Source organism: Lampetra planeri, chromosome 2, assembly GCF_965212315.1.
Source record: "Lampetra planeri chromosome 2, kcLamPlan1.2.h2, whole genome shotgun sequence".
Classification (NCBI taxonomy): Eukaryota; Metazoa; Chordata; class Hyperoartia; order Petromyzontiformes; family Petromyzontidae; genus Lampetra; species Lampetra planeri.
Window position 1 is genome coordinate 9951931 of NC_136108.1, and position 129871 is coordinate 10081801.

At 49.5% G+C, this 129871-nt stretch overlaps 3 protein-coding genes and 1 long non-coding RNA gene across 5 annotated transcripts; 2 read left to right on the top strand and 2 right to left on the bottom strand.

Annotated features, from left to right (window-relative positions):
• The first annotated feature begins 5273 nt into the window (after positions 1 to 5273).
• On the top strand, positions 5274 to 12344 carry LOC144727491 (guanylate kinase-like). Of its 2 annotated transcripts, none has more exons than XM_078606370.1 (8): positions 5274 to 5378; positions 8912 to 9032; positions 9261 to 9302; positions 9538 to 9634; positions 10266 to 10404; positions 10894 to 10978; positions 11328 to 11413; positions 11790 to 12344. In XM_078606370.1, exons 2-8 carry the CDS (start codon positions 8921 to 8923, stop codon positions 11820 to 11822), a joined length of 594 nt encoding a protein of 197 aa, XP_078462496.1. In that variant the 5' UTR covers positions 5274 to 5378; positions 8912 to 8920; the 3' UTR covers positions 11823 to 12344. The 2 variants fall into 2 exon arrangements, with proteins under 2 accessions (XP_078462496.1, XP_078462486.1); XM_078606360.1 differs by lacking the exon at positions 5274 to 5378 and adding an exon at positions 7588 to 7609.
• A 5491-nt stretch (positions 12345 to 17835) lies between these two features.
• Positions 17836 to 57881, bottom strand: LOC144727498 (striated muscle preferentially expressed protein kinase-like). The gene is made up of 34 exons (XM_078606374.1): positions 57832 to 57881; positions 52769 to 52881; positions 51833 to 52096; positions 50689 to 50847; positions 47938 to 48127; positions 46668 to 47062; positions 45847 to 45966; positions 44342 to 44446; positions 43437 to 43643; positions 42231 to 42354; positions 41785 to 41957; positions 39619 to 39731; positions 38783 to 38954; positions 36578 to 36665; positions 35655 to 35858; positions 34877 to 34937; positions 34676 to 34753; positions 33127 to 33299; positions 32463 to 32489; positions 32149 to 32301; positions 30581 to 30626; positions 30029 to 30106; positions 27371 to 29657; positions 26556 to 26753; positions 25415 to 25531; positions 24968 to 25135; positions 24269 to 24391; positions 23756 to 23920; positions 23089 to 23206; positions 21754 to 21996; positions 20428 to 20651; positions 19456 to 19531; positions 19014 to 19163; positions 17836 to 18621 (listed from the first exon to the last, which is right to left on the bottom strand). Exons 1-34 carry the CDS (start codon positions 57879 to 57881, stop codon positions 18393 to 18395), a joined length of 7191 nt encoding a protein of 2396 aa, XP_078462500.1. The 3' UTR covers positions 17836 to 18392.
• Positions 18835 to 22095, top strand: LOC144727506 (uncharacterized). The gene is made up of 2 exons (XR_013587403.1): positions 18835 to 19205; positions 20477 to 22095. It is a non-coding gene; the product is annotated as an uncharacterized LOC144727506 (long non-coding RNA).
• Positions 57882 to 75147: 17266 nt separating the features above from the next.
• On the bottom strand, positions 75148 to 102090 carry LOC144727514 (myosin light chain kinase, smooth muscle-like). Its single transcript, XM_078606393.1, has 16 exons — positions 101966 to 102090; positions 97913 to 98015; positions 93972 to 94181; positions 92660 to 92801; positions 91692 to 91885; positions 90779 to 90931; positions 87342 to 87456; positions 86518 to 86560; positions 83742 to 83853; positions 81660 to 81869; positions 80608 to 80749; positions 79638 to 79837; positions 79068 to 79220; positions 78150 to 78267; positions 76917 to 76953; positions 75148 to 76171 (listed from the first exon to the last, which is right to left on the bottom strand). Exons 1-16 carry the CDS (start codon positions 101970 to 101972, stop codon positions 76125 to 76127), a joined length of 1986 nt encoding a protein of 661 aa, XP_078462519.1. The 5' UTR covers positions 101973 to 102090; the 3' UTR covers positions 75148 to 76124.
• Between the last annotated feature and the right edge of the window lie 27781 nt (positions 102091 to 129871).

The following is a 129871-nucleotide window of genomic DNA, read 5'->3' on the forward strand; positions in this document are numbered from 1 at the left end:
CCGTGCTAACCAGCGTGGCGAAGTATAGACACATTTCTCACAGCCCACAGGATGTGTGCGGGTAGACCTTTATCCAGCAGTGGCCTGACACAAAAAAAGGGTCTGTACATGCACTCGAAATAAAATAAAACCACGTGGCATTTGCACGCATTGCGTAATTGTCGAGTCAGATTTTTTTCCCCTCCCAACACAACAGTGCGCAACGTTCGTGAAACGCAGCCACAACAAATATGGAGCTGGATGACAAACTGGAACCCCACGTTGTTGCTTATCTGCGTCATTCCCTCCGATGTCTTCTGTCCGCTCCGGCAGCACAACAGCGTCGCCTGGCGGCCGCAAAAGCCGTGTCCGTTTCTGTCGCTCGTTTCCCCTCCACACCGAATCCGAGTCTCAGGACTCTTTCGGCCAGCTATTAACAACTTTGTGGACTCAACGAGGACTCAACGACCTTCGGCGTAGAATATTTTTTGGCAGTCAACGGAAAAGTCGTATCTGCAAAAGTTCGTCTGACCACTTCGCGGAACGGAATCACTGTTTTCTACCGTCACCCATGTAACATGCTGATGCTATTTTTATAATCGTCAGAAGACTGTTGTTCATCGAATACGACTATAATGATGGCATGAAAATATTTTTAAAATGTTATTCTTATTAGGGTCCCATGGAGCACAGTGCATTCTCTGTTCGAGTGTTTTTGTTATTGCTGCTGGAATATTGCTACATATCTTTCCCCGCCCGTCCACTCTCCCATTTCTCCGCGTGATTATCAACCCCATTATGCAACTAACGGGATAACATGAATTATTTGGTAAAAAAAAACGTCTCTCCTCTCTTCCCACATGTTCCGCAGGATGGGAGATGAAGAAGACTTTGTCGTTGGAACGTCACGATTCTGTCCATGTCACACATTTCACGGCTCAATCTCCACTTACGTCGCCCCTTGCCTCAGATTTACAGTTCCCCTGTTGGCTGCTTTTAGTGGCCATGTCCTGCCGTCATTTCAGGCCATACAATACGTCCTGCTCACACGCACGATAGCACTTGTAGCTGATTTACTGCGAACAACTCACTACCCACGTGCACGTGTGTCCGAACTGTTTACAATTTACGGTGAAAATGAGCACAAACAATACACATATTTGCTCAATTCAAGAAACCTATTCACTATTATCAATTTAACTTTAAATGGTGTTGTTTGTTTTGGGCCGCTTGGCATTTTGGGACTCTGGGCCCAACCCCTTATATGTGTGCATGTGGCACTGTGAAAACCAGAACTGAAAAGCGAACAGTAATTTTAAAGGGGTAGTGAATTCATCTTCTTGGTTCTTTCGGTGAAGTCACGTAGAAGGGAAATAATAAAATAATAAAATAAAACATAATAAAATACAATTCTCACGACGTTTATGTTATGATGTTTTCTTTTTACTATTTTATTATTTCCCTTCTACATGACTTTACCGAAAGAACCAAGAAGATGAATCCCTGCAGTCACGAAAGCTTTAAATCGGGTAGTGAATTTTAAAAGAAGCCATAATTAAATCGCGGCCCTGGCTAAGAGCTGGTGGTGAGGTTCAGGTGGTACTAGTGGCTGGCTGGATAGTTAGGGTTAATGGCAGGTTTAGTCCTATTGGTTATTTGGAGAGTATTTGGCTGCTATAAATTTCCACATGATAAGCCACTTCGTTGAGCTATCCTTTGTGGTTAGGTCGCTTCTGAAGAAATAGTGATGTAGCTCAGTTGACCTTACCTGGTAAAATAAACCATAGTTTAGGTATGTTAGGGTCAGTGGCCGTACTAGCACAAGTGGCTGTTTGGATAGTTTGCTCGGGTTAGTTCCATGGCTCGTACTTGTGGTTGGTTGGTGAGTTAACGTTAGGGTCAGTGGCAGGGCTAATAGTTGGATAATTTGGTTTAGGGTCAATGGGACGGCTAATACTCGTAGCTAGTTAGGGTTAGGTGTAGGGCTAGCGTTCAATTGGCTACTGTGCTCCGTCAACAAACTACTTGCTGCTCCTCTCCATTAATTTGTAGTCTTTTCAGTACGTACATTGGGATATTTTTCTTCCGTTTGGTCTGTGTGTTCAAAGCTGCTTGCATAACTGTGAGAAAGTCAGAGGACACGTTCAAGCCCCGGTGTGATGTTGGTTTAACAATATGTGGGGGGAGCAGTAGGGTAGCGGTTAGCGCACTGTGCTACAAACGCGGCCATCCGAGTTCGATTCCCGCTCACAACCAACACTGGTGACCATTATCTGACCTGGTCCTGGGCATCACCTAGGTCGACTCAGCCTCAAATGAGTATCTATTTGGGTGTATAAACATCGCCACTAGGGAGACAAAGGCGGTCGGGCGTGGTGTTAGCCAGACACTCTCTCGTGTGCTGTACCGGCTAGGTGCTCGCTAACAACACTTGCCCCAACAGTCTGTTAAGGCTATACGGGGGATATTTGTTTTTGTTTGGAGCTGAAAGGGCAATCGATACTGTATACACGTTGGGTTTATAAGTAAAATGCCCTTCATTCATATATCGATACTCCATTGAAAGAATAGAGAAACGAGAGAAAGCAACATTTATATCAGTCTCTAAATGTCTCTCACCAGTCTCAGTACACTTATTTAAAATATTAACACTCTACTGATGCACTTTGTCCAACATAGCCAATGTAATTTGCTTACATGCAATGATGTGTAAGCTGAGGTTATTATAGATAAGGGTGTCAGAAATAAGTGAGGTATATATAGATGTATTGCCCTGTGTGTGTATATATGGCTGTCATGTCTGCGTTGTCAAATAAAAAATGCTGTGGCCTTCAAGTCATTTTTATTCTGTTATAAACATACGAGGCAGAGAGCCAGTCCAGCAGGAAAATAGAGAATGATTCACAACCACTTTAACCAGACATTTGTCACTTTACGCAACCACAATTCTGCAATAACACTGATGTGTTGTGATGGCATGAAGTGCTATATTTTCCCTGTGCCACGTACATGTTTTCTTGAATTTTTGGTGTTACGAATGCACTTTTGTTTCATGTGTCAACATATATTTGTTTCTCTCGATTTCAGTCGACTTTTAAGTCACACTACTTCATGAGACGGATGACCTATTTTTAAAAAAAAACTAGGTGATTTCCCCATTGAACGGTATTTTTAAATGGGTCGTAAAAAGTACATCATAACAAAGGTGATACAAGAACGTTCAGATTTAGAAGGGCAAAACAAAAACTTGAAATACCTGATTCAGATACGTTTCTCAATGAGGTATGGGGACGCATGAGTGGTCGTGTAATGGGAATGTGCTGCAATACAAAAAAACACCTTCCAAACAAAAACATCAAACAGGCTGACAAAACAGAGAGAGGCTCAACCTAATCAGCCATGCAACAATTGAAGACATTTGTTTTCATTCAATATTTAAACCGAGGGAGTAACACATACTAATGCCCTTTATTCTCACAAGACGATGTTTCACGGGCGTCCTCCATTGGGATGTTTGACCAAATTCCATTTATGAATGTTTGCTATGTGGGGAGATGTATATATGTTGAACTTCTTTCGCACCGTACGTAACCAACCGTGCTAATCAGACGTGCTGAGGAAGAACAGCAAACTAAACACAAGACCCATGAGGAGGTATGAGAGCACCCACCACACTTTATCCCACGACACACGACTATGAACTGCAAGTCCAGTGTGCTAACCATTACACCACTGCAGTTTGAATACCCAATATTAACAATGCGAGAGCAATGTCTGTAATACATAAACATAATAAAGCCACTGGCAAATTGTATTATTTAATCCCGCCAAGAGGCGCGGGTGCTTTAAGTAGTTCGAATCGCAGTCGGAACTGTTGCCAGTTCAAATACTTATACAGGTAGGCGATTCAGCTCGACGTATCATTCACCCAGGGTGGATAAAACAGGTACCATTGTGGGAAGTTAAGATTGCCGAAGAAATGGACTGAACTCTCACCAACCCCCCCTACCCACGCAAGAGAACGCGGAATCTCCATAATTGGCTCAGAAAAGTAAACATGAGCAGTGAACACGTTTTACCTGTATTTTAATCGTACTAAAACATCCAAATAACACTGTATCGTCATCATCATCAGCAGCAACATAAGTCATGATCAATCAACTGCTGCACGAAATGTCTCTCTCCACGCTTGCTCGGTTGGTGGGAAGTTCTATTGACCCACGCTTCAGCGCACGCTGGCCAGTGGCGGGTTGGTGATGATGCGGGGAGACATCATAATAATTTCTGACCATACTTCACCACGCCGGTCGATGCGGCGTGGTGAATGGGGAACGAAAAACAAAGGAGAGCAACGGCGGCGACGACTTTTGACAGCTCCGCTCGGCACAAAGCCACAAACCCCCCCAGGGTCTGGAATGCTATTGCCAATAAACTGCAACTTGAAACACTACTTATGAGATCTTCACTCAAAACTGCTCTAGAGGAGTTTTACACCCCTAGCTGCCACTGCAATTTAGTGGCCTAAAATACAATGTTTCGCTCCAGATGATCGCTGCAAAGTATGATCTGTGTTTTGATTTAGTGTGCTGATCTTAAAGGTGCATTGAAAAATGTTGATACTCCGACTGATGCTCCTACTGTTGTGGAGTGACTCATGCAGCCAGCTATGGCTGCAGGGTTTTGGTGGTACATGTTGTTTACGTCGTTTATTGTGAAAATTCGGTCACAGTTCCTATGACTACTGTGTCATTGCTGTTATGGCTTTATTTTGGTGATTTTCGAAAAGTTTTTTGGTTTGGCCATGTTTGTTTGTTGTACTACAGAGTTAGACTTATGGCCTTAATCTAAGTTGTCTTGTGGTTGTTGTTGTTTGACTTGCATCCCACTGGGATTTTGCACAGGGTTGGTGTACGGTGCTTTTTCTGCAATATTTTGCTGTTTTTTCTTGGATTTTCTGTTTGCACATAGTCACTATAAGATGTATTCTTGTTCATGTTCTTGTTTGTTGCGGTTGCACCCGATTCAAGAGCCGAATGGCTCACAGGGCCATACCTAATAAATAAACTTGAACTTGAAACAGCGACCAAGAAGTTGGAACAGCGGTCCAACGAACCCCTCAACCACCTCAACAAAAACAAAGATGGGGAAACGTCATAGGGGTAGGGGGTGGGGCCTCGGTTACGCCCCTCCCCCTATTTATTTTTCACAATGAGAAACGCCTCCGAGGCAGCAAGGGTGCGCATACGCGCGCGTGCTCTCGTGGCACCGCGTGCCCCAGGGGCGACTCGCGTTTCGACTACCGTGCCGGCACTCGCCGCGGTCTCGCGCCTGTGGCAGTAGTAGCAGCGGCGGCGGCGGCGTTGGCAGCATCAGCGGCGTTGGTCGCGTTCACACCGCGGGTTCGTATCGGGGTCGTGTTGCGCGTTCTGCATTTGCTCGGGGTCGCGTTGTCGGTATTCCTAGCGTTGGCGGCGGCGTCGTTTGACTTCGATTGGCGTTGGCTGCGGTTGGCGCGGCTCTCGCTTTGGAGAAGGTGGAGGAGAGAGAGAGAGCTGCAAGTGAGCGACACGCCGCCCGCGTTGACGATGGACGTTAATGAGCGATGGATTGATGATGGGGGGGTGAGCAGTGGGACATCTCCTTTGACAGGAGGATTTAGACGATTGCCCGGCATGCTTCTCAGGAGGAGTTGATGGTGGTGATTTGTGGAGATTCGGGCAGGTTGCGCAACGAATCCGGCGAACAGAGTTCGATTTTTCACTCATCAGTGGTGAGTATCTGAACAGATCGTGGGCCTACCCAAGGTAAACTCGGCCTTAAACCTTTGAAGCAGTGGGGAGACAAAGGTGGCCGAGGCGTTGTTCTGACTACACCTTCAATGCTCCTTGCTGACGTTCATAATCGCGAAGGGCACTCGTCCCACCAATCTGTCAAGGCTGTCTGGCGAATCTTGTGGTGGAGATGGTGACGGTGGTGGTGGTGTGGGATAACTGTGTGGGATCTCTTATAAAGTTCGGGATACCCCCGGAGTTGGGGAGTCCTAGCATAGGTAGCGACTTTGGGAGAGAGACAGCTGTGGAATAAAATACAGAGACACGGAGAGACGCGCAGATAGATTGATGGCAGGCAGAGATCCAGACAAACACATCGAGACTTGAGTCACAAAGATGGACAACAAACACTCGAAGAGACGCATGCAACTTCACCAAACGACACACACCTTCATATCACGACACACACCTTCATATCACGACACACACCTTCATATAACGACACACACCTTCATATAACGACACACACCTTCATATAACGACACACTCCTTCATATCACGACACACACCTTCATATAACGACACACACCTTCATATAACTACACACACCTTCATATAACGACACACACCTTCATATAACGACACACACCTTAATATAACGACACACACCTTCATATCACGACACACACCTTCATATCACGACACACACCTTCATATAACGACACACACCTTCATATAACGACAAACACCATATAACTACACACACCTTCATATAACGACACACACCTTCATATAACGACACACACCTTCATATAACGACACACACCTTCATATAACGACACACACCTTCATATAACGACACACACCTTCATATAACGACACACCTTCATATAACGACACACACCTTCATATAACGACGACACACACACAGACATTCAGAGACACACAAAGAGAGAAAGAGAAACGGCGAGACACGAATAATGTTGTCGGCCTCTAATTACGCGTGAATGCACATGTACACCTGGCACTCATGGTGATGATAATAGCCATATTTTGTCATTTACACGGCTTGGCGTGTCTTTTAATGAAGCCATCAAACACGCAAATGCTTTAATTCACTTCCCCCTAAAGGCTACATGCAGCAATTCCTAGACCTCGGATGAGCACGGTTTGCTACGTAATGTGCGACGTTCACGTATAACGTATTGATACGGCATTTGTGATTACCCCTTTCGATTGCAAGTTAATCGTAGTCGGGAAAACACCGACGGATCAAAACAGTGGAGCTGAGATGCTTGTGGAGTTTGCAAACTCCTGTTATCGAATTTAGAATGGCTAGAGATTATTTTGTTTGTGGCGCGTAGAGATCGGATGTCTTCCTGATGATTTGGCACATGTTGGATTGAGCTTGGATTATTCTTGGATGGGTGACCACCATCCATTAACGAGGCTACTGTGTTCTACGTTGTGAACAACAGAGGCAGTGCAGCATAATCCATTGTTGTATTGCACTTCTACGCTCCCATGTGGTTGCGTCCTATATCCACCAAACCGGACTGACCAACGTATGGTAAAATCATCCCCACTTGTATTTTGTTCATATGCCAATGTGTCTTCATGTGTATCATCTGTGAGTGTTTATATATGGTGGAGCAGTGGTTAGTGTGCTGCGCTACAGACCAAGCTTCCAGAGTGCAATGCCAGCTCATGGGCAACACTCGTGACAATTATCTGAACCGGTCATGGGCCTCCCCTAAGTTGACTCGGCCTCAAATTCTTACCTAATGCGATGTGTAAACATTTCCACTACAGAGACAAAGGCCGTCGGGCAGAGTGCTGCCCACCCACCACCTTCATAGGTGCTCGCAAACAGTACTTACCCTAAAAGTCTTGTTAACGCTATACGGGGGATATTTGGCTTTGTATATGCCAGCGTGAGTGTTTATATATCATTGTGTGTGCACATATATAGCTTTGTGTTTTAATATTTATGAGTAATATCTGTGAGTATTCCCAGTCTGTATTTTTATGCATTCATATTCCAGTGTGCATTCATGTACCAGCTCATGCATGTGGTTTCGTCACACACTGTCACACAAAGGAGATGACGAGAAATGTGTTTGCGTTTCCTGAACACGAGTATTGCGTGGAATGCTTTGTGGTCACAAGCATGCATTATTGGCTGTGCTTGAGTGTGTTTATGCATGGTCATAGATTCTGCATAGTTGTGTCCTGGTATTGTGTCTGCACGCATGACCTGTGAGGTGTAATTCTATGCAGTGCATTGCTGTGTAGGTGGCTGTGTGTATGGGCAGTGCCTAGTCTATTCACCCGAACGGGCACATCCACATTTCTTTTGAGTTATTTTTAGCTGCCCCTTGTGCTGTAAAGGACAGGCGATTTAAATTCTGCGCAAGCAACGCGGTTTTATCTGGCCTAATCTGAAGTGCTAATGAATAACCCGTTTTGTAAACCTTTAATTGCAGTAATGCAGCATTGATGGTTGTCAGTTTTCAAAAACACGACCAAAAGTTTCCTTGATCCACGATTGTGGCTCTGTGATTCTCAAGTTGGCCTTTGCCATAGGAATGTGAAGTATGCACCACTGGATCAGGGCTGGAAACAGCTGGATGGAAGACGAAGATGTTTTCTGACTTTTTTAATTCTTAGATGCACTGTTGAGGTCTTACAGCTATAAAACCTACCATTTAAAATATAATAAGCAATGTTAATGGCACAGTTAACTGTTGCCCTTTGCACTCAGCTTAACTCGCTAACTTTACATACGTAGACAGAAGTACACTGCGTTCAATGTAGAGGTACAAGCAAAACTATTTTAAAATCAACGATCACACAAAGGTGTCTCAACAATGTAAATGTGCAGGGGTAGTGCAGTGGTTAGCTCACTGTACTATGAACCAAATAACCGGAATTCCATTCCCAGCTATTACTTGCAATGACAAGTCGTATCTAAACTGGTTGAGTGGTTTTTAAGCTGGTTCTGGGTTCCCCCCTCCCTCACTTCACTAAACAGTATTGTTATTGTACAGGTCTCGTGCTCTTAACACCACCTACACCAACGTCCAGAAACGTTTTCCAAGTGTGTATTAAACCTCTGCATGTTCAGTGGCTAAATGCGTGTGTGGTTCTTCCCCCTGCAGTGCAGAATCATGGCTGGACCTCGCCCTGTGGTACTGAGCGGACCCTCAGGCTGTGGGAAGAGCACCCTCATCAAGAAGCTCATGTCCGAGTTTGAGGGCGTGTTTGGCCTCAGTGTGTCACGTAAGGACATCACAATACACCGCTCAGCTAAGGTTGACGCATGCCAGCTCACTCTTCCATGTGATGGCAGCCAGCATCACTTTGGATTGTGGATGATAGTGACAAGTGACATGTTCAGCCACTGCCGAGTACATTTGTAAGGGCACTGAGGACAGAATAAATGTTTGTTCTGTGGACTGTCGTCGTGATTTGAAAACTTATGTCAACAATGCCTTCTCTCTTCTTCAGACACTACAAGGAAGCCAAGGCCTGGAGAAGTAACTGGGAAAGGTAATTGTGGATTGAAAACAGAAATAATGTTTCCAGCCAGGAAAAACAGCTTACTGCAACAGTCATGCATAAAATGAAATATAAAAATGTGTGACTTGTTAAAGAGAAAAACAACGTGATTGTGTTTTCGACCAACTGGGTATATGAGCATCAAACATCATTGTCAAGCATACAATAAGTTGTCTATCTGTGTGAGAGTCAATATTGCAAATAATTAGCCTGGATGTTTGTGCAGATTACCACTTTGTGACCCGTGAAGAGATGCTACGTCTCATTGCCGCGGGGGAGTTCATCGAGCACGCTGAGTACTCGGGAAACCTCTACGGCACCAGGTCACCTTGTCTTTTTAGTTAATTGTATTATACTGCGCTTGTCTTAATGTGACCTTCAAGTGACCTTTGTTGTGCTCATAATTTTTAAAGATCATGTCATCACAATATATTGCAGCACACCCAGGACCAAGCAGTGTTCCCTTGCCACCGAAAGGCTAATTGTTTCCTGTGTATTGAGCACACAAGGGCTTCATAAAAATGCTGTATTGAAAAAGGTTATTTGTTTTGTGGTATGAGCATTACATTTGTGTGCCACAAAAATGTGAAATATGCATCCTTCGTGAATGCGAAGAGGCACACTCTACTTCAGGGGTACACAACTTCCAGCCTGTGGAGCCAACATGCGGCGTGGTTTTGACTGGTCCGTAAGCACTCGTGATATTGTGAATGCTCACTGGACAATGCTCTTGTTGGCAAACGTAACGTCACTCGATAATGGGGCGTGACGTTCGCTAGGTTTCAATGTAACACTCTTTACCCATGGGTAGTCGAGAGATTTCCTTTGTGGCCCATGCCTTAATATTACTATGGACCCTTGGTCTAGTTAATCATTTTTATCAGTTAATGGCTTGTATAAAGCAGCATGTGAAATTACGTGAATGTAAAATATTTCTGCAATCTCGTCGTGTAGTAAGTCTGCAGTGAGGGCAGTACTGGACAAGAACCAGATTTGCATCCTGGACATAGACATGCAAGGAGTGCACAGCATGAAGAAGACTGACCTCAATCCCCTCTACATCTCCATCCAGCCACCATCCATCACCATCCTGGTACGTGCATTGCCCGTGCCACTGGGCCGTATGCTGTACTCAAACAAGAGTCGAAAATTATGGCTTAAAGCATGAAGGCATTGTGACCCCATGTTAAACATGCTTATGTTTAACATGGAGTCACAATGACTCTGGTAACTATCCAATATTAATGATGAAATATGAAGTTGTGTATTTGGCACTTACTCTACAGAAAACCAGCCAAACTAATCAAAAGATTGCCAAAACTTTGATAACAAAACAACTTTAATTGAGCAGATAAACCTTTTCAGCTCGAGTAATGAATTGACGCCATGCGCGCACCTTGCCTCCCCACGACCCCATTACGTGTGATGTCATTTCGCCATGCGGCTCGGAAGGTAATTACACTATATGAAGGCATGCCTTTTGGAATCTACGTATGTATGACTTTTCGTCCACGTTATAATTTATCTTCACGAGGCTCAAACCGTTAAATCCGGTAAAACCTGCTGCGTGCCGACTTTGCAGGAGGAGCGACTGCGTCTCCGGAAGACTGAGAATGACGACAGCCTCAAGAGGAGGCTGAAGGCGGCCAAGAAAGAGATCGAATTCAGTCAGTGCCCATTCCCGTCCATGACTATTGATCGCCGTACCTTGAGCTGAGCTTCAGGGGCATTTTGTGTTGACATTCCTACTCACGGAGCAATGCAAGCTGCATTCCTTTCCACACCCCATATGTATGTAGACTGAATCGATTTTGAATCAATCCATCTCTTGTGTAATAATTCCTGGAAAGTGATTCTTGTGTCTTGACTGTATTTTCATCACTAGTTTTTTTTGTTACCACTAGCCAACCTTGCAAGTCGGCTTGTTTCCACTTGGTTTGTTGATTTTTCACATGCCACATGTTTACCTTGCTCTGCACAGGATGCATGCATATCCTCAACTGATTTTCTTTTCAGGTAAGGAGCCAGGGGCCTTTGATGCAATCGTAGTGAATGATGAACTACAAGAGGCTTATGCACAACTTAAGGAACTTGTCAAAAAGGTATTCCTCTCATTTGAAACTTGTTATCCGTAACCAGTGAGCTGTGGTTGCATTACTAGCTGGTTACCAGAAGATGTTGTTACTCTTTGTGGCAATGAAAGGTGGTGAAGGTACAGCCCTGCAATTACTCGCACCACTGACAGAAAAGTTACACCTGCAGGGTATTTGGTCTACTCTTCCACACTGGCCACACTTTGTCCAACCACACGCAAACTTGCCGACATACTGACATTCCCAATTTATACTGTTGGGAGATATAATCGAACAGGCAATCTCTGCATTGCAAGTCCATTGCGCTAACCATCGCACCACGGCAGCATCGCAATGTGACTATGAACGCTGATTAATTTTCTGTTCCCACCCCCGTCCCCTGCAGGAGATCGCAAAGGTGCAGAATGCCCATGACTAGAGGCGCACAGGGCGTGAAGAGGATGAGTGTACGTGCTGGGTTGGCGTGAAGCCTTAGGGAAAGTAACGTACTTGCGTTACTGCATTGGCTTCATGGCTGCCATCGTGTGCCCCCTCTCGCTTGTTACAGTCATATCATGTAGTCTTCAATGTGTTTATTGAGAGCCTTTGAATCTGTATACAGGAGAAGCTGAATATATTAGACCATTATTTAGGAGCAATGCCAGCTGTGCTCATATTCGAAGTCGTGCTTGTATCAGAAGTCACCCTTTGCCTCCCATCACCAGTTGAATGTAAGCATGTGTTCCTTTTAAGGTGTGATTTATATCCAGCTTCTACTGTATGTCAATTAGGGCCAATTTCTCTCCATGTAATAATATCCCTTGCATTCCTGCACTTGGTATAGCTATTTAGTTGTTTTGCACACCACATAAAAAAGTAAAAGGTTTACATTTTGAAGTATAAAAAAATAAGCTGTTATAAGTTAGATGACAGCTGGGTTATTTCAATTAGCTTGAATAATCTCATGGGTAGGTGCTATAGTTAAACCTGCTGCTGTTACGATTTATTTTCCTGCATTGGTGAAATTGAACCTCATCGTTTAAAAAATTCATATCAAAAGCACAGCGATTTCAAGATCACATTTTCCCACGGCTAACAGTTCTGATAGGTGTAGAGTACTCCTCACATATTCCCACTGCTTGCACATCGCTATATGTTTTACAGCCAGCCGAAGCAGTTTGATAAAACATTTTAGTCGTTGCAGTGACAAACATCCAGCAGTTGAACCAGTGGGGTTATGGATGTCGTGCGCTTGTTTTCTTTGTGTTAGTTTCGTAATTTTTCACAATTTTATGCCAATTCTTTCCGCATCACATCACGATACAAAGTGTCCACTATCCAAATCGCATCACGAAGTGAAGTGTCTCAGCATCGTCGTGCTCTGATTGAAAGTGCAGTGTATCATGAACTGCACTGATCCACGGAATATAATGTTACCAGAGGTGGGACAAAGTCATTGTTATGCAAGTCCAAGTCGAGTCGCAAGTCATCAAATTCATGACTCGAGTCTGACTCGAGTCCAAGTCACATGACTCGAGTCCACATCTCATAGGTGGGACAAAGTCATTGTTATGCAAGTCCAAGTCGAGTCGCAAGTCATCAAATTCATGACTCGAGTCTGACTCGAGTCCAAGTCACATGACTCGAGTCCACACCTCTGAATGTTACCTCTACTTATCGAAGTTTAGATATATACAGTACACACACATATTACAGGTACCCCTCTATTTACGAAAGGGATGCGCTCAAGAAACGCGCAAAACGAAATTCCGTAAATCGGAATGGCTTTTCCCATTCATTCAATACAAAAAATTTGGGATGTGTTTCCGACAGTCATTCCAACTTACTCATAACCTAAAAATATACACATATCACTTTTCACAATACAACAATGGTAACATACATATTAAAACGATTAATACATTTTAAGCAAAAATAATTAACCTTTTCAGGGAACTCTCTAAAAGAATGAATGACTAAAAAGGTGATGTGGCGGCATTGCTGTTGCACTGTAGGTATCACGTGACACTGCCGTGGATGGATGACGCAGCTCCCGGGTGGTTTTTGTTTGATTTCATGGCGCGTGCCGAATGAATTTTTATTAATTTCATGGAAATTCGATTTCGTGAATCAAAAAGTGACAATTTCGTAAATCCAAGGTTTGTAAATCGAGGGATACCTGTAGCACAAGGGATGTATTGTCAGAATGGGAACATTGGAATAGGAATGCTCAATAACGTAGAATCCTTTAATTTTTCTCTCCGAGTTGGACTCGCCGCGTGTTACATAATCACGTGTGCACGTGTAAGTGTTATACGTTAAAGGCTGGATCGTAATGTATCCGAGTGCATAGCCTTACATTCCTTAGCTTGATTGATCTGTGTTTTGCTTGTTTGCTCCCCGTGCATCCATGCTGATTGCATTGTCAAAAAGGGAACAGCGGGACAGAAGTAAGTCTTCAACTGCCATTGCAATTGTGATGCAGATGAGGCTAAATGATTTACATGTTGATTTTTCACTTTTTTATTTTTTTTTAAAGTACAAATTGGATGGCATATTTTTGTATTAACCTTTGTGGGTAATACAATAGCATTTTTTTCTGGGTTGTTTTTAAGTTGGTACTAATGTTTCTGGATTTATTTTGTAATACAGATGCCCGTTAATGTGCCTTTGTCTCACTGGTTACTTATGCACAGAAATTTTGTTTTTGAGTCTGTACAACATATCTGTATCAACAATGGGAAAGGCATTTTAAGTAACATAAAAAATCCATTGTTTTTCTAACTCGTGAGTCTTGAAGTTTTCTTCTCAGAAGTGACCTGTGCATGGATATTAGATGTATATCTTTATATGCTGCACAGACAGCGTTGCAACTTGGTGACTGGAATTAAAGTGGCATTAATTTATGGCGAGCTTAAATAATTAGTCGTTCATACATGCATTTTTCTTGACCGTATCTTGTCAATGCTCTGCAAGATGAAGCCATCTCCATGCTGGAGGTTTGTTTGACCATACTTTACCATTATTATCAGTATTGCTTACAGGTTGGAGAAGGTAGAGGGGCACCCAGGACTGGATCAGATATCACCACTCAAGCCATGGCCAATAAAACACAGGTCGCTGGGTTCATAAGGCAGAGCAGTGCACTATTCACTGCACTCCCCTCCGTTTATACATTTTCTCAATCTAGTATGCAGCAGCTACAGATAATATTTAACATGTACAACCGTGCACTGATAGGATTTAATCATCACTCAGACAAAACAAATGATGAGTGAGTCTGCCTCATTCGTAAGCTGCTCTCGAACAAAGACTTTTGAGGGGAATGGTAAATGAACGGCCAATTTGGCAGCAGCAAATAGCAACCAGCTTTTCAGGCAACCTCAATTGTTCATGGAGCCCGCCTCCTCTCAAGAGACTTTGAAGCAGCTGTGAAAGAAAAGGTCACGATGCACGAGATAAATAGACAATGAAGCGTTACATTCTCAACGTGAGCGCCGCTCCGTGCAAAGGTTTGCAGGCAGTGCAAATACACCGGAGCCTACGGGCGGGAAGGCCCAGGCGCCGGGTTATGAATAGGGGGGGAGGGCATTGGACTGGGGTCTTTATTTCATCCCTTGCATCATAGGGTCCACACCTCTTTCGCCAGGTGTGACGCAGTCTGAAATGCCACCCAGACATCGACGCAGCTCGTCATCCTGCCACAGCCATCTCGGTAGTGCTGTGGTCGAAGCCCTTGGCTTGTTAATTCGGAAGTTTATGATTTTCATATTCCATGTTGGACCTCAACCCAGCCCATGAACCAAATAAACTCCCAGTTCGTCATGAATATGTTTTATTATATGGTGAGGCTGGCCACTGCCACATGAATGTAGAATTCCCAAACTGGCTTGGGGCTGCTATCGGAGATGAGTGATGCCTCGTTGCTCGTTTGCGTTCCTTACCTTTCATGATGAACCCGTCACGAGCGAAATATAATGCTTGTTCCCTTTTGCTTCCAACATAATTAAAACATGTATTTATTTTGTATGCTTTTTTCTACTAATTTTATTCACATTGCTTTAAAACAGCAGCACGTTTTTTTTATATTACACAATTATACAAAGGTTATTCCAAAACCCTTTAGTTCTTCAGCAAATTATCGCTTTTCTTGGAAATAACAAGCGTCACGCACGTTCATTAAAACACGCTAATTGTACACAGCCTTCATCTTGTGGCACCACGCTTGGCCAGGGCTGGATTTAGGCATCTTTGCCTCTGGGACGCTCGAGCAGAAAAGACCGCCCCCGCTCCTCCACGTACAGACACAATATCGCCAAAAATACCACCTTAATGAAGGCAATATTGTTTATATCCTTCATTTTAAAACAATACTATCAATAAACAGTCCTTTTTTTTGTTCATAGAAAATTGTAACGATATATGTTCGTGGGCCCCTCTGGAGTTTTGGGCCCTGGATAAATCTCCACCCCCCCCCCTTCCCAAATCTGGCCCTGCCCTTGGCAATCTACGGTGGGCGGCTGAACATTCACCTCTGCGCTACAAGCACGTCTCTGTATTTAACCAGCACCGCCCATAGCCGGCATGTGTCCCAGTGGAAGAGAAATCCCCCACCCATCGTGACAGACGCCGAAACGGTGATGCCCGCCAGGCCACGGCTGTCTCTTTAAATCAGGGGCGGGGAACCTTTTTTCTGCCAAGGGCCATTTGAATATTTATAACATTATTCGCGGGCCATACAAAATTATCAACTTAAAAATTAGTCCGTTATATTTGGTCAAACATTTAATTAACTCACCCTTAATGTGATGGCTGGAACTGCTTCTCTTTGGCGAGGCGCGTGATGTTAGCTGGTATTGATGATGTTGCTACTCGCAAATGCTTTTCCAGGTTTGCTCCGAGATTTATTGAATTTCGAGTCCCGCCTGCGGTTGCCTTGGCAGGGCCAGACTAAATGATTTCGCGGGCCTCATACGGCCCTCGGGCCGGACGTTCCCCACCCCTGATTTAAACGAACACGTAACACCCCACCGCCCGTCCAGCACGCCGATCACACAATTCCCGTAGTAGTAGGAGTATGAACACAGCAATTACTGCTTTAGACTAAACTTTAAAATGTACTTCATGACAACCATGTACACACTTCAAATGTGTAATAATTTCAGGCCATGCCATGTCAGTTATGGATGTTGTTTGACCATACTTCACTACGCTGGTCAGTGCCGGTGCTGGTTGGTGCAAGGTTGAGATGGTGGGGGGGGGGCAGGCAGGATCTGTACAGATATATCTCGCAACCCATGTCGATCATGGCCGGGGATTGAACTTATGTTGCCGAGTTTATAACATGGTGCACAAACCGCTTTGCCACCGCTCCACCCAGATGTGTAAAGGATCAGTAACAAAATTCCCTTAAAAGGCACATGTTGCGGGCTAAGCACGCAGCGCGTGCGTTCATGGCTCTCTCTGCACAACGCGGGGATTAGCGGCTGATGTGGGTGGAGGAGAAAATGTGAATCATTGTTGTTGGCGGGTCGAGGGTGTATGAATACCCGTGTAAAAATGTGGCATCATGCCCCTCCGCTATTATTCTTGAGAATTGAGGGGAGCAGTAGCCTTGTCCAAAGATTCCTGCTCGTTGCAGGGGAGCTAACCAGACGTGGCTATGTTTTTTGACAGCCCTCGTGGAAGCTGCAGTGTTTTGGCAGCTGGCTGTGTGACAAAAAATATCGCCCGGCGTATTCTCCATCGCGGGGCAGTGAGAGCGTCGGCAAGAGCGAGCGGGGCAGTCGGCACTTTCCAGGAGTTGCTCCCGCTCCAAAAAATCCCCCCTGGGTGGACTAACAGCTCAGGGCATGTAATGGTGCGCCGATTCATCGGTTAAAACCGACGTTTACGCTCGCGATGCACCTCGAGTCGTGCGCGTGAGAATTACATCACGGTTTGTAAAAGCCGTATGCAAATGTTATGCGAATGGTACATTCAAGCTAAATGTGCGAACGGAACTGTTACGAATGAGACGGGGGGGGGGGGGGGAAATATATATATAGTAAAAACTAGATATAAAAACTTGTCAAGACAATTGAATTAGCAAGGGGGGGATGAGTGGGGGGGGGGGGATGGGTGGGGGGGGGGATGGGTGGGTGGGGGGTTGGTGAATCGTTGCGGGCCATCCATTGAGTAGTTACGCAAAAATCTGCCAAAACTTGACCCCTCGCCCCTTCCCTGTAGGCCCGCGGACTTTTTACACACCCCCCCCCACCACCCGAATCCTATAGAACGGCCGATATTTAATCCACGCAGAAACGATCAAGGATTAATAATATTAACGTGTTTAAGCAAACGGATAGTCCACTGCCGGACTATCTAACTCATTTGAAGGCCAATGTAGACAAGTTATTATCGAGGCTTCACCCCCCCCCCCCCGTTTCCTATGCGTACGTACATTGTGAGTAGACCCCCCCCTACGCAAGCGTACGCATTTGGGTTAACCCCCCTCCATGCGTACATACTGAATGGATGGCCCCTTACTTGACTGCTATTCACGACAGCATGCGGTTTGTGCTGCAGAGCTGATGCTGAAAGGAGGTCCCCCCTCTACGGGCGGCCCCACATTAAGGCGCGTTTTGGGGCAGGGTGCGGGGAGGGGGGGGGTGTCACTGCGAGGGCAAAGGGGGCGATCCCTGCCGATCAAGCTCCCCAGCGGCGCTGCGCAGCTCCCCCACAACCACACCGTGCAACCCGTGCCACGCAGAGTTCCTTCATCCAGCACTCGAGTCTAGACTCCAGAGGTCCTGGTTTAGGCTTTAGAAATGCTGGGCTAGACTCTAGCGGTCTTCGTCTATGTTCTAGAGGTACTGGTCTATGTTCTGTAGGTCTTGGTCGAGGCACTAGAGATCCCAGTCTCTGCTCTAGAGGTCACAGACTCTCGAGATCCTGGTCCAGATTCTGGATGTCCTGGTTTATGGCATTAGAGATCCTGCTATAGACTCTGGAGATCCCGAGACGTGCCCTACAGGTCCTGGTCTTGGTTCTGTAGCTCCTTCCTGTGGCCCTGAGCCTGGGCCGCCGTGGGCCCCACATTCTGCCGCGTGGCGACACGGCGCCGCCGCTCCTCCTCCGCACGAATGAAGGTGCGGAGCGCCCGGGACGGGAAAAGCAACGAGGAGCGACGCGAGCGACTCACGGGGTCATCCTGCAGCCACGGCGCTGCCAGGCACTCGGGCGAGGTGGGGCGGCTCCTGCAACACAGCGACAATGCACCGTTGTACACACGCTGCACTCTTGTCGGCCCAGAGCTCGACGGGGGCCTCTCCGCGGCGCGCCGCGTCGTGGGGGTTGTTTTGTCGACACTTCAAGCCTGCCGCACGGTAAAGGCGGAGAGCAAACACGTTGGAGCACAGAAAGTACAGGAACACAATGGGCTCTGCTGCACTGCCCTCTGCTGACAACAAGCTGACGTAACTCATGCATTCGCACGTTTACGCTCGCTCGCCTTCACCAACCCGCACTGATCAGCGCGGCCAAGTAGGGTCTATTAACCCCCACGACCCTGATCCACTCATCCGGCAGTGGATTGACAAAAGGGCTATGCACGCATATGAACGCACACGGGCAGCCACTCGTGACTCACACGGGGTTTAGGAGGAGTATGTTCTTGAGGAAGAGCACCGCGTTCCTCGACACCTTCGAGTAGCAGCTGCCGAAGTTGACCTCTGCCCTGCGGATGTTGGCGCACGTCTGCTCGACGTTCGGCGCGAGGAATGGATGCCCGCCGCTGAGTCTGCCGTCCGCACGGAGCACCCACACACAGCAGTGGGCACCGGTAAAGCACAGCACACTCCGGGTCCCACCAACGTCGGTTGCAGCTTGTGTGGCGTACATAGCAGCAGCAGCATCATGGATTTTGCACGTAAAAAAGGCAACCCAGACAATAAACATCTCGCCCAGACCCTGCCACAGCCCTATCGCTGATTGAGTATTTTATAAACTCTCCAGGGTTATCCGAGTCACTCTCACTTACGGATGCGAGTTGGAGGTTAGGGCCGCATTGTGGGTTGCTGTGTGGTACGTACACGATAAATGTGATGACGCCCAGACCCCAAATATCCGCAGGGGTGCTGAACGGTCCTCCCTTTATCACCTCCGGGGCTGGAGGCAGAGGAAGGTGGTGGGGTGGTACAAATGGGGTCAGGGTAGGGAAGAGAGAGCAGTAAAACCACAATAGTTACAGGACCCAGAGAAAAAATGTCAGTCCCACTTGAGGTACCAAAGATTTTATCATCATCATCGTCTGCTGGATGACAGCCTTCTCAAGACATGGCAATTTCGCACAGTCTTGTGATGCAACAATCCATCTAGCTCCTGCACTAGAGAGGGGTTCATTGCTCCATCTCCGTGGTGGGCATCATCTCAGACGTGATCCTTTGGCTGCCATTCCGTTGTTAGTCTTGTACTCAGCCACCCAGCCACCCATCTACTCAGCCACCACCCATCTACTCAGCCACCCATCTACTCAGCCACCCAGCCACCCATCTACTCAGCCACTCAGCCACCCAGCCACCCATCTACTCAGCCACCCATCTACTCAGCCACTCAGCCACCCATCTACTCAGCCACTCAGCCACCCATCTACTCAGCCACCCAGCCACCGATCTACTCAGCCACTCAGCCACCCATCTACTCAGCCACTCAACCACTCAGCCACCCATCTACTCAGCCACTCAGCCACCCATCTACTCAGCCACTCAGCCACCCATCTACTCAGCCGCCCATCTACTCAGCCACTCAGCCACCCATCTACTCAGCCACTCAGCCACCCATCTACTCAGCCACTCAGCCACCCATCTACTCAGCCACTCAGCCACCCATCTACTCAGCCACTCAGCCACCCATCTACTCAGCCACTCAGCCACCCATCTACTCAGCCACTCAGCCACCCATCTACTCAGCCACTCAGCCACCCATCTACTCAGCCACTCAGCCACCCAGCTACCCATCTACTCAGCCACCCATCTACTCAGCCACTCAGGCACCCCGCCACCCACCGCTGTACTCCAGGGTGCCGCTGCTCCCGCTGTTGCCCCCTGTCCCCAGTGCGGCGACTTTCCGTGTGCTGCCGAAGTCGATGAGTTTGAGGATGCGCGTGGGGCTCACGACGACGTTGGCGGGGCACACGTCCAAGTGCAGCAGGCCGCGCCCGTGCACGTGCTCCAGCGCGCGTGCCAGCTGGCGCAGCAGCAGCACCAGGTCCTCCTCGGAGTACGCAACCCTGTCACGGGAGGGTCGAGGCACGTGTTTTTACCCAGAGCGGACGTACCTCTGTACCTCTTCAGACCGGGAATGGAATTTAGTTGTGAGCGGGACAGGATCAGGGAAAGGAGGGAGGGGGGGGAGCTGTCGTTACAGTTTGTGTTAAACACACACGCATAGACACACGTAGACACACACAAAGTGTGGTACTGTGATATGTGCACACGCAGACATAGCCAGACAGAGACACACATCACAATGGGAGACACATGCACCCACACATGGACAGTGCCAAGCACGTGCACATACATACGGACACAAATGCACATAGAGAGACAGGCACACGAATACACATGCATAGAGATCTGAATGCACACACACAGAAACATATGTACACAAACATTGACGTAGCCATGCACGCAGACGTAAAAAAGATCCCCCATATAGCTTTAAAACTGTTAGTGATCAACTACTTCGAACGGCACAGCATTCGAGGGGGTGGGTGGTCATCACCATACCCAACCGCCTTCAGCGCTGATGTGTACACACCGCACCAGGTACTCAACACACCACACCAGGTACTCATGTAAGGCTGAGGCGACTTAGGAGAGGCCCAGGAACGGTTTAGGTATTGGCCGTGAGCGGGAATCGGACTGGTGTCGCCGGTTTTGCAATGAAGTGTGCTCACCACTCCACTACCACTCTCCAAACCCACAACGATAACAACCGCCTTTTACCACTAAGTGCCAGACGAGGTGCACCTTGAGGCGTGGGGCTGGTCACCCCTCCACCTCAATTACCTGACCAAATAACCACAGGGAAATCACCACAAGAAGCAAGCACCGGAGACCCCCGGGGGAACAGGCATCCCTGACGTCTTCAGGCCGAACCCCACTTGGTGGCTCCAGGAGACACTACCCACCCCCTCCCCAACACCTTAGGGCTCCTCCAGGAACAGCAGGAAACCACCGCGGTTGGCCACGTGGAAATGACCCGCCTCCTGCTGGCCGTCCATGAAAAAGAGCTGTGTAGCTCATCGGATTCCTCCAGCGCAAGTAAATATTCAGATTGCGACAAACCCACGCACACTTGACCGCCCCCCGGCGCGTGTCCACACTCGCCTCTCGCACAGGTGCTGCAGCAGCTCATTGCCGCCGACGAGCTCGGTGACGAGCACGACGTGGCGCGGCGTGACGAACGCCTCGTGCACGGCCAGCACGTGCTCGTGGCTCAGCGAGCGCAGGGCATCGAACTCGGCGCGCGCCAAGGCTCGGCTCTCCTCGTCCGCCGCGGCCAGCACCTTGGCTGCGAACGCACGGCCCGTGGCGTTCTCGCGGCACACCCGGATCACTCCGAACCGGCCCCTGCCGCGTCGTTCAAACAGTTCAACGGGGGAAAACATTTTTTTGTGTATTTTTTTTTTGGCTTGTCCCATAATTCTGTAATAAATGACTGGACCACGATGTCTGGCTCAGTGTCCTTTATTCGGTTCGTGCTGTACACCCACACGGCTGTCTTTACTCTGTAGCTTCTCCACGGTGCTGACTCCAATGTCGGCCCGATCCACAACAGCAGCTCCGCTGCTGTTTCTCTCACACAGCCCCCCTTGGCTGTACTCGCTGCAACTCCTCTCCCTCCGCAGCTCTGACAGCCTCTTGCTGTCTCTCTCTCTCTCCGCAGCTCCTCCTGGCAGCCACACCGCTGCCTCTAACACGCAGCCCTCTCTCTCTCTCTCTCCGCAGCTCCTCCTGGCAGCCACACCGCTGCCTCTAACACGCAGCCCTTCTGGCTGTCTCCTCTGCAGCTGCACACCACTCCGCAGCTTCCTCTTATCTTCGGGGTTGGCTCCCGATGGCCGTCGGCGCCCCCCCCTCTCCACACTCGCCCGCGTGGCCTCACTCTTTTCCGCTCACACCCCGACTGCCTTCCCCTTCCGGTTTACCCGCTTAAGGACCCGAACCTTCCCCCCACGTCACATGACTCCACCCCCCGTGACGTCACATCCGGAAGGTCGCTTACGCCCGCATTACAATTCTATGCCGGTTGCGCTTTCGGCGCGATGTCACGAGACGAAAAATCTATTTGGATCTCTCGCAGAATGTGGGCGCTGAAGCGGATGCCACAGAGCTACCTCTGAGATCCCACCCACTCTGCCACCGTCGTGTGACACACCCAAGGAGATAATGAGCACTCAGGTGAAACGACGAGACGAGCTCATGTGCAAGAGTGTGATGCATCATGGCATTGCAAGACCGCGAGCGATGGTGTGCAATGTATGCATGTTGATCAGCTTTCGCACTGTACGCAGCCAACCGTGCTAATCGGAGGTGCGGTGATAAATCACAAACTAAACACAAAAAAAGCTTCATCACGAGCAATGTGGGGAAGCTTTGATCCAGCAGTGCATTGCTCGTGGCTGATGATGAGGTTGGTACGTGATTATGCGACACCAGTACCTGGCCTTCTCCTCCAGGAAGGTGTAAGGGGCCTGTGGGTGGCCCTGCGTGGTCGCCACAGTTGCCGGTGGCCCCGCGGTGTCACGACGGGACCTCGCCGTCACTCCCAAAGCGCGACCTGAAGATGTATGGCGAGACCCGGTTTAAACTCGCCGCACACCCGCCCCGTGGTGCAGCCAGAATCAGGCTCACGTTGAACGCGCGCGCCACCTAGTGACGGAATTGTTGCACCTGCCCAAACCAAAATGTATTTTTAAAAAGCGGACAATTTAACTCCTTCGTATATCTGTCCCTGCACATACAAAATGCAAGTATATTTTACATTCCCCCCCCAACCACCAGGCCTTTTGTCCGAGCATAATTCCGCAGCAGCATTGGTTCAATGCAAGCAAACTCTGGACCGGTTTCGACGTCTCATCGCCAGAGTCGAGGCATTTTTGGGAGGGCAGAAATCATGCACTCTCAAAATGCCTCGGGGCTGACAGTTTTCCAGGAGATAGCGAGCGAGAAATTAAGTCCTGGCTACAAATAGTAAAAGGAAGTTTCGAAGCTGGTGCAGGACAGGAGCAGGTGGAAAGATCTCACGCAGCCCCATCGCATCGAAGAGAAGACGGGAGGGAACTCGTCAAAGGACATTGGCCACATCGCCGGCACCGTCTCCACGCACCTCCAGGGATGAGCGCGGGCTCCGAAGCGGGGCTGCCGCGGCCCTTGCCAACGCGCGTGGCGCACGCCACCCTGAAGCGGTAGGCGAGGCCCTGGCACAGGCCACCCACGTGGTGGTACGTGTCCGAGAGGCCGCTTGCCACCTCCTGCCAAGGCTCCCCTGGGCCTGCGGTGGTGCAAGCATCACAGGCAGCACGTCAATGAAGGTAAGATGGGGGCACTGGCATAGCGAGTGGTGTAATGTTACCAGCGAATGAGTCCTCGTCAACCTGGCGGACTTTGTAAAGTGTCCCCGAGAAAATGTCTCTCTGTGTCTCTGTCCATGTCTCTCCGTGTGTGTGTCTCTCTCTCACCCTCTGTATGTATGTGTGTGTGCGTCCTCTCCGTGTATCCGTCAATGTCTCTGTCCATGTCTCTGTATTTTGGGGTTCCCTTTCCCCTGTCTGCACAGCGCCCTACGGGGGGGGGGGGTTGTGGCGTCGTCTCTGATCGCGGCACGCAGGGATTTAGCTACCGGCTTGCATCTCGAGGCAGTACGTGAGCGGCGTGCGCGCCTGCATTGGCTTCCACACCACGAGGGCGCCGCTCTCAAACACCTGCGGCACCTCGGGGGCCGCCCCCGTCCAGCTTGGAGGCTCTGACACACCGAGAGGGAGAGGGAGACAAAGGCATGAAGGGAGACATGGGCACGGAGAGGGAGACGCAGGTAGGGAGTGGGGGACAGAGGCAGGGAAGAATACAAGGGGAGGGAGGAGCAGCCACAGGCTGTGACTTCCCCACGACGTGTCAAATCGGCTATTAGATGTGTCTGTCTACACGTGCACTGGTAAAATGTACGGCATTCGAGAACACCTAGGTAAACAAGGAGAGAACATTGAATGGCCCACACACACACGCATTTGCTATATGCAACTTAAAGCAGGTCTCAAAAGGCATTGTTGGCATTTGAAGATAACAACCAGGGCCTGTGGTGAAATCACTGGACCCGCGACGAGAATGTTGTCAAAACACGGCTCTGTGGTGCTCCCACGAAGCTGAGGTTATGATGAATTGTAGAGATAGTACTGGTCACTAGTTGGCTCGTTAGTTAAGGTTAGATCTGTTGCTTGCGGTGGCGCTACTAGCACGAGCGAGCATGCAGGAGGTGGTGGCTGACTAGGGAGGCACCGGCACGAGCGAGAGTGCAGGAGGTGGTGGCTGACTAGGGAGGTACCGGCACGAGCGAGAGTGCAGGAGGTGGTGGCGATGCCGAGGGAGTTGACGGCCATGCACTCGTAGACTCCCGCGTCGGCCATGCCGGCCCGCACGATCGTGAGCAGCTGCCGCCCGTCCGCTGACCCGGCCAGCCGCACGCGCTCATCCGGCTCCAGCAGCTTCCTGTCTGCTCCGGCGGCCCGTGGCCACCACAGAGCACAGAGGGGGGCACAGAGAGGAGCACAGGGGGTAGGGTAAGAGCAAGCTGCAATGGGTAAGAGCGAGCTGCAATGGGTAAGAGCGAGCTGCAATGCGGCACCCCCTCAATTCAGAGCCTGCATGGCTCCCCTTGGCTACCCCACATGGGTAACTTTGGCTACTCCACATTTAGGATGCATTTAGAATGCGGTGAATGAGAAGCGAGGACACCACGGTGCAAGTATAGGGGGGAGGGGCACAGTCGTACCCTTGAGCCACGAGATGGTGGGGGCAGGACTCCCAGCCGGGCTGCAGCACAGAGTCACAGGCTCCCCCTCCACCAGCAGCTCGTCCTTGAGCTTCACGGTGAACGCCGGCAGGCTCTCTGTGGCACACGCCTGCTCAATGAACGTTCTTCGCTATCGCTGCACGTGACACGCGTGTTTTAGCCACGTGGTAGGATAGCGCAATCGTCCCATAACAATACATCGATTTGTTGATGAAGATAGATAATTATGCCATCAGCACACGAATGGTGCGTTTTTTATTGTACTGTTGTATTATGATTTATGCATATAGTCAGTTCGTGCGCTGGTGCTACATGCATTGTTACATGTGTAGTGACACAAGTAGGGTCACTATGCTGTAGTGCCAGCCACTGATTCTGGAGTGCCGCTGAGCGCCGGGAACCGCCATAGGAGGTTTGAGGTACACGTGGCCGGGAGCCGGGAGCTCCTGACTTGATACAGCAGGGGGCGTGGCCGAGGGCGGAGCAAGGCCACCAGCAGCGGGATAAAGGGGGAGCCCAGAGAGGGATCAGGGTTCGTTTGTGGGGATCGTGCTGGGACTCTTCGCTCTTCGCTCCCTGTTCGTCGGTTGAACCTTAGCTGGGGATCGTGGGTCAGACGGCGTCCGTGCTGACTGGCCCGTTCGCTAGGGTTCACTCGCACGCACATAGCGAGAGTATAGCTACACCGAGCTATAGGACCCGAAGTGGGTACAGTGTGTTTATTAAACATGTTGCCTCCAACTATAGTGTGTGCGGCTCAGTGTTAGTACCATGTTTGACGATGATGCAAATTATATGCAAATATACAAATTAAGGATAATGAAGCAAATGCAATGCGAGCCAGAAATATAACGGGATCCCAAATCAAGCAGTCACCCTGATTCGTGATGGTTCACCGAATTGTGGGGGAAGGCAGTGATCTGTTACAGGGTCTTATTGTATGGGCAGACCTTGGCGGTTGCGTATCAACCATGCAATAGTTGTGGGTAGAAGGAAGGTGGCAATACCAGGCGGGGTAGTTAACACCTCGCCACCGTGGCGCCCATCACACGACACCGACAGCACAAGTGAAGTAAAGCTGAGGAACAGAGAGAAGACGAAGGACATCGACGATTCGCACCGGAGGAGCGCAGCGATCGCCGCACGGACTCTTTGAAGCCGGAGAGCCGCGCGGCAGGCGCCGGGTTCTCCCGGGACACGGAGGCGAGGCTGTCACGCGAGCTGCTGCCCGAGTCTTGATGCGGCGAGAGGCTCCGGTCGCGCCGGTTCAGCCGGCTCGCGCCCCAGCGGTCCCAGCGAGAGCGCCGCTCCGGCTCCTCTGCCAACGGCAAACGTTGAGAAGGCAGATCCACACGGAAATTTCAAGGTCGCGCACGGGCATGTGTTTGTGTGTGCGTGAAATTGTGCGTATGGGTCTTTGCGAACATGTGCGAGAGAGCGTGCGAGTGTGTGTGCGTGTGCGCATTTGGGAAGTGGTAGCGTAGCCCTGAGTGCGTTGTGCTACGAACCCAGTCACCCGAGTTTGATTCCCGCTCACGGCCAGAAACACGTGACGATTATCTGTACTGGTCCTGGGCCTCTCCTAGGCCAACTCAGCCTCAAATGAGTACCTGGTGCAATATGTAAACATCGCCATTGGGGAGACAAAGGCGGTCGGGCGTGGTGCTGGCTACTCACCCTCTCGTTTGCCGTGCCGGCCTTCATAGATGATCTCTATCAGTACTTGCCCCAAAAAGTATATTAAGGCTATACAGGGGATCTTTGTCTTTGTGTGTGTGCCTATGCATTTGTTTTGTTTGTCTGTAAGCAAGAATGTGGGGTACGTCAACGTGTGCGCGCGTGCATGTGAAAGCACGTGCTCACATTCGTGCGTGCACGCGTTTGCTGTGCACGTGGCATGCGTCTGTGCGTACAACAGCGCGTGCCATTCGTTACCAGTATCCGTGCTGGCGCTGGTCACCGAGCGCATGGAGCTGCTGGAGGGGGACGGGGGCGGCTTGACGCCGCGCGACAACGTGCGCATGCCCTCGTCCCCGGACAGCTCGCGCAGGGATGCGCCCTCCGACCCCGTCCTGCGCAGGGGCGTCCACTCCGAAGCGGCGCGCCCCGGGCCCGTCGGCTCGTCCGCGTCGTCCGTGGCCGCGTCGAGGCTGCCCGCGCGCGTCTCGCCAAACGCCCTGCGCCGTGCGGTTTGCGCGTCGCCGCCGCCCGCCCGGTCCTCGGAGCGGCTGCGTCCCGAGCGCAGGGACAGGCCGGACACCGTCGCCTCGATCCTCCTTCGCAGGGCCATCGCCGGTGACGATGTGCGACCCATCGGGCCGTCGCTGCCCTCCGCCGCCGCTGCCACGTCCCGCCCCTCGTCCCGGTCCCTGGCCGCCTGCTGCCCCTCGGTGGCCGGGGCCTCCCCAAGCTTGTGCTCTGACTCGATCTTCTCAGTGGAGCCGATCCGTTTGAGTCTCGAGGAAAACTTCTGCATCATGGTGGGGGTCTTACTCCTGCCCTCACTTTCCCTCGACTCTGTGCCCTCTGTAGACTTTCGCTCGGTCGACGGGGACCTCTTGAACCGCTGCGACAGTCGCTTCACGAGGCTCCCGGGCTCCTCCGCGGGTTCCCGAGTCCTCATCAGCTGCTCTTTGCTCGCCATCGCCGTGTCAGAGATGCTCCTGTCCCCTTCTCGAGATGCCGCGTTGCTGAGCATGGACCCGTCGGGAGAGCTCTGCTGGAGCTGCCGGTAGAGCACCTGGGTCACTGGCGCCTCTGCCACCAGAAGTTCCGCCTTAGTCTGAGACACGGATTGCTTTGGCGCACTCAGCGATCCGGCGCGCACATTCCCGGGTCGTTGCCCCAGCCCCTCGTCTCTCGGCGCGAGCTGTGGCCTCGTCGTGCTGCCGTTGTTTGAGAAGCGTTTCGCCATTTCCCTCACACTGCCATCGGTCGACGCTGCGTTGAGCAGGTGAGCGTAACGCCCGACCGTCTGAGGCTTTGATCTGTTTAGAAGTGGATTCGTATTTGTCGACTCGACCTCTCCTCCACCCGTGGTCCTCGTCACCCAGGGAGCACCGTTATCCGCTGCCTGTGATGTCCGCGCCTCCGTCGCTTGAGGTTTCGGCACGACCAAGCCCCCGGGCTCCGGGGTTTTTCCCGTGAACTGCGGCAGCCTTGTCGCTGCCGCCGTCTGCAGCTGCCGGCCTCTGCCATTCTGAGCGACTGAGCTTTGCGAGCTCTGCGTGATGGTGGGCTCGGCTTTTTGCTGCCATAGGCACCTTTCATTGTCCGTTGCCACCACCGTTGTTTTCCTCGGGTCTTCATCGAGCGCGCTTCCCCCCTGCTGATTTCGCAGCATCGCGTCCAATGCGGTTGGCGTGGCTGAGGACTGCCCTCGTTGCTCGAACGCGAGCTGCCTTGTCAGCGCAGGCTCCCTGCCGACTGGGATACTGCCAGACGACCGGAACACCTCCGGTTTCCTGCCCGATGCGATGTCCTCAGAGGACGACGCTCCCCGTTCAAGTCGCGTGCTCCCGGCAGGGTCACTCGAGCTGCGCTGGTGAACCTCCCTCACGAAGGACCTCCTCGGCGCCACCAGCGGACTCTCCGCCAGGAACGTCGAGGGTCGATCTTTCACCAGTTCCAGGGGCCCCCTGCTTTCCGTGGAGCTCTCAGAGGGAGGGTCTTGAAGCATCAAACCAGGGCTCCGGCTTCTTGGTGGGAGCTCCAAGGATGCCGACTTGCTCAGGTGCGGCTTCAGGTACTGTGAGGCAGAAGCCCGGCCATCCTGAAAGGCTGCGTCGGCCGAGTTGGTCCTTTGGATCACGCCTCTCTGAGCCGCTCTGCGCTCCGAAAACGACTGCAGTCCCCATTCCATCGCCGCTTCCTTGCTGCCGCACTCCCCGTTCCGTTGCGCCACCGCCCCGAGTCGACCGAGCACAGCGGGCTCCGTGTCAGAGCCCAAGGTCTCCCGAGCGGAGGAGCCCCTACTATCGTCCTGGCTCCGAGCCGAAAAAGCTGGACGCAGTGCGTCCAAACCTAATCCATTCGAGCTTTCGGAACCACCTGGGTCTTCCTCTCCGGACGAGGAAGACGAGGAGGAGGAGAAGGAGGAGGAAGCAGTGGCATCTCGAAGTTGCTTGGCCGTGCGGCGGGAGACGCGCGGGGCGACGTGGCCCGACAGCATCTCGGGGATGGAGCGCAGCACCACGGCCGACTTGTAGCGCACCAGGGAGCGCTGCTCGTACACACACACACGTGGCACGGCAGCAAGGCTGAGTCTCCCTGCCAGCAATGGGGTGAAGTTAATTTGCCCGAGTAGAATCGAGTGATAGAAATTGATAAATTGCTTTGGCAGGGAGCAGCCTAACCGTAGAAGAATCGCTGGGATTTTTGTTTACTTCTTACCCAATTACATTCCAATTTTGCACTCAGTATCAGGTCACGAGGCAGCCATTTTTCAATCGGAACACTGCAGCTAGTAGTAAATCATAATATGTTTGAGAATGCCCTGAGAAGGTTATATCACAGAACTATTTCAAGAGGACTTTATCCACACTAGAGTTCACGCCTTTATTTCCTCAGCACATACTGCACACACACGCTCACCTGCAGCCTTCGGCGGGACAGGAAGAATTTGAGTCGATCCGTGCTGATGTTTGTGACTCCTCGTAAAGTCGTGAAGCTCTGTGGATGATGAGGATAATACACATCGCACCATTAGAAGTCACGTAGCTCCATGGACAATAACACCAACTCCATCCAGTGATGTGCAATATACCGTGCCAGAGTAAAGCCACGGCATTAGTTTCAGTGCGGGCATTAAGAGCTGCTGTAGTTTAGCTCTACGAGTCATCCAGTACGCTCATCAGACTTAAAAGGAGTCACTCCATCACTGGGTAGACTCGATCTATTGTTCTTGTTTAGGGTCGTATATAGGTATTTTATTCATTTGTACAGTTATATTCACCTCATTGCATTAAAGCACAAACAATCCTCATACGCACAATTAGTGTACGCGGCATGAGAATAGATTTTTTATTGACGAATCGATGCATCGTCACATGCTTAATGCTCGTGAAGTCTCATGAGCCACCCCACGTAATCGTGGCCATAGCGAGGTGTTGGTAGTGCTTCTCAGCTTTTGCGAAGCGCTCTTACCTTGAACCACGGGTGCTTGAGGCAATCGTCAGCCAGTGGCCTCCGCCTGCGATAAATACAATCAGGTGGCAGCAGCGTGACCACGTGCAAACATCTGCGAGCGGCCATCAGAGTCTGCTCACGGCTCCAGGTTAAGGAGGCTACGAACTCCGCCCCGAGTTTGCCAGCCTCGCGTGACGTTTGCAGGTGGACTGAAGCGCGCTGGCAGCGGCTTCTCACATAGAGACCCATGGACTCACACAGAGACCCAGAGACTCGGCATAGAGACCCGATGAGAAACAGGAATGCGCTCGCAGTGCAAGCAGCTTCCCTGGAGAGCTGCTGCCATGGGAGCCCAGCACGGGTGCATCATTGTTATCACTACACGTTTGCCATCCTGTTCGGGTGATGTAGGGGTGTTACGGGAAGGCGAACAAACACACAACGGGTGGTTACGCGGAAGAGTGCCTACATCCACGTCCGCATCGGTTAGCCCTGGGGGGCTGTAACGGCGCTGTGATCCCCCACGCCCCACCCCTCGGGGGGGGGAGTTGCTATATAAGGCGGTGAGCCGTTGGGCTCGGTCGTCACTCTTCAGCTTAGAGTTATCAATTCATCTGTATGCGTTATCAGCTTCGACTGGATAACCCAAAGCAAATTTCGTTGCTTCCTCAAATTGACAGTAACTAGGTTTCCTCTTGGGAATATGATGTTTAACCCACTCGTTACGAGCACAAAATCTTAATCCTTCTGTCACATTCACTGCTTGCTCCATGCAATAATGTGAAGAAAAAAAAAACCTAAACAAATTGAAATATATTTCTCATGGTCTTGAGTTCGTTAAATGTTTTCTTTTGAACCTGCATAATCTACTTGCAAATATGTTGACTCAAATAAGCAACACATACTTCAATAATTAACCTCGAAGACGACCGAATGTAAATAGGCAATATGCATTCCGCCTTTGTAAGAATGCTACTCACTTGTGCAAAAGTTCCATGCTAGCAATACTGAACAAGAAAGAGAGTAGAGTTTACAAAGCATGAATACACACTTTGATTTCAAGGCGTTTCCTCTTCTAATTACAATTTAAACCCCTAAATCGATGCATAACTGAGGCGACCATATTTCTGGGAGTCTCAACCTGGACACGTTTCTTGAGTTGACAGCCCCTCTGTCTGCCAGCCCCACCCACTTTCACGTGACCATGCCCGCTTTCACGTGACCACACCCACTTTCACGTAACCACACCCAGTCAAGCGCTACCCCTGCGAGTTCCCTCGCTCATTCTGATGCTCACCTCTCGCCCACTCTCCACAGGCCCCACCCACGCCGCAACCAGCCCTACTCTTTGCTCGTATCATGAGCAGCATGAGGCCGGAACATTTTGAACTGGGACAGAATCCAGATTTTTGCAAATCCTTTAGGGGAACACCGAGACAGCCTTTCTGAAACCTGCACTGCCCGCCGGTCAAAACTGGACATTTGGTACGTTTGCCCAGAACTTTTATCTCTCCCCCCCATCATACCCTCCAGGCCCAAACAATCTATAACCCCCATCCCCGTCCCGTCCGCTGAGTGACGCTCACCCGATGTCCTGCACGAGCACTCTGGAGATGAAGTCCTGCGCCTCGCGGCTCGTGATCGCCGCCGTGCGCTCGTCGAAGTTCAGCGTCTTGCGCGTGACGTTGAGCAACGTCGCTCGGTCGTTCTCGCCCAGGAATGGAGAGAGTCCGCTGAGGCTGCGGCGACGCGCGGGGAGTAACGTAGTTACCGCCATCAACTACCATAGCCACCATCAACTTCCAGCACCATCAGCGTTAATTTGATATATTGAGCTGGCTGATGTTACGTATATATATTTTATGTGTGGTGCTGGTGAATGTAATTTATGAGTACTTACCACACGTACGTAATGACACCTACAGGCCTGATGAGTAAAGACACAACGTGCGTTAGAAAATTTTACTTCGCGTTGGTGTTTTGGTTGATCAATGTATATGTAAACAACACGATTCATATTTTAACATTTTAAAAGAGCATTGGCACAGTGCTTATTGCACTGCGGTCTGTCCCGCACCTCTGATTATCAGCATTGGCTACATACGGTGCGAAAGAAGTTCAACATACATACGTGAACCTGGTGACCGGAGTTCCATTCTAGGCCACTACAGAACTGGTCCTGGGCTCTCCATAACTTCACCAAACCCATATTGACCAGTGTAGTAATGTGTGGTCAAACAACACCCATGATCAACACCGTGTGGGGAGGCCTTCACTGCAGTGGATATATAATGGCTACTACTTAGGGAGCCCCGCCCTTTGCCAATATCATCAGCCAACCATGAGGCCAGAACATTTTAAACTTGGACAGAATCCAGATTTTCGCCAATCCTTTCTGGGGAACACCGGGACAATCTTTCTGAAACTGCGACTGCCCCTTGGCCAAATCGGGACATTTGGTACCTTTGCCCAGAACTTTTACTTCCCCCCATCACCCCCCCAAACCCTTTGACCCCTATATCATGGCTCATGATGACGAAGACACACGTGGGTGCGAGAGGCACCAGATGTCGGAGGCCTTGTACACGGGGCTGTGGCGCGCCACCTCTGGGGACACGAACTCAGGCGTTCCGAACTCGCTGTACTGTGGGGAGCCAGGCACCACCTCCTGGGCGAAGCCAAAGTCGCTTATCTTGATGTCGTCCTTCCCAGTATCGGCCATCAGGATGTTGGACGGCTGTCATGGGGGGACATACAGACGTAGGAACATGTGAATGTATAACCAGGTAACAGCCCATTGAGACGGAAGTCTGGTGTGCAAGGAAGACCTAGGATGCAGAGAAAGTAAATTGTAAAAACTACAAACTATGAAACTAAAAATGTTTTTAACTAAACTATAAAACTAGACACTAAACAATTTTATATTACCAAGTAAGACCCACTGAGCTATGTAGCTATTTTTCAGAAGCGACCTGGCCACAAATGATCGCTGAACGAAGTGGCTTACCATGTGGAAATTGTATCGCAGCCGAATCCAATTGCCCACTCATGCCACTGCAGGCAGAAGGACCTCCAACTGAGAGCTCAAGAGAGTCCATCTCAAGGGTATCGTTGGCCAATTCTTCCATGTTCATCTTGGAATAGGTGGGAGCATCCATACTTTACCCCACCACACCCGACTTGCGGGTCGACTGTGGTGTACTGACTTTTTATTCTGGGTGGCCCAGCGGGAGTGCATTCACGACTTGTTGCAGAAGTTCTCGGTGTGAATTTGGCATGCCACCCTCATTAACATTGTGGGTGTACTAATCATATAAATACACGCCATGTGCTTTACAGTGGATGATAATGCTCCCCTGACATCATTTGAAACGAGAAGGCTATAGTGTGCTGGGGTCATGGTCCAAATTATAAGGATTTTTTTGCAAATTATTAAATTGATATCACACATCAATCATTGCTCCCTACTGGTAGAATAATACCATCTTTCCGGCCCTAGTCCTGAGTTACTTCATGCCTCATTTTAAATGGTGCTGTCTGAAAGGGCGCCCTTTCAAATGTTTGAGATGAGATGATTTTAAATTATCTTAACTCCTGCAAAGCAATCTGAGAATCCTCAGCGCAAAGGGCACTCTGTCAAACGCAATTACATGTCGCGGCGGGAGATCGAACCAAAGACCACTGGATTGTAAGTCCAGCGTGCAAACCATCACACCAAGGCAGATGTAAATGATAATAATGTTCTACAGGAGTTAGAAAGCTGTCAAGTTTAATTATTCTTTGGGTCTTTCGGTAAAGTCACGTAGATAGGATCGCAACACAAGCGTTCATCAAATGCTTGTGTTGCGATCGAAACGTCGTAGTTTTTTGTTATTTTTTGTTATTTTCTTTGAACCTATCTACGTGACTTTACCGAAAGACCCAAATAATATTAATTCCTGCAGTCACGAAAGCTGTCAGTCAAGATTTAAGTTTAATTATGTCGATTTAAAGTGTTCATAATTTATACATTGGGCTTTTTGAGTGACGTAAAAAAATAAATTGTGCGACATTCACGCGACAAATTAAATCTCTTTCTGCAACAGACGTTCCATTTCCAAACCTGTGCCTCACCTCGATGTCCAGGTGGAGTATGTTGATAGAGTGCAGATAGCTGATGGCCTCCAGGATCTGCTTGATGTACATCTTCACCTACATGGGGAAAAAAAAACATAAATACAAATCATCACCAGGCGAGCAGTGTTTTTAACGTCACACCTTCGCAAGAGACGTGTGTGTTTGTGTGATCATAATGGCTCGTGTCCTCCCACTGGCCTGATGTTCAGACAGCGCTGGTTTCTTCACCAGCCTGTCCAACAGCTCCTCATTCGAACACCTGTGAAGCGGTCGTTAAGGGCAGCTCTCATTTGTCTACAACACCATCACGACGGACGGACGCAACTGTGACAACAATACAGAGAATATATGCCAAGGGCATGTATTGAAGGCAGACCGCGATCAAAATGATGAATCTTGACTTAAAGCTTTCGTGACTGCAGGAATTAATATTCTTTGGGTATTTCGGTAAAGTCACCGTAGATGGTTCAAAGAAAATACTATGACGTTTCGATCACATCACAACACAAGAGATCGCTTGTGTTGTGATCGAAACGTCGTAGTATTTTCTTTGAACTATCTACGTGACGTTACAGAAAGACCCAAAGAATACGAAATTATGAATTCAAGGTGAGTAATTCGATACTGAGAAAGTAACATGATAGGTGACTGACGCGTGATTGATAAGTAACTGAATGAGTGACAGATTAAGGATAAATAAATAATTGAAGTAATTTATCAACGTGTTATCAATCAATCATCAATTTACGTGCCAATATCGCCCCTCAATAAAGTCGGCATCAGTGCAAACTGCAATGGAACGGGAACGATGCAGGGGCCACCGACTAACCGATCACACCCTCAACGGCTAACACCGACCGAGCAAAGTCAACTGCAAATGCGTGCAAAAAACACTTTCTTGACGAGTGACCGATGGATGACGAATCGACCGACCCCTTGACCAGAGTGACCCGATCGGTGGACCGACAGAGGATACAGCTCCATGACGATGATGACGCGGCGCCGCGAGCGGAAGGCGTCGTGCAAGCACACGACGCGCTCGTGCGCGAGCCGTGCCGCCACGCGCAGCTCGCGCTCCGCGGCCTCGCGCCGCGCGCGACCCCGGGGCAGCGACTTGGCGGCGCAGGGAGACCCCCCGCCGCTAAGCGCACGCACGCGGCGCACTGAGCCGAAGGCTCCCCTACGTGGGGGGGAGGGGGGGTCAGAGGCCGCACAGGGGTCAGGGACTGGGCACCGGGGGTCAGGGCCCGAGGGGCCGCACAGGAAGATCCCCCCCCCCTACCCAACCCAGCCAAGCACACGTTCGTGGTGCTCAGTGTCTCTCCTGACGGGGGTTGGGCAATGGGGAGATGTGTATGGGGTCAGGGGAGGACACACACGGGGGTGCTGAGGAGCGCTCTGGTCATGGGCAGGTAAGGGAGGGGGTACGAGTGTCAGAGAGCGTAGGGGGTCAGCAAGAGGGCAGGAGAGTGGAGGGCAGCACAAGGGCAGCACCGGGGAGCAGAGGGAGTCAAACGGACCACAGTGGGGGCATGGCAGGGGTCAGAAAAAGCGTGAGGATCCAAGTGGGAGCATGAAGGGGTGAGGGGCTGGGGCCAAGAGTAGAGAGTGCAGACAGGGCTCAGTGGCAACATAGAGAAGAGGGTCAGAGTTACAACAGGGGTCACGGTTATAACAGGAGTTCAGAAGAAACCAGTGGGTTCACAGAGGGTTGGAGAGGGTACAAGAGTTCACAAGGCAACATGCAGGTTAGATGGCACGTGAGGTCAGGGGGACACAGTAGTCGGGAGGACACAGGGGATGAGGTGGATTACAGAGAAAGAATCCTGGCTAAGGGACAATTGCATGACACAAATGCGTGGCATCGGCCTCGCTGCATCATCCCGAGTGATGGCCCACCTTCCGATCTCTTCAAGTATCTCATAGTGGTCTTTCAGTTTTCGTACTTCTTGTTCTGGCATCTCTCGCTGTCGGGCCTCTGATTTTTCTAAAACAAAAGAACAAATTAAGAAACAAAAGTTTATCACCGTGTAATATTAATTTCCAGGATAACGACACAATGTTCGCTGTGGGTCGATGTAGATTTTATCATAATTCCTAACTATTCTTGCCAACAAAAATATTAGCCCGAACCATAATCAAACGAGTAATATTAATATCAGCCCTGACCATAATCATATAAGCTGACTAAAATCTAGCACTGCAAGCAAACAGATAAGCCAATTTAATCCTAGCCCTCACGCTAACTACACGAGCCAAACAGCCCCCTAACCCTATCCAACCAGAACTCAACCCCTACCGTTAGCGCTTCTCCTAACGCAAGCCCCACTCTAAGCGATTCACCTCACCAACCGTTTCTCCCCCACCCTCCTGTTTCACTTTATGTTTGCGTGTGGCCCTCCGCTGCTCGCCGCTGCTGCTACGCACGGACGTTGAACGTATTTCGCACCTCCAATTAGCACGGCTGGCTATGTACGGTGGTGCGTAGTTCAACCTACGCACGTACACCGTTACATAGCCAACTGTCTTCTTAGGTTTTTTCGGTAAAGTCACATAGAAAGTAAAATAAAATAAAAACAAAAATCACGACGTTTCGGAGGCAACACAAGTCTCCGTCATCAGGTGGGACCGTCACAGCCAGATTAGCTGTATCAAGTGAGGCAATGATTCAAGATGTAATCCCTTAAAAGCGAGTTGAGGGGGGAGGGAGAGGGAGGGGGGAGCTCATCAGACTATGGTAGCCAATGAAAGGAACGTATCGGGAGGGAGGGGGGGCGAGGCCAAAAGGGTGGGCGATGGACGTGGAAGCGCTTGTGCGCAAGCGGCCAATTACTGCACACGCCAACACAATGGAGCGATTGTCGCAAGCGGCCAGCCACTGCACCCGCCAACACAATGGGCAGAGAGGAGGAGGGGGAGGTCTAATACACATGATAGACAAAAGAACGAAAATGATGATGGGTACAAACTTAGGGGGAGCTCATCAGACTATGGTAGCCAATGAAAGGAACGTATCGGGAGGGAGGGGGGGCGAGGCCAAAAGGGTGGGCGATGGACGTGGAAGCGCTTGTGCGCAAGCGGCCAATTACTGCACACGCCAACACAATGGAGAGAGAGGGGGAGTGGGGGGTCTGATACACATGATAGACAAAAGAACGAAAATGCCCATGTTTATACCAATGCTGGCTGAACAATGAAGAGAGTACTGTTAAAATAACTGGGGATGTTAACACTCGGTAAAGTACAGTAAAATAGTGCCTGTCAGATAAGATGGTCCAAAAAATTTGTGATTAAGTCTTTTTTGCGTGGTTGATAACATCTTTCCAATGATTACTAAGTTTGTACCCATCATCACGGTTGAAATTATGTCTGTGTTTGTATATTTGTATGGCTTCGTATACAAACCTTTGATGGTAGCCGGGAGGTTTGCAGAGAACCTTGGTCTCGGAAAAGACAATTTCATGAGAGCCCACCGAGTTGTAGCAATGATCGGCCACGGCAGAAGAATCAGTTCTGCCGTGTTTCAGATCTGACTTGTGCTCGCGGACACGATCAGAAACATGACGTTTCGTTTCTCCAATGTAGCAATCACCACAAATGCAACTCAATTTGTAGACTCCAGGATACTGTAAGTCAGGAACGACATCCTTCACAGATGGAATCAGATCACGGATTTTATGCACTGTACTGAATCGGACTTGGATCTTATGTTTGTTTAGAATTTTGGAGATCTTTTTGGTCACGCCAGCTATGTATGGTAGCGTGATGGTTTTGGTCGGAGTTTCATGTGGCTGTTTCTGTGTGGTGGGAGAGACAGCTTGGCGGATAGTACAGTCAGAGTATCCGTTTTTAAGGGATTACATCTTGAATCATTGCCTCACTTGATACAGCTAATCTGGCTGTGACGGTCCCACCTGATGACGGAGACTTGTGTTGCCTCCAAAACGTCGTGATTTTTGTTTTTATTTTATTTTACTTTCTACGTGACTTTACCGAAAAAACCTAAGAAGATGATTCCTTGCAGTCACGAAAGCTTCAAATCTAGAATTATAGCCAACTGTGCTAATCGGAGGTGCTGCTGGTGCACGTGTCACGCGCACTCACCCATGCGCACGCTCAGCTCGGCCATGCAGCGTGCCGTGCCGGCCCGGGATCGCGCCTCGCACGCGTAGAGCCCGCGGTCAGAGCCACGCACGTCGCGCAGCAGCAGAGAGCACGCGGAGCCGCTCCGCGTCACCGACGCAAGCCCGCCTGCCTCCGCCAGCCGAGCGCCGTCCTGCACATGAACACACGCGCATGCGGGCGCGCAGATAACAATGACAACAACAATCACCATTCGCCACTAAGTGGAGGTGACGTCACCGCGGCGTTTGTGCCATGCTAGGTGGACTTTGAGGCCACGTGTAGCGTCGAAGGCTCGCTGGGCAGGAGGTCACGGGACAAACCCAGGTGCCATGGGTTGACTGCCTGAGATGAGTGGCAGATGCACCACCTGTGCCCCCTACTGTGACAAATATTGCTGTGTATTAGCTCCCCGGCGCTCTGCTCGTTTTTGTGAGCGTCGTTCCTCTGCCCTTTGTTGTTGTTGGAGGGTGACTGCCTCCAACTCTCCAGTAGCGTCCTTCACGAGCCTCCTCCACAGAGGCCAATCTTGACATCGTTGGTACCAGTCATCAGCAAGCCAACTCAGCTCCAAGTGTGTGTGCGCCCAAATGCACACACACACACACTTGAGCTCAGCTACAAAAATTGCAGCGTTTTTAATTAGCACAATATCATGCAATATTTAAAGAGTTGTCAGCCTTACGCAGTTACTGCTATTGCGTAAACGTGGATTTTGCACACTTAAGCAGGGCCTGACTTGATGGAAAGTGCGGTGTTCGGCTGCTCTTTGAGCCGCCGTGAGCACGGACGGGGCTCAGCATGCCGAGCCTCCTCACCTTGTACCACAGCACGTCGGGCTCGGGGCGGCCGTGCACCACCACGGAGAGGCGGACCGAGTCTCCTTCCTGTACTTCCACGTCCTCCATGATCACCTCGAAGTGCGGGGCCTCTGCAACGCAGCGCTTAATGTTTGTTCACCAGTAACCGACCGCGATAATCATCGTCATCATCATCATTCTATCATAATCATTTTTCTAATTATCCTTATTATCATCATCATCATCATAATTTTAATCGTGAACATCAGGATCAGCATCACCAATCAGTGTCATTATTTTCATCATTACAATTTGTCATATTTTTCATAACCGTAGTAATTTTCAGTATCATACCTTTTATCATCTCATTTACATAATCGTAATCATCATGATTTTCAATAGATGTACAATATTTATTGTGCACTATTGTGGAGGATTCTGGGATTATTATAATGGTAAGACTCAGAAAGTCCAAATTGGTCCAGAGTTTGCCTCCTCAACTTAATGCTGCTGGAATACTGTCTATTGTTTTAGGTGGCCCATGCATGGGCTGATGGACTTAAATGTCAATTCATTTTTACATATAAACCGAACCATTGCCTGTTTATTAAGCGTTTTATTAATCTGTAAATAACGTTAATTCACAAACAAAGTTGTGAACCAATGATCACCAAATAACCTTGGATTATTCAACACACGGTACAGTACTTGCTCCAATCTAATGACCAATGCACTTTACACTGCAATGTGCCTCGCTGGGTTTGATTATTTTTATAACAAGTGCAACTTCCAGAGTAGAGATGCCAAAAAACGCCACAAGTTGCTATATTAACGCAGCAAGTTGCTGTTAAATATCAAGTGAGTTCTAAATCCGATAGTGTTGAAGGTTAAGGTTAGTAAATATGGTTTATGTTTATATATCAAAACTAAATATCATGCGACAACCACCAGTGCCGCACGGCCAAGGTCTATTTGTGACGAATGCCGACGGTAATACAACCCGTCCATTATTAACTCCCTGAATGCCTTTAGAATTCTTCATAAACTGAGGACTGACATCATCTCCGCTCAATCTGGCAGCATCCACAACTCTCCGCTGATTGCTTCTGAACCACCAGCACAAACGCAACCCTCGGCAAGCCTACACAACGATGGTACTCGTTTCAATCGAATCTAATGCCTCTGCTGATGTGACCCAGAAGGTCAAAACCGGCCAGGGTTTGCATATTTAAAATTTGGTCTGCGAAAGCCAGTGGGTGATGGACAAATGATGATGTATGTATATGTGGATGCAGAGACAGGAGTTTTGCTGCATATGTTTTTTTTCTTAACCATTTTCTTGCTGTAAACGTGAATGTTACCTAAAAATTGACAGTTGGCTGAAATGTTGAGCTTTTTCCTTGAGATGAAAACAGTAAAATCCGGCTTATTTAATTAAAAAAATATGTTTTTGTTATATTTTGATATTTTAAAAAGATATTAAAAAACATAGTTTTTGTTCTATCACAATGATATTCCAATAACGCTATTGGCATCATGTTGTGAGTTAGTCAAATGTTCTATTTGCGGTATTCATGATATATTTGAATTATACTGTAATCCAATTAAACAATTCGCGATTTCCAGGCATTTAGCAATACGTTTATCTATTAAACTCGACTCGTATCCTCACAATCCACGCAATTGATTTTCTGTGTTTGAATCGATCACTTTCAACTTAGCCTAATGTTTCCTTCAAGCGAACAGACGGAACCAACACGATAGAAACAGAAATAACGACCGACAGAGACTACAAACAAGAAGAGCTCAACAGAATATACCAGGGGTGGGCAACTAAAATGACAAGAGGCATTTTTTCGAATTCGGTGAAAATTTAAATATTACAAGAGCCGCAATGCATAAGAATGACGTCACGAAGCAGCCCTTAAAGAGCCACGTGCAGCAATGCAGGAGCGGCAGGTTCCCGACCCCTGATATAGACAATACACAAGTGGCGCAAATGAGACCGTACATTGGGCATGAGCACATTCCCAGCGGCTTCAGCCAAGGCCGATTGCAATATTTCGTGATGCCCAAGGCCACATGAAACCGAGCTCAGGGGCGGCCGAGACACGAGTGGAGGAGGCACGTTGGGGTGTGGGCCACCCCCCCCCCCCCCCCGGGCTCACAGACAAGGTCACGCACCGGCCTGCGAGACCACGGCCGTGTAAGAGTCGGATCCGAACTCGCCACGCGCCGTGCACACCAGCTCCCCCAGCAGCTTGGCGCGAGCACGCGGCATCTCCAGCGCCCACGTGCCCCCGGGCCGAGAGCTCAGGCGCACCTCGCCCGAACTCTCGTCCACAGGGATGCCGTTCCTAAAAAAAATAAAAGTCACAAACGCGCTGCTTGCGCTCGCGGTGACGGCGAACGACAACACGGGCGAAGCGGCGCGCGTGATCGGATGTTGACGGTACAAAACGCGCGCACGGAAGGAGAATTTATCGATTGTAAATTAAGCGCTGGCTATGAATGTTGTAATTCACGATGAAGTGGAAAAAAGTAAAACAATGGTTGTAGATGTGATTCAGGATGTGGGTGAAGGTGTGAGTATGGATGGAAGCATTGAGGAGGGAGCGTTGTTCCTGCACCTTGTCCATGACACGGTCGCCTGCACATGGTTCAATCTGCACGTGATCTCCAGGGGTTCATTTTCCACCGCAAAAATCTCTTCATACTTCTTGACAAAGCGAGGAGGCTCATTGAGAAAGGGCTCTGTGGAGGAAGAACGAACAACTGTGAATACTGTCAGGGTGTCAATTTATTTTCACAGGCAGGTGCGGCAACTATTGTGTTGGTGGCCACACGTATCTGTGTGTGATAGTGAACAGCAAAATCTGACCCCCCCCTCCATTCCCTTTCCCCCTCTTTGGCAATGTGTTGTAGCCCTTACCACCATTCCCCTATATATATTTTGTATCATGTATTTCTAAAATTATGTATGCAGCCGCGACGTATTGGCTGCTCTGACTCACTTGAGTGTGAGCGTGTGAATAAACGATTCAAATATATGATATACTTGTGTGTGCTGGTAGATACCCACACTGTGTGCTGGTGGACACTCTTGTACGCAGACACGCACGTGGTGTGACTTTTTCCTTAACCGACTGTTGGGGCAAGTGTCGGCAAGGCACAAAAGGGGGTGGGTGGCCAGCACCACGCCAGACCACCTTTGTCTCCCCAGTGGCGATGTTTACACACCGCACCAATATACACATTTGAGGCTGAGTCGACCTAGGGGAGGCCCAGGACCCATTCAGATAATTGTTACTCGTGTTGGCCATGAGTGGGAATCAAAGCTCGGGTCGCCGGGTTCGTAGCGCAGCGCACTGACCCGTTAAACTATCGCCCCCACACACGCACACAAAAAACAAATATCCCCCGTATAGCCTTAACAGACTGTAGGGGCAAGTGCTGTTAGTGAGCACCTATGAAGGCCAGAACGGTACACGAGGGGGTGGGTGGCTAGCACCACGCCCGACCGCCTTTGTCTCCCTAGTGGCGATGTTTACACACCGCACCGGGTACTCATTTGAGGCTGAGTCGACCTAGGGGAGGCCCGGGACCGGTTCAGATAATCGTCACTGGTGTTGGCCGTGAGCGGGAATCAAACCCGGGTCGCCGGGTTCATAGTGCAGCGCGCAAACCGCTACACTACCACTCCCCACAACACACGCACACACGCACACACACACACACGGGTGCCGGTGTCCACTGTGCCCGCGTGTCCCCCACTTCCCCACCACCCCCACCACCCATCCCCACACCCCCCCCCCCCCCGTCGCTGCTGCCCTCACCGTGGGGCAGGAGGCAGGTGGGCGCCGAGGCGGGCGAGGGGCGGCTGCAGCCGTGCGGGCTCACGGTGAGCGCGCGGAAGAGGTAGTGCAGTCCCGGGCGCAGCGTGCGCACCGCGTGGCTCGTGCCCGGAACGTTGGACGCCACGACGATCCACTGGCTGCGGCCGACCACCTGGTACTGCAGCGCGTACGTCACGGAGCCCGGCTCTGCCGACGAAGCAGTGGCATTTGTGTTTAATTCGTTTTGCATTTTATCTTGAACGAGGAGGGGAAATATATTTATTTTTACGTACGTGTTCAATATCATGATATGAATAATAGTTTACTTATTTATCCAGGAAGCCACACTGAGTCATAGGACTCTTCTTTTCAGGAGGGTCCTGCCACATTGGGTTTTTATTTTCAGATATTTTCAGCCAACGCACACGAGCGGAAAGCACTTTATCCTCGTACGGATGATAACAGATGGGGATTTGTCCGCTTGCTGGCCTGCCATCTCCTGTAGAGCCAGGATATGGTACCTCCTCGACACCCACGGAAAGGGTGTTTCACAACATCCGTATGATGCACCAACCCTCGCCTCCACAGCGATGGATTACAGACATGCACCACCACCACCATCAAGCTGGAATCATCTAAGTCATAATAAAATAAAAATACCAATTCTCACACTGAAATATCAGTCAAACTGATGTTTCTTTATTTCTCGGAGCTGGAATTTAGCCAACATGAAGCCTAAACAAAATTTAAGAGTGGTTGCTCTTTCGTTGTCGATGCAATTCAGGGGGAAATGCGTTGTTGTTGCGTTTACCTTCACTACAGAAATACAACCATGGCGAATATTCATTTGACCCCATTGTCACGAATGAGGTGATGGAACGGACAGATGACGATGAGCGCCTGACCTGAGAAAGCCTGAAAGGCCTTGGGAGGTTTCCACGACAGCGTCACGGAGTCGGCAGTCACATCTGTGACAATCGGGGGTCCATCCGGAGGCCCGGGGGTGGCGTCTGCCGAGACACAGCGAGAGAGAGAGAGAGACAGACAGAGATGCGCGCCGTGACTTCAGGACCAACACACTTCTGCGGAACGTGGATGAACAGGGGGAAGCTCCCAAGGGAAGGCGAAGGGGGCATTGGCCTAAGTGACGCCACTGATCTGACTGCGTGCTCACACATTGGAGGGTTACTGAATCCCACTGTGAGGTTGAAGGATTATGGAACCCACACAATAAACAGCGCTCGTCTCGTAGCTAAGCACCTATACTGTGTACCCCAGCTGTCTGACAACAGTTTGAAGTCTAATGTATGATGATTTAAAAGATAATTAAAATTTTGGCCAGGTAAGGTTAAATTGTATGTGGGTGCTGGGTAGATTGTTGCTGTTGGTCTGTGGTTGTGATTGGTCTATGGGAGGACCATGATGGACGGCGATGGTTTGGGGAGGCCTTAATACAGCAGTGGATTGACCATGGCCGATGATGATGGATCCGCTATGGTGTTTTGGTGACCTCACAGCATTCATGCATATAAATGTGTGTGTGTGGTGTCACAGTGAAGTTCTAATTCAGTGTCTTTTCACGAATTGACGTTAAGAGTACGGTAGTTTTTTCTCATTCACGAAGTCTAAAGCTTGTGTCAGACGGTCTTTTGTGAGTATCCACAACAGCTGTTTGTGTTTCGAGGTGTTTCTTTTGAAAATGTTTTCACGTGGAATGAAATTGTTATTTAGATCATTAACTGAACGACAGACCTTAACCAAAAAGTATTACCAGTCCACGTTGAGAGTCGTGCAACAATTGGCCTTGGTCACATGCAATCACATTTAACAAAGTAACTTTTTACCACAATGTCAGAACACACATATATATAATACTGGCTATACACGGCAGCAACAGACAGTTTACAATTGTGATGAAAAAAAATGAATAGGCTATACCCTTCGCAGCAAACTGAAGTTTACAATTCTGCTACGTCAGTTAGGACAGCAAACGACAGATCTCCAAAAAGTATCATCGCGCGAGGCAACAGTGGATTGGTTACAATTGTCGGCCGTTACCACTTCCACGGGGAGATTGTCAAGAGTCGATAATTTTCGTTCTGTTGTGACTTCTGCTGATGCTGGTGATGCTGCTACTGTGACTGATGGTTGTGATGCTCTTGCTGGTGCTGATACTGCTGCTGGCATTGTTAATATAACTATAGCTACTGCTGCTGCTTCTGCTGCTGCTGCTGCTTGTGTTGGTATTGCTTGTGCTGAGATTTTACTTCTGCTGCTGCGACTATTGCTGCTGCTACTATTGCTGCTACTACCGCTGCTGGAATTGCTGCTGCTGGTGCTGCTCCTGCAGCTGTTGCGAGTGTTGCTACTGCTGCTGCTTGTGTCAGTGCCGGCCCGTGCCATGTCTTACCCACGACGTGCAAATGAGCGTGACAGAAGGCCCTCCCCGCGGAGTTTGACAGAATACACTTGTAAACGCCGGCGTCAGCCAGCTTTGCGGACTGAATGATGAGCCTGAACGTGCCATTCTCTATGCGAAAACAGAAGGCACAGCCAGCGGCTCCATTATGCGGGGTGTTCCTCGGGACAGGCAGGACACGGGGAACGTGGGATGGGAAACACATTGAGCACAAAACACCGTTCATCCGTTCGCAGCCCCTTGTTTGCACCTAGAGACGCATGCCAGAAGGGCGTTATTAATTGTTTACAGCAGTTGTAGGTACCGGGTATGACCACCACTCTGATGACATAATACTCACGTGTATCCAGGCGCAGAGTGTGCGAGGCGTCACACCGTCTAATAACACTTTTTTAAATGAAGAATATAAACTTGAAGCATTCGGATCCCGAGGAGTTGGGAAGTATCACCCTGCCTCCTGATAAAAAGTCCAAGTGCCTCACAGTTCCAGAGAATGTGGGTAACTGCTCATGTCTTGCTTGGGTCAGTAATGGGAATTAAACATTCCTGTGGGGGGTGGGTGAGTGGAGAGGACAACCACAATAATGTAGAGTTGGATGGACCACCCACCACCGACTGGAATTTAAAGTCAGTTGTGAGTTGGGTTCTCAAACCACGTATTCGCCTGGCCAGTCACACCCTCAACATAATCACTGTCATCATATCGAACGCAGAGGCATCAGTCCGGTTATCCCTTGCCGAATCACAAGTGACGGAGGCACGGAAAGCGTGTTGAGTGTGAGCGTCTGAGCGATCGGGTGGGCAGCCCTCACCCTCTTTGGACGTGACCCTGCCGCCCAGCGGGACCGGCTCGCCCTGCCGGAGCCAGGACACCTGCGGAGGGATGCGCGCCTGGCCCCGGCACTCGAGCACGGCGCAGCTTCCCTCCTGCACCGCCACGTCGCACAGTGGCTGCGAGAAGTCCGGGGCGGCCTTTGGGTCGCGGAGGAGAGGACCGGAGGGGGTCGAGGGGCGCGGGACCCCTGCCGACCGGGCGTCTCGAGCGGCCACCTTGCCGGACCTGGGCGGTGCCAGCCGCCGCGCGGAGTGACCTCGTGCCGTGGCTGAGTCTCGAGGCCCGTCCCGGTGAGACTCTACGTCGCCGTCCCTCTCCGCCTCGCCCAGCTCGGGCTCCTCGGCGATGGAGGGCATCATGTCGCGCTTGGATCTGCAAGGCATGGCAGAGATGCTCACGCCGCTTCTCCTGTGCGACGTCATCATCATGATCATCAGCCATGATCAATCCACTGCGGGATGAAGGTCTCCCCGTCATTGCGCTCTATCGGGCAGTGGTAACTGCTAATCTCAATTGCGAGGATTTCCAGTGGACTTTGCTCTCAGAATAAGTGTGGTGAGAATAAACAATTGTTAAAATGTTACCCTGATTGCGAACAGGAAAATAATGAACGTGTCCTCTATAAATGTGTAGAGTAAACCTATTAAGGAGGCAGACAATGAGTCTTCAGTTAAAATAAACTGCACTTTATGGACTCTATCCAATCACATGGCCCATGCTGATTTGAATAAGTAATTTAATCTGTTCATTGACCGAGCAGTAGCGCGTTTATAGCTTGTTACAGAAATTCACGGTTTGAGACCCACAGCCGCCCTGGTTAATACTGCAGGTGTATTTACCATAGAACATATACATGCTGCCTGCTTCATGCTGGACGTCAACACATCCCAAGACTATAAATAGAACGCAGTAAGCCCTGTGTGCCAGTGTCAGGGTCCAAAATTGCCATAGCTCCTTTGCCCCCAAAAGGCGTCACTCGCTTAACAATCGTTTCTATTCTATAATAATTCATCATAACGAGCAATTTCAATTTAGACCCATTTGTTCGCAAAACGAGCAAACGTTTGCTTAGCGAGCGGAGAGACCGATCGAAAAATGTGTCCCGTGGCAGCAGAGGGCGCACGGTGGCCCGCAAGCTGTGTTCACCAGCTCTCCTGTGCTGTGCCTGCGTGTTTAGTCGTGTGGGAGAACGGGGGCCTTGTGGTGGCACTGCGATGGGTGGGTGGGGGGAGGCTCAGTTGAATTACATGTTGGAGGCGTGCGGGGCCCGCGGCTCGCTGACGATGAGCGTGCAGGAGCAGCTGACCTCGCCGTGGGTGTTCGCCGCCGTCACCGTGTACTCGCCCTCGTCCTCGGCGGAGGCGTGCGGCACCGAGAGGCAGTGCAGCCCCTTCTCCGATGACACGCGCCGCCTCTCGCCGCTCTGCACTGGCCGGCCTGGGCAGAGTGCAGTGAAAAATGCTGCTGTTTCTACCAGTTAAGAGTTCATACTCTCAGTTCTTTCAGTAAAGTCACGTAGGTAAAAAAATTAAATTAAAATTAATAAAAATAAAATAATAAAATCTGACTGTGACGGTCCCACCTGATGACGGAGACTTGTGTTGCCTCCGAAACGTCGTGATTTTATTATTTTATTTGTATTAATTTTAATTTCTTTATTTTTACCTACGTGACTTTACCGAAAGAACTGAGAGTATGGATCCTTGCAGTCACAAAAGCTTCAAATCTAGAATCAGTTAAGAGTTGCCTTTATTTTACAGGTGATTTGGCGATGCTGCTGCTGTTGCATTGGCAGTGATGCACAAGCACAATTAACGAGCGGGAAACAAACTCAACACATGAATCAATAACACTGTGGCATGAACAAACAAAAAGTAGATGTTAATCTAGTCTAATTTGATGTTTATAGAGCGTCTTCACTCAAACCGCTTAACATAATATAATTCGCTCCAAGCCTGGGGCATGTCATTCAAACTCTGTTTTCTCGACAGACCTGTTCTTCACCTGAGGACGGCTGCTTGCGTTGTGGCCGAAACGTCGTGAAAATTATTTTAAAATGTTTTATTTTTATTATTTTATTATTTCCATTCTACGTGACTTTACCGAAAGAACCAAGAAGATAATATAATTATTTAGATGGCAGAGAGAGGGTACTTGGGGATCACGAAAGGGTTAGGGAAGGGACGGGAAGGGAGTGGAGGGGCGAGGGGAGGGAAGAGAATGGGCAATAGAGAAGAAGCTTTATGCGTTTTTGTCAATGGCCCTTCTTCACAGCATATAGAGAGACCAGAGTGATAGAGTGGCGTCTCTTTGTGCTGCGAAAGACAATTTTCTGCAATGCCACCTATTATTAAACTAAACTCTTTTTATTTCACCAGGTAAGGCTCGCTAAGCTATACATGTATATGTTTTTGGGGCCGTCCATAAATGACGTCACGCGATTTTGGACGATTTTTGACCCCCCCCCCCTCGTCAGACCCTTCCCTCAAATATGACGTCACAAAGCTCTGCCCCCGCCCCCCCCCAAAAAATATAAAACATGCTTCAAATCGCTTTAAACTATTGTCATTGTAGTGCGTATTTAATGTGGCGCTGTACTCTCATGTTGTAGGAAAAAACATTTATTATAAAGTCTATTTAATTAAGTAGAACGTGTTGTCTATATTTATTTAAAGTTGCGCATTTTGATGAGACGTCACATTTCTCAACCCCCCCCCCCCTCGTCACAAATGTCTGACCCCCCCCCCCCCCCTAGGTGCGTGACGTCATTTATGGACGGCCCCTAACTGCCTTTTGTGCTGAGTTTGTTGTCCTTCCCCCCGCACCACCGATTAACACGGTTGGCTACGTACGGTGCTAAAGAAGTTCAACATACGTACGTGACTGCTGGATAACCCTGTATTGATATGCGAATGTTGTGCTAATGCAACCATTGGGTTAACGGAGCGAGTGATACAGAGACAAAAGCCGACAAACACAATTCGACGATATTACAAAAAATATCGATTCGTGCATCGAATCACAAATCCGCACAAGTGACAAACCATCGAATGCCTGTGGGAACGGGTGGATCTGGACGTGCCGATGAGACGACACCGGCGTCGTGCATCCCTGTCCCACGCGGTGGTGATGACAGCTGTTCGGGTTAAAGGCCGCGGCTCCACGTGGGTGGCCACTGGGCTTCCTTGCATCGTTTATGCACCTGGCACATCCCCCCTCCCTTCCCTCCTCCGCCGAGTTGGATTTATTGTCACACGTCTGATGCGGTTATCTGGCTAGGCCACCTGAATGTGAAATTGTAGTTGACGACTGGCCATCTAGTTTGTACTGCATGTTCCGGCTCGTTTCTCAACCTGTGGTTAAGTTTAAGCTGGCGCTGTGCGCAATGGATAGGGATTGGGATTAGTTGAATGTTAGCGGCGATTGGTTGAGTGTTAGGGTTGTTGAAGTGATTGTTGGGTTGGTGGCGGTTACGAGTGGGGTTGGTTAGGGGCTAGTCGTGGACGTGGTGCGAGAGAGAAACGTTGGTGCAGAGGTGATGAGCCGATGACCATTCCATCATGACGCCATTCCATCGATCTCGACAGCTAAGCATGTTAGAGCCTGGATAGCGCTCTGGAGTGGCGACCACCGTGCATAAACCCGGTGTATTTGACGTGGTGGGCGATGTATGGGGCCGTGTAGCAAATGCACTGTTTTTGTGTTTAGTTGTCTTTCCCACGAACCTCTGATTAGCACGGTTGGCTACGTACGGCGCAAAAGAAGTTCCACATACATACATATCCACCCCCCCCCTCTTTCACCGACCCGCATTGGTCAGCGTGGTGACCAATTGGCCACAAATAACTCCCGACAACACAGCCGGCGTGTAGAGGTCACGCTCATCCAGCGGTGAGTGAATCAACACCGACTGCTGGGGTTATGAGTGGGTGGGGGGGGGGTTTTGGTTGGGTTTGAAGAGAACCTCTCCTCGCACACGTGGCCCCCCCGTTGCTCACCGTCTCGGAACCAAGTGACGGCGGGAGCCGGGGTCCCGCTCACGCGGCAGTCGAGGCGCGCGGGGCGCCCGTCCGCCACGTCGAGGCTCTCGGGCTTGCGCGTGAAGATGGGCAGCAGCGAGGGCCTCACCACGAGGCGGATGGAGCAGGTCTGCTCCTCTGCGCGTGCCGCGACCAGCGGACACGGACGAGTGGATAAAAGATTCGTTAACCTTTGGAATGGCACGAGCGACGCAACTGCTGTGCGCGGCTTTAAACTTTTGACAGCAGTGACGGTCGTCAATATATGTCGGGTTGTAAAGACTTAACTGGTGTATCGTCTGACCGACAGGTGCATCTATTACAAGTTCAATAATGCTGTTTGTTGCTGGCCGCTTGACTTCTGGGGTTGTCGGGACCTGCGCTGAGCAACTGAGATTTGTAAATATATATATACATTTGCATTCAGTAACGAATGGAAGTTTCCAAAATGCGCTCCAGTCGAGTATATTTATTTGTTTCGCAGAACAGCAAACTCTAGGCGGTATACGCCTTAATGCGTTACGCATGGCATTTAATGTGGACACATTTATTGGATACGCATTCGCAAAAGGAGTAAAGGTTTCGAAACCTAAGCAGGATTGGGCCTACATAGTGCTTGGATGGGTGACCATCATGCACATACTGTACAGGTTCGTCACACGGTGGTGGGAAGCAGAGGGCAGATCAGGAAATTAATTGTTGTTCTGTGCTCCCCGCTTTGAACAACCCGTAGCGACTAGCGTGGTGAAGTATGGTCAAAAAACCTCCACGATCGACACTGTAGTTTTGGATGGTGGGGGGGGGGGCTTATCCAGCAGTGGATTGTCAAAGGGCTGTATACCACTCAAGGCCGTCAATAGAGGGGTGCGGGGCCCGGGGAAAACCATGTGTGGGCCTCCTGACGCCTTCAAACGACACATCTGACACCGTGACGTCGAAGCGCGTAGCCCCCCCCCCCCCAAAGTGCGGGGCACGGGGCGGTCTCGCCCCGAATCGTCATACCCAAGAGACAGCTCTGAGATACCTGTACCCCGATTAAGATCCTGGAATGAAACGATCGGCCCTTACACACCTAGCACGTGTGTGCGTTTGGTAAGTTTAGAAGAAAGACAAAAATCGACACCTTTGGCGGTGCTGAGTCGGCACGTGTAAAATCCGCTGTCCTCCTCGTGCGCCGCCGGGAACACGAGGCGCGCCTTGCGGCCGTCGGAGCGCATGCGGCAGCCGAGCAGCGCCGGCTGCACCAGGCGGCCCGAGCGCCACCAGTCCACGTCCATGTCGGGCGGCCCCAGCAGGGAACACTCGAGCACCGCCTCCTCGCCGGCTCGGCTCGACACCTCTCGCGTGGCGCTCACCACCGCCAGCTGCTGCTGCTGCTGCTCGCCCACTGCACGGCACAGAAGGCGCGTGGGCAGAGATGCCAACCAGCATCAATCACCTCGAGCAGCGATGTGATCATGTTGGTGCACGTTGCTGCCGCTATTGTGTACCACCTGCGCGCAGGCTTTCGTGGATGTGACGCGCCGTAAGCTCTCCGGTGCTGCGGTACCGCGTGCTGTTCGGCACCACGTGTCACGACGTTTCGCTCGACGTGTTGCAAAAAAGCTCCCAGTAAGTGCGGCCAAACGTCGGGCATTGTTGAACAACACGCGGTACAATCCGAACAATATTGGAGGGCTGTACTCAAGACGATGTCTAATTGCTCGCGGGCCGTATGCGACCCGCGACTTTATTTCACGCGGTTCGCGGCTACACGAGTCCTAACACTTCTAAACGGTCCGCAATGTGTATCCGCCACTGCAAGCATTTTAGCCGCACTAATTGGGTACTTGAGGGGATTCTGTTCGACCTGGCAGCAACCGAAATTTAACCTTTAGCGCGCTCAATCACTTCTGTCCCTATAAGTTCAGTGACAAAAAAAGTGGCTGCACACGAGATGGACCGTTGCTTTGAATAGCTCCATGAGGGGAAGGCGACGGCGTGGGGAGACCTTCATCCAGCAGCAGATAGACCACTGACGGAGGCACGACGACATGCACACAGACACAGACGTTCTCACCTGAGCTCCCCGAACTACCTGCACCCCTGGGGATCGCGTTGCGTTGCGCCAAGGCGTCTCCGTTGGCCACAACTGCCAAGAACGGGCCCACTTTCCCGTCAGCCATAGCCGACCTGAAAACAACAATCACACAGTGAAAGCTGGATATAAGCACATCTAATATAAACAGTTTCGATATAAGCAACACATTATTACATTGCACTAGTGAGGGGGGGGGGGCAGGTTAAGGGCAAGTTCTGGGCAAGTTCTGATACAAGCACACTCCTTTGGATATGAGCATAGCTGGCCTTGCTTCCAAGGGGTTTGCTGATATCCTGCTACGTTTGTAACATCAACAACGCGAACAAAACCACTAACAACAAGACGGATGTGAGATGCGCATCGTGCTCACAGTTCCGCCACGTGAGCTGCTCTTTATATGGCCATCATCATCCTCGGCGCGCGTACCTTAAGGGTTACACACTGCTTTGGAATGTCCCTTCAGCCCACGTGTGGCTGTTGTGGATTTAAATTGCAGCCTAACACGGGAGGAGTGTGATCCTTTCGGTTTGCTCACAGACGGTATTCTTAGCCTTGACTGCAGGGGGTGTAGCGTAGAACATTGTAAACCATACACGTGCATGGCGTAAGTAAGTGCTGTTAGCAAGCACCTATTAAGGTTGGCAGGGCACGCAGCGCGTGGTATGTATGTATGTACGTCGAACTTATTTTGCACCGTACGCAGCCAACCGTGCCAATCGGAAGGACAACAAACTAAACACAAAACGTAGTTCTAAAGAAACGAGTTTTCAATATATATATTTAAAAGTGCAAGGCTCACAGCGGTTTCCTAATATCGGAAGGAAGAGCGTTCCAGACGGCCGCAATTCGAGCGCCTGAAAGCGTGCGTTGCGTTGGCGGTCTTCGTTCGATGGCCAGCCACACCTGACCGCTCTTTGCGCACGAAGCGAGCCATTTACTCATTTATCGGTGACAGCCACAATGAGTCGTCGGGGCTTGGATTTTATTTTGAGACGTTTTCAATCCATGGATGATGAGTGTTTATACAAAGTGAAAACCTACGCGCGCACAAGGGATGGGGGCAACACACAAGTGCCGATGTTTCAACTTCAGATGCCACTGCTTACTACTACTACGGAAGTGTTCGCGATTGTGCTGGTGAGCTCTGCCCATGTTTTTTATTTTACTTTTATTAATTTTAATTTGAGTTTTTTTACCTACGTGACTTTACCGAAAAAACCTAAGAGTCTGCCCATGTGTTCTCTGGTTGTTACCGCGTGTTGCTCCACGCGATGTTCGTCCGACCTTTTGCTTCACGTGTTGAGCAGATCGCACCCAGCGCGTGGAGCGAAACGTCGAAAGCACACAGTTAGATAACTACACACCCGCCACGAACTTAACACCCAATCCGCCGAGGTGAGGGCCCAGAAAACGTTCTGATATCGCTCGTGAGTGACTGAAAGCTAGCCCCGTGACCGCGAATCGCATTCAGGTCGACGTGTTCATAGCGCAGCGGCGGTGGCGCGCACGTGCGAATCGCTGCCCCACCGCTCCCCACTCACACACAGAGACCCCCCCGACCGCCCGCCCGCCCTCCCTCCCCGCCTCTGAGAGCTCTCAGTATGAGGGTCGCGCCGCCGCGATTTATTTCGGGTGGTGATGTCAGCGCCGTGTCCTGCGTCACGCCGAGTGACCCCAACTGCGTTCTAGCGGTAATGCTGACGCGGGTTGTTCGCCTGGCACGGTCGAAGTGGCGCGCCTGCGGGCCCGTATCGGTCTGGGCTAAAGCACACGTCGGATTGATATGTGGACACATGGGGGTGGAGTTCTGCTGATATTCGCGGGTTCTTCCAGCTGAAGTCAAATGTCTCTGTCTATCTCGATTTGAAGTTTTCGTGACTTGCAGGAATCCATACTCTTTGGTTCTTTCGGTAAAGTCACGTAGGTAGAAAAATCACAGATCACGACGTTTCGATCGCAACACGAGCAATCGTCATCAGGTGGGACAACCACAGCAAGAAAAAAACTGCTGAAGTAGGCGAGAGATCTGCCGTGGCACGAGGTTATATAGGCCTCGGCAGTAGGGGGGGGGGGGGAAGAAGAGGTGGGGGGGGGGGGGGCAGGAGGCGGGGAAGAAGGTGGACCCCGCAGTAGTACCCGGGTCACTCGAGTAAAGTGGACCACCGCAGCAGCACTGGAGAGGTCGGCTGCTGTATACGTCTCGAGTATTTGCTTGTATCCAGAATGATTCACGGCGACGCCTCATGAGTGTCTGTACGGTATTGCGTTGTATGTTGAACGGGGCACCTATACTAGATGGAGGGCTCCTGCCAATAACATCCGGTAATCCGGCAGTATATGTTTAGCAATTGTATATAATTATACACATTCAATGTCTATGGTGATGGAACCCGGCAAGGTCGGAACCGGTCCACAATTTGTTTTGCATAAACAAATGCAGCTTGATAATATTGGTCTGGAGAACTAAAAGGACTGAAACATATTTGTATGGATATGTTGAGGCATATAAATGAGTTATGTTTATATATGTGCTGCGACACGGCAGCGCTTAGGAAGTGACGGTTGGTGGATCGCCCTAAGATTTGTGAAACTCCGAAGCCCTCTGGGTTAAAGATGCGGCGAGGTGCGAGGCTGATTTGTACTTCAAAGGGAAATCCAAGAAAAGGCAACGCTAGCACCACGGAAAGTGGAACAGCCGCTTCGTGCCGAGTAGACCATCACGCCGTCCCCCCCCGGGGCTGAACTTTCTGCTGCGGAACGTCAGACAGGCAGACAGACTGGCGGAGACTCCTTCTCTTCCTGCGTCTTGGGAGCGAGTGGCGGCTGTTATCGCCCCGCGTTCGGTTCGCAACGATCAATCCTCGTCCAAACCCCTAAGGAGTCGATTCAATGTCACAACAACGGGGTCGAGATGCCGATGCAATCAGCATTTTTTTCTCGTTTTTACCGTCTCCTTCGTGGTGTTCCTTTTTAAATCCTTTATATTAAGTTCACTTGCTTGCTTGTGCGCTTACGACCGTGCAAATCTTTCGGTCGTTTTTTAACCCACTTCCCGTGATCCAATCGAGCTGACATTTTGCACACAGACTCGTTGTGCGTGACAATCTATTTTCGTGAAATTTTTTTTCCAAAATTTTCCACTTTTTAGGAAAAAAATAATTTCATATTTAATTTAAAATACCAATGTGATAAAAAACTCTTACTCAAGAAAAACAGAAATGAATAATAAAATGAAACCGATGCCACGCATATAAAGGATTTATAGTGAAAAACTTTGTTTTTACGGGTTAATTTTTTTTACAGATGTTTTACGTCTCGTTTTGTGGAGCGTCGCGCTATCTCACGCGCACGATGATGATGCAGTTGATCCGGAGCGTGAGGTTCATTTTATTTGGTGAAGTAATCGATGCATCGTAAGTTGCTGAGTGTTGATGTTTGAGTTTATTTTGACGGCCTGAACGTCAGACGTGTGCAGGTGGGGGGGGGGTTCATGTCACTATTCAGAGATGAACACACTGCCTTGCACTCACGATACAAATATAGGCGTAGAATTGTGCGTGTAATGATCGATTGTTTTCGTGTTATGCTAATTGTGGACGACGTTTTTCCTTGAGGCGTATGGTCATTACAGAACAAACTCTCGTTACGAACGAGACGGAACAAATTATAGTGACACCACACTCGAGATATTAGACGAACATATATATAAAACGAGGCAATAGAGACATTACAGGTGACACAATAAAATATATTTTTTTAAGTGAAAATTACTTCGAATATTCTCGTGATGAATGGCCATGTAATGACGCACAGATTTATAGACCAAGGCCGGTACTTGCGCTCCGCGAAAGAACCGATACGTCGCAGGATCCATTGTTTGCGTTTTCGCACGAACTATATTCATACGCTATGCAATGCCAATGTTGCAATTAGGTTAAAGGAGCGAACCAAAGTGTTGCAGACAACAACAACTCCACCACAGCCCAACACAAACGAGGAAGCACAAATGCGATCAATGGGATCAAGAGTAAAAATCATAGTAACGCAATTTGTTACACGCACAGATGGCGCGACACAGACACATAACTCAACACGTTCGTCTTTAACACTGTGGCCTTAAAAGGGAAACATATTTGAGGCAACGTTTCAGGCAATGGACCTTCATAGCACACGCATCAAGTGATTTATGTGCGACAAAGAAGAGTAAATGGCCAAAACGTCGCCGCATATTGTTTTTTCTTTTGAAGGCCCCGTGTTATTAACGATGGTGCTGACTTTGTGTGTGTGTGTGTTAGTTATGCTTGTGCACCACTGCCAACGCAGCAGGAGCAGCACCACCACCACCACCACCAAATAATTTGTACAAATTATAGATAATCTAGATTTGAAGCTTTCGTGACTGCCAGAATCCATACTCTTTGGTTCTTTCGGTAAAGTCACATAGGTGATGACGGACATGTGTATTACGCCCGAAACGTCGTGATTTATTTTATTTTATACCTACTTGACTTTACCGAAAGAACCAAAGAGTATAAATTATTCATCGATCTCGAACTCGGTGGGCGCGGGGCACAGACTCGCGGTGCCCCACGTGCCAGCCTGTAGGGCACGCGCCTGCAGCTCCCTCCTGACGAGGGGGTTACATCAGACCATGACAATGCTCAAACATCCCGAGTCGTGATGGAGGGGGGGGGGGTTCAGTGGTCACGTGCCAAATGCCCAGTGCTGTTTTGGTGAAATAACTACCTCGCCTGGTATACAGGAGGTTGTGGGTTCGAACCCGACCCTGACGTCTGCTGCTGTATATTTGGAGTTTGCGTGTCTCTTTCCTCGTTGTCGTGTGGATTTTTCTCCGGGTCCTCCGGTTTTCCCCTCCACATTTATAAACGTGCGTTTGGAGCATTTGGCTGTTATACACTTCCACGTGATAAGCCACTTCGTTGAGCTATAATTTGTGGCCAGGTCGCTTCTGAAAAAGAGCTATATAGCTCAGTGGGCCTTACCTGGTAAAATAAAACATAGTTTTAGTTTATAGTTCTCACCTGGGAGCGGGTGCCTTCCCGTTGAGTGCTCTGCTGCATCTCCCCTCCATGACCCCGCACTCCTTGTCCTGCTCTGAAGGCCGCTCCTGCAACATGTACGGTACAGAATCACGCGTTAGACCTTCGCCTGGGAAACCGTGAGGAGAGGGTCGAGATTGTAGAATTGTTTGAATTTGTTTTATTTAGACAGCAGAAGGTACAAAAAGTCCACTGCATACCGGGTTCATTCCTACATCCGACCATTGTTTATTGCTGCCATTTTCGATTTAAAGCTTTCGTGACTGCAGGGATTCATCTTCTTGGTTCTTTCGTTAAAGTCACGTAGAAGGGAAGTAATAAAATAATAAAAATAAAACATAATAAAATATTATATTATTTTATTATGTTTTAAATAATAATATATTATATTATTTTATTATGTTTTATTTTTATTATTTTATTACTTCCCTTCTACGTGACTTTACCGAAAGAACGAAGAAGATATTGCTGCCATATTTGAGGATTAAAGTTGGCTGAGGCGGTCTGTTAAACAGGGGAGAACAGCAAGAAGACAATGGCCGAGTTAAAGAGATTTCTCGACAGAAAGAGCGGTGCCTTCACACTGTAGGGATGTTTCATTTGTAAGGGATGGACACGAGGGGTGAATGGCAGATATGTAATCACAAAAAGAAGATTTAGCGATGTAAGGACTTCTCAGGGTAGCCCTTGAGGGACTGGCAAGCTCTGTCAACCATCTTGAGTTGTAGGTGTGCGCAGAGGTGTGGCCGTTGTGAGACGGGCGTGCTGTGGAGCGGTGTGAGAACACTGAAGAGGGGGCCGGACACCACTGCGCAGAGACGGCTGTGACGAACATCTTAACAGCAGATGTGTTTTAACTTAACAGCAAAGTTGTGCAACATTTTATTGGTTCTTTCGGTAAAGTCACGTAGAAGGGAAATGATAAAATAATAAAAAGAAAACATAATAAAATCATTATCACGACGTTTCGGCCACAACGCAAGCAGCCGTCCTCAGGTGAAGAACAGGTCTGTCGGGAAGACAGCGTGACTTTACAGAAAGAACCAAGAAGATGAATCCCTGCAGTCACGAAAACTTTAAATCGAAATTTGTGCAACATTGCCATTGTTAATAACGTTACAATTTAAGGTGTCCCCCCCCCTCCGTCGTTGCAGAGATCATAGTTTTGCGTGGTATGCTGACGCTTAACACGTGGCGGAGTAAAAGTGAGAGCTCGCGTTCATTCGTCACTTGAGCTCCCATCATGGACCAACTCACTCACTCACTCACGGACCATATCAAGAAGCGCAGTCACAGAGTGCGTACCACGAGAGAGGGCCCTCTCGTCCCCAGTTTCGCCCGGCCGCCGTGAGGCTATATCCAGCGGTCCCATCCAGACGCGCGTCGGCCTCGGAGTGCGCCCGGGGGGGGGGGCCTCTCGCTTCTCGTCTCGTCTCCTTTGGTCTCCTCTGCATCTCTCGCTTCTCTAAGCCGCCGAGTGTCCATCCTCTCTCTCTCTCGTGTTGCTATTGCGTTGTTTCTATCCGTCTGTCAGTGTGTGCCTCTGTCTGGCTGTGTCCGGCTCTGTCTGTCTGGCTCTGAGACAGTCTAAAAAAGTGGAGCGTGTTGATTGAGAGCAAAGAAAATGAGCAACGCTTTCCAACACGCGCTTGTCTTCGGAATTATTTAATTAGTAGTTATGGAATCTGACTGGTATCTGTCAAGGCAAATCGCACTTTGCGTTATTGCAAATGAGAGTACAGCATTTCATTTTGCTCTAGGGTTGTCTCCAAGTATTGTTCAACCCTTTGATCAATGTCAGGGTAAGTACCTAATAGTCAGGGTCCCTAAATGTCACTGGTAAGTCCCTGATAGCAGCGCGACTTTATACCGCGGGTTAGTTTATATTGGATCGCCTTTACGAGAGTTATAGTGCCCCCCCCCCGTTACGGACGCGTGCGACTTCAGTTGGAAACCCTTAACAATTAACAAATGGCGATCGTCCTCCTTCATGGACTCTAGAAAGGGTCATTATATATATTTTAAAGCGGTGTTAACGACAAGTGTGGTGAGTTTTTTTCGTATGAGTGATTGTATATCGCTCCCCAATGTAGTTCCTTTTATATATATGCAGTCGTCTTCGTTAAGAGTTCACGCGCAGATAGTGCTCACCGTGGGCACAACGGTGACTCTCCGAATGAGAGCCAGAGCACGTGGACGGGACTGGGGTCGAGACGAGTGTCAGCCATCCTGAGTCTACCTTGTGCGCGCATTCCTCATAGCGAGTCATCCATCCACTGCTGGATGAATCCGGACCCTCTCCCGTTACGCCGTCGCCATCTCTCACGTTCCTGCGATGCCACAACCAATCACACTCCTGCACACGTGAGCTGATCTCATTGCTCCGTCTCCGAAGTGGGCATCCTTTCTGGCGTAATTTCTCCTTCGGCTTGTCGTCCCATCGTCAGTGTCACCCATCGGTTATCATCCCTTCGAAGCCATGACGCGTCTGAACCCAAGTTTCTTAACAGTACAGGATTGGCGTTTGCACCTTATTTCATGCATTCGTTCGTCTGTCTGTCATTTGCAGAAATGCGTGCGTTGAGTGGATCCTATCACCGTGTGTCCTATTATAAATTCACACTGCAGAGCAATTTGTCAGTGCTTGGGTAGGTCTCGTCGTACGTTTAACTTCTCTCGCACCGTACGCAGCTCACCGTGCTAATCGGAGGTGTCAATGTGCTTGACTTGCCTAAATCTGGATTAACATGGCGCTTTAAATCCTTCATTACAACCGTGATACTCTCATACCAACTTACCCGCACCTGTATAGTCTGCGGGAAAGCACTGAGCAAAGGATTCCGTACATGACAAGCTGCTACGGTTATGTCTAGCCCTGTTTCAAGCCGCTGCTGGATAAGGGCTTTCCCGCGCCGTGTGGGTCATTGGACCAAACACGCTGGTCAGTGTTGGTTGGTGAAGACGGAGAGCGTAGACGTGGTAACATAGAAGTACCTACAGTACAACTATGTTTTTTTCAGCACTGCCCATCACTCAACTCGGAAACCGGTAACACCTGTTATGCACGGTGGTCGCCCATCCAGACACTATCCGCGCTCATCCCTGCTTAGCTTCCGGGATCAGACGACATCAGAGGCGCATTCTGGGCCATTTGGTTCGAGGCCACAATGGGAATGATGTCGTGAACGTCACCACGATGTTGAACACTTCACACAAATCTAAATACTTGACCCTATATGAGAGGGCAGGCGCTATTGTGAAATAATAGACGCAACGCATTAAAAGCATGGTCAGCCAAACAAACATTTGGGTTTGGTTGCTCTACGCATTCAGATTCACGCACGCGCAGTCGTTACTCAGGATTACAATCTTGAAGGATTCCCAATTTTCAAGATACCTAAGGACAAGGTCATCGAGCCGCTATCACCGCGATCCGCTTTGTGTTTCCTTGTCAGCCAGATGTATCTTCAAAAGGACGCTTCGGTCTCAATTGGCATTCGCCTGGTTCAAATGAAGGGTAACTTTCTGGCAATATAATTACATTATTTTGACAACTTTTGTTTCTATCCACTTCTGGATGAAGGCTTCCCCCACACCGTGCCGGTTATGGCGTAGTTGTTTCAACATACCGTGCCTCACAATTCTGGTTCGTTCAGTGTGGGGAAGGCAGCTCTCAGCACCGGTTCAGATATCACTCGCCAATGATGGAAGCCGTGGCCGGGAATCGAACTCAGGTTTGCCGGTTGCCTATTGCAATGAGCTAATCACTGCGCCACCGCTCCACCAGGTCTCTAATGATACCAACAACAACAGCCACAATAAATCGTTCCTATTATTACGCTGAACTCTCCCAGAGTGTTGTATTCACACGGCTCGCGTCGTTTGTCGGGTGCTGGAAAACTACAGTACTCGGGATTCCCAAGGACATAAATAATGAAATGAATCACAACACAGTCACGTGTTCACGATTGAAAGTTGCCGGCCAGAGGTTGCAATCGAGGATCCACTGCGACTTTTGAAATGACCACTGGCGACGCAGAGTCGAGACTGGTGCACGACTGACGTATTATGCAAACTGCAATCAGGTGCGAAGACGGAAGAGGGTGATGAGTTCCAGGATTTCGCGGTTGTTTGCGGGGTGTGAATGAGGAGGGGTGACGAGTTCGAGTGATGAGCTTCAGCACAGAGCGTGAGGCAGGGTGAGGGCTGGGGGCGTTGCGCGTCAAGGTCGACAAGGAAAGCCGATTCGCACGCCGAGACGAAGGTGAAGATGGGCGAGAGAATGAATGTCGATCATTCCGAAGATCACTGAAATAGCTTTAGAAGCGGCAAAGACAGGCGGCAGAGCGACTATGGAATCAACAGGCAAGGCAGGAGGACATGGTTGATTCGTAAATCAATAACTTGATGACGTCTTAACAATTTAGCGGGCATTTAAAGTCACGTTTTAGTTAGTTTTCACATTCACTATGTGCTCGTATCAGTCGACCGTAATATGAGCACGGTTAACGCTGGCTCAGTGATGATGACGACGACGATGACGATGGCCATGATGATGCACCGAGAGACTGCAGGAGCCCCCGGTAGAAGACGCTTGAGGGCGTCATGGGGACGTGCCCTGAGTGTGGCCCCAGGGGCAATCGCGTGGGGGCTCACGGCGCCGGGACGGAACGCGGCTCTCTGGGAGTCGGGGGTGGCTGGTGGGTGAAGAGCGGCTATTGAGCCTCGGACTCTGCTCTCTCGGGCTGAGCAAAGAGGCTGCCTGTCCGTGCGGACACAGCGCAAGGCAAATCTCAGCGCGTCAAAGAGAGTCAGCCGAAGGGTGTCAAAGAGAGTCCAGCCAAAGGGTGCTTTCCTCGCGAAGATGAGCCCCGAGATGAGGCGCTGATCTCCTTGTGTTACGACTTTTTATACGGGGTGATGGCAATTCCACATTTATATGGTGGGGACGAATAATTCCACGGGGGGGGGGGGGGGGAAACGCCGTTGACTTCCCACAAGGTGGTACTTATTTTACAGACCCTGAAATAACCAACGACGAAGTTTTAGACTCCCGACCGAAATTGAACTCGCAGCTTTCCCACTGCAAATCGCACGCGTTCTGAGTAAGCGCTCCGTCACCCGACACATCTGTATATGACGATGATAATAATAATGACAACGAAATAAATGCAAAAAATGTACAGCACTCAGTCAATCCACTGCTGGCGGATGAAGGCCTCGATACGCCGTGTCTGTTGTGGCCGGTTCTTTGGTGGGTGCAACCTAAGACGGGTCCAGCGATGACTCGCTGTTAATGTTAGCCGTGTCCCACTGCGCTCTCGCTCCATCCCCAAAATAAACAAACCCCACAATATTAATAATACTATCGATTTGAAAAGCGTTTCATCTACACTCGCATTTTAGCCGAGGTGTGTAAAGTAACAATGTAAAACAACAACCGCGCGCACACGCACGCGCCGTGCCACTCACGTGTTCAACTCGGCCGTTAGAAGACGCATTGGGGATTCCTCGCGAGCGGCGGCCGAATTTGGTGGGGAATCGCAGAGAAATCGAGCTGACCTCACGCGAGTGAGTTCACCAGGTCCGTCCGCCGCTCTTGGAGCACAGCAGCCCTCGGCCAAGGGGGTTCACGCGAGGAGAATCCGTGGCGTGCTCGCTTGTGAACACCGCTCGCCGGTGGTGCCACCACGCACGCAGACCGCGCGCGCACAACAATATCCTCCAGACCTCCTCCACCACCACCACACACCCACCCACCAACCACCTCCTCTGGGGTAAGCGAACGCGACCACATGGCGGCCGGGAGTAGGATGTTGCAGCGCTATCTTTAGCGCACCGCGAATAGCTCTCTTGCGTGAGCGACACACGGCGAGGTACAGTGCTCCGGCAGGGATGGTGTGCGCGCTGTGGCAAGGAGCCGCGCTCTCAGCCCAGTTTCCTACAGATTATCGGCGGGATTGCGTTTGCAGCCAATGACCACGTCATCGGGAATGTGCCCGATCTCGTCACATTTCACGAAGCTAAGCGCAGGAGTTGAGCCCGGGTAGCGCTTCGACGAGCCAGCAATCACTGTGCACAACACGGATTGCTATAGACTGCAGCAGGGCTATGTGGTAGGCAGCAGAGGGCAGTGCAGCAACATTCGCTTTGTTGTGCTGTACTTCCATGCTCCCGCGTCTGTGTCCCCCACTTTCGCTGAACCGCGCAGACCAGCGCGGTGATGTATCGTCAAATGAACCCCTGCGACCCGCACTGCGTGGGGGGACCCTCACACAGCAGCGGATTGACAAACGGGCTACGTGTGCATTGTTTCAAAAATCACGGATCGTTCTGGCCTGGTGACGCACGGCTTTGATTCAGTACTTTGGAGGCGAGGGTTGGTGGACCACAAAGATTTACGAAATTCTAAAACTCCGCTGAGTTGCCACTAGAAGTGGATTCGTGAACCGGTCGGAATGACATTTGAGTGTTATCCCCTCGTATGCGTGACGGATTTGTTTTTCCTAGCATCACGATTTTCTCCCACACGAAACTAAATGATTATTTTAAAAAAGGCATCCGAATGCAGGACCCTCCTGAAAATATTATCAGGCCTGATCGAAGCTTTACTGACAACATACGCTGGCTTGGAGGAGGCCCTCAAGCCAGCGGTGGATTGACCATGGCTGATGATGATTATGATGATGCTGCTGCAGCAAGGCACGAACACGTGGAGACGTTCTTCTCTTTATTTCAATCATCGGAGTGATGACAGTTATCACATAACTGCGCGTGAATTCCAAACGAACGGACACCACCAAACACAATTCGCCATGTGGAGAGAGACGGCGCCTTTGCGGTTTGTGCCCCCGGGGAATTGAATTCGTAAACTCTATAGCCGATGTCACCAGAGCTGTACAACCGAGTGCGCCTCAAAGTCACTTTGAGTCTTGTTTTGTCAAGAACGAAGTTCCAAACTTGTTTAGCGTAGAGCCGAATAACGCGAAACATCTGCCAGGCACTAACTCGGAACCGTTATAAATTCAACTTAGCGTGTGTATTTTTGTGCGAAATTTCCGCGTTACATACACGTAGCTGCAACCGTTGTTTGTTTTTTTTTATATTCTATGCTCTGTGAAACAATGTACGCAATTAGACATGTTATATATGGGTGAGAATGCATTACTGGCTGCTAGTGTATATATATATAACTGTAAGTCCTGCACTGATGTATCACTTTTTAAATGCAGCTCTCTGTGTCGCTCCACTGCTGGACGAAGGCCTCCCTCCACACCTCCGATTAACACGTTTGGCTGTATACGGTGCGAAAGAAGTTCCACAGACATATGCCGTACCCGTCGGTGGGTTGTTTGACCATATTTCCCCACGCTGGTCAGTGCGAGTTGGAAAAGGAAGGGTAGTGAACGGTGGAGTTTCTGGATATCCAGAAATGGTTGGTTCATAAATCACTCACCATTGACGTTTGCCTCGGATGGGAATATAACTAAGTGAGCCGGGTTCCTAGCGCAGTGCGCTAACCGCTGCTCCACCCCTGTGTGTCACTGACAGAGCCTCAATCCTACAGGATTCCTGTCTCTGCTAACGAGGCTCATGCTCGCACGATCGGAACCACACTCCTTCCCCGAACTGTGTGCAGTGAATGAACGGGTGATGACATATAGCTCGGCAGTAAATATTAATATTGTTTTTCCACGCATGCCCCGTTGAGCCTCAATACTGTCAGGGGTCGTTTGCATTGCGATGTTTGACCAATTCACATTTAAGTAATGAATACAATGTTATTTATTTATCGACAGGAAATCACCAATGAGTCTCAAGACTTTGTCAGGTTCATGCTGCATTGGGATGCTTGACCAAGTCCTTTTAAGAAAGTGTTTTGCTACGAGTGGGAGGAAACCGGAGTTTGATTTGCATCCCTTAAAAAAATCCACTGCTGGATGACGCGCCCTGTCAGCCATGGGGGCGGGGAGGGGGCCGCACGAGCCGGAGAAAATCTACGACGCGTACGAGGGGATAACACTCAACGCTTGTGATGTTGTCGTACTGTCATCTCGTAGCTACCTCGCAGCCAGTGTGCGCTTGGGAGTTTCATACATCTCTGCGCGATCCACCAGCCTTTGGCAGGAGGGCACCACGCTACCGGCAACTGCGCTATGAACCCGGCCACCTGAGTTCAACTACCGGCCACGGTTAAATGTCAGTGGCGGAGTGATATCTGAACCGGCCTTGCCGCCACCCCCCTCCCTCACCCCTTCACCCACCACTCATCAACTCGCACTGCCCGGCGTGGCTAAGTGTGGTCAAACACGCCATGTCATTGACACGGGGTGGGGAGGCCTTTGTGTGTGTTGGACTTCTTTCGCACCGTACGTAGCCAACCGTGATAATGGGAGGTGCGGGGAAGGGTAACAAACTAAACAACAAAAGCGGTTCTAAAGAAATGTCTTTTTAAACCTAGATGTAAAAGTGTATAGATGGCCGCAGAAGCACATTTGAAAGCGCGCGATGCAGTGACCGTCTTTGTTCGGTGGTTAGCTAAACGCCGCTGCGAGGATGACCGGAGTTCACGTCATGATGTATGTTCCTTGACGAGGTCAGCAACGTATTGTGGTTCACTTGTGGCAAGTACTTTGGATAAGCAAAAGGCTGTGTATGGAGACAAATTAAGTAACCCAGTCTTTGTACGTACGCGTTGAATATCTTTTCGGGTGAAGACGTCAGACCGTATGGCATCGAATTTCCTGGCTTCCATGCTCTTGTGGCTGGGTACGTCACGTTACGATTGCAAAATGCAGGCCTCGTTACTGGCGATGGTCGTGGATTCAACTCTTGCCCCCCACCCCCCACTTCAACCCAGCGCTCAATTCGTTTCTGCCAGTACGTTGTCATGCTGAAAAGCGATTAGCCGGTAACACACACTGTTGGCACCGAATGTGTTAAATCGCAAAACCCAACTTGTGACAGGTGCTGGCCACACAGCACAAAGCTCATTCCACTGACGATTCCAAGGACGAGGCTCAGTGGACGGTGCCATCGCGAAATGAAGACTTTGTTGTAGTGTTTTCAAGTGTTAAATACATGTGGAATATAGAGAGATAATCTCAAGATCTGGATGTAATATATCCCAAGAAGAGACTTGTTGAACAAAAAGTATTGAGACTTGCTGTCATAATTCATGGGTGAATATATAAGTATAGCTTTGTAAAATACTACTTGAGTCTGTAATGTGTTTATAATGCCTGTGTTGTAGATGACATTGCACATTTATTCTTATATATTTTATTCCTAATTTCACGTCTGATAAATAGTGTTTCATCTGCGTTGCTTCTTCTGCTCAGATGTACTTAGCTGTTTTTGTTGTTATGATAAGTTTCCTTTCATTGTTGTTTTAAGATGTTGTTTTCCTCCCAGGTCTCCCTTGATGGAGCCTTTCCGGCTGAATGTAAGACTCATTATTTGAAGGTTACGTTTGTAGTTTTGTAACTATATAGGTTGATAAAATATACCCCCCTCTCCTAATTTATCTCGACATAAAAGTTTAACAAATTTCAGTCCATCAGACAATTGGCTTTCACAAATCGACATAAATTGTTAAAACCAAAAAATTCTGGACCGATTTCGATCTTCATGTATAATTGCTTATTCATTTTGCTCGTTCTACCCATAATGCTCAACCACAACGCAAATTTTTTTTCAAAACTAGAATAAAACCTTTCGGTAAAGTCACGGAGGTAGAAAAAATAATAAAAGAAAACACGACGTTTCGGGCGCAACACAAGCGTCCGTCTTCAGGTGAGAAAAATTATCTGCTGTTGTGGCTTCATATAGGCACGAGAGGGGGGGGGGGAAGGAGTTTTGTCGAGTCGTTGCTGTAGGAGTTCACGGGGGAGAGGGGGGGAGGGTTTGTGGCGGGCAGGGACGGGTGGGGGGGGCTGGCACAGGGGGAAGAGGGGGAACCAGCGAGTATAGAATAAACCCATTCAACAGATTCACTCTTTGAAGTCACAAATAGTTGCTTGTGCTCTGCTGCTGTGCGTGTGCCGTGTCCCTCTGTGTGATTGCGGTTCTATAACTGTCGCCGTGTTTGTGTTCGTATTCATGTGTGATTGTGTAGTTGCGTTGGCTGTGTGGTTGTGGTTGCGAGGCCAGTCCGCAGAGCATCTCCGCGTGATGTATGATGCCACTGGCAGCAGCAGCAGCAGCAGCCACGCACGACTCACGTCAGAGTCGGCTGAGCGCTAAGAATATCCTGCCCTGGCTTAATTGTAGCAAGCTCTGCCTGGAGCTTTCCATGACAGCATCACTGAATGTAAACAGCTCCTGGCAGCCGAGTCTAATCGTAGTGACACGTGTTGTACACCTAGTCAGCCCTTTTGTCCATCTATTGCGAGACGAGGGCCTGACCAAAGCTCGAACGAGTCGCGGAAGGTTATTTTGACTGAACTTCACCATCGCCGGTCAGTCGTGCTTGCTGCAGCTGAAGGCGGGGAGCGAAGCAGTGGGTTACACAACTGGACATTGCAGCGCTGCCCTCTACTGCTCAGCACGTCGCTCCGCAGCCGCCGATGGCAACCTGTGTGTGTGGCATGCTGGGTGAGCATCCATCCGTCCACCATCTAGGCTCAGCCGTGCTTAGCTTCCATGAGTTTGCGTGTCTCTCTCACCGTGGTGGCGTGGATTTTCCTCCGGGTCCTCCGGTCTTTCTCTCCGCGTTTAGAAACGTGCGTTCGGAGTGTTTGGCTGCTATTTATATTTCCACGCGATAATCCACTTCGGTGAGCTGTCATTTGTGGCCAGGTCGTTTCTGAATAAAAGAGCTCTATAGCTCAGTGGGCCTTACCTAGTAAAGTAAAAATGAGGTTTCATAAAAAAAAAAGGAAAATAAATTAAATCACGACGTTTCGGAGGCAACACAAGCTTCGGTCTTCAGGTGGAACCGTCACAGCAAAATTACTCTATCAAATTATTTTGCCGTGACGGTTCCACCTGAAGACGGAAGCTCGTGTTGCTTCCGAAACGTCGTGATTTTTTCCCTTTTTTTTACCTACGTGACTTTACCGAAAAAATGAAAGAGTATGGACCCTTGCAGTCACGAAATCTTCAATCTAAAATTTCATAGTTTAGTTTTAATTAATGGTAATTTCGTTCAGATGCGCTTAATCGTTACTCAAATACAATACCCCACGCGTTCTCCCGCACTCGCACGCGTAACATAAACTACAAATGGCAATTCCTCAATATGCGTCCTTTTCAGAGAACTCCCTCCTAGACCGCTCGACCAATTTAAATGAATTAGATGTCAGTTGAAAGCTTCACAGCTCTTTTGTTTTTTGCGAATGAGATAGTAATTGCGAAAGTAATTAATATCGCTCCGGTACAGTAATGACAGAGAGATATATCACATTTCCACGCCTCTGGTCAATACGGTTTTGATAAGGCATTTGTTCAATGTTGTGCATCAGCGTGTTTTGTCACCACGACGTGATGACGCAACATTCCCCGCGCCCGTTGCAAATTCCTCCTGCACGGTATCCATGCCGCAGCCTGCGCTGAGAGAACTGTTGCATTATTGGATATCGGCGGAAAACTCCCTCGAATTTCTGTGTCATTTCATCACCCGTGAAAATCCACGGGCTTCCCTTGCAGGGTTGCGGTTACGCACACACAACAGTGCGACCCACGCTCAACAGCAATTGGGCTGAAACAACCCCAGATCCGACGCGAATTTCCGACATAAAATCCGGACGGCACGCGGCTGACGAGGCTAGCAACAGAGCTCGGCGCGGGCTTCTAAATATAAAGCAGGGAGGGCGACGATGCTGCTGCTGCTGCTGCTTGGCGCGTTAATAGCGGACACTCCACGCACCCACGCAGGCAGCGAATGCGAGGAGCCGGTGTCATTGCGCACGCATAGGAGGCACGTGCACGCACGCGGATACAAACATCCCACGACGAATATCGTTACCAGACTGCTGGGGCAAGTACTCTTAGCGAGCACCGACCGCGCACGAGTGGGTGGTGCGACCGGCGTAACGCCTTCGTCTCCCCAGTGCTGATCTTTACGCACCGCACAAGGTGCTCGCTGAGGCTGAGTCGACCGAGGGGAGGTCAAGGGCTGCTGCGGATAATTGTCACCGGGTGTTGGCCGTTAGCCGGTATCTAACTCGGGTCGCCGGATTAGCAGCAGCGCAGTGTGCTACTACGATACTACCGCTCCCCACACCGCACGCGTGCGCACAGCCGCGCATTCGTATACACGTACACATTATTTTATACCTACGTGATTTTACCGAAAGAACCAAAGAGTATGGATCCCTGCAGTCACGAAAACTTCAAATCTAGATATATGCGTCCGTTCGGATGCATATACTACAGTCAGGGCCGGATTAAGGCACGGGGCTTTAGGGGGCTGCAGCGAGGGGCCTCCGCCAACCGGAGGGCCTCCAGAGGTTAAGTGAAACGTTTTTTTTCATTCGTGAATGCTGAATTTTTATTTGTTGTTAGCCTTGTAAAAGTTCATTTGATTTTTTAAAAACTTTTTTTCCTTTTAAAAATATTACTGGGGGTGGGGGGGGGGCTCACAGTACCTGTAGCCCAGGGGCCTACACAATCTTAACCCGGCCCTGACTACAGCACATTCGAACATGAGCATACACCTACAGGCATGTGACACACAACAGACGCCATTCGCCACTGAGCAGTTGTGACGTCACCACAGCGCTTGTGCCAGGCTAGGTGCACTTTGAGGCGACGTAAAATGTCGTGGGCTCGCTGATAGGTCACGGGACAGACCCAGGCGTTATGGGTCGACTGCCTGAGCGGAGTGGCATTTGACATCTACACACGCACACATATGCAGTATAGGGGCCGTCCATAGATGACGTCATGCGATTTTGGACAATTTTTTACCCCCCCCCACCCCTTCGTCACACGGCGTCACAAAAAGTCAGACCCCCCCTCAAATATAACGTCACAAAGCTCTGCCCCCCCTACCAAAAAAATAATAAAACATGCTTCAAATCGCTTTAAACTATTATCAACGTGGCGCTGCACTCTGATGTTGTAGGAGAAAACATGTATTAAAAAGTATATTTAATTAAGTGGAACGTGTTGTGTATATTCATTTAAAGTTACGCATTTTGATGTGACGTCACATTTCTCAACCCCCCTCGTCACACATCGTCACAAATGTCTGACCCCCCCCCCGCCTAGGTGCGTGACGTCATTTATGCACGGCCCCATGCACATATACGAATAGGCGTACAAAGGCAAAGGAGGTATGGAATACCGTATAGCCTTTCATGACGGGGCAGGTGCTGTTTAGCGAGCAACTATGAAGGTTGGCCAGCACCACGCTCGGCCGCCTTTGTCTCCCTAGTTGCGATGTTTACACACCGCACCAGATACGCATTAGTGGCCGAGTCGACCTAGGGGAGGCCCAGGACCGGTTCGGATACTCGTCACCGGTGTCGACCGTAAATGGAACTCGTAGCGCAGCGCGCGCGTGCACAGACACGCGCGTGCACACAAGACGCGGAGGCTGTTTCGTCGCCGACGTTGAAACGAAACCGGTGAAAACATCACGCCTGAATACGAGCGGCCCTTCACGCAATAACCAAAGCTTTGCGGCAGCATTCGTATCACCGGCAACACCTGCACCAGTTTTCACTTTCTGACGGGGTTGGCTGCAGTGCCGGATCAAGCGAGTGCGGGGCCTGTAGCAGATGTTATAAAGGGGACCTACATTTTACAAATACATTCATATTAAAACACAAATGTGCATCTTGCACAGTAAAGTAATTGTATTTTTTGCTATACAGCCAGATAATACCATAAATCGCTAACCTTAAATACCCAGTCGTTCATAAAAGTTGAAGGCGATATAGTACTACAGTAATAGAGCAAGTGCAGAATCACTGAACCGGAATTGATAGCTTGAAAGCATTTAGCGATGGGCCCTTGAAAGTGCGGGGCCCGTAGCTGTGACACATGTAGCTACTTTTGCTACGAGGATAATGCGGCACTGAATTTTTTTTTCACCTGAGGACGGCTGCTTGCGTTGTGGACGAAACGTCGTGAGAATTATTTTATTATGTTTTATTTTTATTATTTTATTACTTCCCTTCTACGTGACTTTACCGAAAGAACCAAGAAAATGCGGCACTGGTTGGCTGGCTGGCTGGCGTGAAGGGCCAGCGCTCTCCACGCAAATCGCGAGACCCTTGAAGCGCGGTGGCCCCCGAGCTCGGCTTCGTCCGCTTTATATCGCCTCGAGCGTCACGCTCCACTGGAGACACATTGCTCGGTCCGCTGGCGACGAGGAACGTGCATTTGGTGGTGTTCGGCACGAGACTTGGAGCAGCGTAGACCTTTAGGCTGACCGTGTCCTACATGGGTAACACCAATCAACGTGCGGACCGTGACTTTTTTTTAGAGGACCCAAATTCGAAAGTTTATCTATTTTTTGTTGTTGCTCGATATCAGAATCTGAATATGTATGTTTTACTGGAGGAATCCGACGATTTGTCCAGTATTTTCACAGATGTTCAATACGATATGAGTGAGCATAGACACGAATGTACAGTACTTGTCCCGAATTTCAACATAATTATAACTCGGACCACTCAGTCAGTCACCATCGTCTGTATCGGATGAGTGTTTGGATGTGTTGGATGTTATAGAAAGCCCTTTTGCCCACCGGCGGAGCCAGTGGGGGTGGGGTGGCACGTGTCCCCCCAATGATCCGATCGAAATCCCTAATTCCGATCGGATCATTGGGGTTTATTAGTAATAAATCGGCATTTTGCGACCCCCACTGTCACTGTGTAGCATATTATTAAGTGCCAGGGACTCTGAGATGATAGGACAATAGTCCATAATTGGCAATAAGTAACGGCAAAGTGGTTATAAGTGACTCACAGAATTGTGCGCAGTTGCATATTCAGTCCACGACTTCCCTTAAGGAATTCACCTTCAGCGAGCGCGATGCCGATCACACAACGCGGTTCGAATTCGGCCCTCGATCGATGGCTGCGCCATCGCCTCACACGCGTCGAATAAAAAGCAAGGGACAAGTCCTTACTTACTAACAACTCCTATCATTTTAATTGCTGGAGGGGTTGCCCCCCTACCTGAAAATCCTGGCTCCGCCATTGCTTTTGCCAATTTACAATGATTCCCGAGGGGGTTAATGAAGGCGGACAAGATAAACATAGAAGTACAAACGACAATAAATATTGAAAAAGTAAGAATAGGTTTTACCCTTCTTGGCAATAAAACAGGCGTTAAGATGCTCAAACACCAAATAGAAACCTTTTGCAAGGAATCATGTCTGCATTGACCATCAGCAGAGTCAGGCATGATCGACAAATGCTGCTGGATTCCTGTACCAGCTCATTGGCGAGAGCGCAGTGGTGGTCGCTCATCCAAAGACTTCCCGGGGACGTGCTAAGGCAGAGTCTGGGCGATTCGGTCAGAGGTCCATGCACGTGTGCGCGGTGGTGCTGGCCACCCACCCCCTCGTGTACCGTGCCGGCCTTCACATGTGCTCGCTAACAGCACTTGCCCCAACAGTCTGTTAAGGCTACACGGTGGCGAGGGGGGGTCTTTGTCTTTGTAACGTATCTGCGGGGAGCGGTAGCGCCGTGGTTAGCGCGCTGCGCAACGAACCCGGCCGCCCGAGTTCGATGCCCGCTCAGAAGCCAACATCTGTGACGATTATCTGAACTGGTCCCCATGTCGACTCAGCCTCAAATGAGTACCTTGTGCGGTGTGTAAACATCTCGCCACCAGGGAGACGAAGGCGAGCGGGCATGGTACTGACCAACCACAGCGCCGGCCTTCATAGGTGCTACTCGTGCTAACAGCACTTGCCCCAACAGTCTGTTAAGGCTACACTGAGCTGGGGGGTGGGGGGGGGTCTTTGCCTTTGTAACGTCTCTGAGCGGCTGTTCTGTGTTAAGCTCGCCTGCCTCGTGAAAGTGACGCGTCGCGCCGTGCGAGTGTGCCCAGAATAGTCCCCTTCGTCTGTGCGCGGTGCCAAAAAGAAAAACCACCCCGCGTCACCTCGCTGACCGGCTCGCAGGTCACGTCGCTCCGAGATTATGTCGTCGCCTAAAAACAAAAAGTTGACAGCAACATTTCGGTCGAGTGTTTCATTGCGTTTTATCATTCAAACCGATTTCCACCGAAGCAAAGCGTTACATAACACGTACACATTCGGTTGCCACCTGTCCTGGTTTTATTTTCCTGAATTGTCTTCTTGTTTTGATTTAAAGCTTTCGTGACTGCAGGGATTCATATGCTTGGTTCTTTCGGTGTTGCAGTAAAAACGTCGTGAGAATTTTTTATTGTTTAATATTTGTATTATTTAATTATTTCCCTTCTACGTGACTTTTCCGAAAGAACCAATATGTCCTCTTGTTGTTGAGGTGGGCCGGCCTGGTAAATCTGTGTGTTCCCGGGACATTATAAGTCTCGGTCCCGTCCAGTTGCGCGACAATTCACCACTCGAAACAGTGCCTTCTCATATCATTCTCACCTCTTCTCGGTGCCCTGAGATATTCTTCTTCATCCAATGAAATGTGCCGTTTTGGTGTACCTGATAGGTGGCAACCCCGGGCATACACTGAACTAAGATAGGTGTAAAACAAGCTGCAATATTTGTTTATGTATTAACATTGTGGAGTTTAGAAAGCAGTATTTTCCCCTTACAGGAATAATCGGCACAAGCAGCAAACGTCTCCGCGTCTTGTTAGAAAAATACTCCGAGCTCTGTTTCCCCCTGGCTGTCCCACACGAGTTTGAATGCTCAGTGACGTAATCAGCACCACCAGAATATTTATTTAGACTAGAAGAATCCGATGAGCTATGAAGCTCTTTTTCACAGATGTCCAATAGGGGGCGGGTCAGAAAGTTACAACGACAAATCAAGCTGGGTTCTGACTTATAGGGGGTTTCCGGCCTTCAAGAAGCAGGAGGTAGGCACGGCAGCCATTTTAAAAGTTTCCGCGTAATTGACCACTAAAAAGTAGCCGATTACAAATCTTCTTCAATCAAATCGGCTTCATTGATACAACGTCCAGACTCTTCTTATGACTTGTTTTTACATCGAGTCTCTTCGGCAGGGTGTGTCCGGTTAAGTCAACGCAAAGATGTACTCTAAATGTCGCTGGCAGAAGCCGTGCGTGGTTAATGTGGAACCCAGATAACGGTAAAGGCAGCGAATTATACGTTCCATTTTTGGAGATTTCAGACGTGCAATGTTAATGAACATTGCTAGGTGAGGTGGGAGGATTTTTTTTGTTGATAATTTTTATTCCAAAAAAATATGTGACTTAAAGGACAAACATGCTACAAATAGGTTTAATACATGTGATTTGATTATCAAGCCCTCACATGTCACCTGAGCTTCTGAAACCACGTCGCCAAGTCAGTTGAAGTGTGTTTAGAGAGCTCCCCCCCCACCCCCGTTACATTTTGGTTTATTTCCATAACATTGTTGGTTAAATCGTGTCGATGTCTCGATCACCAGCAAATTGGGGTCAAATATCCAAGTCCGTGTGTTTTTGCTGTTCCATCAAGTCACTTGAGCACAATGTATCTCGCGATCACCCCCACTCCTCGCCTGTCCCTCACACACGCAGGTAAAGTAAAATCTTTGCAAACACAATTAACGAGTGGAGCCTGAACCGTTCTCCCGTTATATGAACACACACTGCATGAGCTGTAAACAAGCAGGCCTTTTTAAAGCAATTTTACACTGCCCGTTAACATCTGGAATTGGCACAGAAGCTACCCTGCAGGCGTCTCAGTCCTATGAGACCATGACCCGTGGCATCGAGGCGAGTCTATGGGGCTCTGTGAGCCTATGGGTCTCTCTCGTGTAGCATTGCAGCTACACAGACATCATATTGCTGCAACACACACATGGTATTGCTGCTACACGTGTAGCATTGCAGCTACACAGACATGATATTGCTGCCACGCACACATGATATTGCTGCCACGCACACATGATATTGCTGCTACGCACGCGGTATTGCTGCACACGTGGTATTGCTGCCACACACGTGGTATTGCTGCTACATTGTTTGTACACACACGCGATATCGCTTCATGAAGATGTGTGAAGGAAAATGGGGACAGCGGCGGCCATGGTGTTCCGCGGCGTTGGGATGAGCGACAGGAATGGCAGCCCGCCACCCCATCTGAAGCTTTGTCAGGGAGTGGCGTCGTCGGTTGGGTGGGAGGAGGGGGAACCTGCACTCCATCTATTTCTTAGCTGCGGATTTCTTGTCATTCTTCTGGACGGCGCTTCCTGCACACGCGCACGTGAGTAAAACGAATACGGGTGAAATCGCGTCGTATTCACACAAATCAAATGATGGAAGTGGTGGAATTTGCGATGGTGAACAAAAGCAAATTAATACAAAAGCTCAATCTCACGCCTTTTGGCGTCCTCTGGTCTAACCGTTTGAGACTAGGCTCAAAAGAAAGCTGTCTGGTGTGAACCAATCAGTTTCAAAGACAATGCATATATTATCAGAGTATGTTTTTTGTTTGCATTCTGACCACAAGTATTGTGGTTAATGCAGACATGATTCCTTGTAAAAGGTTTCAGTTTGGTATTTTAACATCTTAACGCCTGTTTTATTGCCAGAAAAAAAGAGGAAAACCTATTCTAATATTTTGGTACTGGCAAAGGAGGTCCCATGATGAAGCTCAATCTCAATTAAGATTGCTTCATTTGATTAAAAAAAAGTCTTGCAGTGGTTAACGCACTACTCTATGAACCCGCCATCTGAGTTCGATACCCCATTATGGCTAACATCGGTGGCGAGTGATATCTGAACATGTACTTGGCTCCCCCCCCCCCCCACCTTACTTCACCATGCTGCATGAAGTACGGTCAAACACACCCAACGACTGACACGGTGTGGAGTAGGCCTTCACTCGGCAGTAGAATGCCAATGGGCTGTAAGTCATTATTGCTGTTAGTCATCGTAGTCTTGTCTAGAGAGTCACAGTCGTCACCGCAAACGTGCGACATCGGCAGCACCTACCATGCGATGCTAAGCTCGTGCTCGTGACTGCAGATTTCTGAAAGAACAAACCAGCAAAGAGAAAACTCTGGTTAGTGCCAAACCTACAGTGGCAACAAGAACACAAGTCACATCGCAGTTGGTTGAGCCAAATCTGTTCAGAAAATCGTATCTGTTAGCTGAAAGCAACGTTCCACTAGATGGCAGTACAGGAAGCAGGTTGTTGGTCTATTTGCCCCACAAATATCAAGTATACCTCTTGATGGTGAGCCACTGTGTGTCGAAACCGGTCCAGAGTTTGTTTGTCTTCAAACAATGCTGCTGAAATTATGCACTCCCAGAAGGCCGTGCAGCGGATGGATTTCGTAATAAATATTTTTTGTATCTGGGTAGATGGATATGTAAAGGAGACATTGTCTGCTTATTATTTTTTATTTGTGGGGCAGATTTGAAAGGGTTTTTATTGCACTCTCATAAGATGTCCATTTTCACTTTCCGTTAACTTTTCACGTTTGGTGTTCAAAGTGCCATTTTACAAGAAGACGTAACGAGCAGAGACAAACGGCTCTCATCTCGCAGAGAAGTACTGAGGCTACGTGTACCAGCGTACATGCCGTAAGTTAGAAGCTTCAGTAGTGAGAATAAACAATCATTTAAGGCCTTCGACGTCACAAGGGAAAGTGTGATTTGCATACGAGTTCATAAACAAGTCACCATCACGAGGGCACTACCACCAAGGTGTCACAGCTGATTGTTACTTTAAAGTATGTTTTTTTTTTATCATTCACGAAGCTTATATGGGGCAGACCGGGACATAGCAGAGGTACATATCTTGTAAATATTGCACGTGCCGAGCTGTGTTATCCCTGGGCTACGCATCCCCCTATGTTGTGGACACGTACGCATTTCTTGACTCCCTAGATGACAACACCTGCTCCGGATTTGGAGCTCATGCCACAGCTGCCTCAGGAAATCTACTTCTACAGGTATGTGACTCGTCACGTGGCATGGTTGCTGCCCGAACAACTCGAAACCTTTAAATGTTAGTCCTAAGGGCAGCTGCACTCGTTCCTACCACCGTTGAAGGTTTGAAGGACTGACACAGGTTTTCTTCGTGACACGGAAACTGGTCGTGGTGGTTTTTTTTTTTGACTGGATCATTCCACTCCTCCGTCTGAAGCCGTGAATGATAAGAGCTTTTTTTTAGACATTGCATTTTCTTCAAGACAATATATAAATACTCGCGATCGTTACCATCTGCTCCTTCCTGCGCTCCCAGAAGGCGTGGAGTCGCTCCGTGGGGAGTTTCACGTCTCCCGCGGGGTTCGCCAGCCACGGGTGCTTCAGGGCGTCTGCCACCCCGAGCCGCTTGCTGAGAAAGACAAACGCGGGTGAGAGGCATGCAATTACGCCCAACTGCGGGGAAAGTAATGATACGTTACTACATTACATGAAGTCCATTCTCTTGCTCGTTTCCCCTCATGTTGTGTCATTTTAAAAGGGCTTTGATGGACATTATTCATTGGCCTGGCTATTCTGTTAATGTTGTGTTGTTTGATTGTGCGTTTATGGGCAAGGTTTTAATCTGTGAACCAGTGATTGTGTTAATTGCTACGGTTGCATGTAGATTTTTTTATAAATCAACCGTTAATCTCACCATACATGCACGACCTTGCGCACGCAAGTATTGATTATTTACAAGGTATGCAAGTCATATGTAAAATATAAGTTAACGTGACAATCAGGTTAATTAAGAAATCACAACTGTATACATCGAATCTATTCCCGACAAGTCGCTGACTGGGTGCCGGGGTCAGGATGCAGCCAGTGTTGCCAACTTTATGATTTTGTCGCTAAATCCATCGACTTATCAGATTTTCCATAGCGACAGAATTTTGTCCAAGTGAATAGCAACAAATTTAGCGACAAATTTCACCGCAGGCAAAAACGAGCAATTCCAGGTATGTACCAAGGCTCCTGTGTGAGTTTACAATGTGCAATACCTTGTACACTGCCTGGTGATCGTTTTTTTTTTCATGACGTTTGAAGGTCTATCTAGCGACATCTGGTGACTTTTTGAGTTTCTGTTGGCAACTTTCCACTTTAAGGAGCTGGCCACACTGGATGCTGATTCCGGGGATGCAGGAGACGCGGGGGAGGGGGGGGTCTCACGGTGGTGCCTTGACCAGCAGCTTGGAGATGAATTCTCGCGCGGGCCGCGACACGCCCTTGAACTCTTCCTCGGGGAGGCTGTAGGTCGCCGCCACCACCTTCTGCACCGTCTCGCTGTCCCACTGGTCCCAGAAGGGCGACACGCCGCTGAGCCTACGCACGTGCACAGAGGGACAGATTGACACAGTCGCAGTGACAGCCACGGTTAGCGCGAGCCAGGGAGGGTGTGTGTGTGTTAAGCCAGTGTGATCATGGCTCGGAGTAGTATTCGGTTAGCTAGTGTGGCCGTAGTAGGTGATAGAAGTAGGACCATTGTTGTCTTGTCGATACCCCATAACAGTGTACCACGAGATATTCCAATTGTATTTTTCATTAAACTTTTGGTGGCCCATTCACATCTTGATGATACTCAAAACAGAACGCCATTGTTAATTTGGCCCATTTCTTGGCGACGGAGACCTCAGCACAATTTCCAGAAAAATCGGGATGAAAGAATGAACATTCGACAATGCCTGAACAAGGGCCCAGGTTTTTCACAAACACATGCCGACGAGCGGTGCAGATACGCACATGACGCAGGCAAGCAGCCCCACGGGCCACGTGTCCGTGTTGAACGTCACAACCTCGTTGGCCACGACCTCGGGCGCGGCGAATTCTGGCACGGGGATCTGATGCGGTGCCTTGAGGTTGTCCTGGTAGCGCAGGGCGCAGCCGAGGCCCGCCACCTTCAGCTCGTCCGAGTCACGGCTCGCCAGCCACAGGCACTCGGGCTGCCGGGGGGAACACAAAGCGCCGGGGTTTGTACTTCAGCACATGAAATAGCGACATTTTCACGTGAGGGCCCATCGATTTGGATAGAGCGCTTTGGCCAAGAACACCTGACAACCAAGCAGCATTTGTTCAACAAGACTGACTCTGCTGGTGAGAATTAGGAGGTCGAAACCAGCAGTGAATGCTGTTGGATCATTTTAGACTGAAAAGCCAATTTGAGGCTGGACTAAAAAAAAATACTTGCATGTGAATACATGCAAGTAATTGTACTTCACCAATACAAGCAATTTAATTTGTCTGTGAGTTCGTCAGACACGTAAATATCTTAAGTAACTTTTGTCATACAGAGTTTAATGAGGGTTTCTTTTGGTCAGATGTCACCATTGACCTATAGTCTGTGGTTAATAATGAGCTATATACGACCTTTGACCTAGGTAAAAAAACCTTTAGCAAACACTCTCACCTTGCAAATTTTATTGGGTTTCACAGAATTAAATATTCTTTTAGTTGGGAGTCTTACAACCTTTTTTTGTCAATACACCGCGAGATAAGGACCTCCCAACGCCATGCAGATTGGGCGCTTTATCGGCCACACTTCGCCACGCTGATTAATGCAACTTGGTGAAGTGGGGGAGGCAGGGAGCACAGACGTTGGAGCATTGAAATACAGTGCAACAATGAATGGATTTTGCTACCACTGCCTTCTGCTGAAGACATGAAAACCCCTTGCTGTTTAAACGCAACTCTTTCCTCCGTGAGCCCACCGCACCTTGACGTCCAGGTGCAGCACTTTGAGGCCGTGCAGGTGCTGCAGCGCCAGGCACAGCTGTTTCAGGAAGCCCGACACCTTGCGCTCCGTCAGCGCGAAGTCCTTGCCGCTGAGCCGCTCAAACAGTTCCCCTCCCTCCACGCTGCGCAGGGGGGCATGGGCGACAAATCGGCGCTCAGGGGCGGGGGGCACGTGGGGTGGGTTCTGCAGGAACACCTTTGGGAGCACACGACGTGGGTTTTCTGCGGTTGTGCCGTAGAGCTCCAAGGTTTGTTTTCAGGCTGTACCGTGCGCGTCATTCGGCTTGGGTGGAATAGCCCCGTGATGGATGGCTAAGAGACGATGGCAGCCGTAGCCAGAAATCGTACCTGGGTCAACAGGTTCATAGCGCGACGTGCTAACCACCGCGCTACTGTTCCCAACTCGACCATCTCAACAGCAACAGCCTCCATGTCACCACTGAGTGGTGGCGATGCCACCGCAGGACTTGTGCCAGGCTAGGTGCAATATGAGGCTATCTCGTGAAATGTTTGAAGGTTTATCACGTAAACAAAACGTGCCAATTGGTTACTACTTCAGCACACCGGTGTGTTGGAGAGTAAACCCACAACATTTACAATTCGGGTAAAGTACGACGTTTCGCTGGTGATTACAACCAGCTTCATCAGGCGATTTGCCAGAATTGGGAGCAAGTCTTCCTGTTTCTGGTCTTTCCAAGTTTACACAGCCACCTGGCAGCCACACATAGCACAATATATACTTCGAATGGGTGTAAATGTGAATCAAAGCAATTTACAGGGTAGGTGGAGGCGATGGCCGAGGCGACAGATACAAGAAAGGACGGATGATGCCGTCAACGACGTGCGTGTGGAACGAGGCGATGCAAATCGGGTAGTGGTCGTAATAAATTTACGACGCAATTGCGAAACGACTTAAAATGGGAAGACGTAAATCGGGGCATTGCTGTATGCAGTGTGGAATGGTGATGCTCTGTCGAGAGGCATGTCGCGAAGCTTTGGGGGTCTAAGTTCTAAAGTTCCCCAGCCACGTACGGCTCCGTGACGAGCACCATCTGCTTGGTGTCGAGCAGGTGGTAGACGTCGAGCAGCTGCAGCACGTTGGGGTGGTTCGCCCCGTACAGCAGCTGGGCCTCGTTGAGGTACTCGGCGCGGTGGCTGTGGCGCTGCGCGTTCACGAAGCGCGCCTGCGCGGCGCGGCCGGACGCCTTCTCGACGGCGCGGAACAGCGTCCCGAGCAGCCCCCTGGGCACATAGCAGCGAGAGGGGCAGGCAGAGGGCAGGGTCGGCCTCCGCCAGTGCGGCGTGGCGTGGCAGTGTGGTGCGCGCAACGGCGTGATGCGAAATCGTATCGTAAAAAAAATCACGATGGTCATCGTGGATATCATCATCATCATCAAAATCAAATCAGTCATCTTCTGGTCATCGCTGCATCCGTTGTCCTCATCAACTTAAATATGTTAGACAATTGGATTATTTGGAGGTGATTGTGCTGCGAGTCTGCTCGCTCTGTTACTTGTTTGTATCACATTCCCAACCCTGTTTTGTCCCGGCCCTTGCACAAAAAACACATTCAAAGTAAAGTCGCCTTCAGCCGGGAAAGGTCCGACGTCACTCCTGCAGCCTCTCGCACTCTCATTCACGCATAACCACACCTGAAGACGCTCGCTTGCTTCTGTCAGTGATGAAGGCCTCCCCACGTCTTGTCAATTATGGGGGTTGTTTTGAATATACTGTACTTCATCATGCTGGTTAGTGTAGGTTGGTGAAGGCGGGGGGGGGGGGCGAATGCAGTATCAATCGCGACTGTCGCAAACCACTGTGCCACTGCACCACCCGTGCTTGACTGATCCCAAAATAATGCGCCTCCTGGAGATACTCCACCGCTAATCGACACCGTGTCTCGGGGCAGGCGCTGATAAGATGTGGTGGACGATGCTAACGCCTTACAGATGCCAGGGCATGAACCTCAAAGGCGAAAGGTCATCGGGGGAAGCACGTGGCATCTCAAGCTGCCACGTTGGTGGTCAGGCTGCAATAATGATGATGCCCTTTTGTTATCCAGATGAGCCTCACCAACCTCCAAAACTCTTTTTTTAGGGAAGGCCGACGCTGGGATGTTTCACCATTGCATGACCTTCATTGATTAGTATTTGTGGTATGTAGGAGAAAACCCACACATAAGAGGGGATAGCACTCAAAGTTTGGCACAGATAGATTCAAGAATCAATTGATGTAATGCCATCTATCCAGCTCACAGCTGAATGCAAGAGATTTCTCAATTAAGAGAAAACATAACCCCAGGAATAAAAACGACTCTCGTCTTGTCGGGGCACGGTCAAAGCTGTGTGTTCCGAGTTGTCCCACACGAGTTTAATTAATGAGAAAAAATACATACGTTAAGATTTACTTCCTGCACATTCTAACAATAGCAATAAGGTATGAATGCTGTACTTTTTAAGGTAACAACCACATGCACATATTGCAACCGTAAAGCATTACATTCTGGTTGTATTGTACTACACAGGATTAAAATGTTATTCCATTTTAGTTGTATTTTTTGTGCTTGAATCGTATATGTTCTGGTTGGATTTTTACACAATTCGTGAGGCCTTATAGGAAGTCCTGGAAGGCACGATCTAAATGCAATGTTGTTTTCGCCATTTGTTTTTGTTGTTGCTGCGACAAAGCTAATAGCCTGTCACTCCTCCCCATTGCCAAGTATTCTTGGTATTTAACTTTTTGTTAAACTTTCACCGTTGGCATCGCGGAGTTTCAGTACGCATGTATGTTTAACTTAGCACAGAATGTCGCCAACCACGCTAATCTGATGTGCGGGGAAGGACAACAAACTAAACACAAAAATCAGTTCTATAGAAATGAGTTTGCAATCTAGATCTAAAAGTGCAAAGCTCCAGTGGCTTCCTAACATCGGAAGGCAGAGTGTCCCATACAGCCGCGGAAGCGCATCTGAAAGCGTGCGATGCGGTATCCATCTTTGTTCGGTGGCTTGCCAAAAGCCACTGCGGAGTTCGCGTGATGATGGTTTAAATCTCCTCGATGAGATCAGTAGGTATTGTGGATCATTTGTGGCTTGTCAAAGGGTAAAAATCTCACCTGCTGATCTCCTCCTTGAGCTCGAAGAAGTCCTCCAGCTTGCGCTCCCTGGGCAGCAGCTCGCCATTGTGCAGGTGGTAGGAGACGCTCACCACGGCCATCGTGTTCACATCTGTAAACGTCAGCAAGGATCTTCACCATCAACATTTCTCACTTATACCGCCGCTCGCCATGCAGTACATCTCTCGAGGTGCCAGGACGAAGGGGCGTTCGAGATAATTGCCAGAGAATCACTCGTCAACTAATGGATTGCAGATCAAATACAATGGGGGAAAACAATGCTGTACTGACAATATACGCGGACAAACACAGATGCATGTGGTAAGGTGTGAATAAAGTGTTGGGGTGATTTATAGATAATGTCATAGGGATAATAATTAAACAATGCTTTACAGCCCTCCTATTAAGCCACTGCTTGATGGAGGCCTTCCCACGCCACGTCGGCCATGGGGGTTGCTTGACCATACTTCACCACGCTCGTCAGTGTGGGTTGGTGAAGGGGACGACCCCAGGGTGGCTTTCGATTTCGCTCGCCACTCATGTTAACCGTGGTTGCGAATCAAACTCAGATGGTGGCTGGGTTCAAACTAGATTCGAAGTTTTCGTGACTGCAGGAATTACTCTTTGGCTCTTTTGGTAAAGTCACGTAGCAAGAAAATAAATTAAATAATAGAATACGACGTTTCGATTGCAAGCAAGATGATGGTTGCTTGTGTTGCAATCTAAACGTCGTATTATATTATTGTATTTTATTTCTTTCTACGTGACTTTACCAAAATAACCAAAGAGGTGGCTGGGTTCCCTGCCCGACCGCACCCCTACCCGGTTGTAATATTAAAATTGTTAATACAGTCGGAGTAAATAACCTACCCTACGCACTCGGCGTTTGCTTCAGGGAAACACAACGTGCGTTGCAAGCCCTGTACACAAGTTTCAGGTTCACAGCGTGCAAGCTGTCGGTGTGTGTGTGTGCTAGTGGGCATGAACACGCCCCCCCCCCCCTGCCCCAAGCTCACCACCGTCGCACTTATCCCCCTCCACCATCGATCACGGGCATCGTGACCGCTAGGAGGAGTGAAGGAAAGTCGTCTAAAAATAAAGGCTAAAGGGGTCACAGCAGGGAGAGCAAGCCGGCATTGGCGATTCCCCCCCCCCCCTTAATAAACATTCAGAGGCAGCTCGAGTCCAAGTGGTGGAGGAGGTTCATCGTGGCCAATATCACTGATGCTACCACCCTGCCATCGCTTCCTTCCTTCTGCCAGATTCCACAGAGATTTGCTCTTTTGCAGTATTCCCACTTAAGGATATCGGTGCCCCCACTCATCCATATATTAGCTGGTACCCCTACCCCCCTTAGTAGCCCCCTATTTACTGTGTCCTTAAATTGCCCCTGTGTGTGAATGCCACCACCTCCAGTCCTCTCGCCTGCTCAGGCAGAAACTCCAGAGCCTCGAGTGAAAAACAGCGGTTCTGACAATCAGAATCGATTCTTGTCGCCCAGGGGGCATGACTGATGGGTATTTTCACGGCCAAGAATGGGGGAAATGGGAGGGCAAATGGTAGGATTACCACTTTCGATTGGCTGCAGACATTTTTTTCAGGGCCGCAGTATTTCACACTGCTGCAGAACACGGCCAAAACCGTCGCTGCTGGAGGCCAGCCTCCGATCCGTGGAAAAGTGGTATCTGAAACCGTCCTGGGCCTCCCCGACTTCACCCCAGCCCGCACTCACGCGTGTGCCGAAGTAGGATGTTCAGCAGTGAGTGGAATTGTACCCAACTGCCACATTGCGCAACAATGAAGTCACGGCCATATTCGACGCACTGCAGCGTCAATTCAAGCCGCAGCTTTAGCCACTTGCATTGACGCACTACTCATTGCTCTCGTTTGCAAGTAGGCGAAAGGTGCTCAGAGACATGTCAAAGATGCCTTCGCATACGTACAGGACAATATTCGCGTCTTGAATAAATGGCCGAAACGCATCGCCTTGGTGAGTTGCCATCATTGGTAAAATGGAGACTGAGGGAAAATTATGGCCAAAAATCGTACGAAATGGAAAGTGTTTGTGTTGCGTTATTCATGCATATTGCGTCAAATAAAAGCGTTTTTGACCCTTGCTGTGTTTTAGTTGCTGATAATATATCATACTCTAGATTTGATAAAGCGATGGTGCAATGGATTGCGCACTGCGATATGAAATTGGTATGCTGACTAAAAAAGCCCCTGTCTTTTTCCATATACGTATTTTAAACTAAAATATAGTTACACAGCTGCATAGACGTATATAGAGTGAAGAAGTAATGCAAGTCATGGGCCTCCCCCTTCATCAACCCACACTGACCAGTAGCGTAGTGAAGTATGGTCTAATAACCTCCACGACTGAAACAGTGTGGGGGAAGCGTTCATCCAGCAGTAGATTGCCAATGAGCTGTAAATTACCAGTGATTTCCAATGCGATTCTGACGAGGACTAAACAGGCTTCATTGCTGCGTTTTGTTATTGTAACAAACTGTGCACGAAGTTCGCTATAAAGTCCTGCCGCTCTCCACGCTATAAATAGCATTCATCTCCTTCGTCGCCACAACCACCGCCACGGAAAACACGCGCATCTCTACCGAGAGGGGATATGTAAACTAGCCACGCACGCCTGCAACTTTCCACAGCCCGCTCACTGCACAAGAAGCCATTCCACTGCTCTGGGAACACCGGGCAGCTTCTGAGCCTGAGCCTGGCAGCGTGTTTCCGTGCTCCACGCGGGTGAGTTTGCAGTGCATACCGTGGGACGTCTTGCTCACGCTGTGCGTGCCCCTCGTGGTCTTCTGCAAAGGGAAGCAAGCCCACATGCACACACACAACGCTTTGGTGAACTGTGCATGTTGCATAAACGCGCTGAATTCCTCCAAGCAATATGAATGTTCTATAATCTTCAGGCGGTCATTATGGAACTGATGAGACGATAGTGACAAGTAATTTATAATTTCTGTACAAGAAAAGGAGGCTTTCACCCACCCACACACAAAATAATCCCCATATAGCCTCATAGACTGCACACACAAATACATCTCTGAGTGTTGCTATCTTCAAGACTGAATCAGTCGTATTTAAAAATAGGTCGATTTTTTTTAGCTTCATTGTCAGTTCTTGTCTGCATAGTTACGTTGTAATTAGTTGTCATTCAATAATTCCCGCTGCTATTTGGCTCAATTGTGTAGCGCAATATAAGAATACAGTTAGCATTATTTATTTATATTCTACACATTAGGAGCAAGTATTATGAGCACCTACCAGAGCTAGAATTGTACATGATGAGGTGGCGTTGCCATCATTGTGCTCAGCCACCTTTCTCCATATTCCTAATATTTCTCGATTACAGTTCAAGTGTATTAGTGAAATAGTTTAACCAGGTGAGAACTCAAAGAGACCAGGATTGTCTCATTTCTTAGTGACCTGGGTATGAAGAGACACCATTACCAGGTACTCATTCTAGGCTGCGCCAACTAACGGGGAGGCCCAGGACAGGTTGAGGCACCACTTGCCCTAGATGCTGTCCACGACCGGGAATCGAACCCAGGTGGGCGGGCAATGCTTGCAGGTCATCACCTGGGCCTTCCTGCGCTCCCAGAAGGCGTGGAGCTGCTCCGTTGAGAGTTTCGCGTCTCCCGCGGGATTCGCCAGCCACGGGTGCTTCAAGGCATCCTCCGCTCCCAGCCGCTTGCTGAGAATAAAAAACAACCACACCCAGGTCCAGCCAATTAACAACATAACCAAACCATTCTGAGTGTATAACCAAGGAATAATGCCCGGTAAACAACTCATGTATTGCTAACAATACGCAATGTGACCGATGAAGTGGCCAGGCGGTTGATGGGTCAGAGACACTGAGCCACAACCCACTGGGATCCTGGGTTTGAATCTGGGTTCCAGTCACCCATGTTTAAACCCGGTTTTAATGGTAGTCATGAGTTGATGGTCTCAACCATGGCTCTGTCTGGTGGCTGCATAGAGAACTGCTTGATATTTGTGGAAGTTTAATCATAATGCATAGTACGGAGGAATGTTGGGAACTCTGTGTGTCTTAGAAGACACGGGGGAGCGCTAAACGTGGATTAAATTTGATGGATTCATTCACGATACCCGCATATAATTATGCACGTGAGAATAGATTATTTATATATTTTTTTAACTGAAAAAGCTAAAAATATGGCGTGAGACATTGTGGCTCAAGGAGCGAACCAAACCGTATAAACGTGAAGGACCAAATTCAAAAAAATACAAACGAGCTAGTAAAAGAACGAAAAAAACAAATACATTGGAATGTGGAGGCATCAGCTTGGTCATATCCTCCTCCTCTGATGGGCAGCAGAATGAGATTCGTGAGGCATTTTGGCACGATGCACAGATTCACCGATCGAAACTGATCATTTTAAACTCACGATGCGCGTATCTTTTATTTTTTTTTTATTTGCGCGTATCTTTTATTTTAGCACCTCCAATTAGCACGGTTGACTAGGTATGGTGCAAAACAAGTTCAACATATATTAATTTTCAATTCGCACAACATTGTACAGTCTTTGGTTCACGGTGAATATTGCAGCCACTAGAGGCACTTCCAATCACTACAATCATAATTATATTATTTGGGTCTTTCGGTAAAGTCACGTAGATAGGATAAAATTAATAAAAATAAAATAAACAAAAAACTACGAAGTTTCGATCACAACACAAGCGATCGTCATCAGGAGGAAAAAAGAGGGGAAAGCTGCTGAGGCAGGCTGTTTATAAGGTTTTAGAATGGGCGTAGCCCAAGGGTCATAAACTCAGTGGGCGGGGCTAGTTATGTTAATGTAAGGGTCATAAACTCAGTGGGCGGGGCTAGTGATGTTAATGTGAGGGCCATAAACTAAGTGGGCGGGGCTAGTTATGTTAATGTGACGACGAGCGCGCGGAGGCAGCGCTCTTTGTGGAGGCCGCTCTCCGACATCACATTAACATGCAAATTTATCACATTAACATAACTAGCCCCGCCCACTTCGTAGGAGAATCACACCTGTTTCTTATTTTCCCTTACAGAGCAATGCGTTCTCTGCTAGTGATTCATAAAAATTGATTGTTCCACCGAATCGTGACCCCAAAATGGGTAAATTCATCAGATATCTGAGGGGGTACATTATTACACGCCTGGATAGGGAGCGGGGGGGGGCTCTGTTAGACCCCTCCGCCCACCCAGCAGCTCCACCAACTGCTTCGTTATAACCGTATCCTCCAGGTGCAAGTTGAGTGGGGGTGCATCCTATAACCCGGTAGGGGTGTGTGCCCGTGTGACCACATTCGTGTAACCTTTAGTGACACCAAACACAAGCAACTTTCCAGAGCGTCTTATAATGCGGAGAATACGGTAGATCACGCCACCTACCCAGCCATGCGTGGCCCAACCAAACACGGGCTCCAACAACAACAACGACCACTTCTTGGTTCTTTCGGTAAAGTCACGTAGAAGGGAAGTAATAAAATAATAAAAATAAAACATAATAATTCTCACGACGTTTCGGCCACAACGGCCACAACGCAAGCAGCCGCCCTCAGGTGAAGACCAGGTCTGTCGGGGAGACAGCATTCAGACGCTGTCTCCCCGACAGACCTGGTCTTCACCTGAGGACGGCTGCTTGCGTTGTGGCCGAAACGTCGTGAGAATTATTTTATTATGTTTTATTTTTATTATTTTATTACTTCCCTTCTACGTGACTTTACCGAAAGAACCAAGAAGATGAATCCCTGCAGTCACGAAAGCTTTAAATCGAAAAACAACGACAACGTTGTGAGCATTGGCCATGCCGCGTACATCACTCGCAATGCACTCGCTCCACGGCCTCGCTGTCAGCGGCGAGGTGGTGACAATAGAATTGGATGGGCGCTCTCCCCAGCGGGTATCGCGTTGGCTTGAAGAGGTATGCGACCTCTCCGACCGGCCTGAGTTGAGCTATTTTAGGTGAGGTATTCCACGCCAAGCTCCGACCACCTCACATGCCGGCTTTGATTGCGATCTGCGGAGACTTTTAAAAGCCAACGTCCCTCCTGTCCGTCACCCACCGCCGTCTCAGACCGGCGACTCAAAACGCATGGACTCCTCTCCACGCGGATTGCGCAATTGGAAACAACGCTGGAACGCGGCCTTATTGAGTTTATGTTTTGTGCGAATCGAGTTGGGATGGGAGTGCTGAGTACATCACAGGAAACGTCCTCTTTGGGTGCATCGTGGATTGCGGCGCGCGCACTTGGAGCCACTGTGCACAACAGGTGTCCAGCAGAGGGCCTCTCCTGCTACACATCAGCTTCAGTGTCACACTCCACAAGTCTGGCATGAAAATGTTTGGTTCAATGATGATGGCGTCGTATATTAAGTAACAATCGACTTAAGTGTTTAACGCAAGGCTTAATGCAAGAGAACTTTAGGCCGACTTTGTCCTATAAGTAAAGCCAATCAAACTCCAGCCCGTGGTTTTTGGGGATATAAATTTGAGCATTTTAGATTTTTTCATTTTTTTTTTCATTATAGACATACACTCGACTTGGTATGTGAAAATTTCATCTTCATAGCTTTTGCAGAACATTATTAGCATTTATATTAGTGACTCAATCACTTAAATGATCACAATCATCTGTGTCAGGTATGAATGACATTATTAACAAATTCGATGATCACAAAGTAATTACATTGTGTCGAGTGGTGCTGTGTTTAGCACACTGTGCTATGAACCAAGTGATCAGAGTTCAATTTCCAGCCACGGCTAACATCGTTGGTGGGTGATACGTAAATCGGTACTGGGCCCCTACCCCTACTTCACCAATGTGTGTTGCTGAGTGTGGTGAAGTATGGTCAAATCCTCGAGACCGACACAGCGTGGGGAAAATCTTCATATATCAACAGAATGACAAAGAACTATACATGTGTGTGTACACGTGTGTATGTGTATACACACACATGTACATCGACTACTGTGACATGCGATATAGCGCGGTCTGGAGATGCGGGGTCTCACGGTGGTGCCTTGACCAGCAGCTTGGAGATGAATTCTCGCGCGGGCCGCGACACGGCCTTGAACTCTTCCTCCGGGAAGCTGTAGGTCGCCGCCACCACCTTCTTCACCGTCACGTCATCCGACGCGGCCCAGAAGGCCGACATGCCGCTGAGCCTGTACACGCGCACGCATACAGACACGGTGACAGTGAGAGTCACGGTCAAAATCACCGGGAGTCAGAATCACGTCCAGAAATGACAGAACACATCATCACGCCGATTTGCCCGATTGTTGGTGATGGAGACGTCAGAACATTTTTGACAATGAACATTAGCCAATCTCAATGAATCTCACAACTCACGTTCAATCTCAATTAATCGCATAAAGTGTCATCACGCCAACACGAGCAATGCACTGCTCATTTCCCTACGCAATTCTGAGCCAGTGGGGGACATTTCACACAACCGTGACAGGCCTCAGTACCTCCGCAAGAATTGGTGGATGAATTGGAATACCACGTGATATTGTTAAATTGCACAACTTGAGACTTGAATATAATTCTTTGGTTTGTCATCGAACCAGACTAAGACTATGACGAACATGAAAAGGTGAATAAATTAACAATGCTCACAAAACAAAACTCAATCTCACAACTTGTATTCCATCTCAATGACATTTACAACTCATGCTCAATCTAAAAAAAAACGGCACATAATATCGTCAAAACGTACTCGATCTCCAACGAACCCAACGCACACTCTACCTCAACGAACCTCACACCAGCCCCCCCATTCTCATCTCAAACCCCAGAAGTGTGCATGTCGAACAGCGTTCGCGCCGTACGTAGCCAACCGTGCCAATCGGAGGTGAAGGGGGGAAAGGGGAAAGGACAAAGAAACTGAACGCAGCGATGTCGCGCGCGGCGCCGTCGTACATGACGTAGGCGAGGAGCCCCACGCCCCACATGTCGGTGCTGTACGCGATGGCCTCGTTGGTGAGCATCTCGGGCGCGGCGAACTCCGCGGCGCTCTGCGACACCTTCAGGTTGTCCTTGTAGCGCTGGGCGCAACCGAACTGCATCAGCTTCAGCTGCTCCGAGTCACGGCTCGCCAGCCACAGGCACTCGGGCTGCCGCGGTGGGGAGAAGATCGCGTTAGAAACCGTGGCCGCGCAACGCTGACGCACGTTCTATTGGCCGAGGTTGCAGGTTCATGTCCTCCTCCGATTGTCTTAGGGTTGTCACCGCGATCTCGATACAGCTGGGGCCACCGGTGTAACGGTTGCGCTCCGATTGAGGCTAAGGTGGCACACAAGCAGGGCCAGTCAAGGACCTCCGCCCATTGATGGCCCAAGTGATAACATTATCTTCAAACACTTTACTCATGTAATGCAGTTTTATATATATATCTCATGTAATAATTGGGTTAAAAGAGTTCATAGGGATCCCATCTGGCCAACTAAAGGACACTTCATACATAAAAGTTAGTCTGAGTTGTGATTATGTATTTTGAAGGATGTGAAACTGGATTGTAGTTTTAGGAGCGGTAACACATTCTAAACCAAATACCTATGCATAACACACAATAAACTAGCTATATGTATATATAAAATCGGCGACATTTAGAACAATCGCCATTCATATGCCATGAAAAAGGGTGATTGTCCAAAACGTCGCCGATTATATTTTATTTTTCTGTTAAGGCGGTGTTGTTGAAGGCTCAGACCTGCTTGGCTTTAAAGATCTGACGAGATCAGACGCATTGCAGGTGATTTGGTCACTGGCCGTCTGGCGTATAATTGGAAGAAAAACATAATCACTGCTTTCAGGGACGTGTCCAACAATCGTCGCCAAAACTGCACCCGGCTCCTCAGCCACGGCGTGGGTTTGTGTCATCACTGCACCTTGACGTCCAGGTGCAGCACGTTGAGGCCGTGCAGGTGCTGCAGGGCCAGGCACAGCTGCTTGACGAAGCCGGACACCTTGCGCTCCGTCAGCGCGAAGCCCTTGCCGCTGAGCCGCTCAAACAGCGGCCCCCCATCCACGCTGCGCACAGGGGCAAGGGCGGCAATCGCAGCGAGGCACGGGGGGCGATGGGGGTTAAGGGGGTTAAGGGGTTCGTAGAGAGGGGTGGCGGTGGAGAGATGGTAACTCCCTCGCCTGGTGTGCAGGAGGTCGTGGGCTGGATCCCGACGCTGACGCCTGCTGCTGCTGTAGATTTGGAGTTTGCGTGCTCTCTCTCCCCGTGGCCGTGTGGCTTTTTCTCCGGGTCCTCCGATTTTTCCCTCCACATTTAGAAACACGACTTTAAGACTATTTGGCTGCTACACATTTCCGACGTGATAAGCCGCTCCGTTGACCAATCATTTGTGGCCAGGTGGCCTCCGCAAAAGAGCTGTATAGCTCAGTGGGCTTGGCCTGGTAACATTAAAACAAAAAAGTTTAGTTCAGCTTTCAGCGTCCCCCCTCTGTGAAACACCTCTAGGAGCCCCTTCCTCAGACTGGCGCACGAGCCTGCTCCACGACACGAAGGGAAGCCTCGAGTTGGGATTTGTCCCTCCACCGCGCTCGCAACGTTCCACGCGAGGTGCAGTGTCGCGCTCTGTCCACCAGGCGACGCCCCCGCTCATTGTGAACAGCCCCATGCACCAGTCGACGACTCGATGCATGGACCGTGAAGCATTAAAATATTTTTTGAGAGATCGTAATCGATGCATTGCGACATGCTCAGCAATTACCGACACCTAGGATGTAATATTAGCCGGTTACGTCTGGATTCGTGACCCGAATAATTAGTTCCGGGCCCGGTACACCACATCCAGTTTCCTACTCGAATTATGATTGTGCCTAACTGGTTACGTGCCTATTCTAATCGACCAGCGTGACGGGTATTTTATAATATACAAGTCCACAGTAATACCCCGATTTACGTTGGGGATGCGTTCCTGAAAGGTGAAAGGACCATCGACACGGCGTAAATCAAAGAAATGTACAGGGTCGGTGGAGGCGAAGGCTGAGAAAAAGGACGGACGATGTTGTCAGCGACGCAAGTGTGGGTTGAGGCGACGCAAATCGGGTAGCGGTGTTGCCAAAGTGACGACGTAATTGCGAAATGATGTCAAATGCGCAGTATTTATGTATTCGGTGTGGAATTGTGGTGCCCTGCTGAGAGGCGTGTCGCGGAGCTTTGCGGGTGTAAGTTCCCCGGCCACGTACGGCTCCGTGACGAGCACCATCTGCTTGGTGTCGAGCAGGTGGTAGACGTCGAGCAGCTGCAGCACGTTGGGGTGGCTCGCCCCGTACAGCAGCTCCGCCTCGTTGAGGCACTCGGCGCGGTGGCTGTGGCGCTGCGCATTCACGAAGCGCGCTTGCGCGGCGCGGCCGGAGGCCTTCTCGACGGCGCGGTAGAGCGTGCCCAGTAGCCCCCTGCAACAACAACAACAACAAAAAAAGACAAAGAACACGATTTGTTAATTTTACCCAGTAAGGCCTACTGATATGTACAGGGCGCTTAAAAAAAACGTTAACACTTCTGAGAATTTTCAACAATAACCACAAGAAATGTCCCTCTGGGCTCTGGAGACCACCTGGAATAGATTCCAGGCAATGCGTTGACAATGATGGCGAACAAGTGGGAGGCTCTTTGACTTTTTGAAGCTATTAACATACATTTGTTATCATGTTACGGTGTTATATCCGTTCTTTTTTACATTAAAAACGATAGTCCCATATAAGTATTCGTGGTTCTTTCGGTAAAGTCACGTAGAAAAAAAATCGATTCTTTTTTTATTTATCACAACACAATCGGTCTTCATCATTTCTCCGTATGATGAAAACCGCTCGTGTTGCACGTCGTGGGTTTTTATCTTTTGTTATATTCAATTTATTTTTATTTAATGTAACAATTTTTTATTGTTTTTTTTGCTTTTATTATTTTCAATTGATTATTATTATTTTATCATTATTATTTGTTTTCTATCTACATGATTTTACCGAAAGAACCAAGAATATGAATTCCCATATCAGTGGGAACACATTTTTTTGAAGCACCCTGTATCTAGCCCTTTTTTGAGAAGCGACCTGGCCACACGTGACAGCTCCACGAACTCCGCCCCAACCCCACGTTGCCTTCAAGCAGACTGCTGGGGCGACTGCTGTTGAGCGAACACCCATTGAAGGCTGGCACGGCACGGGAACGGGGTGATGTGACCAACACCACGCCCGGCCGCCTTTGTCTCGCCAGTGCTGCTATTTGCTACGCACACCGCACCAAGTTACTCGTTTAAGGCCGAGTCGACCGACCGGACGCCCAGGACCGTTTCATGAAGTCGCCACTGTTAAAGGTCGCGAGCGGGAATCGAACTGTGTGTGAATGACTACATTGCCTGCTGTGTGTGGTGACGTCACCGCCACTTAGTGGCGAATGGCGGTTGTTGTTGTGCTGTGTGTGTATGACTACATCGCCTGCTGTGTGTGTATGACTACATTGTCTGCTGTGTGTGTATGACTACATCGCCTGCTGTGTGTGTATGCGCACATACCGACAACAGCAGTTCGGCGGCTGTGCGAAAAGTGTAGTCTCATGGGACAGTCGTTATGTTCACCATCATGAAGGACATCATCACCATAATCACCATCATCATCATATGTCCAAGCAAGGACACATCGCATATATAAACTGTATGTTGAACATCTTTCGCACCGTACGTATCCAACCGATTTAATGAGGTTCGAGAGAAGGACAACAAACTAAACACACAAAAAAAGTAAAACAAAAAAAAAGAGTTTTCAATTTAGTAAATACGTTTTAAAATTAACATTGCCTGAACAGGCTGCTCACACGAGCACCGTACAACAGCGCAACATATTTTAAAGTATAAACCTGGCCTCGACCTTTTTCGCCAACAATTACCTCACCTGGAGCCAGAGGCGATCTCAATGGCGCATTCTGATCAACACTGCCCCCTGCAGGTGAGCGAGGGCCCAGCGCGGCTCTACGCGTGGGCTGCCATGTGAGACGGCGTCGCGCACTTTTAAATACTCTCTTATCCGAGTGCCATAATTACCCTACGCTCTGGCACACAAACTCCCCAGCCTCCATAAAGTGCGGTGCTATTTGCAGCCCCGTCCACTACAGTGTGAGGCTGGATAAGCATTCTACAAATGTCCCAAAAGCAAGATCCGCTTTTAAAGAGTTTTGGTATTTACCTGGGCAAAGGACACTACTTTCTTCATGTATATTTTTTATACACGATTATAGCTACTGATACGTTCCTTCTCGCTGGTAGATCCTGACTGGAGGACGGGTATGGACTTGAGCTGCAGAGATCCGTGCCCCCAAGACTGGCACGCACAGATGGTGGCTCCCAAACAATGGGGTTGTGAGTGACCCTTGCGCAACATTTCTGTTCCGTGACTGACCTACCTGGTGCCTCGGCACTCCACAACCACACCCCGACCCACCAGCAGTCGATCTACATTCTCTCCACTTTTATATCCTACCACTCACGCATTTAGTGCCTCACTCCACCAAGTCACCTATCCACGCAATCACTTACTCAACCACTGACTCGCCCATTAACTCGTATCCGAGCTCACCCATCCACCTACTCAACTAATTGTTGACTCACCAAACCACTGACCTATCAACTCACCCATTCACCCACTAAACCATCTAATCCAGGGGTGGGGAACCTTTTTTTCTGCCAAGGGCCATTTGGATATGTATAACATAATTCGCGGGCCATACAAAATTATCAACTTAAAAATTAACCCGTTATATTTGGTCAAAAATTAATTAACTCACCCCTAATGTGATGGCTGGAACTGCTTATCTTTGGTGAGGCGTGTGATGTTAGCTGGTATTGATGATGTTGCTACTCGCAACTGCTTTTCCAGGTTTGCTCCTAGATGTATTGAATTTCGAGTCCCGCCTGCGGTTGCCTTGGCAGGGCAACACCAAATGATTTCGCGGGCCTTATACGGCCCGCGGGCCGGACGTTCCCCATCCCTGATCTAATCACTCATTCACCCATGCATCACCCACTCCCTAACCCGTCCGCTCATTCACTCACTCACCCACCCACTTGCCCAATTCAGCTATCAACTTACTCATTCGCCCTCCCACTCACTCAGTCACCCAAACCCTCTCATTCCCTCATCTACCAACTCACCCATCCATCCACCCACTCATACATCTGAACCACCCTCTCAGTCTCTCTCACTCACGTAAACCATCACAGTCACCACCTATCGCAATCTTGGGAGCTAATCGTGGAGTGAGAAATACAGCCCAGGATGTGACAGGTGACAGGTGATCAGCGAGGGTTCCCACCTGGGACACCATCTCTCACGTGCACGGTCTCTTTCTCAAACAATAACGCAAAGATCCTCACGCCCCGTATAGCCTTGACAAGCTGTTGGGGCAAGTGCCGTTCGCCAGCAGCTATGAAGGCTGGCAACGGCACACGAGGGGATGGATGGCCAGTACCGCCTTTGTCTCCCCAATGGCGATGTTTACACACCAGGTACCCATTTGAGGCTGAGTCGACCTAGACTCGCAAAGCGGGTCTTATGTCGTCATCTGGCTTTCACAGTAACATCACCCCCGTCTTCCTCATCTTCATCATCCTCATCAGCAGCAATAGCGGTGGCATCAATATTATTATTATCATCATCACAAACCATCTTAATCGTCGTCATCATCATAAGCGTCACCTCCGTCTCCATCTTCATAACTTCTGGTCTGCAAACGGGCATTAGTCTGCCAGAAGCGGGGGGCGATGGTTGCCATGTATAATCTCAATTGAGTAAGAGTGTGTGTACGACCACGTTTTTGCTGGTCTAAATTTAGCAACATTGTCTTTAAATGGAAGCAACACACACAGAAATAAATCCCCCTTATAGCCTTAACAGACTGTTGGGGTAAGTGTTGTTAGCGAGCAACTATGAAGGCCAGCACGGCACACGAGGGGGTGGGTGGCCAGCACCACGCCCGACCTCACCAGTTACTCTTTTGAGGCTGAGTCGACCTAGTGGGAGGCCCAGGACCGGTTCAGATAATCGTCACCGGTGTTGGCCGTGAGTGCAGCGAGCTAACCGCTGCACTACCGCTCTCACTCATGCACACCGACAGACGCGATCGAGTCTCATCCTACCTGCTGATCTCCTCCTTGAGCTCGAAGAAGTCCTCCAGCTTGCGCTCCCTGGGCAGCAGCTCCCCATTGTGCAGGTGGTAGGAGATGCTCTTGACGGCCGCGTCTAGACAAGAGACACGCAGGGGTTGCTTTTGGCCATACCAATATCTCGAAGGTCAGTGCGTGTTGGTGGAGGGGAAGGGGTGATTGGAGCCCAGTCCCGGTTCAGTTATCACTGGCCCAGTGCTGTTTGCCGTGGCCGGGAATCGAGCTCAGGTTGCCGGGTTCAAGAGAAGCGCTCGAATAGCTACTGGTGGTTTAGTGGTGATTTGATTGGTTATTTGGGTTTGGTCGACATCTGTTTGGTGTATTATCTGTGTTTCATGGATTGTAATTGGTAACTGAATAAATAACTGACCATTGATCAATTGTGAAGCAAAAATCTGACAAGTGATTGGCAAACTACTGACCGGCAACGTCTGTTCACCCAGCAGAGTCAATCGGCAGGTCGTATTTGGTGGGGTCAAGTGTGGGTACTCCCATCTCGTCAAAAGTTTGGCCAACGCGGAAGAATAGGTCAAAATGTCATCTCGTGCGGCTCTCTAGAGCTCAGCCTAGTGGAGGCCCGTCCACCAGCAGAGGCGTGAGCAAGACATCGAAGGGCTGCACCCGTCGCGTTACAAATGATTGACTGCGGTGGCGCACACCTGCGATTCAAAGCTTTTGGTGGCAGGGGTTGTGCGAGGTGGCCTAGGAGATGGGAGTACAGCGACAGGGTTCACGAACCCGCCTGTGCGGGCCGTCGAGTGATACCCCGAGTGTCCTTGGTGGCTTATCGCTGGAGCAACTGTCTGTCAAAATCGGTCTAGAGTCTGTATTGTACTGAATAAATATTGCTGAAAGTATTCACTCCTAGAAGGCCCTGGGTCCGCTGTAGATATTACTCTTTTTTTTGTGGAGAGATAGACATTGACCTGAGTGCGATTCCCGGCCACGGTTAACATCAGTCGCGAGTGATGTCTAAACCGGTCCTGGGCACCCCCTTCACAATTCGGCACCGAGCAGCGTGGTGAAATCTGTTCAAACAACCCCAATTGCCTACAAGGGGTGAGGAGGCGTTCATCCAGCAGTGGATTGACAACGGTCTGTACAATGCTATGATTACAGTTGCGACCGCTTGCCGCGGCTACGACAATTGCAGGAGCTACGCGTGTGCCGTCTACACGGCACGCGTTGACGGAGGCACCCAGAGGCGTGGCCATTGTGTGTGCAGGCGGTGCAACTGCGCCGGGTCTTCACGGGCCGCAGAGATCCAGGCTCCGCGTTACGAAGAGGGGAGACCGCGGGCAGGGGTGTTCCGATTTCGCTCCTTGCCCGAGGCCCCGTGCCACCCGTGCCTGGCATGCGCGCTTTACAGAGCGATAACGTCGCGTTCGCTCTCTCTCTCTGAATGTCGCGTGGCCGGTATCGAACTCTCTTAAGTCGCCCACGAGCCATCGTGTTCTGACGCAGCATCGGGGGTTCTGGCTAATAACGCTCAAGGGACGCATGGCTGGAACACGCATTCGAACCCAGGCCCAGGCGGTACGGGCTCAATGCTCTGACCCCTAAGCCACCCGGTCACACTTCTTATTTTTAGAAACACGTCAGTTGGTTTTTTGGGCACGCAGAATGTGTGGGTCATGTTGGCAATTGCTTTTTCGTTTTCTGTATTTTGCCCGCTTGTTTAGCTTTGTCAATACCATCGGCTTATTTAAGTACAAACGTATTTGTGTACACTTTCAGACGTGGCTGCATAAGTGGGGTAGCTTTGTTTGGCATGAGCTGCGTGTGCAAGGAATTGCATGGGACCCCCTGTCCAATTTCTTTGCCTCCTCCACCCCCTCCCCTGCCCCTTCGTATCCTGGCGCTCGGGACGCCTCCAGCCCATGGGACCCGGTGCAGTTGCACCGCCTGAGCACGCGACAGCTACAACGACACATCGCGAAGACTGCGGAGCGAGTCAGGGCTGTGCGAGCCGTCAAAAACCCCCCCAACGCGAAATCGCCGTTTCTATTTTTGGGAAAGCGGTCGCCAGCAAATGTTTATATCGAGCGGGAATGCGCAGTCGTGCAGCTGCCCTGCGTCAGATTAGCATCGAGTGCAATAGGGTCGTAATAATAGCACGGAGATGCGTGCGAATTTCAACTGCACTCATGCAAATGCAACGCGCTGAATGACAGCTAGATCGGTGTATTAACTCGTGCACGGAAACAGTGTATATAGGTGAGTGGGAGCGAAGGGAGTAATTGACAAAAAGCCATTGCGACTGACAAAAGCAATTGCGCATGAAACCATTGCCAATGTGTCTGTCGTAGCGATGAACAGCGTGCGGCCTTTACACCATTGGAACCTCATTTGCCAGTAAAAAATATGATAATTGTTTTTTTACCCTTCTATCTGGCAACAAAACTGACACCTTTTTTTTTGGCGTCATCTGGTCCAACTCATGTGAGACTAGGCTCTAAGGAAATCTGTCTCGGGTGTGGACCAATCAACTTCAAGAACAGTGCACACATTATCAGAGTTATCTTTTTTGTTTGCATTATGACTGCAGGTATTGTGGTCTATGCAAACATGACTCCTTGTAAAAAAAGGTGTAAGTTTTGTTGCCAGATAGAAGGGTAAAAAACTAATTATCAGCGTGCGGCCTGTAACGATCAGCTGGGTGCCTCCTGAAACTCGCTGGGCCCTCTGGTTACGTCATTCACATTTGCTTGGCCTCGTTGGTCCAGGGCCGTGCCACGGGGGGGGGGGGGGGTTGCTCCTTCCCTTGTGTGTGCCTGCACCCCCCGCCAGCCCGCACCCCTCCAACCCGCTTTGCCACCTTTGCTCATGTTGCACATAATTTAATGCGTTTTAAGATGCGACAGAATTTGGAATCTCTTTCAAAATCATCGTTGAACAAGATTAGTTTGGTTTGTACGAATTCACGTTAATTTGCAATATCGATGAGACCGACATAAATGTATACGCAGTATAAAACAAACAGAAAACTCATGCTACTCACGGGGGGGCATGTTATATTGCACGCATCGTTTATATTTTGTCTACGAAATACATTTTAGGGGTGCAGTTTTTTTCTATCGTATGGCTGATGTAGATGCATAGCAACCACTTCATGTCACATTCAGGTGGTCAAGCCAGACAACCTCGTCAAAAGCAGCGGAGTGTACGGCTGTGATGTCTCCTTCGTATTTGTGGATCGGGCATTACGCCGTTATGTGTTGTACGGTCTGTTTGGGGGTGCAGTGAATGAGCTCTAATCTGTCTGACAGATTGCATCCAGTCACGGGCAGTTTGAAGCAGGACGGCATCCGTAACAGCAACGCGACAATCACAGCACACGACGCCATCAGTGGCTGATGCAGAGCAATAATTCCGCATTGAAAACCGGTTAAAGTTACTCAACGTAAACCAACGGAACGCGATTCTAATTATCTAAGTTATTCTTCATGGATACCCAGTGGCTGTCTTGCCTGTTGCATGTCGTGTCCATAAAATGCTTCACGTGTCATCGCCTAAATCTTGTTAGCGTAACCAATCGGGTCCAAAAATAAACTGTCCTCGTCGAGACGAGTTAAACATTTGTAAAGTTTTGAGAAAGCAGCCCTCATAACCCGGTTTAAAGTATAAGCCGGTAAACCCGGCCACCTGAGTTTGATTCCCAGCCACGGTGAACATCGGTGCCTCGTGATATCTGAACTGGTACCAGACACCCCCACCCTCTTCATCAACCCGCACTGACCAGCGTGGTGAAGTATGGTGAAACAATCCCAGTGACCAACATAGCACGTAGAATATTTCATCCGACATGTAATAATTATTATAAGTTGACTTCAACTTTAAAGTGTTCCGGTTAATGACGAAGGCAGTTTATTATTATTTGTACAAAGTTAAATTAATTAAAGCCTCAAGTTGCAGCTCATTAAGACTCAATTTCACGTCATTTTATAATTCAAATAACTGGGCTGGATGGGGTGGATGAGATGGATGGGTTATAGCGGAGGGATGGGATGGGTGAAAAGCACTCACCAGCCATTGTCCCCGGCGCTCAGAGAACAATCGTGAAAGGGATGGAAATGTTCACTCGGGGCTCGCTGTTCCCCAGGGTCCAGGCGTGATCACTGCCGTTGGCCGTGATGCCCGGGCGCTCTGCTGCTGCAGCAGAGTGGCAGGGCGAGAGAGAGAGGCACAGGGGGGGGAGAGAGGGGCACGGGGAGAGAGAGGCACGGGCAGAGGGAGGCTTAAAGGGCACCTCTCGAGGGCGTGTCTCTGTCGCTAAATAAATAGAGCAGCACGCCTACAAGGATACAGTTCGCGTTGGGTCATCCGAGCTCCTTGCCGAAGGCAGGGGCGGGGGTGTCTGTGGAAGAGCTGTGGTCGAGGGATTACGTTGGCAATGCGGTGGTGGCAAGGCCGGGTTTCCCTCGCGCCGTCTCAAGTTTTTCGGTGGCACGGCCCAGCGGTAGCGCGTTCGTCTCTTGTTGTCGAGGTTCACGGTTCGATACCAGCGGCCGCCCTAGTTATTACGGTGGGTGTAGAAAAAAAAACCCATGGTAATGCAACGCGTTGTCTGTTTTCCAGTGGACGTTGAAAAGATCCCCTGACGTCATTTGCAAGAGTAGGCCATGCATGGTGCGCCAGTGTCAGGGTCCAAATTGACACCGCTAAATTACTCAATTGGGATTATACACACAGCGACAACAATCGCCCCCTACTGGCAGACTAATGCCCAAGGACACCATTACAAATTAGACTCATCCTGCTCTCCTGAATTCCCCCCCCCCGCCAACTTAAACAAAACTAACCTGAACCTTCACTCCGTTTAAATACAAATCAAGTCGCGACGGACTGCACGCGCCTGATCGTGACCCAACACGTCGCAAGCACACACAAACAAGATGTCAATGTTTTCAGAATCCACCACGTCACACGGGCTTTCTAGACTAATAGTAATCAGGGCCGTCGACGTCACGTGGGACACACGCAAATCACAAAGACTAAATATCCCGTGTAGCCTCCACAGGCTGTTAGGGCAAGTGGTGTGAGAATACGCACGAACACATTCAATGTTTCCATCTTAATTTGAATGATCTCTCCCGACATGAGTGGACAAAGGCAAAGCCCCCCCGCATAAAACTGAACATACTTCATGTGGCAAGTCCTGTTATCGAGTAGCACCTATGAAAGCCGGCACGGTACACGAGGGGGGGTGGGTGGCCAGCATCACGCCTTTCCTTTCCCAGCGGCGATGTTTACACGCCGCGCTGGGTACTCATTTGAGGCTGAGTCGACCTAGGGGAGGCCTAGGACCGTCACTGGTGTTGGCCGTGAGCCCTACATGCACACACATAACTAATCTACAGCACTGTATGAATCCATTCTAGATTTGAAGCTTTCGTGACTGCAAGTATTCATATTCTTAGGTTTTTTCGGTAAAGTCACGTAGAAAATCACCTGAAGACGGAAGCTTGTGTTGCCTCCGAAACGTCGTGATTTTTATTTTATTTTTAATTTTATTTTTATTTTACTTTAATTAATTTAGATTTTTTTTACCTACGTGACTTTACCGAAAAAACCTAAGAATATGTATGAATCTACGGCTGGATGAATGCCTTCCTTGCCGTGTTGGACATGGGGGGGGGGATTGTTGGCCACGCTTCATCACGCACGCTGGTCAGTGTGGGTTCGGTGGAGGAGGCACGTGGGGGGTTGCACACCGCACGCACAGTTCACCCATGAATGACGTCACGCACCTAGGGGGGGAGAGGGGGGGTCAGACATTTGTGACGATGTGTGACAAAGGGGGGGGGGGGGGGGTTTGAGAAATGTGACGTCACATCAAAATGCGCAACTTTAGATAAATATAGAATTGTTATAACAACACTAATTGTTATAACAACACTCCTACAACATAAGAGTGCAGCGCCACATTAAATACGCACTACAATGACAATAGTTTAAAGCCATTTGAAGCATGTTTTATTTTAAAAATGGAAATATGGTTTTGGGGGCGGCTGGGCAGAGCTTTGTGACGTCATATTTGAGGGGGGGGGTCTGACTTTTTGTGACGCCGTGTGACGAGGGGGTGGGGGGGTCAAAATCGTCCAAAATCGCGACGTCATTTATGGACGGCCTCTAATTTGAACCAGAGCCCCCAGGTTCATAGCAGTGCGCAATAACACCGCTCCCCCCCCCCCAAACATTTAACACAATATTTACACCGCAATTTGCAACAGCGCTATCTATGCCACGTGGGGAGCAATTAGCAATCACGCGGCACGTACAGCGTGTGTCGACTTCGCATGGCAACGGAGAAGATCGGTGACCAGGGCAAGGCAGGCAGACCGCGTTGGATCGCGAGAAGCGGAGCAACTGTTTACAAAAACTGTTTACACCCCCCACCATCCTCATGGCGCCCCTCAAGGTCGACTCAGCCTAAAATCAATACTTGGTGCGGCGTGCACACATTGGCACTGGAACGATAAAGACAGCCCGGCCTTAATAGGTACTTGCTAACAACCCCCAACAGTCTATGTCGATACTCTTTGGTTCTTTCGGTAAAGTCACGTAGGTATAGAATAAAATAAATTAAATCACGACGTTGCGGGCGCAACACAAGCGTCCGTCGTCAAGTGGGACAACCACAGTAAGAAACAATTGCAATTGTTGACTTACCGAAAGAACCAAAGAGTATGGATCCCTGCAGTCACGAAAACTTCAAATCTAGTCTATGTCGACTATATGGGAGGGTGTCTTTGTGTAGATATATATTCCTGTGGTCGAGGGCTGTCATCTGATCGCACAGATCATTCCAGTGAGAATTCTGTCTGCCACGGCTAATGTTAGACTTGCTACGCACTGCATGGGCACAGCAGTGGATGGGATGCGAACGCACTGCTGGAGAAATCCTTTGGCGATGCTTCGTTGGCAGTGGTGCACAAGCGCATGTAACAAAAAAAAAACGTTTCGGACAATGGTCCTTTTTCAAAGCACATAAATTGAGACCAGAGAGACGATTATTCATATATTAACGCTATCTTCTTAGGTTTTTTCGGTAAAGTCACGTAGGTAAAACATTTAAATTAATAAAAGTAAAATAAAATAAAAATCACGACGTTTCGGAGGCAACACAAGCCTCCGTCCTCAGGTGGAACCGTCACAGCCACGACAGCTGTGACGGTTCCACCTGAGGACGGAGGCTTGTGTTGCCTCCGAAACGTCGTGATTTTTTTTTTACTTGTATTAATTTTAATGTTTTACCTACGTGACTTTACCGAAAAAACCTAAGAATATGAATCCTTGCAGTCACGAAAGCTTCAAATCTAGTATTAACGCTATCTTCTTAGCCTTTCTGTGTGCTGTGAAGAACGGCCTTTGCCAGAAACGTTACCTATAAAATATTTGTCTTTTTAAGGCAGCGTTATTGAGAATGTGTTGGGTTTTTTTTGTACTACTAAAGGGCTGCATTGCCAATCGTTTATAGGCATCGTCCTATTGCCTCTCCAGACCAGTCGCATCCAGCAGCGCTTGCTGAAGCAATCAACTTTGAATCGGTTTAGACCTTCTGGGTCTTAATCAAACGCTGTTGTCCAATAAGATTGGGGCGGTTGGCTACGCACTGAGCGAACGAAGTTTATTCATACGTACGTGATGAGAGCACTCAACGTAAATAATAGTCGGCCCTCTATTCAACGCTAGACGCAATTGCAAAGTGAACACCGTTGCCAAACAGCTCCGCTGAACAAACCAGTAATAGCAATAGGATGACATCCATCAAAACCCACGAAATATCCGCGTGCATTCTGCATTGCTCCATTGCCTCTAATAATAATGAACCACAATAACAACGGCCATTACCAGGAACACGCCTTCATGACTCCGAGGCCACACTGGTGAAGTTCGCAATGTCCACGATGGTACACGTGAGGTGTATAATTTCATTCGAGGGGCACGCCTTGGTGCTATATAAAACATCGCGTTGACACGATTCCTCATGGCTTATCGCAAGGAGCCAGCGTCGCGCCTTCTAGAGCACACGTGGCGGTGGTGAATGCGTGACACGGAACCATCCAGAGATCCATCTTCTTGGTTCTTTCGGTAAAGTCACGTAGAAGGGAAAATATAAAATAATATAAATTATTATTTCCCTTCTTGGTTCTTTCGGTAAAGTCACATAGAAGGGAAATAATGAAATAATATTAATTATTATTTCCCTTCTACGTGACTTTACCGAAAGAACCAAGAATATGAATCCCTGCAGTCACGAAAGCTTTAAATCAAAATTCATCCCGAGATCGTGAATTTACTTCAGAAAGTCAACTGCGCATTCTTGCACGAAGGCGATTCTTGAAGCGCGTAAAGTTAAATGTTCGTCGCTTTTGTACGCATGTGTGTAGAACTTCTTTTGCACCGCGCAAAGCCATCTGTGCTAATCGGAGGTACGGTTTTGTGGTGAAAAGGGGATTTCATCACATTTCATGGCACAATCTCGGCCGACATTTTAATTGTGTTGTCATACCTGGCTGAGATGGGATACCCAGTTCCTACATCACTGCTGCTCCTTTGTAGACTCCATGGCAGTCACGTTGATTAATGAGCTAGCGCTCACCGATTAATACAATCAATCGCTCACTCAAGGTCAATCATCGCCTTAGCAAACTTCTATCGCTACAACCATGGTTATTGTTCCCGTAAACTTAATTAATGGATTTCTCTATCCATGTTGAGGACTTGGTCTACCCGACTGCCTGTGTTGTCCCTATCCAGTCCGTGTTCAACCACCATCATTTGCAGGTGACAACTCGCATTTCTCGACTTTGAAATTCACTTCCATCGTTTATTTTCCCGCGTTCAAATAACCTGGCACAATTAAACAACGTCATCAACTCTTCTGTATAACGCGGTCAATAGTGCTGTTTGTTACTGGCCATTTGACCAGAGCCTTTGGACCTGTGGTCGGCAACAGTGATACAAAAAACTCGTGTGACTGCAATCCAACGCTTTGAAGTCAGTGGTTGCTGGGTCACTCAGAGAAGCGTGTGCTCTGCAAGACTACCAAACACACGTGCTGAGCTGAAGTAGCTAGAAGGTGACAGTGAAGACAGTGGGTTCGTGAACCTGTCTGTGCAGACCTATTCAAATCAAGACCAGACCTATTATTGTTATGCTTCTCGCATGCGTTTTGGGTTTTCTCCGGATCTTCCGGTTTCCCTAACCACGTGCGCCTCACGGGTCAGGCTGAACGGTGGCACCGCTTAGACCATAGGTTACAATCAGGGATTCAGGCGGCCGTGATTAAACCGGGCTCTCAAGTGTCACAGGTTCATGGTATAATCCAAGTCACCAACGACAGATCAACATGGAGTCATGGGAAACATTACATTTTTCCCTTAATTAGCAATACATTCGAGAATTTAAAAATTAAGGTTTTCCTCTGCCTCGTAAAATGTTGGAATAAAGTAGCGAGCTATTGTTTTACAATTTACTGGGCAGAAATCCGAAGATTTGATCGAAATTAGAACTCAGCCTAGACTTGCACTTATTTATGAATTGAAGCTGAATTTGCGACAGTGACAATGATGAAAATGACTAATTATGATGACGACGATCTAGCTGCTGCTACTGCAGTCGATGATGATGATGATGATAATAATAACACCGTCGTATTTAATCCCAGTGGATTGGTCCTGCGTTTTCGTCTCAGCAGCAGCAACGGGCACAGGAAGTGACCGACTGTACCGGCTGCTGCTGCTGCTATTGCTATTAGCAGAGTTTGGCACCAGGGTGCGGGTCGCTCTCCCAAGCCCAGTATGGGCAGTGTTTGCCCCGTGTTGTCGCTACGGCGCAGTGCACTGGACCCTACCAGGGTGAGGCGCGTGCGACCCCTCCACACCCCCCCCCCTACACCTTAGAGAGATCATGATGTTCTTGAGATAACTCCAAACATCTCAACAGGGGACCCTCTCCGTTAAGCGTCTCGAGATGCAGTCGTATTTTCCTCCACGAATACTTCTCTTCTCTGGTGTCTATTATATGTTTCCAGTCACTTAAACTCGGCCACCCGAGTTAGAATCCAGGCCACGGTGAAAACCAGCGGCGAGTGATGTTTGAACCTGCCCTGCACTACGCACCGCCCTTCACCAACTCACGGCGAATATCGTGAAGTGTGCTCAAACAACCCCCATAGCCGCCGTGACGGAAGGTGGCTTTCACCCAACAGTGGATCTACAAAGTTTATAAATCAGTTATTATTATTATCTAGTGGTTGCCTTCTGTACGCACACAGCATGACACACGCACAATGACGGCACTGCATAACGACTCACATAATGACTGTTGCTTTTCCCACATTGTATGCATGGCTTTCGAATGCAGCAAACAATAATACAGTAGTGTAATCAACTTTTTGTTTGAGTGCAATTTCTGTTTTATGTTTCTCAGGCTGTCGTCAACTATATGACGTGGAAAGTCGCCAGTTAAATCTCTAAAAGTAGGCAGATATTTAAAAATTCGTCAGAAATGTCACGAGACAATTGATCAAGTACTGTATTACACTTGAATAAACCGAAAACGCATCCTTAATAAATATATGAAATCATTTGTAAATCTGCACAATAACAAAACAATCATGGGCGTCGTTGTGGAAAATATAAGCAACCAAATCCATGAAATGTTGCACTCCGAGGCGACCGTGTGGCTGATGGGATGTATAAATAAACATCGTTTGTTTAATGTGGAGGGTCATATTTGTGAAGGAGGCTCATCGGCCGCTTATTATTGTTGAGTCGGTAAACCTTTGTCGACAATGAAAGTCGCTAGATGTGACGCTAGTCGCGGTGACAGCAAATTGTCCCGAGGGGAACACACAAAGTCGTGTTGGTATATCCAGAGCGACTCGCGTACATTCGTAATTGGAAACGCCCCTCCCGCGAGAGAAGAGAGCTGTGATTAAATTCGTGGTTCTTTCGGTAAAGTCACGTAGATAGAAAAATAAAATAAAATAAAAAATAAAATGAATTGAAAATTATTTTAAAAAGAACCAAGAATATGAATTCCTGCAGTCACGAAAGTTTTAAGTACAATTTTCAGAGAGTTCATCTTCTTGGTTCATTCGGTAAAGTCACGTAGAAGGGAAATAATAAAATAATAAAAATAAAACATAGTAAAATAATTCTCACGACGCTTCGGCCACAACGCAAGCAGCCGTCCTCAAGATCTTAAAGTTGTGTGGAATCCCACCCCGTAGTGACGGTTAAATTTCGATTTAAAGCTTTCGTGACTGCAGGGATTCATCTTCTTGGTTCTTTCGGTAAAGTCACGTAGAAGGGAAATAATAATTATTTTATAATGTTTTATTTTTATTATTTTATTATTTCCCTTCTACGTGACTTTATTTCCCTTCTACGTGACTTTACCGAAAGAACCAAGAAGATGAATCCCTGCAGTCACGAAAGCTTTAAATCGAAATTTCAGAGAGTTGTTCTTTTGAGTGAAGCTAAACGTTGGTGCCACCTGATGGTCACTGCAAGCGGTGTTAATTTGATGTCATTCTACTGCTAAATACAAGGGCGTCCTATTGTGGAGCATTTTGCTTCTAAACGGATGTAACACGTCGACAGAATTTGCTAAATGACTTTCTGGTCCAAGCACTAAAACATGATTTGAGATATGGCGAGGACTTCACAAGTAAACGATGACACGGGGTTTAATTTTACTCGGATCCATCCTGATCGGCGACCCAGAATATATATTTACAACGCCCTACACACCATACCTCTCGCTCGCTATGGCTGTGCCTACTCTCGTCTCAGAGCGACTCGAAACGTATCCAGTGAGAGTTTATCCCCGCAAATACGGCACATTATTCTCAGCACGGTATGTTTTGTGGTGAATCACGTGGCATCACGAAGCGCCTTACAAAGGCAAACCCATGAGCAAATTACATCATGGAGGAAGACAATGGAAAGCTAGTGAGGGAGGGAATAAGAGACTGGAACGAAAACGATTAACCCACGTATACACAACTGCGGGCACAACAGCCATCGCACTCCTAACAACAAGGTCAAAGCAATAACGGTATACGAGGCAGGACAGTACGTCCCATCAACCACGTGCCCATCCCTGAGCAGCCACACCACACGACGCTCCCCCCAAATGCAGTCCCGGTCGGCCGCGTCAATCACAAAATCGTCGTCAGCCATGGTCAACCCACTGCTGCATGGATGAAGGTCTCTGCGGTCACGATGAGACCAAAAGGAGAGTACCAGACGAGGGTGAAGGTCTCTGCGGTCACGATGAGACCAAGAGGAGAGTACCAGACGAGGGGACACGCTTTTTGCCAAAGTCATTCACAACTATATTACAAAATATTTTCCAAACATTGGTTTGGAGACCAATGGCGGCTCGTGAAATTTCCACAAAGTGGGGCTGTTTTGAGTGACCTCTGAAAATATGATGTTCTAATGAAGAAACACCTCGTCATCTTATTGGCCTTCCCGTGAAAGTGATATAACTGTGTTATCTAACAACGGTAGGCATTTACAAACAATACGAAACAAAACAACAACGCACTCAAATTCTGTCTCCATGACCCTCAAGTCCACACTACACAACGTATTTGACACTGCCAAAAGCTGTGACCTGCTACAGTATATTTGCACAAGGCACCCTATAGCGTCGTGACATCGTCTTGTTACGGCCACGGGCGCCTTTTTCACCGCCCTGAATGGGTCTTAAACGGCGTGGCTGAAAGGCGAAGCTGATCACAATGAACGAAGCCGCCCCGAGACCTCCCCGAGGCACAAATCAGACGGTGGCGTTGCAGCGGTTTCTAATGTTATCTTCGTTAGACAATTCACGTTGAAAGGTCCATTATATTGTAATTTTATTTATCACAATAGAAACAATGTTTTTCAGAGTATTTTTACTAGAAAAAATATTTCTCATCTCCAGCTGCTTGGTGGGGCGGCGACCAATAGCCCCGAGTGGACGGACCGCGCCTGTTGGAGACATAAATGCGTACATTTAATGGAGAAACCGTTAAAACCAACGTATAATTTCTGACAAGATGGGCATTATAGCGCCTAACCAGAACCACCACCCCATCCCTCAATAAACCTTCAACTATTCACCAAATGTGGTCATCTTCCTACGACGGTATTCACAAAAAGGAGCTCTAGCATGAATGCGAATAGATAATGTTATCTTATGAGCCATGAACAAAACCTCTTCTATCTGCAAGGTTGTCGACGTATAAAATGGCTAGCTTGCTTCCTCGCTTATTTTTTACATGGCAACCACTTCCAAATCACCAATGTTATAATTTCGGGTTAATTGCAGAGCCATTTATTGCCGACAGAGAGCGGCAGAGTTCGCCTTGCCCTTGAAGTTCCCGGGGTCCCACGCCAAATAGAAACATGAGTAGCATGACATTTATCCCGCAAACGCATCACTCAATCTCAAACATCTTCTTCAGGAGGGTCCTGCTTTGGGATATTTAGCCAGTTGCACTTTGAGGACGTGTTTCCTGTGTACGTGTGAATGTAGTTTTCTCCGGGTCCTCCGGTTTTCCCCTCCATATTTAGAAACACGCGTTTAGAATATTTGGCTGCTATAAATATCCACATGCTAAGACACATTTTTGCGCTATCATTTGTGACCAGGTCGCTTCTGAAGAAGAGCTGTATAGCTCAGTGGGCCTTACCTGAGTAAAATAAAAAAAAGTGTAGTGTAGAATGGGAACCAGAATAGCTGGAGAGGAACTAACGGGGTGAACGTATTCTCAGGTCCGCTCCACTGACGGATAATTTTGTGCACAGCCATCTCCCGGCCAGCTCGCAGCCTCCCCATGATCCACCCAACCACTAAATCGCGCCGCCGTCGTCATCGTGGGTACGAGGATGATATTGTGACATCCTCGGGTACGAGGACGACATTGTCTTGCGCAGACAGTGGTGAAATCATCGGTGTGTCCGGAGGGGGATGAACAGACTGATCTGAGATCCGCAATGCAGACACGGCAGGTGGTTCCGATGGGTGTGGGGGGCGGGGCTGTTGCTGCCCTGGCTTCTCGTCGCTCCGACATAGAGATCGCTCCAGTGACGACATGAACATGCATGGGAGGCACTTAAAAGCATTTATTTTTTTACTCCCACGAGTAGAGAACCCGTCTTCTCACAATCCTGTAGTCGGGATACGAAAAGTAATCAGCTTTTTAATGCAATAAAATGGCAAGATAATAAGCATTGTACGGGTGTGTTTTTATTATCTAGGATGTAATTAATAGTCTGACGAATTACATTTATAGGAGCGCACATTGAAATGGTAGGGCAATTGTAAATGAATCGTGTCGGCATTCTGTCTTAATGACTCCCACATCTTCGGTGTCTGCTATCTGTTGTCTTCCGAACTGTCTCCGCCGTTTCAACCCAATGATTGTTTATAGCCAGTTACCCAGCTAGTTTTGAAGGTAACGGCCCGCAGCCACTAACAACAGTTGTTGTTGGAGTTGAGAGGAGCCCAGCCAGCCAGCAAACTCGAGGCATAAATGATATTTAACAGTACAGTACTTGTAGTACTGCACGCCCACTGCGTTTCAGCCGCTACAGCGCTGTTGCGTGCGTGTGTTCCGTGATAGGCAGCTGGTGGGAGTACTGATCCTCAGGTCGCAATCTCGCCTTTTGTTTTATATACGTCACGTTGGTGTAAAGTAACATGATTACTTCTATGTATTTCCAGTCTGCATGCACTTTTCTAATTGATGAGTTTCCGGTCACTTTACAATATATATGTTTAATTTATTAAGATGTACAGCGCATATTTGTTGCTATTTTGGACCTGTATAGAATTTCAAACATGTGGTAAAAGCAACCCTATATTGTTGATAATCAAACACAAACATAAAAATGTAACAGAGCAGCACGTATCATATCCACCCATCCTCACATCCACGTATTACACTATTCATAATTGGTCTACAATAATAGGTGTAATAGGCATCATTGGCGTAAGCACTGGCATCTACTCCGAACAACGACCTCTTAGATATGTCCTTTGCGCATGGCGATCGCCCATCCAATCACTATCCAGGCTCAACTCTGATGAGCGTCCGAGATCTAACGAAGTTCGGCCGATTTCCGATAGATTTGGTCATTGAAAATCTCCGCTCAATAATTACAAATTCCATCTCCCCCCTCCCCCCCTTCAATGACAATTTATTTCAATGGTCCCGATGTCTCTCCCCACGCAGCTTCGTAGCTCCTGTACACGACGAGCGCCCCCCCCCCCCCCCCTCGTGTGCCCACCGAGTCATCTCCCTTAAAGCAACGTGAAAGTAAACTTCAAACTTAATCCGACCTCTCGAGAAAGCCTTTCTTCAATAAATTCAAGGGCGGGGGCGGGGGGGCTAGGAAGGCGTGCAGGCAAGGCTGGTGGAGCTAACGGAGTGTTTTGTTCCATCTGGAGCGACAACAACGGAGGCGATTATTTTTTTGTTGTTGAGCGGGACAGCTGCCTTCGGCGAGCGGTGACCTCAGCGGAGAGGAATCCCCTCGTGAGTGAATCGACTGCCCCCTTCGCACGGCGACGGCTAAGACGAGCAGTTGCGCCCCTCGCTCTGCACGTACACTGTAGTAGTAGTGACAACCCAGTTGAGATGGAGTGCCCTTGCCAATACCGTCGGCATGCTGAACAACTCTTCTGATGGGACCCCCGAGGTCGAAACTGCTTGCTTTGGTTAAACGAATGCGACTGGAAAATTATCGGTGTGCAAAGCCCACAGAAGCCAATGGATTAAAACATGCACGTTTATGTTTGGGCAATTACTGAAAACGCATTCACTTACATACGCATGGTCTTATCAAGAAAATAACTAAATAGAAATGGGCGACGTTAATGATGTTTTAAGGCGGTGTATGTATGTTGAACCTCTTTTGTATTGACAAATATGTTGATTTTGTTATTTGCGCTTGTGCACCACTGCCAATGCAGCATCACTAATTAATGTCGGTTTAACCTGTACCGTAGACCGATAACGATTCGCTTCATGACGATAATATTCAAGGATCTATTGTTTTAAAAAACAAAAATTGTAACGCTCCTGTGGTGATTTCAAAGTAATAAATTGTCACACGCACACATATATCCGCGTGTCGTTTAGTGTATTCGATCTTAATCTACGCATGTTACACCCGTGCTGTGTGGTGTTAGGCTGTATAGGCAGTCCTCCACTTACGAACTCCCGACCTACGAACACCCACAGCGTCCTTGAAAAAATAAAAAAGAACATTGACTTAAAACGCGAACTCGCAATTTAAAACTGAACCACGGAACTATTTTGTTCAGAGGAGTGATCCTCTGTGTGCATGTGCGCGGACACGTGCGTGTGAAAGTGTGAGTGTGTGGGGAGTGGTGGCGTAGCGGTTAGCGCGCTGCGCTACAAACCCGGCAACCCGAGTTCGAATCCCACTCACGGCCAACACCGGTGATGATTATCTGAGCCGGTCCTGGGCCTCCCCTAGGTCGACTCAGCATCAAATGAGTACCTAGTGCGATGTGTAAACATCGCCACCTGGGAGACAAAGGCGGCCAACACCGGTGATGATTATCTTAACCGGTCCTGGGCCTCCCCTAGGTCGACTCAGCATCAAACGAGTACCTGGTGCGATGTGTAAACATCGCCACCTGGGAGACAAAGGCGGCCGGGCGTGGTGCCGGCCACCCACCCCCTCGTGTGCCTAAACATCGAAATCAGCTCAAGCCGCCCGTGAATCATGTGACTTATGTGTGGTCACTCCCACTCTGAATCCCTAACCCCGCCCCCTGTGAAAACACACGCTGCTCCATGCAGCTCATTTCGTCTCCTTCCTGTCTCTCCCTCCCTTTCCTCCCTTCTCATCGCCCTCTAATCCGCGACATCTTGGCCCGGTCATTCCTGATCCCCCCCTCCTCTCCCTCCTGCCTAGTTCGCATTCTTTCTTCCTGCCAATCGTCTTGAGCCACTCCCTCTTTGCCTGTGCCCTTGACGCTTTGTTGGCTGAAAGGTCGACGAGATTTGTTTTACGTTCATTTGTAAGTCGACTGTAAAGTATATAATTGAGATGCGCTATGTGCACAGTACATATATTCTGAATAAGTGATATTTTAAATTGTCATATCACCTATCAGGGTTATAAGACGCACCTTTTCCCTTGTAAATATACATTCAAATGTTCGTACAGCGTCTTGTAACCAGGTAGGCGTGTGTGTGTGTGTGCGAGTGACCAGGTCTCTATAACTTTATTGTCACCGGGAACAAGTTCGTTTGGGATGCGTCTTATAATTCGGAAATGCTGGAAATATTTGCACAGCACATTTACGAGTATCCCGCCTATGTATGCATGGATTAAAACGTTAAACTCTAGATTCGTGTGAATGTGTCCACACATACAGTCCACGCGGTTAAATTATGAAATGTTTATTTAATCGGTTGTGCGCCGTCGAGCAAAATCAAAGATTTCCAGATTCACAAAACCGCAAACGTTTAGGGCAAAACGAACAAGGCGCGTTCACGACTTCACATCACGACACGTTCGTTACACACTCACAAACACGGCACGGCGTCTGACACTCGGAACAACCCCTCGATATTTAAAGTTTCACATAGATTGCAGCACCACAGTTACCGTCCTGTGCCTCAATGTATGAGACAGCATGTTAAACTTTAATTCTAGATTTGAAGCTTTCGTGACTGCAAGGATTCATATTCTTAGGTTTTTTCGGTAAAGTCACGTAGGTAAAACATTAAAATTAATGAAAGTAAAAGAAAACAAAAAAATCACGACGTTTCGGAGGCAACACCTGATGACGGAGACTTGTGTTGCCTCCGAAACGTCGTGATTTTTTATTTTATTTTACTTTCATTAATTTTAATGTTTTACCTACGTGACTTTACCGAAAAAACCTAAGAACATGTTAAACTTCTTTCGCACTCCACTAGCTTCTTTCGCGTTCATCGGAGGTGCTGCTGAAAGGCAACCAGCGGCGGCGCAGCGATCACGTGCACAGCACGTGGCCCCATTCCGCGCCACTTGCCCAATAAACTCTGCGAAGCTACGCAAGTCCGACAGCGTTAACATTGCAATAGAGTGCACTACAGTACGTGCTGGTACCGTCCTATATGAACGGATCGATTGTGGCTTTGTTTTCCTTCTCGTGGATTTCAAAAAGGGGATGACACGCTTGGATGGAGATGGCTCAAGAAGTTCAACATACATGCGTGCAAACATCCCCCCCCCCCCCCCCATGAGCGAAATGCTGTGGAGAGCTCTTCACCCAGCAGTGGACTGACACAATGGCTGTACATGTTCGTGTTTTAATGATTCTGCGTTGTACGAGTGACTTGAAGCTTCGTCATCTGCCGCTCGGTCACTTTGGACGTCATCGAGTTTTACCCAAGTGGAGCTTATTGGGGAGATGTGCTCCCGGTTTTCAGATGAACTCTAAAATTGTCTAGGTACGATTTTATTTTATTTCGGATTATAACTAAAATATTAGTGACTTCAACTCGAATGAATTTCGCCAACCAAATTGTGTCACGTGGTGTCTGTCACCTTTGCGAATGATAAGACAAAGAATATAGAACATCGATGTAAATAATCCTAACATTTATTTCGTAATCCGAAATTGTTACATCTAAAACTCGTGCCTACCACAGGTCGTATACGACATGTAAGCAGTGCAACAAATGCATGCTATCCTCAAGCGATGGGTTAATAACGTGGTCTCTTTGAGATCAGGTCTCGGTTTGTTCAGCATATGTGAAAGGTTACGTATAGCTCTTCATTAATAGCAAAGGTGCGTGTTTGCCTTCGGTGATAACGTGTCCATTACTCGCTCCTTCACGGAAATTATTCCTCGATCAAATGCTCTGACAACGTCCCTTGAATATTGTATGAGAAAAATCAGCACTCGCGCTTAAAACGACGTGCGATTGGATAGAACACCATTTCAGAGATCGACTTCAATAAATGATATCATGATAAGGACGTCAACGCCTTCAATCCAGGAATCGCCGAGTCTCGAGACTTATTTTCAGGAGGGTCCTGCATTGGGATATTTGCTGGGCAATTCCAGTTTGTGAAGGGCGAAAAACGCAGCACCCCAAGAACACCCACAGCAAGCATACGAGGAGGGGAACGATAACACTCCGAAGACCATCGCGGACGAGTTCACGAACCCGCTTGCTGTACTGCCATCTGCTGGTCACCTCGCCAGGCATCGGGGTTGGGAGTTTCACAAATCTACGCGTGATCCACCCACCCCTACCTCGAAAGCGCTGGAGTATTAAAAGCAAGCGCCACCGCACCCAGCTGAAATGAGACGCTCATGAGCAAGTCCAGTGCGAAATGTTGTGGAAGAGCTCGACATACAATCGCGACTGAGTGACGATTTAAATTCTAATTGTGTTTTAGAAGGACGAGGCCAACCTGCGGCTCTTTAAAGGGACTGCTTCGTGGCGTTGTCTATTGAGGAGACTACCGACTCGCATTCGCGTTGCATAGCTGCTCTGAAATGTTGACTTTTTCTTGATTGAATTCGAAATAAATAACGCTTCTTGTTATTTTGGTTGCCTACCCATGGGATAGACACGCGACGATCGCGACTGAGTTGACACACAGCAAACCCTGATGATGATGTTATATTAATGCTAGAAAGCTGACATTGAGCAAAACAAACACAGCAATGCAGCGTCGTCTCGTCTATGCCAAAACGACTCGAAAATCCGAAAAACAAAAATGTGCAACTCAGGGCCCCGAGAATTACGAGCTTGATCTCACTCACAGAGAGTTCTTGCCTGACATCTCAAACACACAACCCTCATTCGTCATTTTCCTCCCGTATAGTGTAAAGGATGAAGCCCGTCACCCGACAGTATATACACACACACATACTGCACCGAAACAAACTCGCAGGGCCGCCAGCCAACACACACACACACAGAGAGAGAGACGCAGTCTCCCCATAGCGGCGGGACGCGGCTCAGAGTGACCGACCCCTTAGACAGAGACACAGACCCAGGGTCGGCTCCCAATGTTTGTCTCTCCTCCCCTCGCCTCCACCACGGAGCGAGCCTGGCCCACACCGCCGCCGGTGCCACTGGACACGAACAGGTCGGCCCTGCTCGTGAACACCCGGGCCCCGAGCAAAGACGCGCGGGGAACGAGAGCGGACTTCATCTGCCCTCCCTCCAGCACGAAGGAGGCGGTGGAGGTCACAACGCCCCGACGGTAAAACACGTCCCGGTAGTGGCCGTAGTGGTGGCTGTTGTAATAGTGGTGCTGCTGCTGCTGATAATGATGACGGTGCGGGGGAGGCTTCAGCGTGGTCTGTATGACCGAAATCTCCACGTCGTCGTCGTCGTCATCATCGTGGTCGTTGTCGCGTCTCCATTGCGTCTCCTCCTGACTCGTCCCGTCGCGGCCGATTGTCTCTCTCCCGAAGGTCTCGCCGTCCCCCGGGACGTAATCCTCGAGGTCGTCCAGCGTCAGAAGGCCCCCGTCCTTCTCGAGGGCCTGCACCTCCCTGTCCGAAAAGTCGTCCCTCGCTGGCTGGACGGGTTCCTCTGAATCGCCGGGACCTTCCATAAGTTGCGGAATCTTCTGAACCTTATGGTCGCCCGGGACCGGGATCGAACCCTCGAGGTGGCGGAGCGCATCTCCGCGGTCCGATGGGCCGTTGGGGCTCTGCGGCAGCAGGCAGCTGCAGCAGTGAGCCGCGGTCCACGAGAACACGGAGCGGAACCCCGTGGCCCAGCGGAGGTAGGCAATGCGGCGGTGGTGCTGCTGCTGGTGGTGGTGGTGGTGGCCGTGCTGCTCCGGTTTGGAGAAGCTGAGCACCACGGGTTCCCCCACGCGCGCCTTGCCGCGATCTCCATCGCCCACGAGGTCCACGGTGAGAGTGGAGCGCTGGCGGACACCCATGTGAGCACGGGTAAGGAGCGAGCCGGGAATAAGGAGGGATGTGGATGATGATGATGATGATGCAGAAGAGGCGTGAAGAGAGGAGTGAAGAGAGGGAAATGAGAGGAGTCGTGGGAGCGGAGTGTGGCTGCGGTGGGGGGTAGGGTTGGCGCTGGTGGGGGGTGGGGAGACAGCCGCTGTCTGTGCGAATTCAGCACAAAAAACACCCACCCCTACATGGATGCAACCAAACTTCTCGCGAAGCCCGCAGCGTCCGCAGTCCCTTCCTCCGAGTGGAACCCCGCGCGGTAGAGGACGAACGGCTCTTTCTCGCGACAGGTGACACGCGCGCACAGCAGCCCGTGTATCCACGCACGCCCGCCCGCCTGTCCGTGCCTCCTCAACCCGCGACGCGCAGCCCAGAGACACCCCCCCCCCCCCCAAGTCCTAATTGAGTTGGAGGCGGCCAAGCGCCGCTAATCAACACCTGAAAGCGCTCAGCGGTCACCCCCCCCACTGCCTTCCACAAGCTCCCCTCCATTCGCCCCCCGTCCCCCCACTGGTTTAAAAAAAAATCTGTCACCCCATGCCCTCTTCCTCCTCCTACCTGTAAATGGCGAGGCTATTTATGGCAGCCCTGTCGCTGTGTCGCCGTCCGGCAGAGGTGTAACAATTCACCCTCCAACCCTTACCGCGCGGCAATTCGATGAATGGTCGTGTTTGATGTTTCCGAGGGAATTCAAGAATCGATGAAACAAATTATTGCTGAATGCAGCGGAATCCTTGCGGGACTGCAGGTGTCGCGTCGTCCCCGTCACGCGAAACGCACGCACGGGTCGAAGAATATCGATCGCCGCGCGCACGATTTGACGTGTTTATATCGTGAGCCTGAGAATCGATGTTGACGATCGATTAGTTGATGCTTCCAGTGCGCGTGAGCGCGGAAAGAACTCGAAACGACGAGGGAATGTGCAGAGAACACATGGCATTTGCGTGCGCGGATTCTTCTGTGCGGTGATTAGCAGACCTTTGTCAATCCGCTGCAGGATGGAGGCCTCGATTCCACGCCGTGTCGGTCAAGAAAGGGCTTTTAAAAAAAATCAGACTTCACCATGCTGGTCTGTTCGAGTTAGTCAAGGCAGGTGACCATGATCGATTTGTATATCGCCACCACTGATTATATTAACTGTGGCCGATGATCAAACTCGCCGAATTCACGGCTCTGTGTTCATTACTGCGTCACTGCTCCAACCCACTGTGTAAGGTCGCTGCATTGGGTTTTTCGTGTTATAGATCAACATATTGGGAGCTGCGAGTAGATGATGGAGCTAATACATTTGATGTGTTATTTTCCCTGTATCACAATTGAATACCTTTTATTTCTGTACATTTTGAATAATTTGTAGCAATTTTTGGAAGTGAATATATTCAAAAATGGCGACAGTTTGGAGAGACCTTCATTCAGCAGTGGATAGATCATGGCTGATGGTATATATTTTTAAACAGTTCGTACAAACCAGCCTGGTAAAGCATGGTCATATCACTTTTGTGATTTCCGACACGTCGTGGGGAGACGTTGAGGGCTGTGCATTATTTCAAATCGCTTTTATATTTTACCCAACTTCATATTTAAAACCACCCCAAAAAAACTGGCTCATAAACCCCGTTCAAACTTGCAGTGAAACGGACAATAAACCCCTGCTGTGGTGGTGCCTTAATCCACGTGGCATTAACTTCGTAAACGTGACGCTTGCATTTAAACTTACAGGGTTCAGGACTCTCCCGCACTTCACTTAAGCTCACAGAGCCACAGTTGAGGATTGTGGAGAAAACGAAACAACTCTTCCCACACGTGGTACCCGTGAGAAGATCGATGCAACAGCCCTAACTGACCAGCTCCTCTCAGCAGCTGCTGATTAATCATTGGCCCCATCGCCGAACCGCGTGTTCACTCTCCCTGCTGCTGCTGCTGCGGCTCTCGTTTGCTCCCGACACTCAGCTGCCGAGCCACCAAGATCACTGCCTGCCAAGTGTTGTAGCCGTTACCAGTAAACAGTGGATTAAAATAAAGCGATAAGCCCATTTGAGATGAGATGTCCTCCCACGCAAGAGAGACAGAGAGATAACGCTTCGGTAGAGACGTAACCCGCCCGCGGTGTCTCTTGGGGACACGGTCGGGAGATGTGACGCCGAGAAACCTTTCTGAGCGCACGTGTCGCGTTCCACCTCGAGCCGCGCTTCAAGGTCACGCTCGGCAATCACGGCGGACAAAATATACGGCCACCCCCGTGCCGATGTCTGTCCGTGCGCACTCGGCCGGTGCCACATTGAAAGCGAGGCGTTCCCTCTCCCCTTCAAAACTTGGGTTTGCGCCATGTGCCTTGCGGATGATCCCGATGCTGGCATGGTTTCACAGCTGCAACGGCGGTGGGGTCGAGGGAGGGAGGCAGGGAGGGAGGGAAACATGGAGGGCGGGGAGAGGGATGGGAGGGAGGGTACCCGGGTATGAAGCGAGGGGCCACGGAGCCCCGAGCGCCTTAAAAGGGCCTTCGCGCCCAGCGGGTTGCGCGCCTGGTCCAACTGCCCCCGCGCATTCTCCAGGCGCCAGAGCAGACTTTGGTCTCACCCGAGATGGCAGCATGTCCAGCGCTGCTAAGTTATATGGCCGGAACGATAAAATTGAACTAAGTTATCACCTGTTGAAAGGCACGTTGGAAAATAAATTTGGTCTGGGCCCTTGGACTATGAGGACGAAGATTGATATGGTCAGATGGTGCGTCACATGACCCGGCATAACACCGCATGCTACCGATTTCAATTGGTTGATAAATTTTGGTTATACTGTATTTTGGTGTTATTTACCGAGACGGGTGTTGGACTGGCTTTCCACAGGTTGGCGATCAAGATGAAGACCGGGGTCCAGGAAGACTTGGATTGAATGCTGTAAGAGCAGACCGTAGTGGTTGAATGGAGACTATCAGCAGGAAGTGATGGCAAGGTGTGGCGGCATCTGCAGCATTTGCCATGATGACCTCTTGACCTTCGTCTGATGGTGGTGTAATCATTGGTTAGTGCTTTGTCTTCCATTTGTACTGCACTGGAAGCAATGGCAGGGCTGGATATTCTACGCTTGAGGCATAGTAAGGATGAAACCACACACAAACTAATTAATTTTAACTTGAAACATTCCAATGCATGACCCTTATCTTGAGACTTCGTCTTTCACCACTCGCTCAAACTCCAGTGGAGTTGTAGTGGAGGCTCTCACAACCTGAAACAGGAAAAGTTTACATGATGCATTGCGTCTGATAGCTTGACTAGCACTGAGGAACTGTCTGATAGCCGGGACCGCAATCATTCGAGCGCACCTCCGATTAGCACGGTTTGCTACGTACGGTGCGGAAGAAGTTCAACATGCGTATGCAGTGGGGTCCGTCAGTGAGACAATTTATGTACCAAGCTTGGCACTCACTCAACACACGGAGACTTGGCGAGACACACAGAGATTGACAGGGCTCATGCTCCCAATTTTGCCGATTAGATCAAATTCATTTTCTCTCCATATTTCACAATAGGTTTTGATTTTAAGTGAATAGCTGCAGGGCTACTAACTCTTACATCAATATTAAATTAGGAATTCAAATCAATTTGATCAAATGCTCTGCAATGGCTCATGCTTTGTTCGATTATGGTGTATGTGTAATAAACGACTGGACCACGATGTCTGGCTCAGTGTCCTTTATTCGGTTCGTGCTGTACACCCACACGGCTGTCTTTACTCTGTAGCTTCTCCACGGTGCTGACTCCAATGTCGGCCCGATCCACAACAGCAGCTCCGCTGCTGTTTCTCTCACACAGCCCCCCTTGGCTGTACTCGCTGCAACTCCTCTCCCTCCGCAGCTCTGACAGCCTCTTGCTGTCTCTCTCTCTCTCCGCAGCTCCTCCTGGCAGCCACACCGCTGCCTCTAACACGCAGCCCTTCTGGCTGTCTCCTCTGCAGCTGCACACCACTCCGCAGCCTCCTCTTATCTTCGGGGTTGGCTCCCGATGGCCGTCGGCGCCCCCCCCTCTCCACACTCGCCCGCGTGGCCTCACTCTTTTCCGCTCACACCCCGACTGCCTTCCCCTTCCGGTTTACCCGCTTAAGGACCCGAACCTTCCCCCCACGTCACATGACTCCACCCCCCGTGACGTCACATCCGGAAGGTCGCTTACGCCCGCATTACACCACCATCCCCCGTAGAAAAATCCCAGCCGACCTCGGCTGACCAATAGCAAATCGTAATGCGGCGAACCGAGCTTCCCCCCCTAAAGGACACTAAGCATACAATGTAACAGCAAGAACAACAACAACAACGCAATTAACATCAACGAACGTACAAAAAGCATGCAATAAATACAACTGTAAGAAAAAAATAACAAGACAACAACAATCAACGAAACGTAAGCGATTTGGAACGTGTGCGGGTCGCCGGCCCGTCCCGGACGGTCGGCGGCCCACTCGCAGAACGGGAACGCGATGAAAGTCGAGGAATGACAGGGGGTAATCCCCCTGTCGCAGCTGGAAGTCCACCGCCGTCCCGTGTCTCTAAAGAGTTAGTCTTGGGCTTGTCCTGTGACCGTGCCCGCAGCTGGGTCGGAAGGGCTGCAGGGCTCGAAGGTCCCGCAGACCTGGCAGGCGCCCTCCGAGCAGGGCCCCTCGTCCCCCGCAATGTCACGGCCGGCCTGTCTGGAACAGGTACGACAGGCGCTCTAGCAAGATCAATGGACGCAGGCAGGGGAGAGTCAGCAGCAACAGACCCCGGCAAGGCAACATTGGGGGATGACGCATCATGTAAGGGAGCAACATATGGTTTCAAGCGCGACGTATGCACAACCCAGCGACGAGACCCAATCTGGACGCGTGCTGACTGTGGGTTGGGAACCGCAATGAGGCGTACGGGACCATGCCAGGGTTTGTGCAATTTCGGCGAGGTCCCCGGACGTACCTGTGGACAATGAAGCCAGGCTAGGTCCCCAACCTTCCAAGGGCACTCCCCCTCAGACCGTCGCGCATATCGCTCGTTCCGGGCCTGGGCTTTGGCCGTAGCCACGCGGGCATTCTCCCGCGCCTCCGTGACTCGGCGAACCGTGTCCTGAATGTATTCAGGAAGTGGTTTATGAGGTCCCTTCACCCCAGTTCCCAATTGCACATCCACCGGCGGCACGTTTTCCCGACCATACATAAGGTAAAACGGCGAATATCCTGTAGCCGCATGAGGCGTCATCCTGTACGCCGAAAGCACCCCGGGGATGTGCAGATCCCAATCTGATTGTTGTTCACTCACGGTATGGCAAAGCATGGCAGACAATGTCCTGTTCAGCCGTTCAACCATACCATCCGTCTGCGGATGGTATGGGGATGTCCGTACTTTCTTAGTCCCAAGGCCCGCGCACACTTCCGCCAATAATTTAGAAGAGAAATTCCTGCCCTGGTCCGTGAGGAGTCTCTCAGGCGCCCCCTTATCCATAATATACCCAAACAAAAAGGCGTCGGTAATGGCCGCGGCCGACTGATCGGGCAACGGCCAGGCCATCGGCCAACGGGAGAGGTACTCAACCCCTACCAGCAAATATTTATTACCCCTCACCGATGGTGGAAAAGGTCCCAATATGTCCAGTGCCACCAATTCATTGACTCGAGACACCTGAATCGACTGGAGAGGCGGCACGTAAGGATGTTTCGGCGGCTTACGTCGTGCACACGCAGGGCACGCGCGCACGTGCCCTACGACATCTGTCGCCATGCCGTGCCAAAAATAATGACGTTGCAACGTCAACAAGGTCTTCTGCACCCCTAAATGTAAGAGAGTGTCACAATGGAGGGTTCTAATCAACTCGAATCGCAAGGACGTTGGTACCACCAGGCGCCAACGTTCCTGGAACCCCTCCCGCCACATAAGCAGACCATCTCGGAGAGCGGTTTGCGGCCCCACAGCCGTACTCGGACTCCCATTGTCCTTAGCAGACCGCTTCCGCAAGGACACCAATGACTCATCCATCATCTGTTCCCGGATCCAGACAGACCGCGGCAGATTCAAAACCCCGTCAGCCGGTCCCGGTTCCATCGGAGTGTCCGACTTCTCGACGGCCAACGTAAGCGGCTGAGGGGGGTTTGGAATCGGCGAACACCTATGCGTCCCCGACTCACATTTACAAGGGGCGCGCCGCGGTAATCTGGAAAGTGCGTCAGCGTTCGCATGGCGCACTCCCTTCCGATGTTGAATTTGGAAGGAAAATTCCTGTAGCGTGTCCAACCAACGTGCCAACTGTCCGGATGGCTGGTCAATTTTAAGGGCATATTGCAAGGCCGCATGATCCGTACGCACAATAAAAGAACGACCGTAGAGGTATGGTCGAAATTGCCGTAGGAAAAAAACAACCGCCAATAGTTCTCTGCGAGTGACACAGTAGCGGGTTTCCGCAGGAGACAAGACTCGGCTACCATACGCCACGACACGCTCTACACCCCCTTTAGACTGTGATAACACCGCCCCAATACCTGTGTCACTCGCGTCCGTATCAAGAATGAATGGGTGATCGAAATCGGGATAATCCAATGTTGGGGCCGTGGCCAATAGATCACGCAGACTCCGAAAGGCCGCCTCCTCTGGCTGTCCCCAAACAAACTTCCGTCCTTTACCCGTAAGGAGATGCAAGGGCCTCGCAATCGTCGCAAACCCCGGCACAAATCTTCGGTAATACGAGGCAAATCCCAAAAACCGCCGAACATCCCCCACGGTGGCCGGAGTCGGCCAATCCCGGACGCACGCCGTCTTTTCCGGATCCGTGGACACTCCCTCAGCACTCACAATGTGCCCCAAATAGCGGACGGACCGTTGCAGTAGGTGACATTTCTTTGGTTTGAATTTCAATTTGGCAGAACGCATCCTCGTGAACACTGTCTCCAGCCGCGTCAAATGTTCATCAAATGTGCGGCTGAAGACAATGATATCGTCCAAATATATAAGACATGTCTCCCACTGCAACCCCGTCAGAACGAGCTCCATCAATCTTTGAAATGTAGCAGGGGCCGCATTCAATCCCATCGGGAGACAGTTGAATTGAAATAACCCCTGCGGCGTACGGAATGCGGTTTTCTCCCGTGAGGACTCGTCAAGGGGAAGCTGCCAAAATCCCGAAGAGAGGTCCAGTGTGGAAAAGAACTTAGCCCCCGACAATGCGTCGAGGGAGTCATCCATACGCGGCAGGGGGTACGCATCTGCCACCGATATCTTATTCAATTTGCGGAAATCAACACAAAATCGCAATTTGCCATCCTTCTTCTTAACCAAGACGACTGGAGCGCCCCATGGGCTGTTAGATGGCGATATAATGTCCGCAGCCAACATGTCTTCCACTGCCCCCCGTACGTGTTCTCGCTCCGCAGGACTCATCCGATGCGAATTTAATCGAATAGGGGCAGCATCGCCCGTCTCAATGTGATGGTAAAGCAACGAAGTGCGGCCCAAATCCAAATCATCGGAGCTGAACACATCGGAATATGTCAACAACAATTTACGCAGCGCACCACGTTGCTCCATGGACAGGGAAGAATTTTCGTCACATAAATGAGCAACCCAACGATCATCCGAACTCCTTGGCTCGGAAACCCCAGCAACAACTCCCCGGCTATGTGGACAATCATGGGTCGCAAACGCCGTAGTGGCATGTGCCACAACCGTACCGGCCGGGACACGGACGTTTTCTCCCCCCGCATTAAGCACCTGTAAAAACGGTAATTGATCCGGCCGGACGATGGTCTGTGCCCCCACTAACGCCAACCCGGTTGTTATCGCGGCGGACGGTGACAACAAGACCCCTACTGCTCCTAGCCGATCAGGCAGGGGCTTCCGATACCGCAAGGGTATAAGCATCTGTGTACCAGGTGGGATGTCCACAGATGCGACGGACAGCGCCTGCACTTGTACGGCCGAAGCAGGTCGCCCCCAGGGCGACGGCAGAAACGAGATTTGACGGCCCCCCGGCAGTTCAATACAATTCTCATTGATTTTGATCAAAATGGGCATCTTAGCCAAAAAATCGGTGCCTAACAAACAAGGAACCGCCAAAGATCTCGATATCAACACAACACCCGAGGCCGACACATCCCCAATAGATATCTTAGCATCCACCTGACCCACGATACCCATGCTACCCCCGTTCGCAGCGACGCACGACCCATAAACCGGACGCACAGCCCCCGGCGGGATGCCCAACAGATGAAAAATGACATCCGAAATAATAGTCGCAGACGCGCCGGAGTCGACCAAAATGCGTACGTCCACCCCTTGTATAGACCCCGGTACAGTGGACGAGCCCGTAGCGGCCGCGACGACTCTCCGTGCCAACTTGCGCCATTGCGTGACCGAGCGACAAGGCCCCGTCGAAGGGCATGCTTTAACCACAACGTTAGGATGGCGCAACGACGGTGATGGGTGAGGTGTAAAGCCTTGCCGAGTGTCTGGTGCGTGCCGACATGCCTGTTTCGGAGGATCTTTAGCCGACTTGACCGGTACCGAGGCCTCCTGCTGCGGCGGAGCCGGGAAGCGGGCCCAGCAGTCTCTGGCGTAGTGGCCCCTACGCCCGCAGCGGAAACATTCGGCCTCGTTGCGCCGAAGCGCAGGCCTCGCCTCCTGACGGCCCCGTTCTGGTAGCGCCGCGCGCGGTCTCGGCCCGCCGCGTCCCGTCCCTGGAGCGGAGGCGGCCGTCAGTTGTTGAGGGCCCCGGTCATCCGGAACATAGACAGCCTGCGCAGGGTTCCACCCCAGCGCATCCCCTTCTTTGACGGGCCCCCCCGTCCACGCCGTCACTTGTTTCCAGCGACGGAGGTTGAATTGCGCATCGAGACACTTAGCAGCCGTCCGGGAAGTTAGCTTCTCATGCCCACACACAGGCATGGGGATCCCTAGATCCCGAGACAGCTCCAACATTTTCCCTAATATGAGAGGCTCGAGCAGGTCCTGTGGCGTCTCAGGATAAGCTGCCATGGCCAGCTCCAGCACCGCACCCCTGAACGCCACGGGCGACTCCTCTGGTGCTCGTTGTCGTTGAGCGAATCGCCGATGCGCATCATCTGGTGGCTCATAAGCATCGGCCATTTCTTGAAAAACACCACATAAAGTTGCCTTCTTATCGGTCGTTATGGAACGGAAGAATCGGACAGATTCGTCGTCCAGGAGAGTCGGCAACACCTCCAAAGCCTCCGCATCGGTCCATCTTGCTGTGCGTACCGCCGCCAAGAAGCGGCAGGCGAACGCGCTCCAGTCCCCACCGACGGAAAATTCTTTAACCGTTGTAAGGTGGCGACTCCGACTCCTCTTCCCGCCGTCTTCCAATGGTGGTGGTTGTGATGGCAAATTCAAAATGGCGTCGGCCCGCGGCGTGGCCAAGATGGCGGTTTGGCGCCACGGAGCGCGCAAAATGGCGGCCTCTTGCCGCGTGGGCAATGGCGGCGGCAGGACAGGCAACGTGGCGGCCCGCGGAGCACCACTTGCATCATCCATCGTCCCTGGCGCGACGAGATGGCATAGATGCGCCAGGACGTCCTTAAGTGCCTCCAGTTGTACCGCCATCGCTTGCCATCGTTGATCCGCGTCTGATGATGTCGACGGACCCGCCACCGCGCCAACATCCTCCACTCCCGTTCCCGTGGTCGCCTCAGCCGGGCTCTCCTCCACCACCCCAACAGGATCCGTGGTTGGAGGGAGTTCGTCGTCGTCGGACGAAGAAGCCGATGCAGGCGCCGGATTAACTTTCTTCCTCACTTGTTTCGACATGCCGTTGCACTTCCGACACCAGTGTAATAAACGACTGGACCACGATGTCTGGCTCAGTGTCCTTTATTCGGTTCGTGCTGTACACCCACACGGCTGTCTTTACTCTGTAGCTTCTCCACGGTGCTGACTCCAATGTCGGTCCGATCCACAACAGCAGCTCCGCTGCTGTTTCTCTCACACAGCCCCCCTTGGCTGTACTCGCTGCAACTCCTCTCCCTCCGCAGCTCTGACAGCCTCTTGCTGTCTCTCTCTCTCTCCGCAGCTCCTCCTGGCAGCCACACCGCTGCCTCTAACACGCAGCCCTTCTGGCTGTCTCCTCTGCAGCTGCACACCACTCCGCAGCCTCCTCTTATCTTCGGGGTTGGCTCCCGATGGCCGTCGGCGCCCCCCCCTCTCCACACTCGCCCGCGTGGCCTCACTCTTTTCCGCTCACACCCCGACTGCCTTCCCCTTCCGGTTTACCCGCTTAAGGACCCGAACCTTCCCCCCACGTCACATGACTCCACCCCCCGTGACATCACATCCGGAAGGTCGCTTACGCCCGCATTACATATGTATTTAATGCTAGCACAAAAGCACAGAACAAAGACAAGAATGAACACACCATAAGCAACCAAAGCAATACACATTGCGCAATGTGCATTGCGTAACGTGTATTGTATAGCTATTTTTGATCTTATACGCACATTTGAACTTTTTTTTACTGGATTTTAGTAAACGCTTAGCCGGAACTGAAACTTTCGAGACTGCTTTGCACAGATTGCACCATAGCTGGTTCAACAGTTTTGGGTTAACCGCACAACCATACCGAAACATCAGATCCACTCCCCGGCTTTCAAAGTAGTATCTGATGTTAACTGTGATGCAACTAATAGCTTATTTCAAGCAAAAATATATTTACAACTTCCAAAACGCATTAATTCGCTAAAATGTTGAGGATGTCTAATTGTTATCCTGCGCACAAGCAGGATGAGTTTTGGTTGACGGGCATGAACTTTGTTACGCATTAAACATGACGAGTTAACGACATGTTTTTATGGGTTTGATGTAAAGCTCTCTGTTGTGTTTTTGGGCTGCACCGCGTATTCGACACGTCTGACATTTCGCTCCACATCCTGGAGTTTCTGTAGTTCACGAAAAAGCTCCTCTAGAAGCTCCCAGCACGTGGAGGAAATCGTTGT

Bases quoted from the DNA above. Each gene is read 5' to 3' on its own strand.
- LOC144727491 (XM_078606370.1), top strand. From the start codon at position 8,921: ATGGCTGGACCTCGCCCTGTGGTACTGAGCGGACCCTCAGGCTGTGGG. The intron at 9,033-9,260 runs GTAAGGACATCA...TCTCTTCTTCAG, and splicing joins GTTTGGCCTCAGTGTGTCAC to ACACTACAAGGAAGCCAAGG. The intron at 10,979-11,327 runs GTCAGTGCCCAT...TTTTCTTTTCAG, and splicing joins CAAGAAAGAGATCGAATTCA to GTAAGGAGCCAGGGGCCTTT.
- LOC144727498 (XM_078606374.1), bottom strand. From the start codon at position 57,881: ATGGAGGGGAGATGCAGCAGAGCACTCAACGGGAAGGCACCCGCTCCC. The intron at 48,128-50,688 runs GTGAGCAACGGG...CACTCTGCCCAG, and splicing joins CGTCACTTGGTTCCGAGACG to GCCGGCCAGTGCAGAGCGGC. The intron at 39,732-41,784 runs GTGCGTGACCTT...GCTGCGTTGCAG, and splicing joins GGCCGTGGTCTCGCAGGCCG to AGGCCCCGCACTTCGAGGTG.
- LOC144727514 (XM_078606393.1), bottom strand. The intron at 92,802-93,971 runs GTACGTGGCCGG...CCCTGTGCGCAG, and splicing joins ATGGTGCTCGTCACGGAGCC to CGTGGATGGGGGGCCGCTGT. The intron at 83,854-86,517 runs GTATGCACTGCA...TGACGTTTACAG, and splicing joins CGTGAGCAAGACGTCCCACG to ATGTGAACACGATGGCCGTG.